Raw genomic sequence first — 137,015 nt, 5'->3', positions numbered from 1 at the left:
ACAGGGAAGCTTTATTTCTGATCAAATGCAAAAACATAAAGATGAGCTCCAGGAAATCCTTCATAATAAAACCATTTCTTTTTTGGCCAAAATAATATAACAGAAAAATATTTATAATTAAAATGAGAAAAGAATGCTAACTACAAAACAGGAAACTAGCATATTTTTCACAAAGGGGATTTCAAAGATAAATTATCATATTGTTCTATACCTGGTTAAGTTTAACTCTAAACTAAATGATGGCTTTATTTTCATTTTGAGACATCAGATGAAAATAGTAGAGTACAGTGGTATGCTTTCAAATTGTATAAAAATTAGTTCCTAGGACTTGTGAACCCTAATGTTATATTACAATAATCAAGTCATATTCCTGTTTCACTTATGGCTATAAATAGTCAGCTTTAATAAAAGTACTTTCAAGTGTTTCAATTTCAAATTTACAATGTATCAGATATAAGACTCTGTCTTTTGTAATTTTATCCAGAGAAATAGAAACTATTTATTGAATATTTATTTTGTTTCCAGCACTGATAGAGGCCAATATGGGATATCAAATAATGGCAAATCACACTGATCTTTTCTTGTAAGTTTTAATTTATGCTTGAAAATTAAGACTAACACTCACTTATTCGATTTATTGAGTATCAAACTACAGAATCAGATGTTTGGGGTAGTTTGAGAGTCCATGTTTGGGAGTCAAATATGAGAGGCTTACGTTCTAAATGGGTCAATATGATCAAAGGAACTAAGGTGCCACAAGTAATACATACAATTGAGACTCAATCAATTATTGAGTTTCTAGCATTAATCAATCATTGTGCTAGGAGCAGAGAAATTAATATAAGTGATTCCTACTTGCAAAAATCCTTTAATCCGAAAACAAAAAAGTCAATATAATTTGATAATCTTAGAAATAGACATTCACAGGATACAGTCTTTACATAAAGACTAGAGGTATCTTTCCAGGCATGATAGTACATGCTTGTAATCCCAGCAATTTGGGAGGCTGAGGTAGGAGGATCACAGTTTGAGGCCAGCCTCAGGAACTTTGCAACTTAGTGAGACCCTAAAACAAAATACTTACTAATAAAAGGGTTGGGATGTGGCTCTCTTGGATTAGGCATAGAAAAGTGTGAGAGAATTTTCTGTGTTAATTTTTCACATAAAGTTTTAATGGGCATAATATTTTTTAGGTGACTAAAACAAGCATAAGTAAATAAATTGAAGATTGAAACAGCACAACTTTGGAGCAGCATGACTTCTAGGTACAAATTTGCCTTTGTTCATGGCAAAATGCCCATTAATTTCTATAGTTTGCCCTGCATACCGGGCACTCAATTGGTATGCGATTAATGAATACCTGCATAAAGTCTGAATAAATGAGTGAAGTGACAGTATATACAAGAACTCTGAAGCCATGTTGTTATAATATCATTTGTGACTAAAATTTTGTAACGACCAAGATTGGAGAGAAAACTAGGAAACATAGTCCTGCTGTCATCATGTGTCTAGTAAGGAGTAATTTTAGGTTCATATCAGCTAGGGACAGGGTCCAAAGCAGAGAAGGCATGACTAAATAGTTGATTCTCAGACAACTAAATTTCCATTCCATACATAAAATAGGAAAACTTACATACTACATGAATGAAGATGTAGTTTCTTTTTTTTTTTTTTTCCTTTTTTGCAGTACAAGGGACTGAACCCAGGGAAACTCTACCACTGAACTACAGCCACAATTCTTCTATATTTTATTTTGAGACAGTCTTGTTAGGCTGCCCAGGCTGGCCTAAAACTTGTGATCCTCTTGCCTCAGCCTCCTGAATAGATGAAATTACAGGTATGTGCACCCCTGCACATTTTCCACACCTGGCAATGATGTGGATTCATTTGTTAGAAATATCATGTAGTTTCCACAGGAAAGAGGAAAGGGGATGTTCTGTGTATCAATGAACCAGGGCTGAATAAATTAGGGACAGTAGTGAGACAGCCTGAGATGCTGAATAACAATAAATATAGGTGGGGTTAGCAAGAAAAGGTGAGACTAGGAATGAACTCAGATATCCTGAATGGTTCAATTATTTAATGATCAAGAACTAAAAATACTTAAATTCCAGATGATCAGTGCCAAAAGGAGGGACTTTGACTCAAATGCATTTCAATAGGAAACACATATTAAGATTCTAAAGGGTGCGTTAAAAGAAGAGACTACTCAAACACTTATGATAACAACAGCTAAATTTATTTGGTATTTACCACATGACATGCATCCCTTTAATTATCTTGTGCATATTAATTGCTCTCATTCTTGCCGAAACTCTAGAGAGCAAGTACTATTATTTCTTCCATTTTACTGATTAGGAAATTATTTAGTACAGATCTGATGAACAATTATCCAAGGTCATACAGGTGGCAAGTTTTGGAGCTAAAGTTTGAACACAAGGAGTCTGGTTGAAAACACTTTATTTTTGATTACTGCTGTCCACTTCATGTGGAAGAATCTCTAAACAACCTTTGTATTTGTTAATAAAAATTAAAATGTATAAAAATAAAAAAAAGAGTTTCATTTCCCTCAATTAAAGCAATATTTTCTTCCTAAAATTGCAACCTGAAATATGCATTTCATTTCACTGTGTGGGTCCTACACCTTGGAAATTTTTAATCCTAATTAAGTTTCAGACATGTAGATACACACTCTGAATCATATTTTCACACACAAACACACACACACACACAAAAAAACCCTTTAATTTATTGGTAAAATGACCAATGCAATTTTATAAACATGGGAAACTGGGGCTACTAATAGTGGATTTCAGAATAACAATAGGTTTACCAGACCACCCCTTCACATAAAATATAGGTACATTGTGCTTTTGGAATTTACTCTCCTCTATCACACATAGCAGTTGCTTGGGGTTATGTCAGTATATTATTACCAGCATTGCTGCAATCACTGTAAGCATAAAGTGCACCTTGCTTTGCAATAAATTTTCCACACTCTGCAAGGAAGTCAGCAGTATACTTGAACTCAGACTGATGGCAAAAAGACTGGCTTTGTCAACTGTGACAATGACAGGCAATAAAACTAGAGCAAAGCTGCATCTTATGTTACATGACATTTTCTAAAACAAAGAAAAGCAAAAAAATGATAGAGTATTCAAAGACAACACTGAAAATGACATCTGGCACACCCTGCAACTCCAGAGATTAGCTGCTCCAGTCTTTTATGGCTTCTTCCTCTTATCTTTCAATTTCTATTCTCATTCATACTGTGGTGCTTAAAACATCAGTTCATGTTTGAGCACCTTCCCAAGAAACACAAATTACCCAGCTATACATACCTAAAATTTTAAATCTACGATGTTAATAGATGTTAATATTCACTTTACATTCCAATTTACTCATAATATTAACATGTAGCCAGGCTATTCATTTTCTTCATGATTAGTAACTAAGAATAGCTAACTTTTCTAAACTGAAAAGAAAAAAAAAATCTATATTTAACATCATTGACCTTCACTGGATTAAATGATACTTAATTAGATAAAGTAATTAATAGGACAGTTACTACCACATTATTAATAAGGTAGTTTTTGCAGTTCAGTTTTCATTTGAGAAAAAAGGTGTTATTTTTTCTAAGGGTAGTAAAATATATGTTTATAAAACAAATGTATTATAAGTAAGTCTGAATGTTCCCAGTTTTCTTTTTTAAAAAAAAACAACACTTTTATTTTTAAAAATGTTATAATCTTATTGCATTTTATAGAATGTAAATATCATATGTATATGTATATGTAATTATCACATGTATTGTATATACATACATATTTGATATTTAAGGACATACACTAATATTCCACGTTTTCCTTTATTGGGCAAAAATGTGTATTACACTCTCCATCCTTGAAGTGGAAGAGTTGTGTATTTCACTTGGAATAATGAAACCTGCTCATGAGTTTCATCTTTCCCTGCTCTTCTCTTACAGTGGTCATGGTAGCACTTCCTCATGGGAGTCACCACAAGTCTGAGTACTCTATTGTCCTGGAGTCAGTCCAGTGTGAACAGGCATAGTATAAGCAAGAAATGAACTTTGGTTTCAGTGTCACTGAGCTTCTAGTGTTGTTTATTACCAAAATATACTGTGGTCTATTCTGAAAAACAAACAAACAACAACAACAACAAAAGAACTCCAAAATCAATTGAATTTTGCATAAAAATATTAGTATATCATTTCGTTTGCTCTGCATCAGAGTTAAACCTCATAAGTCATATGTGACTGTCATTAATAATTGGATTGATTAAAAATAATGGACACTTGCACAATCGTAAAACATTTAAAGCTACACTCAACAATTAACTTGATGGGTGTATATCCTGATTAGGAAAAAAAGAAAGTGTAATACCACATTGTACTTATTTGTTATTCAAGGAAATTTAAAAAAATATATAAACACACACGACACAAAGATACACACACTAGTCACTTATAATATCTAAGGAAAGGTTGACATCAACTTCAGTAAATGTTTTTTTTTTTTTTTTGAAGACAGAGGGAGAAACAGAAAATGAAGTAGGGTGCAATTGTAAAGGTAGAATTTCTAAGCTGATTCTAAGCTGCAAAAGTCTGAGTTAAAGTGTAAAAGACCGGGCATTGTAAAGTTTCTAAATGGCAAGGCCTGGGCTAAAAAGTAAAAGACAAGGCATTGTTACAATTCCTCTGCTACCCCCGGAACCTGTAATCTCTGTAGTTGTTAGGACAATGCGGGAACTTCCCAGTAAATATCTCCATTGATTCCCTGGTTGTTTAATAGCTAAGGGCTCCAAGTAGCTTGGCACGTAAGCATCTAGGCTCCAAAACCAATCAGTTTAAATGTGTACCCCACTTAGGAATGACCAATCACCCCTGCCCAAACTGTTCCCGCCAATGAATGTACTAATCCTGTCTCAGAGTTGTTGTTCAATTTTCCCGTGCCTCATGATGATTTGTTCTGATGTATGCAAAGCCCCCCGCCCTCTCCAAAAAGTGTACTTAAGCTCTGCTTGACCTCTGCTCTGGGCTCTGGGCTGCTCTCCCTTCCTGAGTGAGCCTTGAGCCCCAGCATGCTGGTTCAATAAACTCCCTCCTGCCAATTGCATGAAGCTAGTCTCTTGTGTGGTCTCTTTCTCCGACGCTCCGCCGGACCCTTACACAATAAATAGTGAAAAGTTTCCTTTATATGGTTTGGATATGAAGTGACCCCAAAGACTCGTGTGCTGAAGACATGGTACCCAATGCAGTGGGGGCCAATAGGAAATGGATGGATCATGAGGGTTTTAATCTCGTCAGTGGATTCATATGGTCTGTTGGGAAGTATTGGAAACTGCAGGAGACAGCACTTAATAGGGAAAGATAAGTCACTGGGGGCATGACATGGAGGAGTATGTATTGTGCTTGGCTCACCTTCCCATCTGCTTCCTGGTTGACAGGAGCTGAGCAGCTTTCTCTCTAGACCCCTCCACCACGATATGCTGCCTCACCTCAGGTCCAAAGCCATGGAGCCAGCTGACCATAGTCTGAAACCTTTGAAAGTAGGAGTCAAAACAAACATTTCCTACATTAAGCAGTTATTGTCAGGCAATTATCACAGTAACAAAAAGATAATATAGTTTTTAATCATATTTCCACAAATAGAAATTTTTATACAGAACAAAATTCTCATTAATAACCTCAGATTGGGGGAACAGCCATTTTCATGGACATCCTCATTTCTTCCTATTTATTACTAGGTCCTAAACCAGTACTTGGAAAACCTGGTAAAACATGAAAAGTGAATAACTGGGACAGTTCCCCCCTTTCAGTCAAAGCTTGAGTGTTACACTTTGGGTGAATGTAATAATTCAGAGCCCTAAAATTCATGTAGAAACAGTGTTTCTATTTAGAAACAGTATATATATATATATTTAGTCCTAACTAAATAAAGAACCATTAGCTGAAATATATTTACAAATCCTCAAAATCAAAAGGAAATCATGGATTTTCATAAAGTATTACACTGTAATACACTACCTCAGCTTAGTACTCCCCTCTCCCTAAGGTCCTTCAAAGTTTCAGAAAGAGTGAACAGGTCACAACATTCACAACTACAAAAGAGAAAGAGATTAGAAATATAAGCAAGGTTCTATTGCAAAAATAGTCCCCACTTGATAATAGAGTATATAAAAAAGTAAACTGAACTGTGTAGGCACAAGGGTTATTGTACTCCCCCGTGAGTTTGAAGTGAGTATGACAACATTTCTCTCTGGACAATGAAGTCTGCACATGAGCTGCAGACTACCTTGGGTAAAGGATGGAATTCACCCTGTATGTGTGGATGGTTGGGGTCATACATGATAACAAAGGATTCCAAGTAAGAAGATAAGCAAAAGGTTGAATGAAAGAAACACAAAACCTACTTGGTCCTTTGGCAGTTATCACAGAATCAGAACAATGTGTTCATTTGTTGTGTATCAAAGCAAATAGAAAACCAGGAAGGAGATTCCCAAGCTTTAGCAGATGGAATATGAAAACAAATTTGTGATAACTACTAAAATAAAACGTAAGGAGAGAAAAAAATAATAAATGTTAAGCAACAGGACAAAATAGTATAAATAAAGGGAAAGCATCCAGTCTGAAAGAAAATATAATCTCACAGGGAAAAAAAGAAAATTTTTACAGATTTTATGTTCAATAATAACATAGTAAGAAAATTCATTCAGTAGGATGAAAATTTAAGTAATTGGATGGAAAAAAAAGATTTCACCATAAATAAAAAATGTATCAAAATAATATAAGAAAATAAATATAAATGTTTAAATGAATGTATAGACCATATGAAAGAAAGGAAAGGAAGGGAAGATAAGAAAAAAATAAAACAATCTGAAAATAGCTTCAAACAACTCAAAACTTTTGGAGGTAAGAAAAGGCAGCTCATTGGAAGAACAATCAGCATCTCTGAAGTAGACACTTAGCAGGAAGTCATTCAGAAATAGTATCTAAGAACAGTTCTAAAAATAAACAGTTTCAATAGAGGGGGACCAGGAAAAATTCAAAGCAAAGTTCTAAACACCAAAACATATGATGTTCAAGTTTTTAACCAGGAATAAAGGACATATTTGACAGAGGTCAGATGGGAAGAAAGAGGATAATAAATAAATAAACTAAAAATTTTAAAAAGAGGTTAATAAATAAATACACTAAAAATTTTAAAAAGAAAAAAGGAAAGAAATGAGGCATATATTCAGTGTCTTCAGGTTTCTTTGGAGGAACCCAATTATAATCACTCAACAGGAGAGCCAAAAAAATTGTGAGGACAAAAAAATAACCAAGAAAATCATGTTTTAGCATTATCTTTCAAATGAAAACATAGGTATTGTCAAATTTAAAAGAACTCCAGGGCCCCTGCCAGCTCTTCCTTAATTAACAACAAAAGGCTCCATAGTTTGTTAAGAATTAAAACAGATCATGAGTTCTCTGAGTAAAAATGCAAAATGAAAAATTTTTTAATTTTTCTTAATATATTTGGATTAAATTGCTTAGTAAAAGTAAGTAATAAAACCAGGGGCCAGTGTGTAATCCTGTAGCCCCAGCTAGTTGGGAGGCTTGAAGAGGAAAGATTGCTTAAGCCCAGAAGTTAGAAACATCCTGGACAAGAAAGCCAAAAAAGAGAAAGAAATAGAATTGAGAAAACCATGAGATTATTAGGGTAAACTTAGTGCTTAGGTTGAGTAAGGATAGAAAATGCAAATGACTCAAAATACAATGAAGCAAACAATGAGCATCTTGACTTGGAAATAAAAGCAGAAGTGATATATTGTGCTAGTGAAATAGGGCACTATATTAGCTTAGTTTTATATGTGGTTCATTTACATGGTGGCCAATCCAAATGGAAATGTTCATATTATTTGAAAGTTTGAACAGAAGCTAATTTGGAATTAAAACTCAGCAACATAAAATTGAAATTTGAAACCTAGATAATCAATGTTATTTGAAGGAGAAAATAGAAAAAATAAATAACAAATAAATTATATTTGTTTGTACTCAGAGGGTATTTAGAGGAAAAGAGTAGATATTTAATAAGAATAAAAAGTTTCAGCAGAGGTTAAAAAGAAAAAAAAGAAGAGAAAAGAAACCAGTATAGTTTAGTGCTTAACATTATAAAAGTAGAGGTTATCTCATTAATGTATTTAATGACAGTTAATGCTACAAACTCTGAATGTTAGTAAGTGAAGCAGAACATCTATGAGTAAGGTTGTAAGGGAAGCAAAAGAATAGAAATTAGATTATGTATAATTGTAGTAAATCTGGAAAAGAAATTAGAGTGTTAAAAGAATCACCAGGCACACATTCTGAAAATCAAACCTAACCTGACACAAAAGTAAGGCCACAAATCTTTAAGATAAATCTACAAGACAGACAATGGGTCTAGAGTTAAAATATTTGATTGGAGCCAACATGAGGTCTCCCTGTCAAAAAATTACAGTTTCTATGAAGAATACATAGCTATTTTGTTGCTTAATTAATATTTAAATATTATTCTGGATCCAGAGAAGTGAAAATATATTTTTTAAAAGAACAAAGGTAAGGATTTACACATCCCAATTAAGACCTCTTACAAAGCTGTAACAATTGAGGTGATAGGATAATGGCATGAATTGATAGGTAGATAAATGAAATAGAATAAAGAGTCTAGAATTTTACTCTCCCAATGATGGTTAGTTCATTTTTAATAGGGATGTAAAGATGTCTCCAAGGGGGAAAATAGAGTCTCCTCAGTGAACATTTCTAGATCAACTGAATATCTAGAGAATGAAATTCGCTAGTTTGTTTATGCTGTCTATAAAAATAAACTTAGAATGGATTGGATATTTAAATGCTTGTGCAAAAGTGTAAAACTTATTGAAGGAAATATAGAAGTCCTAGAATTAGATAATGGTTTCTCAGATATGACATCAAAGGGACTAACAACAACAAAAGAAAAAAGATACAACTTGGACTTCACAAAAGTCAAAAACTTTTGTACATCAAAGAACACTATTAAGAACATGAAAAAGAACCCATAGAATGGGAGAAATTATTTGTAAATGATATATCCAGTGAAGGACTATTTGATCAATTATGAAGATCTCTTAACAACTCACCAAAACAGAATAACCAATTTGAAAATAAGAAACTCATGCAAGTAGTTTTTTTGCAAAGAAAATATTTTATATACAAATGGTTGATAAGTACCTAAATAAATGTTAACATCATTAGTTAATAGGCAAATGCAAATCAAAACTGCAAGGAGATGACACTTCACAATCATAATCATAGCCATAAACAAAAAGACAGATAAGAACAAGTATTGGAAACCTTATAAACTTTTGGATAAATTTAATAAGGTGTTTTCATCTTGAAAATAATTTAACACATTTTCAAAATGCTAAACATGGACTTAACACATGACCCAGAAATTCATTTCCTAAAACCCAATAGCAATAAAAATGCATCAACACAAAAATTTGTATATGAATGATTAAAAGAGCATTATTCATAATAGCCAAAAGAAGAGACACCTAAATATCTATCAGTAACTGAATTAATAATATTTATTCATATCATGGTTTATTATTAGATAATAAAATAATATGAAATACCAGTGCATGCTCCCTCTTGGATGAACACTAAATACATTATGCTAATTGAAAAGAGTCAATCACAAAAGATCATATGTTATTGCATTTGTGTGCAATATCCAGAATAAGTGAGTGCATAGAAACAAAAAGTATTTTGCTATTTTGTCTAGAGCTGGGTTAATAGAGACAAGTTGGTGTGGAGAATGGGAATAAAGAATAACTGCTATCTATAGAGAACTTCTTTTCCAAGTGTTTAGACACTCCAGTATTGATTGTGGTGATGGATATACAACACTGTGAATATATGATAAAACCCTGACCTGTCTGTACACTTGGGTACATTTTATTATATGCTTTCTATATTTCAATAAAACTATAAAAAATCATTTTGTTATTCAAAATAATTTTTAAATAGTCTATATTGTCTTATGGCTTTTTATCTATCTGTTTCTTCACTCTGTACCTATACATGTATGCATGGATACATTTAACTAACTTAGTTAACTGCTCATTACTATTAATTCCTATTTTTAACCAACAGTTTTTACACGCTTTAATGATATGGCCCATTAGCCTTCTTAGGTGAAATTTATTAAATATATTAACCTATATTTTTTTATTTTATTATTTCTATGCCATTGAGTTCTTCAACTAGAATTCATATGGAAATTGAGGAACAAACAAGGAAAGAAAAAAACATTCAATATCCATGAAGTAATTATAACTGATCTTCAATTATGTATAAATAAAACCCTGGAGGTATTTAAGAGTTCCTCTAGAGGATCCAGGTCTGCAGGTAGCTGATTTCAAATGTACACAGTAGTAATTCTCAAGCAAAGTTCATCTTGGAATATGGTGAAGCCTTTGGCAGTCACCACAGAAAGTATTAAAAGATGTTATTCACAACAAAACTTCATATATAATATTTTACTTGAAAGATATAATACTTGACAAAAATAGAGTTATTCAGAGAAACTCTGCTTAACAAGCAATGATTTATGAAGATATCAATGTTCATTTAAAAACACTATAAGATTCAATGAAAAACTTAGGAGAAAACACCACAACAGTATATCCATCTGCATGTATAATTATTTTTAAAGTCAAATTAGTTGTCCTATTAGTAATTACTAAGTTTCTAATAGTAGTGAATCATAAATTCACTACAAGCAAAATGGAATAGTTAACCTAATTTTCTTTAAGTGGCTTTCTTTTTTTTTTTAACTATTTTCTTGCCTCTAGTTTCCCTCTATTTTCTCAGTTAATCAGTCCTTTGTGTTTTATTTTATTCAGTAAGAATGAATAGCATGTGCAGCTTAAACATAATTTATAACCTTTATGAAGTAGCCATCTTACAATCATGTGGTGGCAATTAATCTGCAGATTATTAATGACCTGAATGCATATAATCTTAATTAAAAATGTTCTTTGGCATAGAGAAATGAGAGTAATAAGAAACAGTAGAATTACAATAAAGTTTTAAAAATGAGTATTTTGGACCCTTTGCCATGGTTTTGTCATTAAAGGGAAAGAAAGAAACTAAAGCCAACTAAAGCATAATAATTTACAATGTGTCGTATCTGTATATTTATACACATGCATCCATACTTTACATCCATTTGTAAAGCAAAAGTTATGTTGCAATTTCCTAATGTTATAGAGAAAAATGTACATATGCCTGGAGAGAAACAGACTTTCTCCTCATTAGTTAAAATATATTGGGCTTAGCAACTGAGAACTTAAGAAAAATAAAACACCCACCATAGTATTTCTATCTCATATATGAGTATTTCTTAAAACAACTGTTTTGACTCATTGTTTTATATTTAATACATTCCTCAAGGATATAAGTCATTTAGAATAGTTAGCATAGCATTCTGAATAACATTCCTATTGCAACTATTTATTTTCTCCTTTGCAATTCCCCTTCAGTTTTTCAGTTAAAACCTACTTCATCCTACCCTCAAAACCACAGGACTAAGAGTTTTTTTTTTTTAAGAATTTAAAATTTTATCTTTTTGACAAGAAACATTTACTTATTTATACATGGTGCTGAGAATCAAACCCTGTGCGTCACACATGCCAGGCAAGTGTCTACCACTGAGTTAAGACCCCAAGCCCAAGGGTTCATTTTTAAAATTTAATTAAACTTATTTGTGATTATTCCCTACATTCTTACAAAAAGTATCCACCATTTTGAAAAAAGAATCTAGAGTTTCTTAAGAAGTCAGATTAACCATGTTGTTTAAATCCTTGGTATGGATTCAGTCCTGGGGGCTGTACTAAGTCTTGGAGGAAATGGAAGCAACCTTTTTCTTGGAATAGAACTCATAGCCTATGGAAAGATGGTTAAACACACATGTGATAAGGAGCCAGTAGGAAAGATTCCAAATGGATTTAGTTTTGTAAGAGGTCAGTTTTGTCCACAGGGCACAAGTTTTGAAATACTAAAGTAGTTTGTTTTTTTCATCTCTGACTAAACCACTGTAGTGATGATAATAAAAGGTAAACAGTTTTAAAAACCCAACAGAAGAATTGTCTACATTGGAGATGTCGTTTTCTACAGAAAAAATATATTAAATTTTTATTAACACAATTTTGAGCATAATAATATTTAAATATTTAATATCATAATTTACTCAGAGCCAAAATTTTCTTTCTTGAACTAGTTCCCTAGATAAATGTTTAGTCAACAGAGAAAATTTAAGTCAAGTTCTTCTTTAGAAAATTTCTCATTTATAGATGCAGAATAACATTTAGACATTTTAAAAATAAATGAGTACCTACTATAGCTTTAGAGATTGAATCTAAATGTTATTAAACAGTAATATGCAGAAGTTTTTATTTACCACAGGTTCTACTGACTCATATAGTGATAGTTGCAAATAGAATTAATTTTGATATTGTGAGCTGTAAATTCTTAGTTTTTCAAGACCAATGTGTCAACAGAATCCTCAAATTAAATCTTATTATGTTTAAATAACTTTTTCAAAGATAGTGAGTCTGAGAGAATAACTGGGATAAATGATGACACTACTGTAATTTTCAATTCACTTACCCATACATAAATGTTTAGGAAGTCTGATTTATAATCATAAGAAGTAATAAAATCAAGGAATTTCTAAACTTTGGTATAGCCAAGGTCCCTTCCCTTGCTTAGAAGAAAAGCTAAGGCAAATATTTAATTTACTTTCCTAATATGTAGATTTTTATTATCTGTCACTAATGTAGCAATAACAGAAACATCTTAATGCTCAACATTATTTTCATCTGGTATATTTGTCAGAGTTTTTAGAGAAAGAGAATCAACAGGAAGTACAAATATAAATATAAAAAGGGGATTTATTAGGTTGGCTTATGTGACTAGAAGATGGATAGTCCACAATGGCCATCTGTAGGCTGAAGAGGTAGAAGAACCAGTAGCTACACAGTCCAAAAGGCTGAAGCTCTAGAACAAGAGAGACCAGAATTGCTACCCTAGTCTGAGACCTTAGCCTGCTGGAAACTCCCTGGATATGGGCAGAGACTGCTTTGGAAGAGTGAAGAAGCAAGAGTAGAGAGGATCACAGCAGTAGTCAAGAAGATTCAAGCTTGCATCTACTGGACTTTCTTATTCTTCCAACTTTTATTCCATCCAAGTCATCATCCTATTGGACAGGGCTGCCCATGCTTTGAGGGGGTCTCCACTTCCATTGACTATTGTACACACAAATCATTCCTAGACACACCCTCATGACACACCCAGAAGCTTCTTAATCATTGAAATCTCTTAATCCAATCAAGTTGACAATTCAAATTAACCATTACATCTGGTTTATCTGTTTTTGCATCAGATTACCCTCCTATACTTGTCCCTTTTCCACTATTCACATAATTGTCACTGACTTTCTCTGTGTTGGTAATCAGATGTGTTGCCGTGGCTTATATCTTAAGTAGAAAGCTTCATATCAATCCAGTTCATTTACCTTTCTATTTTCTCTTTCCTTTTTCACTTTTTATTAAATGCTAACTCAGATATCCAAAGAAACCAGGCTATATTGAAAACACTGGATTCTTTAACATACATAGCAAGTCAGTTTGGAAAAAAGAACCCAGTAAAAGATACTATCTTCCTATGCAGGTTGTTAATTAGCATTGGAGATGCAGTAATCTGGACTTCAAATGATATTATTCTACAGAACATCCTCTTCATATTTTTTTTAGAGAGAGAGAGAGAGAGAGAGAAATAGAGAGAGAGAGAGAGAATTTTTTTAATATTTATTTTTCAGTTTTCAGTGGACACACCATATTTATTTTATTTTATGTGGTGCTGATGATCGAACCCAGGGTCCCGCGCATGCCAAGAGAGCGCATCACCGCTTCAGCCACATCCCCAGCCCCTCTTCATATGTTTTTTTTTTTAATTTACTTTAAAAGTTTGTTTTAAAAGCTAATATTTACAATCTTTCTCTGTCAGAAACATTTGAATTACATCAGAACATGACCTGTGATGATTTTTTTCCTCCCTCTGAGAGATTTGCGGGTGAAATCTTTCACAGGTGTCTCATGAAATTTGGCTCAGTAAGCCTGAGGTCTCTCAAGAGCCCACACTATAAACAACAAATGGAATACTTATGGAGGAAAGAGGGAGGGAAGGAAAAAAAAGAACAGGTCTGTACATGCCTGTGAACCTTCAGACTTAAGGTAACAGTTTAACAATATGTGACCAGATGACAAAACTTAAGAGTATTTTTTACATTAAATTTACTTATATTATGCAACACTGTTCATTTAAAAACAGGAATGTATTATCCCCTTCATCATTAATGTAAAATAGAGAACCAACCCTCACACATCTTGCATGATTTTTAAGCTAAGTGGTCCACTGGTCCAGGAGTATTTCCACCCTTGAGAAAGATGCATTTTTTGGAATGAACTTTATCCTGACTGTCTCAGAAAAACAAAATTAACATTATGGTGCATCCATTCACATTTTGAAGATTCAGAAAGTAAAGAGCAATTAATTCAAGTGGCATATAGGTAACAGAAATGTGACTAGAAATCAGGTTGTCTTATCATGATTTACAATTGGGGAATGTAAAGAAAGAGAGTATAGTATAAATGTGTATAATTTACTCTAGATATACAAAATATGCTAATGGATCACAGAAGAACTGCAAATTTTATGTAGAACCATAAAGCAAACTTATAAAGTGATATGATGTAAAGCCATATATTTATCATTTCTCTTCAGAGTAAACATTAGAGCTGGATTATGGGGTAGTGCCTAGCAATCCTCTTCTGTACTCTTTCTTGCATATGAAAAAATATAATTATCATGGGACAAGTTACCTTTCTTCTAATTTCCCTTTGGTAGATCCCCATTGCCTAGACCAGTGGTTTATTGATAGTTGGTATTCAGTGTATCTTGGTAAATACATGATCAGGGGCATAAACTGCTTAACCAAACCATTCTATCCTGTTCTTGTAAATTCATGAGCAGAAGAGTATCAAGAATGCTTAATAGAGCTTACTTTTCCTCAGAGTGTCTCTGTACACCTCCCCTGCAGGATTTCCCTTTACACTCCACCTCTCAGGTGGCCCAGGATGAAACTTACATATTTGCTTTGGTTGCTAGACACAAGCTAAGAAAGTCATCAGACATAATTACCTAAATTTTTTACAGGACCTTTACCTATATTACTTACACTCAAGCTATCATCAAAGGAAGAAAACAGGCAACAAGCAGACTCTTTTTTTTAAATTTTATTTAATAAATTCTTCATATGGTTGATTCATACATTAAGAGAGGGGAAAAAGTTATTAGTGATAATAATTGGTGCTTATAACATTATGCAGTATAGTAAATTCAGATAATTAAATTTTTATATAAACAGTAATAAACACATTTCTTTGTGGGAGATTCTTTTGTCCCATGATAACAGTAATAATAACAGCAAAAGAACACAGCAAAAATCTTTTAGAAGAAAATAAAATTTTGCTAAGCAACTTTATTTAGGACTCAGTATTCAAAAATATGTCATAAAATTACTGTCTTTTAGAATGGCATTTCTGCTTTTTAGTTTGTAATTTCTTATAATATTATAATCTTGCTTTCAATAAGATATGTGACATTTCATTAAAAATAATAAGAATCATATACCTAGAAGCAAAACTTCCAATGATCCACTTATTAAAATATCATATACATTACCTTTCGATACTATTAAACGTTAAATGGAATAAACATTTTAAGAACTTTCCTATTTGCCCTATATAAAAGAATTAGGTACTGGTTCAATTAAGCAAGGCAATTGTTAGCTGACTAAATAGATGAAACACATCCTAAATGAAATGAACTTCCTATAACAGGTGTCCCAGTTTAATCAGCTTAAAGAACTCATCCAAAACCTTTTGCCAATCTCATCATTATCTAGCTTTGCAATCTGCATTATTTGGATACTGTAATAATAGCTGTCTCTTGGGGGGTGAAGTTCATTAAAACTTTACAAGTTTTTATTGAGGGGTTTAAAAATGTTTCTAGATACTAGATCTCTGTTAATTTACAAAAGAAAAAGGCACAAACTGAGTATTTCCTTTATAAAGGAAAAAAAAATTCTGTAAAGATTGACAATCTTAGAATGTTTTGAATTGATCAAGGGTAGATGGAGAACTAGAAAGATGCATATAGGAAATTAAGAGAAAAACTATGAAATACCAGTAAGCAGAGTGGTAATCATGTTTGTGAAAATGAAATGCAAAGGTAAGCTACTAATGAAAAAAGAAGGGCTGTATTTCCTGTCTCTGTGCCTCCTCTGACCTGCTGTCTTCTCTAACAAAGCTCCTTTGCAGAACTTAAGCTCTAACAAGTTCTTAAGCTATTATACTTAACCTGAGTAGTGACAGTTTAATGACATTATTTACATCACACATAAGATCTATCAACAACCTGCTACTATGACCTCACAAGCTCTGCAATGAGTTATGAATATCTCTTGGTCATTGATGGAGAGTTTCTCCTTTTACAATTCAACTTTGACAACTCTCCAGATTTTGTTAATAGGGCATAGTAGTTCTTAGTAAATGTGAGGTACTTTTAATTCATCATTCAATTCATTTAATTAATAAATAATAATTAACAATATTATTAATTAATGATTAATAAAGATTAAATTAATTTAATTTACTGAAAGTTAAAATAATGAATTTTAGTGAACAACTATAATGTGTCAATCTCTATGCTACACTATGAGGGAGAAATTATGAGCAAGACATAAACCAGCAATTAGGTAGGTTAGGAGGGCAGAGGCATGAAACCACCATTTATACTTCAGTTTGAAAATAATCAGAGTTAGGCCTAGCAAAAAAGCTCTGGAAGCAAAAGAAATGGACATCTACCCCAATCACATAGTCAGATGACTCTTTTTGAAATACATAAATTGAGACCTATAATAGGAGGAACTTTGCGATAAAAAAAAATAGAAGAAGAAATAAGATTAAGGACTTTACAGGTACAGTTCAAGAATATGCAAAAATATATGAGACTTGAGAGTAAGAATTTTCCAGGTACTCAGTATGCCTATTATTTTGATCAGCTTACCATTGCTATGAGAAAATGTATGAGCTAATCAACTTAAAAAGAGGAAAGGTTTATTTGACTCATAGTTTCAGAGGTTTCAATCCCTGGTCACTTGTCCCCATTGTCTGTGTATGGGTCTATGGCATAACATTACATCCTGACAGGAGTGCTCCACAGAGGAGGTTTCACTTTATGACAGCCAGGAAGTGAATCAGAGAGAATGGGCAGAGGACCTTTGTGAGGGCATTTCCCAGTGGATAACTTACTTTCAGGAGGCCCCCCAACAGGAAGAGTCCCCAACTTACCAATAGCTCCATAGATGGATGATCGTGTTTTTAATGCATGGATTTAGGGGAAATGTTCAAGATCCAAACTGGTAGTATTATGGAATATAACAAGAAGGTAATAACTAATAGCTCTGAAATATAACAAGAAGGCAAAGGATATGAGAAAATAGTGGGAGGAAAGAAAGATATGGCAGACATATGACTGGACTCTCAAAAACAAATTCAGATGTAGGTAAGATGAGACTGTATTCTTCCACAGGGAAAGATAAGCACAGATAATAGGAACTTTGATGAGAATTGAACAAGGGGGTAGGGGTCAGCAGATAGCATGATTACAGTGGTTCAACAGGGAACATGTCTACCTCAGGCCAGCCATTTCCAGGAATTAATGGGTCACATTTGATTTGCATCTGAGTGCTTCTTAAATTTGTTGGTGAGTCAACATTCAGAGGTCTAAAGGAGAGAACCCTGAATAAATTTTAGTCAAGCCAACAAATGGGTAGCAATGGACAGGTGAACATTGATGGGATTCTAACTCCCTGCCTAGTAAATATTTTCCAGACCTTTCTCCTTGAAAACTGAGTCATATTCTTTTTGTCATATGTACCTCTCCAACTCTGAAAGCTCCATCTCTCATTCCCACAGTGATACTGAAGGAGGGAGACAAAAATACACTCACATTACATAATGAATGAGTGGGTCAGAGAAAAATGGGGGCTGATTCAGGAGGAAATAAAATGTTAATACCTTCAGAACACTTCCCCTTTCTTTACCTGTTGCCAAGGTAACCTGCTTCCAGGGAATTGTTCCTCCTTGCAGAGAGTTGTAGGAGTTAATTAATGCCTCCTGGTTTGCTCCCTTCCTGCCTGGATCATTTCACCTTTGGCCCACCTTGTGGTCACTAGCCACGAAGGCAGGATGGGGGGAGGAGAGCAGGAGTACAAAAGAAATCTAAAATGTTAAGAGGGGCAGGGTACCCCCCCCCTTCTTCGGACAGGTCTGGGGCCCCCGTCTCTGCAGAATAGTCAAACTCTGTTCTATCCTTTAAATAAAACTTGTTTTCTACACTTGCCTGGGTGTTTGTTTCTTAGGTGTTCAATCTTCACATCTGGAGAAACAGGACTTGGCCCTGATTGATTCTCATCACTGGTATCACTACTACACAAAGGAGTTTGACCTCTTGCTTCCAGGTTCTCCAATCTCATCAGTTCCACAAGTTTGCCTTAGAAATTGTGTCCTTAAAATTTGGGACATCCTCAAAAGCAACTTCCCTTCCATTCACCAACTGGCTTAATTTATTCTGCTCTGAGTCAGGCTTACTTGTTAGATTGCCAGCCTGACTTGAGTCCTGCCAGGAACATGCTTCTCCGTGGGTGTGTCTTATTCTATCATATTCTGAGTAGTTTGGCGTGACTGCAGGGACCCCACTTATGGCTGGTAAAACTATTGCAGGATTAGCATGATAATAACAGAACAAATGATTGTATGCATTGAAATGTGATCATACTTTATGTTTCTGATTTATATATTATATGGATTACAACTAAAAAGAAGATTCAGGAAAAGGCATGTTAGTCCAGAATTAAATTAGTTTATTTTATCTGTTAATGTAATCATATCTTTAAATCTTATTTGCCACACAAATATGTATTTTGAGGTCACATTTTGTCTAATCCTCAGTTTATACCCAGGTCCACGTATTCAAATTTTGCTTAAGAACTGAATAAAATTTACAACTTGCAATTTTCTTCTGAATTATTTCTTTAAAGAATTACATTTTAAAAGAAAGAGTACCTTGCAAAAACAAGCGATTTTTAAAAGTCTTATTTATTTTTTGTAATTCTAGCAAAGCTCATTGTGAGCAGAAAAATAATAATAGAATTATAGGCCATATTCTTTTAAAATCAGTTTTATAATGCATGCTATGACTAAACTAGGTTAACCAAATATTGCCTAGCAGAGGAAACTGCTTTAATGATCAAGTAAGGAAGGATTGTAATTATCTCTGAAAAACTTTTACATTATTCATTTGCTTAGCAAACCACTATCTCCCTAGGAAAAAAAAATATAATTTTATTTCAGTTTTTCACACTCCCTATCCCTAAAATTAAAAATTCCAGATAGTCTGCCAGTTCAGTTAAACCTGATAGACATACAGATTAAACAAATAAAGATACACAAGCTAAATATCCATTTGTTGTAACTATGATTGAAAATGGCTGATTTTTTTTTCCCTAGCCTTTTTATTTGAACTACTTTAGGGTAAAAAAGTGAATCAAGCTTTTCACATTTCTATATCTGAAGGTGGTGAAAGTATTTGTTGGAGAACATCAGGAATGAAGAATCATTCTGAGGACAGAAGCCAGGGCAGAGCTATCACTTCTAAGGGCAGAAATAAAGATGAGGTCAGTTCTTGAGGGAGAGGGCAGAGCAGGCAACTGACCCACTGTGGAGGAGCAGAGAAGGCAAGACTTGCTGCTGCCTGCATCTCTACTGTAGCTGCTGGCTTTTCAAACCTCACTGTCAATACCAACTGGAAAGGAAGGATGAAGAAACGTGACAGAGGTGTTTTTAATATCATTTCACATTGCAGTGTTAATTGGGCTCATTTCTGACAGGATACTTATAGAGCCATTACTACAAGGTTTGTTACAAAAGATGTATAGCACAGCCTGGAGATTGTAGTTAACAATACCGTATTATATATTTGAAAATTGTCCAAAGGGTAGATCTTCAGAGTTCTTAGTATAAATAAATATATAAACAAATGGTAACTGTGTGAGATGATGATGTGTTAGCTAGCCTAATTGTGGTAATACTCTCATAATGTATTTTCTTAATAAAAACATCAAGCTGCACACCATATATATATATATATATATATATATATATATATATACACATACAATTCTTATGTAACATTTATACCTCAACAAAGCTGAACATAAACAAAAACAAAAAGAAATTTAATAGAGGTCATATAGCTCACATTTGTTCTCTGGTAGCTATATTTTTTTAAAGAGAAACAGAATAATTTAACTTAATAAGATATTTTATGAAATCTCAAATATTACAAAATATTATCTTTTTACCATATAATAAAAAATTAAGAAGTTATCTCATTACAAAAAAAATTATGGAAATATTTCCCCCCAGTTATGTATGTTGTTGTGATCCATTTGTAGGAGACTATAAAGACAACAGCTTAACAAAAAAATATAAAGGTAAGACATATTTACTATGCTACTAGTTAGTAAATTAATCACCTGACCCCAAATTTTCTGGAAGTCCAGTGTTTAATGACTCCTGTTTTCTTTCTTTTCTTTTTTTTTTTTTTTTTTTTGGTTTTTATTGTTGATGCTGCTTTTTCGTTTTGGTTTAATTTGCTCCTCGTATTTGCAAAGAAACACTTTTCAAACCCTGACAATTTGCTTCCTATAGTTTTTTCTCCTTAGGTTCTCTTAATCTCTTATCAAATTTAATTTTCTACTAAGATATTTCCAAAATATCAGAATTTTATCTTTGCAATTTCCAGTTATTTTGCATGAGTAACAGAACAAACATGTTAATTCATTGATGAAATGAAGGATTTTTTTCAATTAAGGAAGGATTGTAATTATCTCTGAAAAACTGTGATTATTGAGATTTCTCAAACTATATGCATAATCTCAAAAATTATGGTTTCTCTAGTTTAGTTTTACTGTAAAGCTCTTATTATGTCAAAGCATACTGTGGTTAAGGTATCACAGAATCTATCTCTTCTTAATAAATTATATTTTTACTTTTAAAGTACATATTCAAAAACATGAAATTGATAAGTAATTTCTCAAGCAATGTGAAATTAATTGGTACAGTTCATTTATTGCTTCCTCTTTGGGGTTGTTTTCACCATTAGCTTATCTAATGCAGTTATAATTTAAAGTAGACAGTCTTCCAAAAGATATTGATAATATTTATTCTAATCTCATTGGAGACACAATGCAGCTGCTAAAGATTGTATCAATACAAAACAGAGATCTAGAGTAGTTTTATGGTGTATTTTTTTTTTAAATATTGTCCTCAATTCCCTTGGAAAGTTTAGTGGGCTGTGCAGAGGGGAGAGAAGAGAGAAGAGAGAGGGAGAGACTGATTGAGTCCTGAGTATGAGAGTAGAATTACTGAATTAGAATCTCTTGAGACTGGGCTCTGCAATTCTGCAATTTGCATGTTAAATAAGATGCTCAATTGATTCTTATGTGCTTTAATGTTTGAGAACCTCTAGTTAAAGAGAATATTCAGGGGCATCATTCAGCCATTTTTTTTCTACAGGTCCAGAGAGGGGGTTTAATTTAAGTAGGCAGCTGTAATTTGCAAAATGCATTTGAGTTAACAAAGACTGATAATTGATTCTGTGCTTACAGTACTTTAAGCACTTGCATAATCAAAGACTAAAGAATTGAAAGAAGATACCATGTGGGGTCTTCCCAGGAGAATTCCCAAAGCCTGTTACTTCCATTGGTTGCAGTAATATTTTTTTAAAGTTTTATTTTTACATTCTCCATCCCTTATCACCTAAATATAGTTAGTAACAACAACTATCTTAATATAGAATGGGAATTGTGTTTGCTCTATCAATAGCTTCCAGCTTGAGAGAGCATTGAGGCCTTGAGGCCTCTCTTCTGGGAGGGTAGGATGGGAGGCCTGGGAATTAAAACACATTCATATAAACTCATTTCATGGTACCTATTGCCTGTAAATTTAAAACATTTTTTCTTTTTTTTTTTATATATATACTGACACAGGTTTCACACAGTAAGGCCTAAAGGTCTTCTTACGTTTTCTTCTCATGATTGCTTTCATAAACCCTGTGTCTGCCTAGCCACAATAAGTTTTACCAGTCCTTACAGTATCTTTGTTACTTATTTTCTTAAAATATCTTTTAAAAAGCAAAAAATGAGGTACATTTAAACAATAATATCAATGCACAAATTGGAAAGAATGAAACAATTCTACATAATTTTAATGAGAAATAGTCCCCCAGGATGCTTTTCGCTTCCTAATGACAGGAAGCATCTACTTTGGATAATTTTTGCTTTGTTCTTTTTTGTTATACTTTTATTTCAGAGTAATATGATCATTCTATCTCCAACTTTTATACTTGAATAGATAACAATTTAGCATTTCTTACAACTCCTTTTCCACCATCACACCTCCAATTCACCCATTTCTACAAAAATACTTTTGATTTTGTATATATTATTATATACATAGCTATTGTTTAAACAAAATCCTAGATAACAGGAGATCTCTAAATAAAAAGATCTATTTAGTTCTTACAGAGGCTAGAATGAAAAAGAAAACACTAGGTTTTCGGCAATTTCCTATAATTACCTAAAGCAGGGCTAGGTAGCAGTTGAATGATGAAATGGACACTGCCCTAACTCACTTGCAGCTAGGGTTCTTGATGCCATCCAGTACTGGCCAATAAGGTGCCATTGGAGATGAGATTTTACACAGAATGAAGGAGTGTGGACCATTCTTGCACAGTGGTTACAGCTTATGGAAAGTTTTCTTTTTCTTTCTTTTTTTTTAAGTTATAGATACATCTTTATTTTAAAATCTCATCTGCCAATTTAGCATTTTCCACCAACTCAGGGAGCAGAAACCTTCACAGGTTTCACAATCTTTTGCTTAGGCGCTGCCTTTGTGGGAGCCTTAGCAGCAGCCATTGCCGTCTTTTTAGATGTCTTCTTAGCCTTTTTTGCTTCCTTGACATCCCTAATAGCTTGCTCTCGTTTGAGCCTTTCTAACTTCTGGTTTCTGATTCCTCTGGGCCATGATATCCGCAAAGGATGCACTAGTGATGGCCTTCTGAAATTTGACTGCCCGTTGAGTTATCTTCTTTTGAATTTCTTCCAACTGGTCCTTTTTGTGCTTTCTTCTGTAAAGGACAGTCCAGTTTATCTGCCCAGGATTCCTCTTGGATAGGAAAGCCAATTCGCATTTTGCATTAAGAAATTGGAAAACCTTTCCATGGGTCCTGGCATAGTGCCTCCCCTGTCCGGGGTATATCTTGTATCCACTAAAACTTCACAGCTCTACTCTATAACAAAAAGTGAAAATCCATTAAGGGGGCTGTTTACAGCAAGTTATTAGCCAGGCCCAGGACGTCGCAGAGGGGTTCTGTGCCAGGATGGAAGCAGATTGGACTTCAAGCTTTATTATGGGAAGTTTTCTACATCACACGTGTTTACAGAGCTGCTCATTATTTTACTGTCTAGTCATTAGTTTTAGAATAGAGTAGTTGTGTGGGGGAAAAAAATTAAGTAATGGCAAATGAATTCTCCTGATTTTTAGTTTGAAACCATTGAATTAAGGAAACAGATAATCATGACTGCTCCCAGAAGAGATATAAAATTAGGAGACCAAATAGTAAAGTGGAAAGTAATGTAGAATGTTAAAGCAGAAAGAAAGCCGAAATAAAAGTGGTAAGCAAAGGAAAGAAGGAAAGCAAAGACTGATGAACACTAGATCTGGCTGTGGTGCATGTGCTAGTAACCAGAAAATCCCTTAAATCCTCAAGCCTTAAAAAATTCACACTCTATGAAAGGGGCTCCTATTAATTGCCTTCAACCTAATTCTGCTTAAATTTGCCAAATAAGTAATTTCTCCAAGTGGAGGGAACTGGTAATATTAATGTGGACCCACAACTACCTTACAAAATATGAAAAGAATTTGCCATCCCATATTTTTACATCAGAAATAATACAAATCTAGGATTCTACTGTATGGTTTTATGATGATTCTGAGTGTACTGTGACACACAGTTGGCTATGGTTTGAGTATATCTCTCAAATCCATGTATTGGTAGCTCTATCTTCAATGCTGCAGTTCTGGGTAGTGGATTAAAGTGAGAGGTGATTGTTCATGTCCTTATTTATGGATTAATGTTTTCATGTTGGTCATAGGTTTGCCATCATGTATCCAGTTGTCATAAAAGAGAGTCCATACTCATTCTTTCTCTTTTATAAACCCTCACAGGTCCCATGGTTGAAGACAGCAACCAGGGAACATGCCACTTTAAAGAAGACCCTCCAGAGAGGAGTTAAAGCATAGCATACTGCAACATTAGAATGAGAGCCCAGAGCCATGCATCATGTGCTCCTGCACCCACTAAAGATCCCAAGAAGGCACAACAAAGCACTCTCTGAGCATGCAACATCAGGTCCCTGGACTGATAAACAAGAACCAACTGGTGAGAAATCCATATCCACCCAAGAAATAGCTCCTATCACTGAGTACTTTAGGAGAATACAAAGCTGAATAGTGATGGGCATCTGCTCAAGGTCCCAAATGCTGATGAAATGCAAACCCAGAAATTTCAATTAGAATTTTTCTGCACCTCAGCATGGACCACTATAAATAGCTCCAATATCAATTTTGAAAATACATGTTATTGTTCACTTTGATTCAATAGTTATTCACCTAGCTTTCAATATTACATCCTAAAACAAACTGATTGTATTTATTTTATAGTTTTAAAGCATTAATTGAAATCCTTTTTTCCCTCTTTGTTTTCCAAACTTAGGTTTACCCTTGCTCCCCATGGCTCCTCTTTTACCTCTTTCATTACCTGCTATTGCATCAAACCATACCCATCAACCCATTTTCATCTTTTACTTCTTTTCTCCATGGTTTATATTTCTCTCTTATATATTTTATTTTCATTCTCTTTCTCTTTTGCTCAAATTTTTCTCTCCTTCCATTTTTTGCCCTACAAAATATGCTACAGTAATTTTAGTATTTAGTTTCTCAGCCGACTCCAGAACATTGCTATATTTGTTTCCTGGATTAGAGAAACATTATAAACAGTTGGAGTTGTTTGTTTGTTTGTTTGTTTTTTACTTTTCCTAGGACTACATGGATTTACTCTGAAGTGATTGTGATAAATAGGGTTTAATATTTTCTCTCAAAGTGGTGCTGATACTGGGAATAGCCAAAGAGACACAATGAGTAATATGAATACTTGTATATTTGCCCAGCCCCCCAGAACTCTTGACGAAAAGCAAGCTCACTAAATAGTTTCTTGCATAAAAGTAGGTGTAATAATCATCACAGTAGATTGGTAGACATTCAAGCAGTTTGAAAAATCTGTGGGAAAAATCATACCAAATTGCCCACAGCACTTTGACAACTATTCTCCTAGCCACCACAGTGGAGAAAATGTTAGAGGAAAAAATATAGAAATAATAATATAATTTCAATATTCATTGAGCTAAACGAAGGTGTAAGGAATGAACTTAGAAAGTATAGGAAGTGAAAAATTATTTCAAAAAATATAGAGATTCTAAAAAAAAGAATTTAAAGAAATATTAGAAATGAATGATTCAATAAATTATGTTACAATTAAATGGAATACATCATTATATTAATTCTCTTTGAAGAAAGATTCTCAGACATTGAATGAAAAGTATATAATCTTGAAAATAAGTCAATAATAAATAAAGAAAAGATATTAACAGACCATGACAAGAATATTCAAGAAATATGGAGTGACTTTAAGAAACCAAATATTAGAATTGTTGGTATAGATGAAGGCTTTAAAAAAGAAATGAAAGGAATGCACAATATTTTCAATAAAATAGTATCAGAAAATTTTCCAAGATTTAAGAATGAAATGGAAATCCAAACACAAGAGAAATATAGAACCCCCAAATATGCAAATATATATATATATATATATATATATATATATATATATATATATATATATATATATATAACACAATCAATAAATGGACTAAGGTACTGAACAGATACTTCACAGAGGAAATACAATGGATCAATAAATATGAAACAAAGTTTAATATCTCTAGCAATCAGATAAAGGCAAATCAAAACTACTCTAAGATTTCACCTCAATTCAGTAATAATGGTAATTATCAAGAATACTAGCAACAATAAATGTTGGTGAGAATGTGGCGAAAAGGATGCACTCAAACATTGCTGGTGGGACTGCAAATTGTTGCAACCATTATGGAAAGTGCTTTGGAGACTCCTCATAAATCTTGGAATGGAACCACCATTTGTCCCAGCTATTTATTTCCTTGGTTTATATCCAAAGGACTTAAAATCAGCATAGTACAGTAACACAGCCACATCAATGTATATAAAAGCTCAACTCACAATAGATAAACTATGGATTCAATCTAGGTGTCCTTCAAAAGATGAATAGATAAGGAAAATGTGGTGTATATACACAAAGGAATATTATTTCAGCCTTAAAGAAGAATGAAATGATGTCATTTGCAGATAAATGGATGGAGCTGGAGAATATCATGCTAAGCAAAATAAGTCAATCCCCCTAATCCAAATCTTGAACATTTTCTCTGATATTCAGATGCTAATTCACTAAGGGGGTGGGAGGTTCCGAAGAATAAAGTTACTTTGGATTCAGCAGAGGGAAGTGAAGGAAGGGGAAAGTGTATACAGATAGAAAGGACAGTAGAATGAACCTGACATTATTACCCTGTGTGCATGTATGAGCACATTGTCAGTGTGATTCTACATCATGTACAACCAGAAGAATAAGAGTTTATACTCCTTTTAGGTCTGATGTATCAAAGTGCATTCTATTGCCATGTATAACTAATTAGAACAGCTTTTTAAAAAATAAACATAATGAAAATCTATGATATACAGAATAAGAATAGAATTATAAATGCTGCAAGAGAAAAATAGCAAGTCACATTTACAAGTATATCTTTTTGGATTTCAATATATTTTCAACCCAGACCCTAAAAGCCAGAAGTAGCTTTGAATAATATATACCAAGTTCTGAAAGAAAATGTGGTCCAAACAAGATTCTTATTATCCTTCAGTATTGAAGATGAAATTAAAAACTTTTATGGAAAACAGAAATGGAAATAATTCATAACCATTGAGCCTACAATACAAAACATAATCAATGAAATATTCCATGCAGAATAATAAAAAATAAAAATGGAAACCAGCATGGTGATGAATCACAATAGAAGAGTAGTAAATTAAAGGAGAATCAAGTCTGAATTAAGCAATAGAAATAAATTAAAATGGCAGGAAATAAAAATTCTTAAATAAAAATGATCTAAATTCTCAAAATCAAAATTATAGTTTAACAGATTAGATTAAAAACAAGACTTAACAGTGTATTATTCACAATAAGACTCATTTTATAGACTTAAGGTGAAAGTATGGAAAATGGAAACTGAAAACAAGCAGGGGTAGCTTCTCTTATAACAAAAGAAAAGTAGACTTCAAGTCAAAATAATCAGAAAAGACAAAGTCACTTTACACTGGTTATGGGAATAATCCAACAAGATGTGATTGTACATATTTATGCTACAAAGGTCTGTCTGTATCAATCCCTTCTCAATATAAAAAACTGAATTGATCAAAACACAATAATACTCAGTGATTTCAACACACCTCTTTCACCATTTGACAGGACAAGTATGCATAAATTATGGAAAAATTCTTCAGAACTAAAAAGCACTATTAATCTACAGGACCTAACAGACAGCTGTAGAACATTTCATCCACAGACAACTGAATGCATTTTCTTTTCAGTGCCACAGTGGACTTTCTCCTGAATAAGTCATATTTTATGGCACAAAGTTAATCTCAGCAAATACAAAAGTATAGAGATGATTCCTAACAGCAGTCTATCAGGTCATAATGAAATAAAATCAGAAATAAACAACAATATCAAAAAAAAAAAAGAAATGAATTTAACACCTGAAGATTAAATATCACACTTCTAAAGAAGGAAGGGATCATAGAAGAAATCAGAGGAGAAAAAAAATTCTTAGAAATAAATGAGCATAGAGATCACACATCAAAATCACTGGCACAGTATGAAAGGAGTTCTAAGATGAAAATTCGCAGCATTAAATTCCTACATTAAAATAATAGAAAGATAACAAATAAATAATATAACATTGCATTTCAAGGCTATGGGAGGTACTATTCCAAAATAGGTAGAAAATAGAAAATAACTATAATCAGAAACAAAATAATGAAATTGAGAATAAAAAAATACAAGGGATCAGTGAAAAAAAGCATTGGTTCTTTGAAAAGACAAACAGAAGCAACAAAGCCTTAGCAATAGTAACCAAAAAAGTGAGAAGACCCAAGTCAACACAATTAGAATTGCAAAAGATATATCCCAACAAACACTTTTGAAATCCAGCGATCACTGAAAACACATTCCTTAGTAAACTAGAAATTTTTGAAGATACTGACAAATTTCTAGACACATATGACCAATCCCAATTGTACTATGAGGAAATAGAAAATGTAAACAGCCCAACATGAAGAAATGAAATTGAGTAACAACTAAAAAGATTCCAACAAGGAAAACATAGGCCCAGATCAATTCTCAGCTGAGCTCAACCAGACCTTTAAAGGAAGATGTAATGCAAATTCTCAAGTTACTCTATGACATAGAAAAGTAGGAAACACTGCCAAGTTCATTCTATAAAGCCAGTAACATTCTGATACCAAAACCAAAGACAAATCAAAAAAGAAAACTTCAGACCAACATCCCTGATGAACATTGATGCAAAATATCCTTAATAAAATATTGGCAGACTGCTTACATTAAAATATAGTACACCATGATCTAGGGTGTGTTTTAACACAGGGATGCAAGGTTGGTTAACATATGCAAATTAATAAATGTAATTCACATGAGTTAGAGCAGGAATAACAGGACTATTCTATTAAATGAAGAAAATACATTTGAAAAAGTTCAATGCCAGTTCATGTTGAAAACACTATAGAAAATAGGGATAGAGAGGACTTGCCTCAACATTTTAAAGGCTATATCCTATATATGACAAACACAAGGCCAACATCATATTCAACAGAGTAAAGCTGTGCCGGAGTTTCCATCAGCCCAATAGAGTAGATTTCTTCTTGGAGGTGTGAACCAACTGGGAAAATAAAAAAAGTCTGAATATAATCAGTAAGAAACAAAAGACAATGGGCAGAATATAGTTTTAAAAGCAGGGCTCCTGGTGGGTCTTTCAGCCCTGATAGCAACTGGAACTTAACAAGGAAAAAGGGCCCAAATCCTTGGGAGAAATACATCAAAAGATTTCAGTTTGGCAGGCTTCTTGAGGGTAAAGATGGGTAAACAAGTTGTTTGGGGCTTTGCAAGTGAGTGCTAGACACTGAGGGCACCAAGTGGAATGCAGAAGTCTGTTGAAGTCCTAGGGGGCAGGCAGTAAGGAAGAACCGTACAAGGCAAGAGAGCTTTTCAAGGAAGCAGGGAGGTCGCTGTATAATGTTGCCAGTTGGAGACAACAGGTCTTGGGAGGCAAGGGCCTTTGACTGAATGTGAGGCAATGTCAGCTGAAGGCTGAGTGAAGCCAAAGAGAGATGAGAGAAATTTACTTTTCTTTTAAATAGCTTAATCAAACTTGGAAGACCTTATACTAAAAGAAATTAGTATAATATGAAAGTAAGACTGTGTGATTCTCCTTACACGAGATATGTAAAGTAGTCACAAAGTCATAGAAGAGCTTAGAATAGTCATTACCTTGAGCTGGGGGGAAGCAGAAGTGGATAATCATTTACTTGGTATGAAGTTCCAATTATACAATATAATTTAGTCCTTGATATCTGCTGTGTCACAGTGCCTAAGGTCACCAATTCTCCATTATGCATCTAAAAATTGATTAAGAAAGTACATCTCATATAAAGTATTCATACTCTAAAAGCAAAGCTAAAACAGGTGACACAAGGAAACTTTTAAAAGTCATTGGATACATTAAATATATGCAATTGTTCATATCTATTATACCTCAGGAAAGCTATTGAAATTAGACAAAGACAGAAATTCAGGGGGATTCCATATTATGTTGCAATGGGGCAGTACCTGGGGCCTGGATTAAGGTATAAAACAATATTTCTAAAAATTATCTGGGTCTTTACTGAGTGCAAGTAATGCCAATCCAAATAGAAGAATTAAAAAAAAAAAAGAAAAGAAAAGCACCATTTTAATTCTATACTTTTTTCCTCTTTGGATTTTATCCAACTATAGTAGTGAAGGTAGCATTGGGGATTTCCCTTCAGCCAAGCTTAGGACATGTGCATGGGAGATGCTCTGGATTTGCAGCCCTGAAGCCAGCATGCAGAGTGATTGGTACCTACTCTGCTCTCTTGTTGTACTTGCAGTTTTTATTGCCTTTCTGGTACTCTGATTATCCTATAGCAGCCATTGTTGCCCTACCTGATAGCCTTATTAAATTTGTCTTAAATACACATTTATCCTTTAAAAAAGTCACAAACTATTCATAGAATTCTCACTAATTGTAGCCCCATGTTATAAACACCTAAAGCCTAACAGCAGGAAAGATGAATGAACTTTGGCATGTTCATGTCATGGAATGTTGCTTATCAATAAGAAAAAATTTGGAGTTGTAGCTCAGTGGTAAAGCATTTGCCTAACATGTGTAAGGCACTAGATCCAATTCTCTACACCACACACACACAACAACAACAAAAAAAAAAGATAGGAAAAAGAAAAAGAAATTAAAGAAATGAACAATTGATACATACTGGGTAATAAATCTCAGAAACATTCTCTTGAGTAGAAATGAGACACAAAACAATTTATTATGTGGCTGCATTTATGTTATTTTTGGCAAAAGAAGCACAATGCATTCTGTTGTCATATATAAATTTAAAAAAAATTTAAAAAAGTGACCATGGAAGTAGTGATGGTAGTAAATCACTAGGATCTCTAGGACATAAAACACTTTGGAGTGATGAAAGATTCTACAGCTTTTAAAAGTATGAGCATGTTTGTATATAATTGTCAAAATTCATCAAACTAGATATTTATGTTCCCTAAATTGATTTTAGAAAGTATGTTGAAGCCTACATCAAAAAAAAAAATAATGGTGAAAGCAAACATTTTCATTTGAAAATTCCAGGGTTTAAGGATAGAAGTTTCAATAAAATAATAATAATAATAATAATAATAATAATAATAATAAACCTCTGAAGTGATATGGCATAGACTTTAGAATACTCAAAGTATTTGATCAATCTTACAAAAACAAGTCCTGGGCAATCAAGTGAGTGAGGAGTTAAATAGGACATGACTTGAAGGATGATTGACAGGGAGGGAAGCCCATGTTGACACAAGAGACTGCCTAGAGTACACCAAGAGGGCATAGAGCATAAGGGGAGATTCATAATACTGTATATACTTGAGCAAGTAGCTACAAATCCTCTCTATTCCTTTCAAGTCAATATTAATAACTTGACTCTCAGATATGGTGATAGTACAGATTTTGCAATTCAGCAACCGCAGTAAATTTTGCATTTGATTTTTGAAATATCAACCCTGTAACATTAATAACTAAGATTTTATTTTAGGACTGTCTTGAAAGCTTTCTGGTTCTTAGACTATGACTTGAGCTAGACATTTTTTTCCTGTGAGTGCTCCCAGGCACTCAGGAAATTCTGACCACAGAATAGACTTCATAGTCTTTGCTATCATTGTACATTAAAGAGTAGCATCCATTGGACTCCCAAAGGAAGAGATTCAGATCTAGGCTGCATCTTGATTAACTGTTACTAAATTACATGATACAGATTATTTAACACCCTGTTTCTTGCTGGCAAATTTCACACCAATATGCTCAAATCCAAGCATATGAATAAAATAATCTCCAAATTTTTTTTCTGCAGTTGAGTTTCTAAGGACCATGCAAGTTCCTCATAACACTAGCGTATCAGTCGAGTTCCAATCAAGAGAAAAAAAAACACATATAAATTTGATCAAGGAAAGTTTAGTATAATCAATTATAAAATCTTAGCAAGGAGTAGCTATTATGGTAAAAAGAGGACTATAAAGAATTTAGGAAAGTATAGGAATAAAAAGCCACAACCTTTGGCACTGACACAGATCAGCTAAAGACGAAACAGATATGGATGATCATGTTCCCTGCCAAAGAATGAGAGGCAAACCTCCTTGTGTAAGTGAACTGGCTCACCAGTTCCCTTATAAAGTTCCCTTAGGTTCTGCAAAAAGGAAATAGTTTTCAGGTGCTGGAAGCAACTGCTCACACAGAAGCACTGCATTATGGACAAACCTACACTGCTGGCCACCATCTATTGTTGGCTGCTATGCCAAAAGATGCATGCTGGAGCAAAGAACAGGAGCACACTGGAGCCAAGAACAGACCTCTTCATGCAGTATCCCTGCAGAGCCCTCTGTTAACAGAGTTTGGTGACATCATAACATTCTACAAAAGAAAGCGTTTACTAAGTTCAGCTTCATTATTACAGGTATGGAAGTGAAGGATAGAACTTGCAGGCATTAAGCTGGCAATCACTAGTGACGTTGGAATAGCCCTAGCCCAGATGTGCATCAGGATTGTCAGTGTATTTGGAAAGAATAACCACCTTTGCAATGAATTGCTTAATTTATAATTACTTCTTTGTGTCATTAGTTACAGAAAAACACAAATGAAATATAAGTTCATTTATCATCTCAATTTCTTCTGTAAAAATATATTTTGCTAACACAATCTCCCAAATTCAAATGTGAGAATTTTGAGAATTTTGATTTGACAACACATTAAACAGCAAAATTATAGAGGAAGAAATAAGGCAGGTGTCTTAAGTGAAGGTGCCATCATATTCTTTTCTATTAATGAGAGAAGATTGTTGCTTTTAGACAACATAGTATAATTAGAGGATTCCTAACATTTTGGAGAAATTTCTGGGAAAATCATATTTCTCATACTAAATAAGAAACAATTTACTGAAGAATTATAAAACATGATAAAACCTAGGCCCCTTTATCAAAAAGACATGAATCTATGGGAGACTAAAGGTAAATTTGGATTATTATATTCTAAATGACTGTATTAAAATAGATCAGTACCAGGTGACTTCATTTCAATATGGCATTAAGCTCTCTATAACATACATATAGATAGATAGATAGACAGACAAACAGAGTATTCAAAGAGTTGATATTATGGAAGACCTATGCATGACTGATATGGAAAAAGGATAACTGCTTTCTTAAGCCCTACAGAGCTCTTTTCATTTTTAAGAATGTCCAACATTATTTGAGAGATCCATATAGTCCATCAGAGGATAATAATAATTAACATTTTTGATTGAATATTGTGTGCCAACTACTATTATTATAGTTTTATACATATTAATGCATTTAAAACTTATAATAATTCAGTGAGTTTTTAAAAATGCAACACACACACACACACACATACACATACACTCATTTACAGATAGGAATCTTGCAAATATCTGACATTCAAAAGTCAAACAGTTATGCAATGGCACAGAAGTATCTTAAAACTAATTCTAAAATTTACTTATTTACTTTTGGTAACAGACTCTGAAACCAAGGGCTCCTTACCACTTAGCCATATAACTAGCCTTTTTTAATTTTTCTTTTTTTAAATTTTAAGACAGGGTCTTGCTAAGTTGCTTAGAGCCTCTCTAAGTTGCTGACACTAGCTTTGAACTTCTGATTCTCCTGCCTTAGCTTCCCAAGCCACTGGAAATATAGGTATTCACCACTGTGTCCAGCCAAAATATAATATTTGTATCATACTTTTTCTATAATAAAAAAGAATTGAACACAATGAAAACTTTAAGTTTATACTTTTGTTTGGATTATAAATTTCTTTTTTAAAATCCTGGAAGACCAGATCAACATCCCTTAGCACTAAATGGTTAGGAAAGTAAAGTTTTAACATCTGTGACAATATATTTTAGGCATATGGAAATAATCCACTTTTCTCTATTCGTACCTATTTTTGAGAATTAAAATTTTGTGTGTAATAACTGGGGAGAAACCTGTGATTAGCATTTGCAGCATCGATAAACTGTCTAATTGCAAAGTCCTAATTTAGCCATTGCTGATTCTGTTAAAACTTTCTTTCACTTCCTGCAAATAGAAATACATGTTCCACCAGAAAGAATTATTTAAAGTGGGATTCCAGAAAATAGTGTTAAAATTTTAGGGAATCAAAAAACATCCTTTAATTTCCCTTTGCAATTTGAAACAGATGGAAAATACGGATTCCCCATCATCAGGGAAATATATATATATAATATAAAAGGGTCTTTGGACTCTGAATGAGAGTATCCAGAGATGTGGAAATGAGTATGCACTGCATATGCTCCCAAACTCACTGTGGAAATCAGTCACTTCTCTTCTTGGGAAGAGTAATTGAGGGATTAGAGTAAATATTTTCCCCCAGGGAGTGTAAATTTTGTTCTCTCAATAGAAACCTCGTATCAGACAATAAACCATTGCTGATCACCCTTAATCTTATTGTCTAACTTCAGATTCAGACTATGGAAAATAGGAGCAACTTACTCTAGAGTTACTAACAAATAATAAAACTTGTGTGCTCCCTTAGCAAAGAGGCATGAATAGACTCTGGGAAAAGAAAAAGAAAATATTGACTAATCTAACTTCCAATAGTTTTGGAATTTATTGCAAATCAATCTTCAGCCATGTTTTGTTCCCATCCTGTGAGGCTAATGCAATAATTTGGAGCTGTTTCATTAAAACAGATATACATGCTTTTATACAAAATGAGGGACAACATATTCCTCATAGAGGTGTGATACAAAGTTTGTTGTTGCTGCCTAGGGGGAAAATCCTGCATATTCAATATTGATCTTCTTTATTAGAGTGAAGGAGTCAAGGAATTCCCAGTAGGCTGATCCAGAGGGACCTGTATGCATTAGAGAAGATCCAAGACCTTTTATCATTAAGGGAGTTGGATTCTGCCATCTGTAGAAATTTTTGTCACAATGTAAGATGCAAAATTGAGGACCACCAATGAGGAAAACAAAAAGATAGTTGATGTTTTCGAGAATACTAGTGAGAAAAGAATAAATTGAAATGCATATTAAGCCTCATTTTGCCCCAAATCACAGAAATATTGCATTGCATCCTCAGATTAAACCTAGTTTTTTTACTCACAGCTTTTTTTTTCTTTTTGAGAATATTCCAAATGACAAATGAGGCAGCATACTGAGAACTTCTGCCTTTGAAACTTGAGAGAAGTTTAGAATATTAGTAACTCATCCAAGATCAGAATAAAGAACACAGTTGCATGAGAATTTCAGGAATGAATAGGGATTTTTGTTAGAAAATATGCAAATCGAATATGAACTTCTAAATCTCACCAACTTGGGATACATCCCACCTAATTATATTATTGATATAAAAAAACTGTCCCTGAGCTTTCACAAGGAAACGTGGGTGAAAATGTTTGCAATGTTGTGTCCACAGTGTAGAAAAGACAAATATGAAAGTAGTGAAGAGTTCGTAATTCTGACCTGAAATGTTTTGGAGACAGATAGAGCACATTTTGCTCATTATTTCTTGATGTTCAGGCTTTCTGTTCTGTGAGTGACAGAGTGAAACATCAAGGAAAGCAGCCATTCTCATTACTTAACACTCTTACTTTTTCCTCATTGAAGCCTATTCAGTTAGATGATACAATTTCTTTATTGAATCACACAATACTATTCCCCTCCTTCACAATTACGTTCCGTTAACCCTGAAGCTATACATTACACTGCCTGAGAGAAATGTTAATATGGGAATTGAAATTTTGAGAAGAATTTATGAACTAGTAGAAGAATGTTGACAGTTTTCACCTTTGGAGCTTCCATTTTCTTGATCTTCCAACGTGGAAGGTTACAAATTACTTAATCCCATTTCAACAAGATCTTTCCCGTTAAATTTTATTTTGTTTTCATAAGTATGAATTTCTGAATTCACAATAGAAAACTATGACTATTACAGATAGGGAGTAGCTATTTGTCTAAATCATTCAGAGTAAAGCAAGTATGATTTACTGTCTGGACTGCTGGCAATTGATGTCCAAGTTGAGAGTAAACATAGTTGGGAGATAGGATAATTACAGTATTTCCAAGTCATATTTAATTTTAAATACTTCCACTGTGAGATACAGACACAACAGAAATAGTAAAACATTTTTTTCTTTTGAAAAATATTCTAAATTTTTTCTCTTGAAAAACTTTCCTTTTCTAAAGCATATACATGTAAACCTTGTAGATACAATCAAGATCAGGAAATGCAATCTAAGCCCAGAGATAAAAAATATATATATTTCATTAATACTTCTCAGACATATGAATGTGTTTAAGATGTCCATGTGGGCTGGGGATGTGGCTCAAGAGGTAACGCGCTCGCTTGGCATGCGCGGGGTGCTGGGTTCAATCCTCAGCACCACATAAAAATAAAATAAAAGATATTGTGTCCATTGAGAACTAAAAAAATAAATATTAAAAAGTTCTCTCTCTCTCTCTCTCTCTCTCTCTCTCTCTCTCTTTCTCTCTCTCTCTTAAAAAAAGATGTCCATGTACCTGCCAATGCAAGTATAAAAACCTAGAGTATTTGAAGGGACATCTCTCTGCAGCGTCGTAATTGAAATATTATGTTCTGCATTAGGCGTTGAAATTTCTGAGAACTGAAATACTGATATGAAAGAATAACAAGAATTGGGTCTATAATTTCACAACATACATAGGTGTGTGGTTTAATAATGAAGAAATATTTTATAATAGCTAAGATTCTCCAGAATCAAACTGCCTTAACTATTTGATTTCCTAGCTGCAAGATATTGGGAAAATTAATTTATCTTCTATACTTTAGTCCCTTCTTGTCCAGAATGAGAATCATGGAACCTACTTAATAAATATGTTTTAGTGTTAAATGAGATATTTCTTTTTTATTTGTTTGTTTGATTATTTATTTTATTTTTTATTGATTTTATTTTTTTTACATACACGACAGCAGTGGAATGCATTATAATTCTTTTTTTTTTTAAAGAGAGAGCGAGAGAGGGAGAGAGAGAATTTTTTAATCTTTATTTATTTTTTAGTTCTCGGCGGACACAACATCGTTGTTGGTATGTGGTGCTGAGGATCGAAACAACAGAGACTGAAAAACAACAGAGACTGAAAAAAGCCAATGCATAATAAAGTTCATTTTCATATAGAACTTAGGAATTATGTGAAATCAAATAGTTTAGTACTAAAAAGGCAGTTTGCTTCATAAAGTATTTGTAATTCTGGGCTTTTTTTCTGAAGAACAAATCATAGTGTTAACGTGATTGTTCTTTCTCTTGTCATTCTGTGTACATATCATGTTTCAGACAGAAGAAAGAAAGAAAGGGCACAGATCTACTGTACTTCACTAAGGTCTCCAAATAGATCCATGAGACATTTGCCCAACCATATACATCCTGTCAGCCAAAGTTAAGTTTATGGAACAATTTTCTTCAAGAAAACTAGCTTTGCCCAGCTAATAGTCAGGAGCTGAAACAAAGGAGAGCTATGAAGAAAATAGAGATGTTGAGAAAACTATTCTGTGCCATAATATTTCCTAACCCAAAATAAACTCTTAGTAAGTGTTGGACACTTAAATGCATACCTTAGGGGCTGGGGATGTGGCTCAAGCGGTAGCGGGCTCGCATGGCATGCGCGGGGTTCTGGGTTTGATCCTCAGCACCATATAAAAATAAAATAAAGATGTTGTGTCCACCAAAAACTAAAAAATAAATATTAAAATTTCTCTCTCTCTCTCTCTCTCTCTCAAAAAAAATGCATACCTTAGCAACTGACATCGTTCTGTACTAATAGGTAGTGATTTCAACTATTTGAATCAGTCCATATAGCTAGGTACAATAATCAAACATGGTACATAATAGACAAAAAGCTCTCTCCGTCTCTTTCTGCCTCAGAGACATTAACAAAAAACAATTACTTTCTACCTGTAGTGATGATCACATACTTATTTTTAGCATTGAAGATGGTTTTAAGGTAGAATCTATTAGGTAGTAAATGGATGTACATGTGGGAACTGAACTGCTCTCTAAAAGTCAAACTCCATAGAGGAAATTTTTTTTAGGAGAGAGAAATGAAAGTATTTTCAATCAGATGTTTCAAGGAGACCATCATGAGCAGAACTATAACTTAGTATAAGGATCCAAGTAGTCATTATTGCAGAAAATTGAGTTTAGAAGAATAGTCCATTAAAATGGATACTGATTTCCCCAGGTGTAAGTACCCTGATGTCTCCTTTTGTCAGTGACAATAGTCTGTAGCCTAAAATAATATAATACACTTCTATCCAAGTACCGTTCTTTTCACAAGAATTTGATAATCATATTTTATTACCCAGAATACTCTGGCCTTTATATTTCACATTGCAGATTCAAATGACTGGTCCTCACCTGATGATTCCTTATTATCCTCAACCACTGCAGAGGAAGACAGAAAGAAGGATGTGATTAATGCTTTAGTCAATGAACTGTCACATAGCAGAAGAAAAGCACAGTGATTGTAAAGCAAACTGTTATTCCTGTCTCAGGCTTTCTATTCATTATTTATGTAAGATATTGGAACTCTGATAGGTTATTACTACTCAGAATTATTAAATGCTGTGAGTAGTGAGAAACAACGAGCCCAAGTTATGATACAGTTGTGTATATTGCTTAATATATAACTCATCATACATGCATCCCATAATGTAGAAGGCTATGAAGAATAAAAACAGCGAGAATGCAGTAAAATTTTAAAAATAAAAAGAGATTGTTAGCTGAGGCTAATTTTCCAAAATTCATATTTGAAAGTCAAGGGTTTTTATTTAAAATATTTAGCATGCAAGTCATCTGCTGCTAGAAAATGGAAGAATGGGAACATTTCTAAAAAGTCATCACACAAAATTAGAGGCTTTTTGTATGAAAAGAAAAAAAAGAAGTGGCAGATTTCTGCATCTCTACATAGTACCACTTCAACTTTCAAGAACACATTTTAGGAAGAAATCAGTTTCCTTAATTAAGGACAGTGAGAACCTGAGAACAAGGGTAACACTTTCAAACCATAGACAAATAAAGTTAAGCAGCTGTATGTAACCTAGCTTCAAAAAAACAAAGAGAAGAGCACCTGCAAGGACATCAGCTCTAATGCAGACTCCAGTCATGAAAACTTTTTCAGCACCAGAGATGACTTAAGTATGAGCACTGTTCAAAAGGAAGTTGCTCATGAATGCTCAAATTAATTATATAGATTTGTTTTTGTGAGATCAAATGGTTGCCCGAATGAAAGTGAAAAGGGAACCAAGTACATAATTACTTCTAACATATATACACTCAAGAAATATCTCAATACTATGAATACCAAAGGTATTATTTTAAAATGTGTTTTGATATTCTGCTTACCTCTTGCCAATGTATTGAGCTAAACAATGGCATTATAGTTGCTGTAAATAATACTAAAAAATGATTATTCACCCCCAAGAAAGACAAAATGAGGCCTATTCTCTAGGAAGATGGGTATGTAGACACAGATTTTTTTTTCCTTTTTTATTATTGATTTTATTTTTCAAAATACATGTCAGCGGAATGCATTAGAATTCTTATTACACATATACAGCACAAATTTTCATCTCTCTGTTTATATACAATGTATGTCCACACCAATTCATGTCTTTATACATGTAGTTTGGATAGTGATGCCCATCACATTCCACCATCATTGCTAACCCCCTCCCCCCTCTCTTCCCTTCCCACCCCTCTGCTTTATCTGAATTCATCTATTCCTCCCGTGCTCCCCCTCGCTATCCCACTATGAGTCAGTCACCTAGATAGTCATTCTCATCAAAGTTTGACAACCATTCTTCACACTGTGGTGTATTCTATTGTCAAACTGATATTGTGTAATTTTAATTAAATCAATAGAAATCACTGTCATGCATAGCTTTTGTTTGTATAAGAGAACTACTGCTACAATAATACCACATAACATACTAATATACCACCTAAATAGCTGCAGATTTCTGCAGAAAACCTTTGTTTTTGTTTGCTTTTAGATATATCTGTGATTGGGGCATATTTGCCTTGATGTATGTATTGGCTTGATTTGGTTCATGATTCATGTCAGTATCATGTTGTGGTATCTACACTGAATGTGCAGCAGATTCCTATTATATGTCCTCAGAGAACACAGATACACAAAAATAAGTGTGCAAGCACACATACATTAAGTATCTCTTCTGGCTTCATAAGTTGGATTTCTGGCATACTCCAATTTAATATTTTCTAATTTTCATGGTGATTATTTTTTGATATATAAATTGTATAGACGACTATTTTTATTTTTAAATTTTGAGAAATTTCTAATTATTTGGTATATTTTATGATTAATTTCTACTATGTGTAAATTGTAAGCTTTATGTACTTTTAATCTTTAAAATTCGTTTTATGGTCTAGATTATAGTGTATTTAGGAAAATATTCCTTTAGCATTTGAAATACATATATTTTGCCCATATTGGATGTAGTGTTCCTTGATGTCCATAAGGTCCAGTAAGGTCATTTATGCTCTTTATATACTTAATGGTTTTTGTCTCCTCATTCAAGAAATTATTGGAAAATTGGTGTTAAAATTTGATTAGTTTTCTTTTAGTGCATTTGTATTTTCCCATGTACTTTAAATTTATGCTATGAGATGCATTCTTGAACTTCAATTTCTCTGTTTATAATTATTTTTCTTCTTTTGTAAAAAGCATTTGGTTTAATAATTTTATATACAGTTTAACAGTCTGTATTTTTTTAGGTAATGTTTTGTGCATTTGAATTTAATGTAGTTAGTGACATGAATTGTATTATCTAAAATTTTTCAAATTATTTTTCTATGTTCCTTCCACAATTTAATTTCTTTCTTACTTCATGTAACAATATACATTTTTTATTTATTATGGCCTATCTAAATGAATTTAATATTGTGTCACTGTCAAATAAAAGAATCTCCTAAGACTTATAACAATAAAAAAAGCAGAACATTCAGGCATAGTTGCTTTACAGAATTTTGATATGTAAGAATTTCAATTATTATCATTTACATAATAATAAGCAACAATTAAACACTTAAAAATTTAACTACTACAATATTAACTATAAGTAAGCTAGAACCTTATTTATTTATTCAGACCACAAATCATTATTTTAAAAACATATGCTTTTCCTTCTTTGTAACTGATCTTCTCCCTTATTTCAAAGTCTGTTGTTGATGGGTCACTGTGCATTGTTTTTAGTTCATGCCCAGGGAGCAAATCTCATGGTTAGGTTGCTCCTCTTGTTTTCAATTTATAAACCCATGTGTCACTTGCCAAAACCGGGTTATCAAGAGAAGGATTTCACTACTATAGTTGAAATTCAGCCAGCAAATAAACAAAAGGTTAAAAATTGTAAACTAAAATTTGAATGAAACAAAAATGAAGTTATAGAAGAAATCAGTGACCAAGAGAATGTTGACATTGGTACTATTTGATGATCTCAATTTGCAAACAGAGAAATTTGAATTTGAAAGTGTTTATGATAAGAAGGACAGAAATTACCCAGAGAAAGTGATAGTGACAAAAAATCTTACATTAAATAAACATTTGTATATACTTTATGACAATAAACATACAAAAGATAAAATGTTGAAAGGTGATGCAAACTTAGAAAGTAGTATTAACAATTCTTGAAGGCAAACAAAAGATCCCCAATCCATATAATAAGATATTCATTTTGCTTTTCATGGTTTCAGTTACTTATTGCCAATCATAATCTGAAAACATTCAATAGAAAATTCAAGAAATAAGCTATTCATGTTTTAAACTGTACATTAGCCTGTGTAAAGTGATGAACTCTTTCACCATCTCTCACCATCCAAATGTGAATGGATACATCAAGTGTACTCATTCTGTATATGCTACCTGCACATGAGTTTCTGAGCACATACAAGACTCAGTACTATCGGCAGTTTCATATATTCACTGGGAGATTTGGTATATACTGTATGACCACAATAAGGCAAGCAATTTAAAATTATTCTAGATCAATTATTGCAAAGAAATATAATATTTTCTATGAGAAAATAGACCCTCATTAGACACCAAGTCTATCAGCCCCTTGATCTTGAACTTCCCAATCTCAAAAACTGTGTGAAATAGTTTTCTGTTGTTTATAAGTCACCCAGGCTATAGCATTTGGTTATTGCAGCCCAAATAGATTAAAACAAGAAGTTTGCTTGGATACCAGAAACTCTGTCACTATCAGAAATGTTTATTATGCTTGAAAAAAGTTTTTTTATTTCCTCCTCTTTAGAATATAAAGACCTACAAGAGAAAAAAATCTTAATTGCTTTCTCTCTCTCTCTTTCTCTCTTTTTTTCTTTTTTTCTTTTTGTGGTTCTGCGGATTGAACCCAGGGCCTTATGCATATGAGGCAAGCACCCTATATCCCCAGCTCCTTTATTTCTCTTTTGAAATTATCAATTTAAGTGAATGATATTGTTAATTGATTTAAAAAAATTGTAAGCTATTGACAACACTGTTTCATGATTCTATCATCAGATGTTCCAGTCTCATACTTAAATATACTGAAAAGTATATCAACATTTCTAAAGTCCAGTGCTGAAACTAAGTCACTACCAAATGTTAGAGCTGCTATATTTAGAATTAGAATGCAATGATATTTATATTTTATACTTCATTCTAGAGATAATTAAATAGTTTTTAAAAAATATTTATTTTTTAGTTATATTTAGACACAATACCTTCACTTTATTTATTTATATGTGGTTCTGAGGATCGAATCCAGAGCCTTGCATGTGCTAGGCAAATGCTATATCACTGAGCCACAACTCCAGCCCAAGAGATATTTATATATTTTGAATATAAATTTTGATATAGCTAAATATTAAATATTATGCTGTAGTTTTTAAACCACATAATAAGAAAAAACCTTATGAGACTGGTACAGATTACTACAAAGCCATTTGAAAATCATTAAGAAGTGGGGCATCTATAAATGTGCATCAAATATACAAAAAAAAATTCAACACCTCTAGCAATTAGAGAAATGCAAATCAAAATGACTCTAGGATTTTATCTCACTGTAGCCAGAATGGCAATTATCAAGAATGTGAATAACAATAAATGTTGGCAAGTAGGTGAAGAAAATGTGCACTCATACATTGCTAGTGGGACTGCTAACTAGTATAACCACTCAGGAAAGCAGTATGGACTCAGTACTATCTGCAGCACTATTCTAAGAAAACTTGGAACAGAAGCACCAGTTGACACAGTTATCCCACTCCTCAGCATCAACTCAGAGAAATTAAAATCAGCACACTATATTGATGCAGTCAAATCAATGTTTGTAACAGCTCAATTCACAATAACCAAGCTATGAAACCAACCTACTGGACCCTTGACAGATGTTTGCATAAAGAAATATTACACACACACACACACACATACACACACACACACACACACACACACACACAAAGGACTATTACTCGGCAATAAAGAAGAATAAAGTTTTGCCATTTGCTGATAAATAAATGGAACCGGAGAATATCATGCTAACTGAAATATGCCAATCTCCTAAAACCAAAGGCCTAATGTCTGATACTCAGACATTATCACACAATATGGGGGTGGGGTAGAGGAGGGAGAATAGAATTTTACTGTATTAGACAAAGGGGAATGAAGAGATTGGGGAGATCGGAATAGAAAAGACAATAGAATTTATCAGACACAACTTTTCTATGTTAATATATGAATATACAACCAGTGTAACTTCACATCATATGCAATCACAAAAATGGGAAGTTATACTGCATGTATGTATAATATGGCAAAATACATTCTGCTGTTATATATAGCTAAAAAGAACAAATAGAATTTTTTTAAAAAATATGCATCAACTAACAGTTAAATTTGTAGGGATACATATAAAAAGGGTTGACTACTGAAGGAAAATAGACTTGAAAATTCATGATTATCTGTAGTATAAGTATTCATTTGTTAAATTTGGATATATTAAACTATAATCATACCATGAAACAACAAAAAGGAAATTTCAAGGAATTTAAAATGTTAAATACAAGAACAGCTCATTAAAATAGTACAGTTTTATATTCTATTTTTGCTAAAATTCCATATAGATGAAGATATAATTTTTGAAAACTAAATAGATCCAAAAATGCAATGTTATTTTTAATCTTCAATTATCAATGATGGGAAACAATTATAAAGTTAAAGAGAAAATAGAATTAGACTATGGAGATATTTTCCAGTCAAATATGATTTTATTTAATTAATTAATTAGGTATCTGGAATTGAAACTACGGGTGTTTAACCACTGAGCCACATATACAACACCCTCTTCCTTTTTTTTTTTTTTTTTGGTATTTTATTTAGAGATGAAGCTTCGCTGAGTTGCTTAGGGCCTCACTAAGTTGCTGAGGCTGGCTTTGAACTCATGATCCTCTTGCCTCAGCCTTCCTAACCTCTGATAATATAGGCATGTGCCATCCTGTCAAATATACTTTCAATCTCCATTCATCAATATTTTCAGTTGTAGGTTTTGGCTTTAATTTTGTAACAAATTAGTACTACAATCTAAGAACTTTATTTCAAAATATCTTCACTTTATATTCTAATTAATACTTTTCTAAGTTAAAATATAAGATACTTAGCAATCTTTATGGAACATATTTTTTTACATGACCTATTTCAGTGTCTAGAAACTTTATTTCAAACCTCTCTTCTATTATAAAATTGTATGATGAATTTATGGAGGTCTTAATAATGAAGCATGGTTGCATTTTAAAAATGTTCTCCATTTATTCATGGAAGAAAATAATTTTGATATAGAATTAGATTTCATTTGCAAATAGTTGATTCATGAATAGTAAATATATGTACTCATATTTTTACCTGGCCCATAAGATCCCCTTTCACTGTTATTTTGAGCAAGTTTTTATATCATAGTTGCCCAACTTGGTAAATACAAATTCTATCTGTATTTTCTGTTCTAAATTGCCTAAAATGTCTAGAAAAAGATATTCATGAAGGTTAAAATGCACTCATCTGTCTTATAATGGATTCTTTTTATCCTTTAAAGTGTGTCTTTACTTGTTTGAAGATACCATCTAAATTTTTATTCAGAAAGGTCAACTCAGCTATGACCTACTTACTTACATATAATAGGTGCTCAGTAATAAATTAATGTGATTAAATTAGTGATACAATCAATAATTTTATCAGTAAAATTTATTAACTAATTATTCATATATTTAATATAGAGTCAGAAACACATTGTTATAATTTTAAATATCCAATACACATAAGTTAATATTTTTATAAAATGTATTCTGTAATTCAGATTTTTTATCATTTTAAAACTAGTTCCTTCTCTTCTACTCACAGCTCTCGGGGAAGCATTGCCAAATCTTTACAGTAAATAAATGTGGTAATATCTATTTTGGACTTTCTGAATGTAATCACCACAGCTGTATTTTATTTCTGGGAAGGTTTCATTTTGCAGCTTATGAAATTGTAGGGAAGGTGATGAGATAAGTAGAAAGTAAGTAAAAGCTCCAACTCAAGGATGGGAAACATTTTGCTCCTACTCTCTAATGATAATGATAAAGAAAATTTGTTTTACCCCTGATGGAATGAAATTTTAAGATAGCAACAGTAACAAAGGTATTTCACCATAACCTTCTTCTTACATATCACTGGCTTGGAATAATTGAAAGTATTCAGTAACTATCTCTTAGCCATGATGTTCAGGGATATGTGGATCCCTATTGCCTACACATCTTTTAAGCAACTTTATGTATTTTGGGGGAAAACAAGCCATGACTTCTATGTCATTCTGAAATAATAAGTTAAAATGGCATGAAATTCATTCACTGAATAATTAAACACAAGTAGATTATGCATTCTATTGTGCAGAAGCAAAATAAGTTACATGCTAGAAAATATATTTTTACAAAGGCATTCACATATCCCTTGTGACTTTCATATCTAAGTTTATCTTTATTATGGGATCTCCAGTCTTTAACTATATTTTATGATATTAATTTTTTAACATTAACTGTTTATGTTTGATTTATAATATACCAAAATAGTCACAAAAAATCTTTATATTTTTATGTGATCCTCTTAGTCTGGTGCCGCAGTCTGGCTGGGAACAAAATCACGAGCCACCACACACCTTGTAGATTCAAACAGCAACTCTTTATTCCCGAACTCACACCAGCACTCTACACACAGGTTCTGGGCAAAATCCAGGTACTCTACCAGACTCTGAATCCCAAACACTTTCTGAATCTCGCAAGAACTCAACGGGAACTCAAGGAGCAGGCGGGCACTTGAGGCAGCAGGGTACGCCCTATTCCCAGCAGGGTACACCTTAAACCTGGATCCGCCCTGGTCCTTGAGCAAGGTCACCTTACTCAAGCATACATGCAATGTCACTGCAAATGACCTGGGTCCAAAGGCAAGCCCATTTCCACAATGGAGAGTCCTTCCTCTAAGCAACATGGAGTAGGCTGACAAATAAATTGCCATGCGTCATTCCTACTTGGCAATGGCTCTCAGCAGTCTGGTGTTTGTGATTGCACCAATAACAGGGTGGTAGAAATGAAGTTGTATAGCTTACAAGGTAGATCATTAGTAGATAAACTTCCCAACTAGAGTTCTCTCCTTCAGGATACTTGTTCCTGGAATATAGCCACCTCATTCTAAAATTACCTGGATGAGTAGTCCATACTAAATGGATTACAATCTAAGCCCCAGATATTCAAAGCTAGCTGAGATCCCTGCTTACAGTCCTCACAACCTACCAGCCCCATGATCAAATGATCTTCCATGTGGATCTATCACCACACAGTGGAGTTGCTTCAGCTGAGTTGGTGAAATAGGTAGATCTACCCCCATGCTGAGTTCAAACTACACATTTGTGAAAAATAAAAAAAAAAAAAAACAACATTTATTTTCTAAGCATTGAAGTGATTTGTTTGCATCTATTGATAACCACAATAGCAGTCAAGAGTAGTAGTGGTAAAATATATTTTTGCAAACCATCTGCAAGATACAGAAATAAAGCCAAAGTAATAAACTGAAAAGGTGTTTATAATTTCAACACAAGTTAGGGAATCTATTCACCTTCTATCATATTCATGGATAATGATCCACCACGTATCCAGGTGTTATAATAAAATGTGAGATATGTGAAGAAGTTTGTATAGAGTTTTAAGATTAAAATTCTGCAAGGTAGCAGAAACAACATTTTTGATGACTTAAACTTTGTAAACATGTAATGAAAAGTGTTGAAGTTTACCTGAGCCCTGTGTTCCTGTAAAACAACTATAGTAATTAAATAATAAAATAGATAATGCATCCTGCTGCTCCAACAAACTCTTTTATTTTTCCAATTTGGAAAGCAGTATGGAGATTCCTGGGAAAGCTGGGAATGGAACCACCATTTGACCCAGCTATTGCCCTTCTCGGGCTATTCCCTGAAGACCTTAAAAGAGTGTACTACAGGGATACTGCCACATCGATGTTCATAGCAGCACAATTCACAATAGCTAGACTGTGGAACCAACCCAGATGCCCTTCAATAGATGAATGGAAAAAAAAATGTGGCATTTATACACCATAGAGTATTACACAGCACTAAAAAATGACAAAATCTTGGAATTTGCAGGGAAATGGATGGCACTAGAGCAGATTATGCTTAGTGAAGCTAGTCTATCCCTAAAAAACAAATACCAAATATCTTCTTTGATATAATGAGAGCAACTAAGAACAGAGCAGGGAGGAAGAGCAAGAAGAAAAGATTAACATTAAACAGAGACATGAGGTGGGAGGGAAAGGGAGAGAAAAGGGAAATTGCATGGAAATGGAGGGAGACCCTCATTGTTAATTATATGATTCATGTTCAACCAGAAAGCACACTTGTAAGGAACTCTGAAACTCTAATGAGTCTTAATAGAATAGAAGCTATGACACACTTGACTTAATCTCAGTAGAAATACCCAATCTGATCTTATTTTAAGGTGCGTCCCATAGACACCAAAGATACCTAGATTATTCAACAGCCACAAAACTTGTTCTTTCTGCCACTATCAAAATTTTGAATAATATTGAGAAGTTTATTTCTATCATATCTATGCTCAATTCTCTAATTTGATCAATACCAATAATGAAAGGTGATGCAGTTCATATAACAAAGTTTTTATAGCAACTTACATTTCTTCCTAATATATTCCCTTTTTGTAGCCAATGAATTCCATTTATGAAAACTAGAAAGCAGCTAGTAAATTATCAGTATATTATTATATAAATTCCTATATAAATTATATGAAAAATTATTTTTTCTCTGCATTTAGCTATACTGAAAATATGCTAATTTTGTTTTCCTCTGGCAGGATAGCTTTTACTTTGCTTCCTGAGATGTATGTGAATTCTTATGCATACTTTTGTCCATTAGGAAACATAGACATTTCCCTATTTTAGATATTATCAGTTTGGTCCCCTGAATCTTTGACACAGTACTTAACATTGGGTGTGTAAAGGATGAAGTGACAAGCAAATTACTCATGATAGTGAATCATATACATGCCAGTGAATTGGAAACTAATCTAAAATAGTCCAGAAAATATCAGTTAAATGTCTGAGTAAAGGTTGTAGCTTGTTTGATTTTTTCTTGAAAGATTTCTACTGCTAATATAATTAAGAAAAATTTGAATGATGTAGTCATACAGCTAAGTTTTGAAATCTTAAGTAATTTTGGAAGACAATTGTACTGATGTTACTTAAACTTAAGATACATACATGCTTTGGCCCTGTAATTATAGATTGCAATATATTATTTGAAGGGACATTTATGCATGTTAACAATGAAGTTCATACCAGTATGGCATATAAAATATCAGTTGTATTAAAAATAATAATTAAAAATTAAAAATATAAAGAGAATCCTAAATGTTATCAGTAAAGATATAGATTCTTTAAAAATTCTATATTAACCTTATTATGTACATTACACTGCATTAAGAAAAATAAATGTGCTTTCAATGAACTTAACAGCGGAAAATTCAGAAGATTGAATAGAAAAATCAAGTGATATACAAAATGTACATGCTTTCCACAAAATATAACATGTAATGCTACTATTTGTATATATGTATGTATATATATATATATATATATATATATATATATATATATATATATATATTTAATGTTTGTATCTATATTTCTTAATCTTTATTTCTACCAACATATATTTATCTGGATATGTATAAACCAAATTAGTGCTTTTGGCTCATCCTGGGATAGAAGCGGTATTGAGAATATATGTCAAAAGGGGTATTTAGCCTAAAAATAATATTTTAATCTTTCTTTTTAGAAGGATAACATATTTTGTATAATTTATATCATCAAAATTAATTTTTAAACAAGAGAAAATTTAAGTGTCTTGCCCAAGGTAAAAAAGCTAATTAGAGCCTGAACCAAGATTAAAACCTATAAATTCCAACAAGTATGATATTCAGTAATTTTCTTATGCTACATTCTAGCAGATTACCAATATTTATTAACCATTTAAACTAAGAAAGTAACTAAGTATTTGTTGGATCCATGTTAAAATGAGTTAAAAACCCTGTCTTCAATCTATGCCATATTTTGTATTAATTAAATTATTTTGCTAGTATTAAAAATGATTAATGAGAGAAATGAGGCATTCCACAAATTTCTAATGAGCACAGGACAGGTAGCTTTCATCTTCCGTTAGACTAATCAGTAGTTTTCAAGTAGTAATATACATGAAACCATTGAAAGCATCTGTTGAAATAAGAGAATACCAAATCCAATCCCAATAAACTCAGAAGAATCTGGCTTAGGAAGCTCCAAGGAAGGCACAGATTATAAACCACATCCTAAAATTGCTGCCATCTGAATGGAAGGGTAATACAGCATCCCAGCAAAAACCAAAGTATTGAAAGAAGGACCAGATAAAGAATAAGCAGAGAGGGAATTTTGCAAATGGAAGAATCCTACTGAATCACAATGATCTTTCAGGATTTACTACTTATAGTAGCAAGCTATCCCCTTTTTATGGGAGCAATGTTACACTGGGAAGTTGTCACATTACCAGGTTTAAAAAAAAAAAGGAGAGAGCAAAACAAATCCTTTGGAGGCACTGAAGTATCTTCTTTTTTTTTTCTTTTTCATTTGAATATATATACTTTTTTCTTTTTGGTGACACTTTCTAAAATACCTTACACATAAAATAATAAAACAGAGAAAACTACATATTAGGGATATAACCTCACCTGCCCCATTTCCCTTTAAAAAATAAATATGTGAACTATGGATTCTTGTAAAGTGGTCTTTTATTGGCTATTCATTTAGAATGTTCAATAATCATTGAACATTCTTCCAAAGGCAGTCTTTGAAGAACTTTTTCTTTCTACTTCTATATTTTTTTATAATAAAAAATATTTTGTTACAGATCCCTTTTTCTCTCTAGAGTGTGGACTAATCCCAACTCTTTATCCTTTGAATGTATACTTAGAGAAACACAAAGAAATATCATTTTTTTTAGTTTATTTGACAAGTAAAAATAGAAGAAAGTGCTTCTTTCATATTTTGCATAGAAGTATAACTTTTTTCAAGAGTCGTCTTAAGTCTATGTACAAATTATGTTCAGGTTTTTTGCAATAGGGTTATAACCATTTTCTTGTAAACCCATTTATAATCAGTCATCTGGATGACATGTTTTATTATAATGTATATTACCATATACCTCCCAAAGACTTACCCATTTCTCTCTTAAAAAATCATCTCAATTTCCCAAAGCACTTGCTATAATAATGCCAATGTTGACTTAATTACATGCAGTACAGCTCTGTTGGCTGCAACCCTACTGCCTGTTTTTGTAAGCTCTGCATGTGTCTGTCTGGAAGGCAAATCCAAAAGAGCCATTTTTATCATTGTCTGATTAGGTTGCCATTATACATAGTTAAATTTACTACAGTAATTCAGACCAAAATAAAATAAAATCTTAACAATAGATTTATATAGGATATGAAATATTTGAAGCACTTGAGGAATAGTTGAAACTGCTACATCTATGTATTTAGTATTATAAATACTAGATAATTCAAATTTATTCTCTATATACACACACAAATACACACACACATACACACAGAGACACACATACATGCCAATACATATGTATGTATACATAAAAATGTTACTAAATTATAAGAATCACAAACTTTCATTTTGACTCTTTTTGATAAGATTATTTAAAAACTATTAGTTCTTATGGTACTGCTTTAATTGAAATTTATCACTGGTAAATAGCCCAAACTACCTAAAGAGAAACTTCTCAATAGAAGACTTACAAGTGACTAACAGATATATAAAAAATACTCCATATCTTCATCAGGAAGAAGCATGTTGAAGCCTCAAGATATCACCTTATGCCTGTTATAATGGCTATTATTTTAAAAAGTCAAAATAAGTTGGTAAAATTGAGGAAAAATGGGAAAGGTTGTATACTCCTGGTGGGAATGTAGATTGTATAGCCATTTTGGAATACACTGTGGAGTTTCCTCAAAATTAAAAAACAACAACAACAGCAAACTACCTGATGATCTAACTCTCATGCTTCTGAGTATATATTAGAGAAAGAGTGAGAGTGAGCAGTATGTTGTAGAGATAGCTGCACTCCTAAGCTCATTCAAGCATTTTTACAACAAATATGATATATCAAGAACTATGTAATGTTTTGAACAACCAACAATAAAAAAAAAGAAAATTGCCCAAAAAAAGTTAATACAATTATAAATTTAAAAAAAAAAAGATAGGAGCAACTTAAATGCCATCAGGGGATGAATGGATGTAGAAAAGTGATACATTTGTCAAAGGATACAAAGTTTCAGCTATGTAGAATAAATAAGTCTAATGATCTAATGCCCAGCTTTGAGACTGCAATTAATAACACTATATTCTATACTGGATATTTATGAAAAGCGTAGATTTAAGTAGCTCTTACCACACACACTACTGTGTTGAGGGCCACAGACAAGTCAAGATGGCGCCTGGCACTTTGCCAGGAGGAGTGGTTTGAGAAGTAATGCCAGCAAGCCATTAAGATGATGAGGATTCCTTAATGACTGACTGCTGTATCTAGATGATGTTAATTGAAACAAGCGGTGTATAATGAGTTAGGTATAAATACCTCTGCAGTCCTACAATAAAGTGGCTCCCGCTGTTTCAACCTTCACAAGTTGCTTGTCACCCCCGGTTATTTTGCCCAGCCAGACTGTGGCACTGCTACATGATATGAAATGATAATATGTAAATCAACTATAAAAATTAGCTGATTCTCATTGATTATAGTAATTACTTAGTCATTAATGAAATACGATATGTGTATCAAAATGTAATTTTACACACTAAATATATGGAAAAATATAACAGTATCATAATAAAGTTATGAAGCAAAACAGAAACACCACTTCATACACTTTAGCATGGGTATCATATTCAATTCAATTCAACTGAAATACTGTCAATAATGTTTTTAGGAAGCAATCTTAGAATAAGAAAAAATAATTCATTTATATATGTTTTATGTAATACATACAATATTCTCTTATATATTTTCCAGGAAAATCCAAATATTATATAATTTATATAATAAAATATTACCCAGTTTTAAAAAAATACAGTGTTTATTATTTTTGACAACATGAACGAACCTAAAGAACGTTATATTAAGTCATCCAGGCACAGAAAGAAAACATTGTGTGATCTCACCTTTGAACTCTAGAAAAGTTGAACTCATAGTCTGATGGCAATTGTGCCCATAATCCCAGATACTCAAGAGGCTTAGGCAGGAGGATCACCCATCTGAGTCCAGAGATGGAAACAAAAATATAAAAAAAAGTTTTGGGAATGTAACTCATGAGAGGGCATTCCTGGGTTTAATCCATACCAAATTTCATTGATATGGTGTAAATAAGTTCTGGAGAACTAATCTGCAGCATAGTAAGTATATTTAGTAATATTGTATTGAATATCTGAGATTTACCAAAAGAGTATATCTTAAATGTCACCATGAAGCAAAACAAATAACTACATAATCTGATAACCATGTTAATTATCTTGATTTATATAATCATTAAACTGTATATGTATATGAAAGCATTACATTGTATATCTTAAATATACATATTTTATTTGTGAATTATTCCTCATTAAAGCTGAAAAAAACCAAAATTACACATTATTTGCAATTTTATATGAACTTCCTCTTTTATTGCTCCTCATTTTATAAAGTGTACTAACACACATTGAATATACAGAATATTTTATACACACACACACACACACACACACACACATTCCAAATACATGTTGAGTATACTTGTCTGCATATAACTGTATAGGAACATATGAGACACATACATGAATACATACCTACCTAAATAAATGTATAGAGTGTGGGGCACCAGGACCAATTAATCTCATGCTTGTAATTTTAAATTGACAATGGTAGAAATATTTAAAAACATATGTATATGTGGTTATACATTTTCCTTTGCTTAGCAGTTAAATACTACCAGGATGACATTATACATATGATATTGTGTATATCTGAGATTATTTGAATTAAAAAAATATATATATATATATATATATATCTGATTATGCAAGTTAATGTTTGCTATAATGATTAAGAAATTTACTTCTTTTCTGACTTCAAATGCTAGCAAGTAGTGGCTCTAAGACCTGGACTCAAATGTTGTGTTCAATAAGTAGTGGGTAGTACAAGTTCTTCCACTGCCTGGGCTTCCTCCCAGGCAGAGTAACATCATATTTTTCCTGCCCAATTTTCAGTGGGATATTGAAATTGTATAAGAGGTTATTTAGGAAAACTTCTTTATATTTTCAGTATATTTCAAGTATCACACAATTTATTTAAGCACTAATTCTCATTTTCTGGTGAGCATATTTAGCTGTTTATTATTCTTAAAATATGGGTTATACCTTGTTTTCATATTGGATTTTTGTTTATTTTGTTTTTATTTTGAGGACAAATTATTTCACTGAATGAACAAAACAGTTGTAATCATGGACAGGATTGTTCCAGATCAGTGGTGCAGACATATGCTTAACTGCCATATTTATTTTTTCTACTTATTTTTCTTTCCTCACATTCATAAGAATACTTCAATTTGAAATAATTGATCACATATTCTCAAGAGGTAAAACATCAACTCTTTTGTCTGAAAAGTTCAGAGTTTGTTGCAGAGGTAAATACCAGACAAAGTCAAATGGGATGTAGTGTCAGAATTGATAACTTCTTTGCTGTTCCTTGAAAAGAACATAGTCTTTCAGTTATCTTCATCCATTCTATAACCTGAATACTAGTTCAACCTTAAGTAGAGACTTAACTTGGAAAAACTATTGCAATAGGGAAAAAAAGGATTTTTGCAAAGTGGGAAAGAGAGTTATTACAATAAGTGTAGGTTATTTAGACAACCAATTTAACTCCACATCATTATACAACCACAATAATAGGAATCTAATTGGAACACATTATACTTATTCTATGTATGTATAATATGTCAAAATACACTCTACTGTCATGGATTTATAGAAATAACAAATAAAAGAGCTATAGTATTATCCAAGGTGAGGGGAGAAACGTTTTATATTATAAGAAGCAAGTGAGGCTAGAAATAACCAGTGTAGAGCAAGAAGATGATGGAGCAGATTGACTAGACATCAGATCAGATAATATTTTCCCCTGGTGTCAGCAGAACTACAGGAAGGACGTTTGAATTGACAGTGTTCAAATTCCATTATGAGAACATTGTTTAGATTAGTTAGTGGAGACAAACAATTCAATTAAAAATTTATGAGACACAGAGAGAGTAGTTGGAATTCTGAATGTGACCTTATAATCTGTAAATAATAGTGTTATCTAGGAATCATATGAGGAGGACAAGTATTTGAAACACACACACACACACACACAAACACACACACACACACACATATATATATATATAATTTTTTGGTAAGGGAAAAATAAAAGTGTTTGTTGGAGCAGCAGGATGCATTATCTATTTTATTATTTAATTACTATAGTTGTTTTACAGGAACACAGGGCTCAGGTAATGTACAAGAGTAACCTTTTCCCCACATCCTCGCCAGCACTGTGAAGTTGTTTGACTTCACAGTGGCTGCCAATCTTACTAGAGTGAGATGGTATCTTAGGGTGGTTTTGACTTGCATTTCTCTGACTGCTAGAGATGGTGAGCATTTTTTCATGTACTTGTTGATTGATTGCGTGTCCTCCTCTGAGAAGTGTCTGTTCAGGTCCTTGGCCCATTTGTTGATTGGGTTATTTGTTATCTTATTGTCTAATTTTTTGAGTTCTTTGTATACTCTGGATATTAGGGCTCTATCTGAAGTGTGAGGAGTAAAAATTTGTTCCCAGGATGTAGGATCCCTATTTACCTCTCTTATTGTTTCTTTTGCTGAGAAAAAACTTTTTAGTTTCAGTAAGTCCCATTTGTTGATTCTCGTTATTAACTCTTGTGCTATGGGTGTCCTATTAAGGAATTTGGAGCCCGACCCCACAATATGTAGATCAGAGCCAACTTTTTCTTCTATCAGACGCAGAGTCTCTGATTTGATATCAAGCTCCTTGATCCATTTTGAGTTAACTTTTGTGCATGGCGAGAGGAGGGGATTCAGTTTCATTTTGTTGCATATGGATTTTCAGTTTTCCCAACACCATTTTTTGAGGATGCTATCCTTCCTCTATTGTATGCTTTTAGCCCCTTTATCAAATATAAGATAGTTGTAACTTTGTGGATTAGTCTCTGTGTCCTCTATTCTGTATCATTGGTCCACCCGCCTGTTTTGGTAACAGTACCATGCTGTTTTTGTTACTATTGCTCTGTAATATAGTTTAGAATCTGGTATCACTATACCGCCTGATTCACACTTCCTGCATAGAATTGCTTTTGCTATTCTGGGTCTTTTATTTTTCCATATGAATTTCATGATTGCTTTATCTATTTCTAAAAGAAATGCTGTTGGGATTTTGATTGGCATTGCATTAAACCTATAGAGAACTTTTGGTAATGTCACCATTTTGATGATGTTAGTTCTGCCTATCCATGAACAGGGTATATTTTTCCATCTTCTAAGATCTTCTTTTACTTCTCTCTTTAGGGTTCTGTAGTTTTCATTCTATAAATCTTTCACCTCTTTTGTTAGGTTGATTCCCAAGTATTTTATTTTTTTTTTTAGGATATTGTGAATGGAGTGTTTTTACTCATTTCTGTTTCAGAAGTTTTGTCGCTGATATATAGAAATGCCTTTGATTTATGCGTGTTGATTTTATATCCTGCCACTTTTCTGAATTCATTTATTAGTTCTAGTAGTTTCTTTGTAGACCCTTTTGGGTCTTCTAGGTATAGAATCATGTCTTCCACAAATAGTGATAATTTAAGTTCTTCTTTTCCTATTTTTATGCCTTTAATTACTTTCGTCTGTCTAATTGCTCTGGCCAGTGTTTCGAGAACTATATTGAATAGAAGTGGTGATAGAGGGTATCCCTGTCTTGTTCCAGATTTTAGAGGGAATGCCTTCAATTTTTCTCCATTCAGAATGATGCTAGCCTGAGGCTTAGCATAGATACCTTTTACAATGTCAATGTAAGTTCCTGTTATCCCTAGTTTTTCTAGTATTTTGAACATAAAGGGATGCTGTACTTTGTTGAATGCTTTTTCTGCATCTATCGAGATGATCATGTGGTTCTTATCTTTAAGTCTACTGATATGGTGAATAACATTTATTGATTTCTGTATATTGAACCATCCTTGCATCCCAGGGATGAATCCTACTTGATCATAGTGCACAATTTTTTTGATGTGCCTTTGTATCCGATTCGCCAGAATTTTATTGAGGATTTTTGCATCTAGGTTCATCAGAGTTTTCTTTCTTTGAGGTGTCTTTGTCTGGTTTCGGAATCAGGGTGATGTTGGCCTCATAGAATGAATTTGGAAGAGCTAACTCTTTTTCTATTTCCTGAAATAACTTGAAAAATATTGGTATTAATTGTTCTTTACAGGTTGTGTAAAACTCCACTGTATACCCATCCGGTCCTGGGCTTTTCTTGGTTGGTAGTCTTTTGATTGCTTCTTCTATTTCTTGGTTGGTAGTCTTTTGATTGTTTCTTCTATTTCATCCATTGATATTGGTCTGTTCAGATTGTGTGTATCCTCCTGACTCAGTCTGGGCAAATCATATGACTTAAGAAATTTATCAATGTCTTCACTATCTTCTATTTTATTGGAATATAGGTTTTCAAAATAATTTCTAATTGTCTTCTGTATTTCTGTAGCATCTGTTGTGATATTGCCTTTTTCATCCCGCATGTTAGTAATTTGAGTTCTCTCTCTTCTTCTCTTCGTTAGCATGGCTAAAGGTCTGTCGATCTTATTTATTTTTTCGAAGAACCAACTTTTAGTTTTGTTAATTTTTTCAATAGTTTCTTTTGTTTCAATTTCATTGATTTCCACTCTGATTTTAATTATTTCTTGCCTTCTGCTACATTTGCTGTTGTTTTGCTCTTCCTTTTCTAGGCCTTTGAGATGTAGTGTGAGCTCATTTATTTGTTGTTTTTTTTTTTTTTTCTTTTTTTGAGGAATGACCTTCAGGCGATGAATTTCCCTCTTAAAACTGCTTTCATTGTGTCCCATAGATTCCGATATGTTGTGTCTGTATTTTCATTTATCTCTAAGAATTTTTTGATTTCCTCCTTTATGTCTTCTGTAACCCATTGATCATTCAGTAACATATTGTTCATTTTCCAAGTGATGTAGGATTTTTCCTTCCTTCTTTTATCATTGATTTTCAGTTTCATTCCATTATGATCAGATAAAATGCATGATATTATCTCCACCCCTTTATATTTACTGAGGGTTGCCCTATGGCATAATATATGGTCTATGTATGAGAAGGATCCATGTGCTGCTGAGAAAAAAAGTATATCCACTTGATGATGGTTGATAAATTCTATATATGTCAGTTAAGTCTAGGTTATTGATTGTGATATTGAGTTCTATAGTTTCTTTATTCAACTTTTGTTTGGAGAACCTGTCCAATGGTGAGAGAGGTGTATTGAAGTCACCCATAATTATTGTGTTGTGGTCTATTTGATTCTTGTACTTGAGGAGAATTTGTTTTATGAACGTTGCAGCACCATTATTTGGTGCATAAATATTGATAATTGTTATGTCTTGTTGGTGAATGGTTCCTTTTAGCAGTATATAATGTCCTTCCTTATCCCTTTTGATTAACTTAGTCTTGAAGTCAATTTTATTCGATATGAGAATGGCCACCCCTGCTTGCTTACAAGGACCATGTGTGTGGTATATTTTTTCCCAACCTTTCACCTTCAGCCTGTGTATGTCTTTTCCAATCAGATGTGTCTCCTGGAGGCAGCATATTGTTGAATTTGTTTTTTTTTTTAATCCATGTTACCAGCCTATGTTGCTTTATTGGAGAGTTTAAGCCATAGGGCATTATGTAAAAATGTGGATGTGTAACCGATGTGATTCTGCAATCTGTATTTGGGGTAAAAATGGGAGTTCATAACCCACTTGAATCTAATGTATGAAATATGATATGTCAAGAGCTTTATAATGTTTTGAACAACCAATAATAAAAAAAGAATCATATAATTAGCAATTTCTGTCTCATCTTCTACCATCACTGAGGGTATGCAACAGCAGGTATCTTTCTAAAAGGAAAAACAAATGCTCATTAAAAGGAGGAATCGAGGTTGGTCACCAATGAAGTAAATAGTGTCTATTACCAATGGCATTTTTTCATGGCATTTTTTTTTTTGCTCAAACGTATATGAAATCTTGATTTTATTTCTATCTTTGTAATTTAAAGCCTGTGTTATATTATCAAGCCCATTTGTGTTTCAAAGACTGATAAGGAGAGAAGAGGATACCAGTTTACTTGTTCTCTGATCCATTTTATTGAGAAGAAGTGGAGAGGGTGCCAATCATTTTGAGAATGGAAAACCTTTTTTAGAAACCCTTTCACATTGAATTTTTACTTTTAGTTACTGAATAATACTTAACCTATCTTTCTATAAAGGCAGTAAATATGAGCCATCTCATATTTAAAAAGTGATAAAATTTGTTAAGTAAAGCCAGAAGATTTTTAATTTTTTTTTTCAAAGCACCCACTCAAAGCAACAATGTTGCCTTTTTATGTACATAGTAGATATATTTCATACGTTTTCTTTAGAGTTCTATTCTTCTATTCATTTTGCACACTGAATTTTTATGACAAATTAAATGTCTGTATGTTTTTGTTTCTTAATTTTTAAATTTGTTTTAATTAGTCATACATGACAGTAGAATGCATTTATGCACTTTGATATATCATACATAGATGGGATATAATTACTCAGTTTTCTGAGTGTACATGTTGCAGAATCATATTGGTCATGTAGTCACATATATGCATAGAGTAATAATGTCTGTTTCATTCAACTATCTTTCCTATCCTCACATTCCCTTCACTGCCCTCCCATCACTTCCCTTCCCCTAATCTAAAATAATGCTATTCTTCCCTAGTGCCCTCTATTTATTGTTGGTACCCCTGCCTTATTGTTGTATGTTTCTGATGAATAAAATTTGTTGTCAATATTTAATTTTATGCTTCCCTTTTTGTGTCCAAACACTGGAAAAGATATCATTAGAATTTTATTATTTTTTTAAAATCAAAATGATATGTGAGTTATAATTGTTTCATAAAATTAAACATATTGGGCCTCCTGAAAGCACATAGTTTTATAATGATAATATTTCCCTAAGTAATTCAATAATAGTATGGTTTGAGAATAAATTTTCCTCTCATTTCTAAATAAATAGGATTTAGCTATAAAAAGGTAAACTTTTTATTACATAAACAATCATTATGAAAAAATTATGACATTTGAAATAAACAAAATAAAAATGAAGACAATCTACAATCACGAATAATATTCCAGGTGTTTATCACCCTTTACAGGAAGTTTTTCAATCATAATGTATTCCTTCTATAAATAACATTGTACAAATGTGATCTGGCTAGGATCACACCCCAAAATCACGCTGCTTCAAACCTACTTGATTTGAAATTTAGGAGATCAAGGAACCTTACATTATTCCGAGTCTTACACTTAGTAATATGTTAAAAGCCCTCAAATATGTTTCTTTTTATACTGAAGTGTTCTAAATTATGTAAAATGATAAGTAACTTGTAAAATATTAACTTCTCTGATATTTTCATATCAATGACATGCAAATAAATACATACTTGTTAGCATTTCTATTATAATATTTAATTTTATGGAATTATTTAGCCAATTCTTTGCTCTTAAATTTTTAAATTTTCTACAATTTTACTTTTATGAACATTGGTTTATATATATCTTTGTATAGATGCTTTCACATTTTTAAATTTTTATCCATATTTTCACAGGAAGTTTTTACCATAGTAGATTTGCCTTGTCAAAGCAACTTCACTTCTCCATTTGGATCGAGTTATATCTGTAGCTGCATCTGTATCTATTTCAATATTTCTTGTATTACATTTCCAAATGCCATCTAGAAATATTTTTGTGGTGGTGGTGGTGGTGGTGGTGGTGGAGGAGGAGGAGGGGAGGTGAGGAGGAGGAGGAGGAGGGGAGGTGAGGAGGAGGAGGAGCAGGGGAGGTGAGGAGGAGGAGGAGGAGGAGACCACAATGAAGTCATTTCTCCAATTCTGTACTTGGGTAGTGGTGTTACTGGTGCCCTGTGTGGAATCTCATCAACAGACTGTAAGATGCATTAATTGTCCAGCTGTTAAGAATGTTCACTGGGTTGCGGTTGTGGCTCAGTGGCAAAGCATCTACCTGAAACATGTGAGGCACTGGGTTCGATCTTCAGCACCACATAAATATAAACAAACAAACAAAAATATAATATATATATATATATATATATATATATATATATATATATATATAAAGAATGTTCACTGTTAAATGATCATAGCATCTACATTTTCTGGAGAACTGATGCAGCCAAACTGAAGCTGCCTCATGAAGGAATTTACAATTTTATCTTTCTGGATTCATTAGGTCAAAGACATACTAAACTGAGGTGATCAGAAATAAAGTCAGCTCTCTCACTTTAGCTGGAGCTAACTTTGTAGAACATTTTGTGAAGTCCAGCTCCTCAGGATTCCAGATTAAAGCCAGTCTTATTTTTTTTTCTTTCACTCTTGTGCTTCTCTTAGTCATCTTATTACAAGAAAATTTCTTCAACAAATCGTATCATCACCAAACTTCTGTCTCATACTCTAAGGACAAAAAAGAAGACACCATCTGCTGGTCAGTAGAGAGTCAATAATCTTTGAAAGGCATACTAGAGGAACCTCTAGGATATGTGCCTTTGGTAAACTGAGATGGGAAGTAGGGGATTGTGATACACAATATGCTACATAGTTGGAGTACTTAAAAGTTAAATGGAAACAGTAACTAAAAGGAGTTATCTTACTGGATGGCTATTACTAAGTAATGCTTATGCATGAGACAATGTATTCATTGTCCAAATGAAAATAAAGAAACAAACAAACAACAACAACAACAAAAACAGATGCTCTTGGACAAGATTTAAAGATGCATTCATCTTTTTCAACCAGAGGGCAGACAGAATTGAAGACTCAAGTTTAAGTATGGTAAGTATGCCTTTACACAGGCTAAATTCTTTGAGGAAGAGAGTGTCCTAAAACAAAATCCAGCATTTTGAGAAGGAAAAGGAGGGATGCTTGAGCAGTTACCTTTGAAGACATCAACTAGGAGTGACCCTGGTCTACATCCCTCCTAGTGTACCGCTGGGGAATTTCAGTCTCTTTTCCCTACAACTTTAGGCTCTGTAGTTATAGAGATTCAGGGTACAGAAAGTAGAAACTCCTCCAGAGGACACAAAATCCCACCAAATTTTGAAATATGACTGCCACGTGATCATTTTGTCCATCTTTTGCCAGCAGCTCAATAGTCATGAGTAGTTACCCTACTGTTAGAATCATTACAATTTTAGCATTTGTAGCACTGCTGCTACATGTTGGAGACAGAGTGAAATATGATGGCATTCAGGTAACACATTGGCATATTTCATGGTAGCATTATATAAAATATTTAGTGTAAATGAAATATTGTAAAAACATAGGCCTGCTCATAGATAAATGTCCCTGTGACCTCCAAGGAAGAAGACGATGCACTTATGATTCCAGAATTGACGTGAGAAAACACAGATTGATGCTCTGGTCAATAGTTCTAGCAGAAATCTAAGCCAAGATCCAGCATCAGCTGAGAGATGTTTGTATAAACTATTTTGGATGCCCGGGATCACTGTGCTTTCATATGACTTGAAGACCTAGCCAACACTTTGCTATTACTGTATGAAAACCTTCAGGTGAAAAAAATCCATCCAGAACTTTTATAGTTCCCAGCCCCACTATATTGTGGACAAAGTGAAATGGTTGATTTAATCTGCTCTGTTGTGGGATAATCTGTTATATAGAATTAATAACTGGAAAACAAGGCACATATGGAACAGATATCATGGGAATTCAGAAGAAGGAAAAACATTCTCTACTAAGACTGTTACTCCAAATTTACAAATGAGAAATCCAAGTGAATTAACTCACACCCGAGCACATTTATACAAATGAGAAAGTAGCATTCAGTATCCCTCAAGGCTGGTGGTTTTCAAACATTAATATACATCAGAAACATTTGTTAAAATTCTAAATTTCAAAATTCAATCCCAAAAATGTCTCAAGTAGTTTAACCGGGCTGGTCCTACCACTAGGTGATTCTGAATAATGACATGGACAAAACCTGCTCTAGTCAGTGGTTGGTGTTAAGCCTCATCTCTTCTTCCATATGAGGTGTGGGCTAAATATTCATGTTCCCCCAAATTAAAATGTTGAAACCTAATCACTATCATTATGATTGAGGAGGTTCAGGAGTTTGGGATCTGATGAGGTCAGCAGGGCAGAGCCTAATGGATAGAATTAGGGCCCATATAAATCTCTCAAACACAAGCCCAAATTAATCTTTCTTGTTCCAAGTTGTTATGTTAGGTGTTTGGTCACAGTGAGGCAAAACTGTATAATGTATTGTGTGACCTGAGTGAGAAGATTTTCAAGGAATCTATGAAAAGATCCATTATAATAAGGCCCAAATTACTTGATCTTGTACTTGAGAAAGTTAAGAAAATGGAGGCTTTGTATTTCCCTTAAAAATATAATTAAAGACTTAATTAACACTTCCACTCTAAGAAAGCCACAGATTGTTGTACAATGTTTCTTCATGATTACAATTAAATTTCTCTAATGACACACTATTTGCATTATATGGCTAGCAAAGCATTCATTAGTTTTTATTCTTTGCTGTCTCCCATAACTTCTTATCTTTGGACCATTTTAGAAGTTATCTTGAGCATGAAGACAATACATAAAGTAGAATCTCAAATTAACTAGCATCGCTGTATTTTTTAAAATAAGTAAATTTAAAAATCTTCTATACCTGGTGATTAATTAAACTATGTCTTCCCTCTTCTTATTAAAGAGTTGTATAGCATCAAAATTAGAGTAATCATATTAATTTTTAAAATGCAACAAAACTTCACCAGAGACAATTAAAACGTGCCAGAGAAGGATGCAATTTAATTTATATTTTATTGATAAAATAGAAAAAGAGAGGTCAAAGAAATCATTCAGATCACATTATAAATAAGGTAGTGAACCATGTTAAACCTCACATCCGTAGACTCCAACCACAGCATTCATGAAGTTTATTGGGATAATACAATATCACTAACCAGATTGAAATGAATTTTGCTAATCCTTTAATAAGGCATGCAAATAAATATTAATTTGTAATATACTAGTTTTTTTTCCCAAATACTGTATTCACCAGCCTCCCAAAAACTGAAAGGGAGATTTTTTGACTTAAATGTCCTTCATGATAAGAGTCATGGATATGGAAGAATGGAGCAAACTTAATAATAAACAGTAGCTTATGTGCAAGAAACATTTTAATACACAAAGAAACTGCAATTGCTTACCAAAGAAAGTGAAAATTTAAATTCTGATTGAGTAGTTTTAGATAAGCTAAAGTCTTCAAACTATTTAAGGTGATGTGCATTTTTTTTATTAATTCTGAAACATCTCACATTGATTTATTCTTAGTGTTGACGTCAATTGCCATATTTCCATTAGTTCTCTGTTTTTTTTTAAGAGAGAGAGAGAAAGAGAGAGAGAAAGAGAGAGATATTTTAATATTTATTAAAATAAATATATTTTAATATTTATTTTTTTAGTTTTCGGTGGATACAACATCTTTATTTTATTTTTATGTAGTGCTGAGGATCAAACACAGTGCCCCACGGATGCCAGGCAAGCATGCTACCACTTGAGCCACATCCCCAGCCCAAGTTCTCTGTTTTTTTATTGAAGTAAAAACATCTAATTAATTAATTTTCAGCAATTAAGATACAGGATTAACTTTTTTCATTGGTAACAATTATCAACTATTATTTGAGTCCTTACTTATAAATTTTAACTTAGATAAATAATTTTAAACTTCATCTTTATTCTTAATTTTATAATACTCATATAACACTCTACTATTAACAAATTGAGAACTTGAGGATAAGGAAAAAAATAACCACTGTTCATATAAAAAGGCCAAGTTCAGTTTCTATCTTCAGATTTACTTAATGTTCAAAGAGCAAATATTTTATTACCATTCTACATTAACCAAAGGTCATGATCATATAAATCTATACCATTTCTAAACATGGTAGAAATTAATGTTCTTAACTATGTAGGTATCATTAAGCTACACAGTAGGGATTAAAAATTCTAAAATAAATCATGGCTTTTTATTATGAGTTATGGGAGTAGATAAAGGTCATCATAAATATCTTGTAAATAGAATTATCTGCTTGAGTTAATATTTAACATCAATAAATGATACATTAGAGAGGAGATTATATATATATATATATATATATATATATATATATATATATATATATATAATGTTATATATAGCATTACCTAAAAAGATAACAACAGAGGGTATATTCTGAGGTACTTTCCCTATTATATAAAGTATTTTCTACATAGTGAATTATATGGGCTCCTTCAACTTCAACCCCCATTCTAAAATTATATGTGTCTCTTGAAATAAATTATGACAGGCCTTTGGGTGCTACTGAGCATCAGTTAGCAGTTGGACTGGTCACAGTACATAACAAAAAATATACCAGCATGGAGTAAGCGGTTACTCTGTCAAGGAAAAGCTGGGCATTCTGAAAATTTTGGGCCACCTAGCAAAAGTTAGACATGGAACATCTGTAAGAATGCTAGAGTTCCCTTAACCCCTGCTTATGAAAAAGAGATGAAGGGGTAAATTGAGTCTTAGTTGCTTCTGTTCATGAGGTTGTACTAATGAATAGGATGTAGAAAAGCACCTTTCTAGTGAATCCTTTAGGCAAGCAACAGAAGACTGGTCCTAAAGGCTGCCCTTCAAGTGTAAGTGGCAGTTCTTTCTCCTAGCATTTAAAGAATTGTGTCCTTTTAACTTCAAAAATAAATCTGATTCTCTATGATATGGAAAAACTTTATAAGGCCCTTGTTATAAAGGCTTGTAGTAGTGCCAAGTACAGAAAGAGAATGAGAGAACAATGGCACAGCAAAGCAGAGTAGGTGTGTACGTGTAGAAAATGTGTGTGTGTGTGTGTGTGTGTGTGTGTGTTCATTTATGCACACATGTGACAGAAGATACACTGGAAATATTTTAGTAGTATTACATTCAGCACAACTTTTCCCATATAAAATAATGTATTCTTGCTACAAAATTTGCTATCATCAAAAATTCAATTTGCCATCAGAAGTTACAATTTGTTCATTTGTATATGTGTTTATATATACAAAAATAGACAAAGAGTGAAATTGTACAATGGGTACAGGCTGCTTAAAAAGTAATAAAAGAATAGAAAGTTCCCACCCAATGATATAAACAAGAAATTTATAGTTAAATAGCCAAAAGTATGAAAATTTGCCTACATACATTCATACCATGTTTTTGCAAGAAGCATGACGCACACATATGCAATCACATATGTCAATATGTACTATAGTTCACATATGTGCATATCTTGTAGATGGCTATATAAGCATGAAGAGATTTAGAGAAATACACACTTAGGTATTAGCATAATTATGAGCTTACATGTTCCTAATTTCTATCTTTCTTTGTTAGGTAACTGGGGCTTCTTTGTTTGTCTTCTTACTAAATCTGAGTGTTTTAATTTAACTTTAATTTATTCTATATCTCCACTCATTCCATAAGTGACATAGTCTTAAATAATATAACTGTAATGCAATGACTACAAAACATATATATGCATATGTGTGTGTATATATGTATATATATGCATATATGCATGTTATATATGCATGTATGTATACATATACATGCTTTTATAGTATATTTATAATTATAAAATATATATGTTTTCTTTAGACTATTCAAAAATTGATATATTGAGTTTGAATTAACTAGAAGCTTGTTTCAATGAATATTAGAATAATGGAATTAAAAAAAAGAATAATATTACATTTATTAAGGATTGCTTAATTTATTTAAGGATTGCTTAAAAGAAATCTCTTCGTGCTAACAGATTTACAAAAATGCACAATTAGCTTACTATTATAACACTAGGACTTTTCTCAATAACAAATAAATATATAGTTTTAAAGAAGTAGTATACTCAAAAAATATAATTTGTCCATTTTGAGTCCTCTCTTAACTACTCATTTAGTATAATTTTGAAGAAATTCCTTATTTCTTTTGTGCTTCCAATTTCTAACCTTATTAATGCAGTTGTAAATGAACCCTGGAGTTTTGGTTTAAGCAAATGTCATTCACCCATTAATGAGAAGTAAAAAAGCATGTTCAGGATGAGGAAAAATCAATGTATGTTGTTTTATAAAGTAAATGTGAGAAGACTATTAAGTAATAGACTCATTAATAAGAAGTAGAAAATGTTATATGTGCTGCTTCAACTTAATCTGTGTAAGTTCTTTTCCATACAATTGTATGCCTAAAGATGTTTATTCTGAAATAAATAAAAAATACAATAATTTTTTGCAAAATTGAAAAGGAAACAATTGAAAATTTAAAGTGTTATATATTTTTCTTTTTTTATAATAGAAATTTATACTGTGATGAAATTATTTTACACAAAAAGTTATGTGTATATAATACTAGATATCTGAAATTACCTTATTGTATATTTACATTTAGATGTTCTTAAAACTTTTTCTTAGCATATGTATAGAATAAATTCTCAACACCTTCAACACTGTAGGAACAATTGGTGCTGCTACCAGAAATACACTGAAAATCACTGTTATTATTTATGAGGTTCCATAATTTCTGTGTGCCAGTAGGACCTCCCCTCAAACAGAATAAAATGGAGAAATATTGGTAGTATCTATTTCATATGCTCATAATGAGGATGAAGTCCATTAACATAGGCAAATTATTTAGAACAGTGTCTGATGACTTTGGTGTATACCATGAATAGAATACATTGTTTCACAGCGTTCATCTCATTTGTTACTTGCCAATATTTCTAAAAGCCTTTTCAAAGATAGCTTCACCTCCATTCCATCTCTGTCCACTCTTTGGTTTTTATTTCAAGTTAACATTCACTTATATTCTAAGCTTTTAACCCTTGACTGGACCATTATCATGGAATTCTACCTGGTCTCCCAGTTTCTTTTCTTGTCGTAACACAAATGCTAAGAATTCAAAAATGAGAAGAGAGAAGTCACCATTATATTTAGCATCTTAGAAATGTTTTATGTTGAATGAAAAGCTGCATCCCTCCTGACATTTCAATAACTATCTTACACCAACCAAACGTATTGCCCAGTGGTCGTTATATGGTTTAATATAACCTGGAGGTATGTTATACATACACACACACACACACACACACACACACGCACACATACACACACATCATACAAATACACATACATACATACATGTGTGTATACATAATGATATTTAGTAATATATTAATATATGTAATCTATCTTATATATAATAAAAATATGTGTAAAATATAAGAGTATGTAAAGCTTTTTTGATGAAGCAAAAGCAAAACAAGCAAACAAAAAAAGCAAAAGCAAAAAAGCAAAAGCCTAGGAAACAAAGCAAAATAAATCAATAAAATTACATCAAAATAAAAAAACAGAAGGAACAAAACAGAGTGTCAGGAAAATACAGAGAATGGAAGAAAATATTTGTGAACTATACATCTGATAACTTGAGAAGAGCTTAAATTCCAGACTACATCAGGAACTCTGAAACCTTAATAGCAAAATAAATTTTAAAAACTCTAATTTAAAAATGGGCAATACATACAAGTAGAGAGTTTTTTAAAAAGACTTTTAACTGGCCAATGTTTTTATGAAAAATTTCCCCAAACCACCAATTGTGAGAGAAATGATTATGAAAATGAAAGTGATATAACAGCTCACTCCATTAAGATTGACCATTACCAAAGGATTAAAATAACAAGCTAGAATTTGTAAAAAAGGGAGTCTTTGCACACTTTTAGTAAATTAGTGAAATCATTTGGTAAGCACTATAAAGTCTCCTCAAAACATTAAAAATAGAACTAGCACTTGACCAGCAGTCCCACTACTGTGTGTGCATCCCAAGGAAATGGAATCTGTACGTCAAAGAAATATCTGCACTCCCCGGTTCATTGCAGCCTTATTCACAAAAACCAAGAAATGGAAGAGTCCATCCACTGGTGAGTGAATAAGGAAACTGTAGTATATGTACAAAATGGAATTCTCTTTGACAATAAAAGAATGAAATTCTATTATTGGGGACAACTTGGATGAGACTGGAGATGGTTATGTTAAGTGAAATAAGTCAGGCACAGAAAGAAAAATACTTCATAATCTCACATGTGGACTCTTAAATGGCTTATCTCACGGAAATTGAAAGTAGAATGTTAATGACCAGAGGCTGGCAACAGAAAGGAAGAGGATGGAATGGAGAAATATCAGTTACTAGATATGAAATTATAATCAGAAAGGGCAAGAAAGTCTGGTATGTACTGTGTACTAGGGTGACTATAGTTAACAACAGTGTATGGAACAAAGTTAGACGAGTTTGAAAGTTTTGCCACATAAGAAATAAAAAAAAAAATGTTTGAGAAGATAGATATATTTAACATGACTTAACATTGAACAATATAGGCACATACTAAAGCATCACATAGAACCCCCTTAATATGTACTGTCTTTATAATTTTATGTGTTTATATTAAAAATAAATTTAAATTGTATGTATGAATGCAACAAAATGAAAACCATAATTCTGCATAATTAATATACATTAAAAAAAGCAAAAAGTAAAAATAAACTTAAAAAAGGATCACCTACAGAGATGGGGCACGAGTGCAGAGCAGGTAGAATAAGTACCACTGCAACATTCTTCTGTGTGAGAAGTGTATAAGACATAAAAAGCTTGTCTTTCCAAACCAAAAAAAAAAAAAAAAGAAGTTTTAAGTAAGCTCAAAAAAAATAAAATAAAATAAAATTCTCTGAAGCGACTGCATCTGTCCCTTATTCCTTCTTGCAGTATTCCTTCAGCATTCAAAGTTGCTGAAGCACACAATAAAACCAAAGAAATTTTTTGTTCAGGTTTGCTTTGTACCTCAAGTATTTAGACTTCATTACCAAGCCAGACCCATAATTTTCCTGCAGTCCCTTAGAATTCTATTCCTAGTTACTGCAAAGGAGATTTGGTGAAATTTTTTTTTGCACCTGAGGTTTCAAGTAACATCTGTATTCAGTCCTCTTCTTACCTGCACCTCTGAACTGAATCCACCAGCTAGACTCAAGTTCCAGCCCAATCACCTTCAGAATAAACTTATTTCAGGCCAAGGTTAGTTATAATATAGTTACTGGCTCTAACCTATGATTATGTGATTTGAACTACAGCTTGTAGCATACTATGTACTATAACACAGCAGCTAAGCTATAATGTTGTTGCCTTTAAGTCTTACAAATGAAGTAGACTCTCTTTTTGTTAAGGAAAAAGTTCATTTTAAATTGCATACACTGAAACTTTATTTTTTCTGTGTATAGGTACAATTTTAGCTTCAATTGAATAATATTTTACATTCATAATGATTTTGACCCAGGTAGTATATTTCTCTTAAATGCAGACAGTGACAAGTTCCAAAATTTGTTTTTCTCCAAAGTCAGAAATTATACTCAGCAAAACAATTTTCACATTTCAAAGTGAGAATCAGAAGAATATTTGTACTAGGAAACCTCTGGTGCCAGGAATAGTTTTTTTTTCCTTATTCACACAGAATATAAAAACTTATCTCAAAAGACTGATCTCAACAACCACTTCTGCACTGAGTATATGAACACAGACACCATCCCAAAGGTCATTAGCTAGTCACAGCTTGACATTTTCTCAACATCAGGGTGCATTTCTTAGTGAATGAATCTTGTGCTTCCATTTTCCAGGATTAATATATAGTACTGTTCTTGCTAATACTCCAAAGGGATATAGCAAATAGAAAGAGTTTCAGGGGGAAAAGATTGAAAACGCAAAGGAAAAAAAGGAATTAAACAGGGAGCTAAAATAAATGGAAGATACCCGAAGAGTGAAATAAGACAAGCAAGGTAAAACATAAAAGGCTGAGAACTTCATGATTCCTAAGGGAAACACACACACACACACACACACACACACACACACACACACACACACATTACTCCTTTGTGTAACATTTTATAGAGGGGGATGACTTTAAGATGCAGGCAAGTTTGATATTAGGAAATATTGTGAGATAAGAGAAATGTGTTTGAGACAATGTCTGGGGTGCCTTCCTGAGCTTTCACCCCCTGAATATTTTCATTTCTTCCTGACCATAGCCCTCACAGCCATCCTTCTGCCTTGGTCTCAATGCACAAGTCACTTAATACTCTCAAGCAAGTGCACATGGAGAGTCCATAAGATGTGAAAACACATGTCACAGATGTCAAAGGTACTTCTCTGGTCGGCTGTGAAGTCTGTACTTTCCTGAGGACTCCAGTGCTCCATTTTAAGATCCACCACTCCCTTCCTACTGATTTGTGCTTCCTCAGGCTTCTCTGAGTCAATGACTGAACACAACATAGATAGTAAGCACATTCATTATAGTAAGATACAGGAGTTTCACCACAGAAGCCTGGCTAAAGGATTTCTTTTCAATTTGGCCAAAGCTTGGTTTGGGCCATGTTGCATGCCCAAATCTTTCTCCTTAACCCTCCTTCCATGGGCAGAAGTTAAGCACTGCTCTATACAGACACTGTTGTCCTTTCTTTGGTCCTCTGTACATTTCATGTCTTGAACATCTAATTCTGTCTTAGAGTCTGCTGCTTGTGGTCTTACACTAATGCTTATGGTACTAAGATATCTTAAAAAGCAGATGGAAAAATTAATATTCGGTACTTGGTCATTATTGCCTGGCAGAAAAGAATATCTATACTGATTGGTAGGAGAAACAGCAACAGAATATGACACCAATAAAACATAACATCCTGACTGCTAAAGATCTTCCTTATATCTTCCTGGGAAAATGCTGAAAGGTCTCACCCTTTCAGGAGCTAAATAGCTAGAGAGATGACAAGTCCAACAAGTTACCAATATAGGCTTGAAATTGTTAATTTGAATTAATTCATTGAAAAAGGATAATGAGAGATGTATCGATATTTAATACATAGGTAAATCTTGAGGATCAAAGAATATCTTTAGTCAAGGGCAGAAATGACTTGAACATTGAACTGGAATCTGATAGCCTCAGATCTCCAGAAATATATTAATGCCCAGCCAAAGATCTGAGCCTTGGTTGTAAAAAAATAGAAACCTAACATGTGGGCTCAGGATGTGGGATTTACAGTTTCACTTGAATTTGGGCTTGCAGGTACACTCTCTCATTCTGTAGTAGACTTTTGACAGTGCACAGTGCTGAAGAGTACTCTCTGCCACCAGGAAATAGTTGTTCCCCTCAGAAATTGTGTTTATCCAAACTAGGGTTGATTTCAATATAAATTAGATAGGGGATTGCCTAGCTTGATAAAGGAATAAAGAGATTACTAAAAGAAAAAAAAAGAAAGGGAGAAATTATCTAACGTGTTAGTTCTGGCCAAGAAAGTCATCCTAGGATTGGATTTTAGAGAGTTTTATCTGAGGATTAGAATATAAAACCAGAAAAGCAAAAATTAAATCAAAGAAGAAATTTCAGATTTTATGACAAACCAAATATCAGGTGCTTCTTAGAACCTTAGTGAGGTGAAATTGTCTGAGGTGTTGAAGAAAATAAGAGGAGTAAGATTGAAGAGACATAAAGGAGTCATGATAGATTGACATATAATGCAAGCAAGGCCAGATAAGTTATCAAATAATTATATTTTACAGTATCTGCCCCAAGGACACAGCCCTCTCTAGGACCATCTGGAATGCAATTATAAGAAGGGTAGCAACATCATTTTTCTCTGCAGGTCATTTTTGAAAATAAGAAGACAGTCACAAAATAGGGCTTATTAACATTTATTGGTAATAATAGGCCTGAATTGATAAGGTCAGGTGCAACCCACAAACTTCAGAAGATGAGAAGACATACTTACTTTTTTATTTGTTGTTTTTAATTTCACATGACAGTTGAATCTATTTTGACATATTTATACAGATATGGAGTATATATTATTCCAATTAGGATCCCACTCTTTTGGTTGTACATGATGTAGATTATTATTATTATTATTATTATTATTATTACGCACACTATGATTAAGTAAAGTCTATTGATTGTCAGAAAGTTAAGTCAGATTCATACCACTGTCTGTCCTATTCCTGTTCCTCCTTCCTTCACTTAAGTTTTCTTTGTCTGATTTACTGAACTCCTATTTTCTCAATCACCCACCCACTGTTTTGTGTTAGTATCCATATATGAGAGAGAACATTAGACCTTTTGTTTTTGGGGGATTGGCTTATTTTTTTAGCATAATAGTCTCAAGATCCACCCATTTACCAGCAAATGTCATAAAGCCATTCTTTTTTCCTCTTTTTTCTGAGTATTATTCTATTATGTATATACATCACATTTTCTTCATCCATTTCTTTATCCTTTATCATCTGTTGAAGGGCACCTAGGTTGGTTCCATAGCTTAGCTGTTGTGAATTGAGCTACTATAAAAAAATTGATGTGGCTGAATCACTGTAGTATTCTAATTTTAAGTCCTTGGAGTATAAGCTGAGGAGTGAGATAACTGTCAAATGGTGGTTCCATTCCAAGTTTTCTGAGGAATCTCCATAATGCGTTCCAGAGTGGTTACATCAGTTGCTCAATCTATCCCTATTTGCATACAACATGATCCTATATTTAGAAGGCCCCAAAATCTCCACCAGAAAACTTCTAGAACTCATAAGTGAATTCAGCAAAGTAGCAGGATATAAAATCAACACACATAAATCAATTACATTCCTATACACTGATGATGAATAAGCTGAAAGAGAAATCAGGAAAACTACCCTTCACAATAGCCTTAAAAACAAATACAAACAAACAAACCTGAGGAATCAATCTAACAAAACCTCTACAATGAAAACTATGGAATAAAGAAAAGAAATTGAAGATTTTAGAAGATGGAAATATCTTCCATGTTCTTGAATAGATGGGATTATTATTAACATGGCCATCATACCTAAAGTTCTATAAAGATTTAATAAAATTCCTATTAATATCCCCATGGCTTTCTTCATAGAAAGAGAAAAAGGAATCATAAAGGTCATTTGAAAAAATAAGAGGCCCAGAATAGCCAAAGCATCCTTAGGGAGAAAAGTGAAACTGGAGGCATACAATACTAGATTTCAAATTGTAATACAGAGCTATAATAACAAAAACAGCATGGTATTTATACCAAAACATAGTAGAAGAGTAGTTATAATTATTGTAATGACCAGATATATCGAAGAGAGTTGTGCAAATAGTCAATAGAGAAAAATATGGCAGGCAATAGGGTGCTACAAAATCAAAACATAAGCAGATAAATAAAGGTTAAGAATGAAGGAGCAGGATGCTGAGGGACACTGTCCTTATTATAATCTCCAATCCTCTTTTGAGTACAAAGGATCAAGTCACTTTTAGATCTGGAACCAAATGACTCAAATAGTTTAGATCCCGAGATGGAAGAACCCTGCAAGACCACAACTAGTGCTCAATGTTTAAAACAACCTGCTTTAGAGACTGAATGCTGGACATGTCAAGAGAGTTCAAAAACTCTGCATAAAGGGACAAAGTTGACAAATGCTCCAAGTTTCACAGCATCACCATGATCCCATTTAGAATGAGAGATAAGGGGGCTGGGGATGTGGCTCAAGCTGTAGCGCGCTCGCCTGGCATGCGTGCGGCCCGGGTTCCATCCTCAGCACCACATACCAACAAAGATGTTGTGTCCGCTGAGAACTAAAAAATAAATATTAAAAAAAATTCTCTCTCTCTCTCTCTCTCTCTCTCTGTCTCTCTCTCTCTCTCTCTCTCCTCTCTCACTCTCTAAAAAAAAAAAAAAGAAAAAGAATGAGAGATAAGGTGGGGCAATTAATAAATGGGTTTTTAGCTAGTCTGGATCAATGTGTGACTGTTGAACTTTCAGACTCACCCAGGAGTCTCAATGTATATATTTGAATTAGTGCATTTGGAATTTGGAAAGGGTTATCACAGTTTGAAAGTTCATATAGGAATCTCTAAAATGTACTATCTTCCTCCAACAAAATAATGCAAACAATCACTTTCTATGTGTTACTCATAGTAATGATTAGTGTCCCCATTAAAATCTTAACAAATGTGGGGTGATTCTGTATTTCTTGTTTTTTTCATTTTACCATTCTCACTTCTTAAACATTCAGACATATCCTGGAGAAAAAACAGACTACTGCAAACTCAACCATGTAGTAGACAAAATTGAAGTTACAGGGTCAGAAGTCTTTTTGTTTATTCAACAATATTTAGAAATAATGTTTTCTTTTCCTTTCCATTTGACAAATTTTATCAAAATGGGAATGCCAATCAAAACATTGACAATCTTTTCAATAAAACCTGCTAAAGTTTCAGGTGCTCTTTTAGAATTTAGGTGTATTGTATTACTATAAAAAACAGAACACAGAATTGACTGTGTGTCTTTTGGAACATCAAGAAGAGAAGTAGAACTGACTAAAAATTTCATTCAAATAACATTCTACGGAGAAGAACAATTGGATTTGGAGATTGTTTAAAAAGATAAGCAACTTATTTTATTTAGAATTTTTATAAAGTATTAGATTAATTCTTATGAGTACAAACCAATATGAGATTGACAAGAGGATATCTGCTTCAAGGAAGCCTCCAGAATAGACAAAGTAGGCCAAATGCTTCTTATTGGCATGTTCATAGTGTCAAATATTGCAGCTATGTGTTTTTGTTCCTCATCACACAACTGTTAGTAGATATTTTTTTTACCAGTGTTTATCGTGATAAAATTGAGACTCAGAGAAATTAGGTAATTTTTCTCAAATTCATGCAGTTACATGAAATATTAGAATTATTGATTCTTTCCTTTCTAATTCCAAATCATTTTCTTCTCCAGTCTCTCATGCTATGTTGAAGCATAACATGTACAAATTAGAGCTAATAAAATAATAATAGCAAGTAGAAATATTTCTGAGACTTCTAAAAAGTTATTTAAAATAATCATTGTTGTTGACTTTTTAATAAAACGTTATGCAATAAAATATGAACTCTTACCAGGGAATATGTTCTTTAATTCAATGAGTTCAAAACTACTAAAAAAAATGAAGCAGTTTATTTATTATGCCTAGTGTTTTTAAGCTACTTTTATTGTTTGTTTGGGCATACCAAGGATTGAATTTAGGGGCACTCAACCATTGAATCACATCCCCAGTCATATTTTGTATTTTATTTTGAGACAGTGTCTCACTGAGTTGCTTAGTACTTCACTGTTGCTGAGTCTGGTTTTGTCTCATCCTTCTCAACCACTTGGATTGCAGGTTTGTTAAGCTGCTTAACAATATAACATTCTACTTTTTCTTTAGTGTCATGGTTGAGTTTTAGTAATACACAATTCAATATTCAATGCATTGGTTAGAGTAATATCTAGTATTGTGATAGAAGTTTTAGCTGAAGTAAAAAACTTCTCAAAAGTAGGAAGTTTCAAACCAATTTGTTTCTTGAACAGGATATGGAGTGACAAATATTCTGATTTCCCATGATTTAAAATGAAATGTATCATCAGTTGGCTTTATAATTTTTTCACTAGTTTCAATCACTTTCTTATATGGCTTGAGATAAATTCTCCTTATTTAAAAAATGAATGGCTTCATTCTGTCCCAGTGGTGATTTGTGTAACCTACCATGTCTCTTAATTCAATATAAGTGCAAGCACTTCAGATATATATCCATTGTGATAAAGAAATTGACACTGAGATTGTCACTGAGATTCTCCAAGATTGATGATCCTTCCTAAACATAAGACATCATTATCAGTTCAGGGTCATGGACAAAGAAATCACTGAACTGTCAAGAGGATCAGATTACTTTTCTCCAAACGTTGCTTGTATATTGTTCTGGTTGTTAAGTCTCTTTTTTGTATGTAAAAATATAATAATTTGATATAATATTAAATTTTATAACTAAATTTCACTGATAACTGTTAAAGACATTATATCTGTTTGCTTTTCCTCTTATATTTTAGCTGTAAATGCAAGATATATTTTTATTGTTAAATTTTAGTTGATATTGAGACTATATTACATTTAAACATTTGATCATAAAATATTATCTATTACATGATGTAAAAACATTCTTTAAAAAATGTATCTGAGATATTTTCTTCTATGCATTAAATTTAATAAATTTTATAAAAGTTCAGATCATTAAAACGTATAAAATAAAACATCAGGAGGTAGATCTAAAAATTATATTCATATCAAGTAATATATGCAACATATATACATTTATGTGTGTACATGTTAGGTTGGGGTCAAAAGTAGATGAATTTATTCATTAAATTACAGGTGGGTCTTTTATGCATATTGCTTTTGTATGCAGGTTGCTTTTTAGTGCTACCTGGAAGAGATGCTGATTTTCTCTACTTAATGTCAGCCCAGAAGGATGGAGTTAAATTCGTTCCAAGAATTTGTAGAACTTGCAATCTAATAGTAATGTTTCATCACACTACTTAAAAGCTGAAGTCTTTTGCTGGTCATTTGTAGCCAAACTGTTGGAAAAGTTGAAATACAAAGAGTAAAAACAAAACAAAGATGAAGTTTAATTCTAGCCATCTGCAAGGAGTTCTTTGAGATTTCCATGAAAGTACATTAAATGTAGTAGTTTGGGAATAACATGAATATTATGATAATCCTTATTTGCTGATAAGTGAAGTCATGTGAAATTTAATTTTGGGCTTCAGAATATTGTTTTCACTAGAGGAATATGTCTCTTGCATAAGCAGTAAGTTTAAAATGTCTTGTTTTTATGATGAATGCTGCTGTTAATGTATGCTAAATTGTATTTTTGTTTGTGAGAGTTTTAGTCATAGAAAAATATTCTACACTACTAAGTATCTTGAAGAGCAGGTAGCTACAATCAGATTGTTTATCTAGAGAGATACCTCAAGGAATACTCTCACAATTCGGATCTAAACAAATTTGCTTTTTCTTTTTTAATTTAATCAGTACTATTAGAATCTGTCAACTGAAATTAAGATTTTTTTCTGCTTAAAGTAATCAAATTAGTGGTTCATGTATTTCATTCCTGAATTGCATTATTAAGACTAATTTTTGAGCAACCACTGTACACTAGGATATTATCTTCTAAAAATAGATATTTTGCCCTTTTACATCAAATAGTGTGCCTTGAAACATACACACTACACTCTAAGCAAACAAATGGAATTACTACTTAGTTTTGTTATCCATGATATTTAATGCTTCCAAAGATCCCACATTACCCTAATGAAAAATCAAAATGATTTTTACCCATTTGGTGAACAGAATAATATCGTATGCATCACAATAGTCTGCTATGACTCTTGCCATCATGTATTTATTTGAATCATATTTATGTTAAAGAAATTTAACATCTCAAAAACATATTTTTACTTCAGCTTGTATTCACATTTTATTCTGTTTCAGATGTGCATCATACTTTATTTTATGAAAATAAAAATAATTCTGCAAAAGGTGAAGTTACTCTACTGAGATTCAAATTCTAATGCAAATTGTTGTCAAATAGTGCAATTAAATCTCCTGATCCTGGACCATGTAATATTTTTTGCTTTTTGGTACTGGAGATTGAAACCAGAGGCACTTTACCACTGAGCTACATCCCCAAACTTTTAATGTATTTATTCATATTTATTTTGAGATAAGTTCTCAATAAGTTTCTGAGGCTGGCCTCAACTTGGAATCCTCCTGTCTCAGTCTCTTGACTAAGATCACTAAGATCACAGTTATGCACCAATATGCAATTCTGTACTTTTCATACTACACGGAAATATTATTCTAATAGCTATAAAACTTGAAATCTATCCTTGTTTTATTGACCATACACCACTTAATTACACAGACTATGGATTATTAACTTGTAATTCAGTTACATTTGTATAACTAGAAATATTGTATGTATGAAGTTTCTATTATTGAACTAGTTTTATCTAAATAAATATTTTTTTTGTGATTCAGTTTTTGAATAAAATTTGCTTCACTGTCTTTGTTGAAATTACTGCTCACTTGTGGGTGGACTGGCTGGTCAGTGTTGATAGTTTTTCAGGTCCCAATCTTCTTTGTATTTGAACTAAATAAATGAATTCTGTTTACTCTATAAAAACTATGGCTACTATTTTTTCTTAGCAATATTTGATGTTTCTTAAAAATGTCAATTCAAGTGTCTATTTATGTTATGTAGCACTGAAAGCAGGACAATTATGTCCACTTGGTATTGGCACCAAAATCTGCTTCTCAAAATGTTTGGGTAAGTTTCTCAAAACATTGAAGTTCTGCTCCATCTCCTCATTCTTCCTTTTTTTTTTTTTTTGTTTCTCTCTTCTCCTTTTCTTAAACAAAATCTGTTCCTGAAGAGATTTCAGAGACACAGGTGAGTAAAATCTGTCATTAATTGAATGGAAACTGCTAATGTCTTAAGGTAACTTTTGATTTTTTTGATTGCTTTTTGTCCATTCATCTCTTCTCCCTACAACTCCTCTTCTTTTTCTTTTTTACTTTAAAAAAAAAAAACTATTTTTTTTTCTTCTTTTTGATACTGTATTTTTTTTACTTGGGATGTCTTGTCTGAACTAGGAGTCCTCCAAACAGATTGGAATTAGAAGATGACCTTCACAGATCACTACCAGCCATCAGATACCTTGGCACAATATCAGAATATATGTAAAGTGAGTAATAGTCAAGTAAGAAGTAGAGTATCTTTCCTATTTTTAGGTTATGTTTTAAAAATACATCTATTGTTCTATAAGATCTCCTTGATATGTATTGTTATTAAAGTCATTATTTTCTTATCTCAAAAATAATATATGAAATCATAATTAATGATTAATATATAAAAAGGATGATAGATTACTTAAAGGAAATTGATGCTAATCCCTTAGGTTTGGATTTTGTGAATACTGTCAGAGGTCAAACATCTTCTCTTTAAATAACATTTGTGTTTTAGCAATTTATAAAAATTATTTACATAGTTTGTCCTCATTGTATGTATAATTTATTTGTTATAAAAGAATGTCTTAGATCTATTTTTTAAAAATAACACTGAAGAAGCAATCTATATTTTAACCTATTAATTATAAATTGTAACTGAACTAAAAGAGATAAAGAGAAAGAAAATGAACGAATAAGCATAAAACATAATTTATACAGTGCCTATTATCTGCTGGTCTGTCAGTAGGCGTGTCTCCTAATAAACACGGTATGATAAAAATTAGTCTGCCATTTATTTAGCCAGTTTCAGTACCTTATTTTCACTCTTAATATTGACTTGAGTACTTTTTGAAGATAAAACTTAGCTTTTTCCTAATTATTGGTTCCCAAATACAAGCAAGCCGTGGCTTCATTTAGTGTTCAACTGGAAAAAATACTTAGGAATATGTGTCTGTGTTTATTCAATTAATTGTTACTGCAGTGCCCAATGTGATGGCTTGTTAACGTGTCCAAAAACAATGTTTATGTCATATTGTCCTTACTTTGTCTATATAGAAAGTGCCATGGAGGCAACCCCAATTTTCCATGATAGCTTGGAGTTGCTTTATCTTTGGAATTTGTTAGTTTTGCTTTTGCTCTGTTTAATTTACAAGCTATTTTAGAACAGAAGCCATTTGTTTGTTTGTTTGTTTATTAGTCCTATGGCATATAGCACTATCAGGAACATAGGTTATAACGTAATTAAAGTGTATGAATTAATTTTTAAGTGAGTGGATAGAGCTCTTTATATACTCAAACACTTATGCAAGTTGTTGTGAAGGCACATAATATTCTATTTTTTCAATAGAAACAAGTAAAAAATAATGGCAGAAAATTAAATAATTATTATGTATATTCCAACATCCCATACTTAGAGTTAGTTATTTAGCAGCATTACAATTAAATTATTAATAGGGAATATATGAAATATATATTTCCTGCAATTAAAGTAGTTCATGTGCATATTTATATATTTATTTATATTATACAAATCATAATATTTCCTGACACCATAACTTAGATTGTGAAAACAACTTTATTCTCTGGGTGAAATAAAAAGTCACTTATAAGTGTCTCCCAGCATTTCATTTTAAAATAATCTTTCTATATAGACAGCAATATAGAATACCACTACTGCATCCAGACGAAATACTAGAATACCCATCATCATGTCCAAAACAAGTAAACACAATTTTCTATTGATGCTATTACACAAGTTCGAGTTGAAAGAAATAGAAATAGAGGACAGGAAACCAAGGAGAACCCAAATCTCCTATGCAAAATATGTTTGCAATAAGAGGGAACCACTTGTTCTGGCAGTATCGCTTTAGCTGCATGTCAGCCTTCAACACCCATGCTCCTCTGCAGCCAGAACACTGCCATAGCTATCACCTCAGTCTTTAAATAACAACATTTCTTTGCTGCAAATATAAGAATCAAGGCTGTGCACATACTTCAGTGGTAAAATACCTTCCTAGTATGCAGAAGACCCTGGCTTTACTTCCTAGCACCATTTAAAAAAAGGTCGGGGGAGAATTTATTAGTACTAATCTTGGAATAAATTAATAAATCTTATTTATATATGTATACACTGATGTTCATAATAGGAACTATTGTGATTTGTAAAACACTTGGGAAATCATTACAAAAATATAATGTTATAGATAAAATCATGTCTATAATACTTTCTATTATTTCAAATGCAGAGTTTATCTTTGATTATGTATTCTATGGACTTAGGCTAGAAAGAAATTCTGTTTCAATGATCCAGTGAGTGGTATAAATATACCAGAATCTTGTGTAAAGTGAAATTCATTTCACCCCAAAATATTACATTATTAATTTGCCCACAGTGTGAGACAATATTAAAATAAACCTAACATCTGCACTCACCCTTGTCTCCTTTCTCACTGATAAATTGCTTATTCCCCCCTCCACAACTCACTCCTATAAAAGTTTTTATTTTATCTGCCTTTTCAGAAACCTTACTTTGTAGGAAACCATAACTGCATGCCTGTAATCCATTAGCTCTTTGTCCTATGGATGCTAGAGGAAAAGAATGACCCCAGTTATTTACAATTTCCTTGTAATCACAACTTCTTGTTCAAAAAAATCAATGACACTGGCCATGTATAGTGGCACATGCGTATAATCACAGCAATTTGGGAGACTGAGACAGGAGGATTGCAAGTTCAAAGCCAGCCTCAGTAACTTATTATATCTGTAAGCAACTCAAGGAGATCTTCCCTGTCTCTAAATAAAATAATAAAATATAAAAAGGGCAGGATGTGGCTCAGTGATGAAATGCCCCTGGGTTTAATCCCTGGTAACAAAATAAACAAACAAACATAATAAAAACAACAACAAAAATGACAACTACTAGCAGGAAGTATTTTAAAATTAAGAACTTTGTGTCTCTAGGTTGTACTGTATCAATGGATATATACTTTTTTTAAAAAAATTCTCAACACATGATTCTTACTCTCTTAGGATGAATAAACCTACTTGTGTGTGTGTGTGTGTGTGTGTGTGTGTGTGTGTGTGTGTCTTTGTGTTCTTCTTTTGGAGTTTCTTTTGGAGTTCCTGTAAAGCAATGGTGGATCTTCTTGATTCATTTTCACACTTCTTAACTTTTACCTCATATTTCATTAACCCTATTTTATTATCCTTTAGAATATTGATTCTGCCTCAATATCTTCTATTATTCTTCTGGGAATCAATTTACATATTTGTTAGAAATATTTATATTGTTCCACACTTTGATTGCTCTGTTACGTTCTCTATATTAAAATTTTTACCCATATCATGCTTTTTGTTTGGTATGAATAATTTATATGGATCAACCAGCAAGTTTATTCATTCTTTCTTCTACTTCATCTACTTAGTTAATAAAACTTTGAAGAAAATTATTGTTGTATGTTCTCAGAGGAGTGCTATCAAATGGGATTCAGTTCATCTATTTACTTTGTAACCTTGGTCCCTTTAATCTATACAAAATAGAATTTTTTAGATTTTCTAAATTTTTCTTCTTGATTTGGGTGTCAGAAATACTTTTATAACTTTCTACAGCCTGTGTAAGTGATGTTCCTTATGGTCTTTACCCATCTGAAGTTTTCTCTGATGCCCATGACTCTGCAGCTGCTGTGGATTCTACTGGGGATGCTCTTATTCTTAGTATTTGCAAAGTTAAGTCCTTCTCAGAACAATGACTGACTACTCCTAAGGAACTTTGTTAGCACCCTCCCTCCATTCTTTTCCAGAAGAGTATTCCCTTTTATTTTAATAAAAATTCAGTCATTATTATAAATCATCTTTTTTTTTCACTTGTTCAAAATTTGTTCAACCATGAGAGATAATAAACTTGGTAAGAGCCATTTATTCTACATTTCCCTTACCACTGCACTCTTAGTGACTATAACAGAACTTCCTGTAGTGGATATTCAATATGTATTTACCATAGATGAATAAAATAAAGCAGTATGTTAGGAATATGAATGGAAAAAAAAGATTATTAAAAGAATTTATTCATTTATGAATTTTTGGTGCTAAGAATTGAACCGAATTTCTCAGGCATGCTAGGCAAGCACTGTACTACTGAGTCCTACCCCAGCTCCTATTGAAAGTATTAATGCCAACAACAGTTAAAGAAAACTTGCAAGAAAAGCAGATTACAAACCAATATATCTTATGAAAATATTCATAAAAATCCTCATTATAAAAATTATTATCATATAAAATATAACAAAAATTAGTACAGCACAATTTAAAAGGTTAATCTATCAAGATTAATTATTATCATGAGAACACTAGTATAGTCCAGAATTTACAATATTCAATTAGTTTAATTCATAATATAAACAGAAAAAAAGAGAGACAGAAAAAAAAAACTGGAAATACTGATAGAAAAGAGTACCTGAAAAAATTCAGGCTTTGTTTGCAATAAAACTCTCAGGAAACTTATTTGATAAATTGTATCTATAGAACTTCTAAAAACAACTTTCTGCATAACAATGGAAGACTACAGGAATTTTTGTAAAAAATTCCATGTTGATTTTTAATTTTGTACATAAGTCAACAGGTTTTAAAATGGTCAAATTATGAAAAACAGCAAAGCTTAAGTACTTAAACTACATTCAAGATATAATTTTGTTAACCAAAATAGTTGTGGTATTAGAAAAACATAGACACAGAATTTAATGGAGCATATTAGAACATCAGTAAGTAGACGCACATATGCATGGTCATTTTACTTAACCGTGGTACAAATGCAATTCAGTTAAGAGAAGATGGAAAGTGCTAGAAAAAAATGGATATAGAAAATTAATTTTCATATGAAAAGAAACTAATATTATGTAGCTCAAAGAATAAAAACTAAGCTAACTGAAATGGATCTGGATTCAAATGTAAAGTGAAAAACAACAGAATTTCTAGAAGAAAATGTAGGCAAAAATATCTGTCCTTAGGTTAGTCAAAGTTTTTGATTTTGTTAGCTTTTCTGAAAGTGATAAAACTGTTCAATCCATATATCTTTATATCTTTATGGCTTTTTTATGTTTTATGTAGGTAAAAACTGTACTCTCTAGAGTAATTATAAAGATTGAATTACACAATTAATAAGTTATACTTCAACTTAAGAGATACTGCCATCCATCTCTATTCCTAAGAAAAATATCTTAAACATTATAAACTACCCAAATGTTCCTAAACAAAAAAAAAGATAAATAAATCATGGTAGATTCATGAAAAGAACTATTATTCAAAGTGTAAATATACAAACTGCATATATCAGAGTGTACAAAATCCGGCCTTAATGTAGATCGCAAATTTATAAAATTAGATGTGCCCATATAAGGATTTTTCACTTCCTTTGAATGAATGTCTGATGAAAGTCCTTTGTCGAAATATAATTTCAGGGGTTCAACTGGAAGAAATGTTATGAAGTCCCATCAAATCAAGTGTTATGAAATAAGTACTAGAACTAAGTCAGATGTGGTTGGACTTAGCTTTTGTGAAATTATTAACTATATTATCATAACAGTTGTATTTTAAAACTCTACCTTATCTTTAACCCTAGGCATAACCTTAAGTCTTGTTGATAGCAGAGCTATGTAGACTATAAAAATAATTAAAGCAAAAAAGAAGGAGGAGGAGGAGGAGGAGGAGGAGGAGGAGGAGGAGGAGGAGGAGGAGGAGAAAGAAGAAGAAGAAGAAATGAACAACCAAAATAAATACTTCAAAATAAATAATTATAATTAGTCTTTTTCTAAGTCTGTCATTTTTCAGTCATTAACAGGAAAGATGGTTAGATATCAGGGATTTAATTCTAATATCATAAATAAGGCATCTGTAGTAGATGACCTTCTATCATATTTATGATGGTATTACTCCTTGTTGGAAATGGCTATTTAATTGTGTATGGTGGAATAAAAATTGTCATTTCTTTTTTCATATACTGATATATAAAGGACCTTTCACTGATCCATGAATCCATGAAGAGCTAGTCCACAAGTCTCACCAAGGATGGGGTTAAGTTAAATAAAATTAAACAAAAAAAGAAAGCTAAAATGACTAGCATATTAACATTTTTCAATAAATATTAACTACTATTTTTAGTAGCTTAATACTGTTTATCTGGGCCTTTTCAAAATAATGCCTAAGTCACTGGGTTTCTAACTGGGACACAACAGGTAGCTCTGCTACTGATTCTATTTCCCAACATTCTCCATCTTTGCCATATGTTTAGAAGTACATCAGGGCCTTTTAAAGGGCACCCTCTAGCTCTCCTGCCTGTGGGGGGCTCACTGCAGCCCTGCAGTCTGTTGATGACTAAGAGGCTTGTTGTTTTCACTTCGCATGCCCCTGGCACAGCAGATTTGCAATGCAAGAGGCATAGCTGCAAACCTAGAGAACTGGCTGCTTTCCAAGTCTTCAAATTCACTCCTCTGTCTGCATCATTTATGGAAATTGATTCTCTTATTCATGTCTGGGAGGTGCTAGCAACTCTCTGTGGAATGTAGCCATAGGAATAGCATAGGAGAGGTAATGAAAGAGGCAGAATAGTTGCATATGTATGGAAAAGCACAGGGAAAGGTACAATTTTCTATGCAAATGTCAAGCAATCCTTTAATTTAATTCAATAATTCACTACTTCTCAGTACCAGATCAAGGTTTACTGACTCTGAATATAGTCTTTCCCTCAATATATCACAATATTGTTTTCTAAAGGCATTTCTGGCAACCCACACGGTTTCTATTATTTGTGCCAAACCCTTTACAAATATGAACTTTCAAAAACCATGATTTCTTTGAGCCAATCTGACTTGAGATATTCATGAGTGCCTAAAATCATAGGTTCTCATTTCCTGAATACTCACACAGACTTATCCTGGAATTCAGAAAGAGCGGAGACAGGGTGACTTTCAGGAGTACCCAGAAAGTCAAAGATTACCTGAAGTTTCCAAGATGCCTTTTTTTCCCCCTGAACTGTTTAGGAACTGCATTTGACATTGAAAATGCAGAGATAAAAAAGGATGCTTTTTTACTCTCAATAGCTAGTTGACTGAAAAGAAAAATAAATGAATAATAGCAATTACATATGGTCAGTTCCAGGAATGCCCATAAAAGAATACTAGAGAAGAGGGTCCTAAAAAGTATTCTGAGAAAAATAGCATCTACTCCTTCTCCTTATCTCCACTATTAAATGAATTATAAATTCCCTTTGGACTTGTCTTCACCTTCTTTTTTGCATCCTGCTCCCAAAGTCCTAGTTCAGCTCATCATTATTTTTACCTGAAGTGTGTAATAAGCTCCCAATCGCAATACTTATATTCACTCTTGCATATCTGTAGTCTCTCAGTTCTCTAGGCAACATTTCAAATTATGTAACTGATCACCGTATACATTTGCTTTTAAGCATATAGAAATATTTCTTTTGAGCTGAAAGAATGATGTTATTTTTTATCACAACCTACAAGTTCCTGTATAACTACGTCCCGGTTTATATCTCTTAACTGATTTCCTGCTATTCTTTCTCCCTACTAAATTTCTTCCCCACTACTCTGACTTTATATTTCTCTAATGATTAAAGTTTCAGTGATTGGGCTGGGGATGTGGCTCAAGCAGTAGTGCGCTCACTTGGCATGTGAGGGGCGCTGGGTTCGATCCTCAGCACCACATAAAAAAATAAATAAAATAAAGATGTTGTGTCCACCAAAAACTAAAAAAAAAATAATATTAAAAAATCTTCTCTCTCTCTCTCTCTCTCTCTCTCTCTCTCTCTAAAAAAAAAAGTTTCAGTGATTAAGTCTAGATCTAGATGAACACATCTTTTTCTTCATTCTGTCACCAACATCTAATATTGCTTTTACACAAAACAAATATTCGTTGAATGAATAAATAATCAGATTCCTATAGGATAAACTAACCAGGTAAAGAGAGGAAGAAATAATGTTTCAGAAAGAATAGAAAGCTTATAGCAACACATTTAAAAACTATGCCTGTAAATATCATTAAATAGGTTTTAAGAATTATGCTTATTGCCAAGAATGGCAAAATGTGGCTCTGATGTATTACTAAAGGACATTTTCTTTACATTCTAAGGAACTTGTATTTTTATTCTGAAGCCAATGAGGAATTCACAACCTGGTTTGCTGAGCATCAAACCTAGGGCCTTGCATGGGCTAGGTAAGCATGCCTAGAGTTCTACCATAGAGCCAGCCCTAATGAAACATTTTAAAACTTAGTAAGTTGTGCATTTTAGATACTAAGATTTTAAGTATGTTAGAAAGTAATAAGATTTAAGCCTTTCATTAGTGTTGAATATCAAAAAAGGTGAATGGTTTAAGAAATAAATATGGAATCTAATATCATCCATATCCTTCTGAATTGAAATTTTGATCTAATTTTCTTTTTAGGAAAATAAGCAATACAAATTGACCCCAATAAAAAAAACAGAAATTACAAAGATTAAATAATCAGATATAAGCAAAATTAAAATAAAGAAAAACTATTTTGATCCTAAATGCATATTTTCTACAGTCCTTCTTTCTATCTTCCCATTAGTAGCCAATTTCTTGAAAGATATTTACATATCCTAACCATGCATTCACACCTTAACTCCCTTAAGTATAGTCCTCTACTTAAGCACCAATGACAATCCAGCTGCCAAAGACATTAACATTAACAACACCCTTATAACAAACCCAATTGCCATTTTTCATTTCTTACTCTACTTTATCATTCACTGTTTTTTTTTTTTCAATTCTAAGAAGCTCCACCATTGGAAACACCAATGAAAAAGATTTTGTGAAGACAAATAATAATAATTCACTTGAATGAAACTTCCAAGGAAAGAAAAAAGAAAAAAAAAACTTTCAAGAAATTGAGAAAAGTCATTTTTTTTTTAAAGAGAGAGTGAGCGAATATTTTTTAATATTTATTTTTTTAGGTTTTTTTGGCGGACACAACATCTTTGTTTGTATGTGGTGCTGAGGATCGAACCCGGGCCGCACGCATGCCAGGCAAGTGCGCTACTGCTTGAGCCACATCCCCAGCCTGAGAAAAGTCATTAATATAACTGGCTATATATGCCAAATAATGATTGAAAATATTTGGCCAAAACTATGCCATCCATAAACAATGCAGTTTAGGTTCAAGGGACTGCTAGCATAGTTAAGTGAAAGATGAACAAGTAAATATACTTCATGTGACAAATCACTTGGAAGCCAGATTCTAAATAGAAGGTTGATGTGGGTAATAAATGTATAGTCAGAACTAGAGTTAATGAAAGATAGATTTTACTGTGGCTATTATTATTATTATTGCTATTACTCTTTGCTTGCTCAACATAGAAGAAAGGAAGTGATGGTAAATAAAGGAATTCTCTGGGGAAAGGGAAGTCAATAAGTTGAAAGTAGATAGAGGCCTTCAGTAAGAGGAGGAACTCTGCTTTTACTGAGCTGTTAGCAATAGTTATCAGCAGCATAGATTACATTTAGAGCTATAGCTGGAAGTGATGTGTATTTTCCTAACATGCTAATTTCCAAGACAAACAGAACAGATATATGTTCTGAGTGCTCTGTTATGTTGAATGATAAGGATGGGATGTAATAAGAGAAACTGTTGTGAGGAAAGATAATTTATTTAAAAATATAAAAATTTCAAGGGAATATTGAGATCTCATTTCAGTTGCAAGTGTAAATAAGTATGCTTATCCTGGAATTAATGAAAATTTTGTGTACAAAAAAAAATGTCATTTAGCGGTGTTGAACTCAGCTCAGTAGCTTAGATTATCTTTAAATCTTCCCATGTACTATTTTGCCATTCAATAAACAATTTTTTTTTAAATTATATTTTATGTTTTACTGTCCTTTTTCATAGTCAAAATTATCCAAATTTGGCGGGACTGGGTAGCACACACCTGTGTTACTAGGGACTCGGGAGGCTAAGGCAGAAGGATCCCAAATTCAAAGCTTGCCTCAGAAACTTAATGAGACCCTAAACAACTTAGCAATACCCTTTCTCTAAATAAAATATGCAATGATCATCATTACCTTAAGTACATGTATGAAGACATACAGGATGTGACTCTACTTTATGTACAACCAGAGATATGAAAAATTGTGCTCTATATGTGTAAAATGAATTGTAATGCATTCTGTTGTCATATATAACAAATTAAAATTCAAAAAGAATAAATTTTGTCCAATATTGTTTTTTTTTAATTTTATAAACCATGTGTTATTATTACAGCTGACAAAAGAGTAAAAAGAATACTAGAATATATGTTTTACCAAGATAATCACTCATAAGAAACTAAACTGGAAATAAAACTCAGATTTTTGTTTCAAAGCTCATGTTCTTTTTTTATTACACTGTGATCTCTGTTTAGAAATTTCTTTTATAATTAAAATTTATGTTTTGCTTTAACACTTACTTATTAGGAAGGAAACTAGAAGGGTCTTAAAATCAAATAATCAGAAAATATGTTCTAAAATCTTGCAAAGTTTTATAAATATTTCTTTTGCAAAACATGTTGGTAAAGTTTCTTAGTGTCTAATGAATGTTAAATTTTGTTTTAATTTGACAAATAATCATCACAAATTGGGATACAATTTGATGTCATGAAATATATGTACATTGTGTACATGATTAAATCAGGCTAATTAACATATTCATTGTCTGATATACTTTTCATTTCTGTGTGTATGGACATAAAAAATATCCTTTTCAACACATTTGATGTATACAGTGTAGTATATTTTATGGTCACCATGATGTGAGATAGATCAGAAATATTCATACCTTTCTAACTGGAACAATGCATCCTTTGCCCATTCTCTTCCCATCTTTTGGTAACCAACATTAGATTCTCTATTTAGTTCTACTTTTTTTTTTTTGAGAGAGAGAGAGAGATAGAGAGTTTTAATATTTATTTTTTAGTTTTCGGCAGACACAACATCTTTGTTTGTATGTGGTGCTGAGGATCGAACCCGGGACACACGCATGCCAGGCGAGCACAGCTACTGCTTGAGCCACATCCCCAGCCCCCTATTTTGTTGTTGTTGTTGTTGTTGTTTAGTTTTGTTTTTTTAAGAAATCCACTTCTAAGTAAAATCATGTAGTATTAGTCATTCTGTGTATGGATTTTTTCACTAAATATAATGCAGTCAAGATTCATTCATCTCACTGTAAATTTCAGGATTTTTTCTTTGTTTAAAGCCTAAATAGTACTCATTGGGTGTGTGAATTTCCTTTATTGATTTATCTTTATTTTTTATTTGTCATACACCCAACTCTGGAGCTATGAGAGCTGTCGCATTGGTAGAGTGAGGGCAGATATCTCACACCTAGGGTAGTCTACACATGGGAATGCTGTGATCCTTCTCATGGGGAGACCTAAGTTCCCCAGGGCTTTGTACTGAGTAAGAGAGCACTCAAGCAGATTTACAGGTAATGTACCACAATGTATAACTAACTGGAACAAATTAAAAAAAAATACAGCTAAAGTCTTTTGTGTTTCTGTCTTGGTAAATCCTTCTATTTCCCCCAATAAAATTTTTACTATTAATTTTTTTAAAAAAACTTTATTTAGTTTTACACTTCCTAGAAATACATTTTTGAAATACACAATTTGATAACTACATGAAGACAGCATCACCCCAGAGACTCTATGCAGTATGTTTTCTGCTGATTTTCAAATTTTAACTATTACATAAAAGTGTACATTATTTATGAGGTACCATATGATGTCTTGATACATGCATACATAGTGTATTACTCGAATCAAAATAAACCTGTCTCCTCAAACATTCATCATGTTTCATATTGTAAAAAAAAATTCAAAATGCTTTCTTCTAGCTTTTATTTTTCCTGTAAATATATAGTACATTTTTTAATGCAATATTATTAGGAATTCAATGACAAATGAAAAAAACTGACCAAAATCATTCTGGGTCTGGTAGGAGAAAGGAGAATAAAAGGTGTATAGCATTACTGTGTGGTATTTTTTGCACATTTTTTTTAAGAGAGGGAGAGATAATTTCTTTAATATTTACTTTTTAGTTTTCGGCGGACACAACATCTTTGTTTGTATGTGGTGCTGAGGATCCAACCCTGGCCGCAAGCATGCCAGGCGAGAGCACTAATGCTTGAGCCACATCCCCAGCCCCATTTTTTTGCACATTTTTAAAAAGTAGTTAATCAGAATTCATGAGCTTAGTTATGATCAATGCATTCAAACTGTTTGTTACTTTGGATTTCTCAGAAATATTTATGTCTGTTTACCTTTTTTAAAACATCAAAGTTGCCAATTATGCAAGGAGAATGTACTCACATGTTTGGTATATGCATTTTTGCATTTGTAAATTGATTTAGTAAGTGTAGTAATGCATGGCCATTTATTTTAAAAGTATCTTAATATTCTTTTCAGTATAAAACACAAAACCAAATTAACAGAACTCATTTTCCATAAAAAAGTGTTCATTTTATTAAATTCACAGTGTTGGTATCTTTAATATTTTAGTTAAAGGAATATGTCTTAGGGTTCTATTAGCTAACAGAGTAGTAAACTAATAATATTTTGTTTTTGTCCATTTTCATGTAGTTTTATGTTTAACATAAAGCTGTGTGAAATGCAATCATCAGAGTATTTTAATTATAAAGCACGCAATTTTCAAGAATAAAATATATATCAACAATTCATAATACCTCATTAAAATATAAAGAAAAAGCACTGTATGCTGATATGGTTAGAATCATGAGATAATTTCTATTTGATAACTCAATTTATTATTTCTTTATCCAATTTTATGCAATTATGACAATGGACATGTGACTCTCAAAGTGGTAGAATTATGCTTTTAACACTTAGGGTGATTTTTTTGTCGTTAAGGACATTTGGAAATAAGTACAGTAATGCATATTTTAATGGCTTCCAAGTTTGATGGAGGATACAAATGAAAAGCATCAAAATGCCATTCAAAGAATACATAAAAATATTATATTTTCAATAATTCCTCAGCTGGCAATTAAAATGGAACATTGGCTGAAACACTTTCTCTAGATATATTCTCAGGTGGGAGGTCTTTGCCCAGTATTACACTAATAACATTATCCTCTTCATGCATACTAATGTCAGACTCTCAGAGCTGGATGCAAAATCATGTAATCCTTCAAATAGGTCTTCAGTGTAAATCTGTTATTCAGAAGCAGACCAAAAAAAATGAGTAAATTAATGATTAAAAATAGTAAGTCTCTCATTATTTTTATCCATTTATTTTTATTCCTTACATTTCCTTACTTAAAAAGCTGGCATCTTAAAGAGGCATTTCTAGAGCCTATCAATCAGTGAATTACAAATTCATAAAGAGATCCAAATTCCCCAGCTACAGTTTTCTTTCCCAAGAAGTAATATTTCATGTTTTTTTATAAATAAGTTTCTGTCTTATATAACTGTTTATGACTTGGAAATACTATTTCTTCTTAGGGGGTTTTCCTGAAACAAATAGACCATCAAATATTACAACTCTATATATACATATTTTAAAATTTTGATAATGCTATAATGAATCTGTTGTTGTAGATCATCTATAAAACTGTGCTGTTAACAATCAACAAGATAGATATCAATTATTACATTCCTGAATTTGTAGCTTCCAAAAGCCGAACCATGTTTTTCAAATCACCATTTTGATACAATTACTAAATACAGATATTTTATGCTTTATAGGCTTAAGCTATGTCCAGGAATTCTATGGAATTATTATTATAATTTGACATCTTTTCTTTGTTATCTGTCAGATATGATGTTTTAACCCTTAAGCCCGGTTCTGAATTATAGTGAACTTGTAATTATTTTTCTGATTCCCTGTTCTCCTAGTTCTATAGAATTAATAGGACTGCTTACTAACTGATTTTTTAAAAATGTAGTTATCTTTTACTGAGTCATATCTACTTTTGTTATTGTACTTTTGAGATATTACACCAGAACAATGCACAGTATTCTTCATGTGTCCACACTATTGTGTTATTCTGGAATGCTAGCTTTGGTCTTCATCCTGTTTCACTTTTCTCCATCACCATTTTTTAGGTTGCCTTTTTAAACATGTAAGTTAGATATTTTTTTTTTGTACCAGGGATTGAACTAAGGGGCACTTGACCACTGAACCATATTCCCAAGCCCTGTTTTGTATTTTATTTAGAGACGAGGTCTCATTGAGTTGCTTAGCACCTCATTTCTTGCTGAGGCTGGTTTTGAACTCATGATCCTCCTGTCTTAGCTTCCAGAGCTGCTGGGATTACAGGCTTGTGCCACCGTGCCCAGTGTAAATTATAATTTTGTCTTATTACATAACCTGGAAAATACCTATACTAGAATATTTTGCTTGCAAATGATAAATCATAAATTTTAATTACATAGGCTGTTCTTTGGTGATTGATTGGCAATCATCAATTTTGATCTCCTTTTAACCAAAACTATTGTGTCAACTGAATTTAACACATTATATATATATATATATATATATATATAATATATAAAAGATTTTATATATATACATATATAATGATGTGTTAAATTCAGTTGACACAATAGTTTTAGTTAAAAGGAGATCAAAATTGATGACTACCAATCAATATTAAAATCTTTAAAAATGTGATTTGTTTTATGCTTTGGGTTAAATAAAACTATATTATAATATTTATGTTCCAGAAATGTGACTTGCAACACTTAGAAATGCTAATAAAGTATAATAAAATCTCTTAAAGGGAATGTGACTATGCTTTCATGTAAAAAAGTTCTCATGTTCCCCAAGTTCAAGGGAAACCATGATACAGAGAGATAAGTACAACAAGATACTGAATTTGTTGTAGAATGAATTATGGGCTTTAAAACCCATGCACTAAAATGAAGAAAGTCATTAGCGGAAAAGGCAACTTTATTGGACTATTAGAATAGGCTCCATGAATACTAGGCCATTCGACCAGACGGGATAGAAAAGAATTGCCAAGCAGATATCTTGAAAATAACTATTATAGCAGAGGGAGAGGGAAAAAAAAAGAGGCAAGGGTTTACATTAGAGGGAAATGACATAGTAAAGGTCTGGTTACTGAAGAGATTATACACATGAAAATAGAAGCAATTATACATTTAGACAGTTGAGTCACTTCCCCAGTGAGAGGTAGACAAGTCTCTTCTTTGGGTGGGGAAAATACTTTTTTTAGAAATTAAAATGCTAGTGCATGATTTTATGATCATTTATAGCATGTTTCACTCATATTGGTTAGTGTATCTAAGAAATTAATTTTTAATGCTGTCACAAGCAGAGAGGGACTTTTAAAAGAGTGAAATGTGTAATTTTTCTCCCAAAAAGGAATTCTAATATTTATATCTATTTTAATTAGAATATTTTATAGTGGCCTTGAGATAAGCAAAAAATCTCACTAACATTTTAATTAAATCAATGTTTTTTTTAATTCATCCTACTTGCTATAGGTGAATTTGTCCTATTTCTTCTAGATGATGAGGATGCAATAGTGAATATCACTGATAAAGATTTTTTTTTCCTATGTGGCTTACACTCTCATTAGCAATATGAACATATCCACAAAAAGATAATATAAACAATGTCCACAGTGCATTGAAAATTACCAATGATAAAAGATACTAAATAACAGGAAGTGAAACAAAGATTGAAAGAAATAGATAAAAAGAAAAAAAAGATATAAAATAGACAAATAAATAGATACAGAAACATATATAGAAACAGCTAATATGAAACATATATATATATATATACATATATATATGTATATATATATATATATACACACACATATATGGAACATAATCCTCTGTGGTATGTGTGTTTGTGTGTGTGTACACACATAGAACCACAGAGGTTGTATTCCATAATATATAAAATATATTGATAAATCAATAAAAATAATACAGCAAGCCAAGATAAAAATAAAATATTTGAAAAGACAAATTTTTAATGAAATACTTAAAATGACAATTTTGTGATTAATAATTAAATAAAACATTTTCAAGTTAATCATACATTTGTGTATATGTTTATGTGTCTGTGTACCAGGGATTGAACTCGGGGGGCGCTTAATCATTAAGCCACATCCCCAGGGCCCCCAACACTTTTTTTCTTTTAATTTAGGGGCTCACTAAATTGCTTAGGGCCTTGCCAAGTTGCTGAGTCTGGCTTTGAACTCCTGCCTCATCCTCTGGAGTCTCTGAGATTATATCATTCATTTTTTAAAATGTATTTAAAACAATATAGAAAAATAATTTCAAGTATGGGGAATGATAAAATTTAAAAAGTCAACTAATATGAAAGGCTTTTAAAATTCAGTAAATAAAAAGTGCATCAAAAGGAACAATATGGTTTTTTTTTTTTTTTTTTTTACTTTTTATTTTTTGGTGCCAGGGACTGAACTCAGGGGCACTTGACAACTGAGCCATATTCCCAGTCCTATTTTTGTACTTTACTTAGAGACAGAGTCTCACTGGGTTGCTTAGCACATTGCCCTTGCTGAGGCTGGCTCTGGACTCGAGATTCTCCTGTCTCAGCCTCCCCACCCAGCCACTGGGATTTGAGGTGTGCCCTACCACGCCCAGCTGTTTTGTGATTTTTAAAAATATAATTTGAAGAGAAATTGGCAATACTGACCATATTTAAATATGACTGTAACTTATGCTCGTAATTCACCTTAAATATTTCTTGTATACCTGTAGAAGGAAGCATGGTCACTATTAAACCCTTGATAATGAATTAAAGAGGTAGAATGACACAGATTAATAATTCTCAAAAACATTACATTCAGGGCTGGGATATAGCTCAGCTGGTAGAGTGCTTGTCACACATGCAAAAAGAAAAATGTGCACTAATTATAAGACAGTTTTCTGAAAGACTTTAAAACATAAAGATACATCAACAAAAAGAACTATAGGTTCAATCCCTAGTACCACCAAAAAAAAAAAAAAAACAAAAAACATTCAGTTTAAAAAGATATAGGGGAAAATATTCTTATTTGTCATTTGTAAATATGTAATACGGATCCAACACATTATTTATGTATCCTTATATATTATATATAAATACAAAATTCCATATGCAAAATATCTGAATAATCACACTGATTTGAGGTTACACAGGAGTAAACTGAGAGAACTTGGCCATTAGTCAGCATTCTCAATTTAAATAATAAAAACTTTATAAAGCTAACAAGTAAAATTGTTACTATCTTCCAAATATGCATGGTAGAAATATTAACTGTATTTGGATCATTTTGGGTCATTTAAAAATAATCTTAACATTCCGTTGTCAAATTTTTATTGCCAAAATTAGTAAAACAAAATTGTTAACTGTCAGCCTCTAATGCAAAATTTAAAAGGAGATGATTAAGAATAAGCCAATTCCCCCCAAAACAAAGTCTGAATGTTTTTTAATGTTTTCCTCTGATATGCAGAAGCTAATTTACAATGTGGGTGGAGGGATGCTAGGTAAGATTAGAGTTACTTTGGATTAGGCAGAGGGGAGTGAAGGGAGGGGAGGTAGGAAGGAGAGTAGAACATATTAGACATTATTACCCTATGTGCATATATGACTACATGACAGGTGTAATTCTACTTCATGTACAACCAGAAGAATGAGAAGTTATACTCCATTTATGTATGATGTATCAAAGTATATTCTACTATCATTTATAACTAATTAGAACAAATAAAAAAAGAATTTCACAGTTACTATAAAATAATAATATGAAAAATCACAGCGCCATAAAATCAGTTCAGAGATTTCCCCCTCAAATCCTTACAGTCATCCACCAGTGCCTTTCATTGTTTATTTGAAGAACAGTTACTATTTGACGGAAAGCAGGGATGAATGAAAAATCATCTGTTTCTTTTCTAGAAAATGTTAATCCAAATCTAATTTAAATATTGTACAATGTATATATGTATTGAAACATTCCATGATACTACATTAATAGGTACATTTTGAAATATTTATTTTATCACACAAAAATAAATTTATCAATGGTACCAAAATGACAAAAGAAAAATGTGCACTAATTTAAGACAGTTTTCTGAAAGACCTTAAAACATAAAGATTCATCAACAAAAAGAACTATCATTAAAAAAATAAACTGCTTTTTAAACTTGGCCAATATGAGAAGATACATTAATTTTAAAGACCTATTTACATGTAGTCTGTTACCCTCTAGAAAATAACTAGAAAAATCTCAAAAACCTTTAAAACTTTTTGTAATATATTTGAACCAGGTCTCTGAAAGTCACTTCAACTTCTATAAATTGCAAATAAAATGCCTAATTACTAACTGTATGCATGTATACAAACATGTATAAACACATATGTGTCTAAACTTAAATCTACATATGTTGGCATATATTATTTTTACTGTAAAAAACTCTTAACAAGTTTTTAATTTTCATAAAATTATGCTTTCATTGCTGTGACCAGAAGAATCCTATAAAAACAATCCAGAAAAGGGAGAAATTTATTTTGAGGCTCATGTTTTTGGAGATCTCAGTCTATACACAGCCAGCTCCATTGCTCAGGGATTAATATGAGGCAGACATCATGGCAGAAGACCATGATGGAGGAAAGTGGCCCAGGCCCTTACCTGAGTCAGAGAGAAAGAGTTCTCTCACCAAGAACAAATATATACCCCAAAGGCACACTCCTATTTCCTATCTCCTTTCTCCATTTAAATGACCTATCTCCTCTAGCCACACCTGACCTGCCTACAGATACCACCCAGTTAAACCCTAACAGCAAATTAATGCACTGAATAGGTTAAGACTCTCATAACCCAATCATCCTATCATTTCACCTCTGAAACTTCTTGATTAGTCTCATACAGGAGCTTTTGGGGGAAGTTAATATCTAAACCATAATTCGTTGTTATGTCCCAAACTCTTTTTTTTTCTTAAAATACAGCAATTTAGGTATTATTTATTTTATTTAATATTGTTGAATTATTTTGATCACTAGAAAGAAAAAATCCTAGGTCAAAATACAAAAAATTTTCAAGTGTTGGATAAAATCCATGCTGCAAATTTTAATTAACACTATTGAACATTCACACAGAATATTTTGTATAACACACACATTCACATGTACACACACACACATGCTCACACACACACACACATATATATGAAAAATAGAGTTTTCACATTTCCCCTGTGAAGTAGAGTAAGGTTGTATCCTCAGAATAATTGCTACTTTTATGCACATGAAGGCTTATGCTGCTTTTATATATTATGTAATGATAGAGTCATGGAATAGAAAAATTAGGATAAATTACTAATAAGGACAAACATAACTTGAATCTGGTGTTCTAGTTTAATGTACATTTAAATGGTACAGTATTTAAATTGATTTCTTTGGAAACATATTTCATTTATTTATTGAGAAAATATGGTTTGACATATTTACATAATTATTTTGTTTCATAACTTTAGAAAACTTCAGGGGGCAGCACAGCTGTTGCATGCTATTCTGACCTCTATTTAAGAGATAGCCTGGGGCAAGAAAAATGGTTAGCTGACAATCTCCAGCTTCAGGTGCTGTCAGAATCTGCCCAGCTTTCCTGCTATGGTGCACAGAGGTTGCACCTGTCAAATGACTGAGTATCACAGTGACACAGGGCTCAACATTACTGACTGTGACTCCTTGAAGAATGTCTTAGCATTTTCGTTTATCTGTTGGGTTAGTAAGGATTTTTTCAAGACTCCATCATTGCCTGGGAATCTTACTAGTCCAACTTCTGCCTTTCACCATTCATGCTATCTCTTTGCTGATCCTAGCTCTGTGTGGCAGTTGGATGCCTTCTTCTGAGTATAAATACACTCAGATTCCTTTATCTTTCACAAGTATTGTCCCCAATAAATCAGTTATATATCAACTTATATATTTGTATATGCTTCTTAGAAGACCCTTCTGACAAACATAAGATATATAATTAAAACTTAAATGGATTTTCTATATAATTAGCTGAAAGTTGCTATAATTTCCCAAATATTTTAATAAAATTTTGGCATTTTTCAAGTGTCATAGCTATTATATTCATAATCATAATGCTAGCAAATGTTTTTTCAAAATAACATAGTAATATACCTTATTTATTAATCACTGTTCTTTATCATTAATCATATGATTAGATGACCCCTCAGTTCTTACATCTATCAGCAATTTTTTACATCTATCAGTGCTCCAATCTATCAGCATTTTTTTCACTTATAAGAGAGTCCGTTTAATCTCCTTGCTAACTTTTGCCTGCATTTTTGTGCCCCTCTCCTTTCCACTACCCAGCATCTTACTGGAAACATAATGAGATTTTTCTCTGATCTTCACAGGAAGAATCTGGCAGATCTCCTGAAGGTAAAATTCAACAATATATAAGGACTTCCTTAAGACATGGGCCCTTTGGAGTTCTCAAGAACTCACTAAATCAGAGTGAGCCTCCAGCAATTCGTCAATTATAGTTTAAACTGCTTGTACCACTATTGATTCCAGCTTCAAGCTTCTGCCCTTGGAATACTGCTCCTAATAGTTACAATTTGCTGTATCTGCCTGTTTTCTCTCCATTTTTCAGGGCATTTTGCTCTGATTCTCAGTTTTTTTGATGGATCTATTAATTGTCAATTTATGGTTTGTGCAATGTTTTATTTGTTGAAGGAATAGGAGTAACAACTTACAATCTCCTTATGTGTTAGAAAATAAACCAGAATTTTACATTTGTACAAAATATTCCATCCTGTAACAGCAGATTAAATTATCTTCTCACACTTACATAGAGCTTCCACCTAGTTAGATAGCATTCCTACCCATAAAATACATCTTCACAAATTTAAAGTATTAAAAATAAATACAAAGTTAATTCTCAGATCACAATGGAAATGAATTCAAAATCAACAACAAAATAAAGCTGGAAAGTTCTGCAAATATTTGGAAATTATACAGCAAAATTTTAGAATAATATATGGATTTAAGATGTCTCATGAGACACTAGAAAATATTTTGAATCATGTGAAAAAGAAAATAAAATTTATCAACGTTTGTGAGCTGCAACTACAGAAGTACCTAAGGAGGCCCTTATATTATTGAATGTCTATACTGCAAAAAGATGAAAGGTCCAATGTCATTAATTTATATTTTGGGAAACCAGAAAAATATAAGCTTAAATCAAGCAGACTAAAAGTAACTGAAGATTAAAACACAAATTAATAGAAAAAATAAATGGGTTCTTTGAAATAAATATCAATAAAATTGATAAACCTTCAGTAAAACATAAGAAAAAGAAATGAAGAAACAAATTAACGATATCAGAAATGAAAAGTATGCCAACCACTGGTCACATGGACATTTAAAAGATTATAAAAAATACATGCTCATAAATTTTGTGACCTAACTGAAAAATGAACAGTTGTTTGAATATCACAAACCACTAACTCTCACTTGATGGGAAATAGATAACATATTATATATTGGGGAAAAAATACTTAAAACAAAAAGATGTTTACTGAATTATTGTTCTCTTTGCCTACATGCCCATACTGATGTTCCTCAAATAATATCAGAAAAATTTTCAACTCCAATTGTCCTCCTTGAATGAATTCCCAAAGATATTCAGTTCACTCTGACTTCTGCAGAGATATTACCTTCTTCCTGCTGTTCATCAAACAGCATGATGTTCCTTCCATTTCTCTCTCCATTTACTCATTTCAAGGCATTTACCATACATACATTTATGGTTTTATTTATATATTTACTTTCTGACTAATGAACAAGAATCATCCAACATTAATATATTTGCATGTTTTCCACAAGTGCATTTCAAAAATATTTTTGTAGTTGTAGATGGGCACAATACCTTTATTTTATTTATTTATTTTTATGTCTTGCTGAGGATTGAACCCAGTGCTTCATACATGCAAGACAAGCGCTCTGCCACTGAGCCACAATCTAGCCCCTTCCATAAGTACATTTTTAAGCTAAATTAAATATTCACACATATCAAGATATCAGTTAATCTTTCATCTCCAGAGTAGCTACCATAGTGCTCATCTCATTTCACTCTGCTACCTATTCTATCACCCTCTCTCATGTTTTATGACGTTTACTTTAATGAATATAAATATAAAAATATAGCATATATTTTTATAACTTTAAAAATTATCTTTTCTGTAATCTGAAATTCTAATTTGCTCATTTAGCTGAAATAATTTTCTATTTTTATGAAAAATTTAAAAATTTCTCTACCTACATCTTTACCAGGAAAAATTTGTTTAGCCCATTTTTAATTTGTGAAATAAAGCCATTATTGACATCTTTTCTGTGTACTTAGGTTAGAGCTCATCTGAAAATAAAATTACATGGCTAAATTAACTTGAAATTTTCTGAGTAGTAATAAGAGAATTTGCCTATCTATTCATCTCTTAGCTTATTTTTACTTACATTTCTTCTTTATTGAATTATTAATATTATTTATTCAGATGCTTTTGCCTTTTTAGTCTTGATTTTTAAGTGTTCTTTATATTCTTGAAGAATTAAACCTATGTTAATCATTTCACAGCAAGCGTCTTCTAACTTTCTGTGAATTTTCCTTTTTAGTATGGTTTTAAAGGATATTATTTTCTTTGAGAAAGTTTCTGCCACTGAATGGGTAATAATAATTGAGAGAGAAAAAGAGGACTTGTTCAGCTGAGTCTGTCCCAGTGATACGCCCTGTAAGTTCATATCTTTGATAGTACATTGACATGTAACAGTTTGGTAGACAGAACTTTTAAGTTAGAGACTTCTCAACTGGAACTCAAATGCAATCACCATTTCCAATTTTACAGTTACCAGATTTCAGATAATGTTATCATTGATCATACTTCATTATTCTTAGCACACCAAGACTTTGCTATTCCCTTTTCTCTTTCAGTCCAGGGAGATAGAATGATTATCTTACATTTGTTCAAATAAATGCTTTATGTCTCATTTAGTCTAAGTTTCTGGCAGTCCTTATGAGAGGTTCAGTTTTTCTGATGGCTGCTACTGTGGGTTGTGTCACTGCCTTCTCCTGTAGGCTCCTGAAAGACCCAGACATGAAGATCTATTGCCTCCATAACAGGTGGATTATCATTCACCTGTTCCACGAAGACATTTTGCAAGTATAGTTTTTTTTTTTCAGGTATTCCTTCTTCTATGATAATCTACAATTAATCACATTACCACTAATATCATAAGTTTTGCCTATGTTCTTGCCTTCAATATTTCCTGTGTCACTTAATTTAGACACATTACTTAATGTCTAAATCTTTTTGTTTCATCTCAAGAAACTTTTGAAATATTTCTTCTAAAACAATGTCTTTTAATGCCTAGAACTTCAAATTGGACCAAAAAGAAGTTATTACAAGGAGCAGCATCTTTGAAATATTTCAGCTTTATAAACTAAAGAAAATCTTTAAAAGAAATAGAGCAGTTATGATCCAAGTGATTGTGTTTAGCTTCCAAGACACAAGAACGCTATTTGATGATGTGCTATTTTACAAAGAAATAGAACACCTTATTCATCTGGAAAAATGATTTAATGAGTTATTTGAAGTGGTGGAAGAAATCTGAATGAGCACTTAAATTTGAAAAAAAATGTTAAATTGCTCAGCGTAATAAGAGGAGAATAATTTGGAATGCAATGGAAAATAGTAGGTATTTACGGGCTAGTTATGGCTAGTATGAGTGGTAATGGGGAAAATTGCTAATATAAGTGTTAAAAAAGAGGCAAAATGGAAGAGAAAATGACATTTTTTATTTGAAACATTGTTCTCTGTGTAATATGAATTCTCCATATAATAAGCAAAAAAACCATGAGGTATAATCATATAGATTGTGGAAGAGGGGTGACATGTATGGGTTAAAGGCATATCCTGACTATGAAAGTTAGGAATTTAAAAGTTCCTCAGAGGTCCATGTGTCAAAATTTTAGTCTCCAGCCCCTGGCCCTAGTAGCCGTTCAAATAAGAACAAAAGAAGTCATTTCAAGGAGTGACAGCTTTGGAAAATTAATTCAGCTTTATAAATTAAAGAAAATCTTCATAATCTTTAAAAGAAATAGGGGGAACCTATTGCCCAACTATATTATGTCATTAGGGGATGCCAAAAGGGGACTATTGGCAGACAATTGGCTCTCTTCTTTTTCTCCACCTGCCCTGAAATGAGCAGCTCTCTTCCACACACTCTCACACAAAAAAATGTACTCCCTCTCCACAAGCTGAAAAGCAGTATAACCAGATAATCTAGGACCAAAATCTCTGCAATTGTCAGTTAAAAAAGTCTTTCTTCTTTATACATTCTTTATTTCAGGTATTTCGTTACAGCAACAGAAAACTAACACAATGTTATTCCCCAAATTATATCTAATCCTGACAATACTTTGTGATTAATCTTCCTCAAGTCATTTGAAAGCCTGATAATTATACCTATCTACCCACCTACTGATCTATTTATTTATAATTCTGATAATGTATCTATATGCATGTGTGTGTAAAATTATACATACATATATATTTTTCAGAGTATGATTTGATGAACAAAAACATATGGAATTTTTATTCCTGTTTTCATAAATACATCAAAGTGGATTCTACTGTCATCTAGAACTAAAAGGACAAATAAAATATATAAGCAATTTTTAAAATTGGAAAACATGCTACGTTCAAGCCATAACAAGCAGAGAGAGGTGCTTGGATGTTTGTTGATAAAATTCTGGAAGGCTAACAAAATAAAGGTTGTTAGAAATGTCTATTTTTACAAGTGTCTCTTTCTAAAAAATATTTCTGCTGGATTTAATATTTGTGGTCTGGCTGAGCAGTAGGATTCTCAAACACTGGCAGTCAACTGAACAGACAACAGACAGGACACAACTTTAATCAGGTTATGCAGAAGAAATGTTTTAAAGATGCATTGAAGCACAAATTCAAATGACACAGCACAACTCTGTGCTATAGGAGAGCAACAGCTGCAGTCAGGCCTCCTGGCAGTTACTTATGGCTCCTGTCAAGCAGTGCTATCAGACATATTTGATTTGAGGCTGTTAAATGATGGTGTCAAAAAAAAAAAAAAAACAGAGGTGGCTAGATGGCTTTCAAGCTAAAAAGGGCTAAAGGGAAAAGTTCATTCAGAAGTACAGCTGATTTTTACCTCTATGTGTAAAATTATACATACATACATATTTTTCAGAGTATGATTTGATGAACAAAAACATGCAATTTATTCATGTTTTTATAAATACATCACTTTATCTAACCTTCTTTACATTTTGGCCTTTGTCATACCTTTTCCCTATTCTGTTCATCTTTTGACAGGTGGAAAGAAAAGTGAAGCAAGAATAGTCCAGGTCCCAATGTTCACTTCGTTGGCCTCCCCAAGGACAAATTATACTTCCACCAGGCCCCACCTCCTTCCATAAAGATATATTAATAATTTTATTAGTAGGCAATAAACATTGCCAAATCACTTTTTCAATTGATCTAATTGAACTTTGTTTTGAATTGGCTCATCTACTGTTTGTTCTTCCACAGTCTGATTAGTCCAAAGGACACTTCACAAGGCATTTTTACAAGAGTGCAAATTGGAGTGTACTCTCTTTTGTGAAATTGACCACTCCATATTTTCTCTTTTGCATGGTCTGCAATGACTGTTGATGATTTTCAAAGTAACTATTAGGAAGCACAGCATTCTAGGGATTATACAAGTGACTTATTATTATTGTGTATGAATTATCCAGAATAATAGGTTTCATTGTGGCATATTCAAACATGCCTATGAAATAATTTGATCAATTTAATTCCTCAGCACCTTTCTTGCCCTCACATCTTTCTGTGCACTGATACCCTCCTCTACCCTATAGCTCTACCTTCTATTAGATACCTTCCCTCCACACCTTTTTCCTTTCTAGCTTCTATATATAAGTCTGGCTTACTTTGCTCAACATAGTGTTCTTTAGTTCCATTCATTTTTTTCTGCAAAGGACATAATTTCATTTTTCTGGTTTATAAATAAAACACCATTGTCCAAGCACTCTACCAACTGAGCCATATCCCCAACTCCAAAATATGGAAAGATCTACTTTGTTCTTGAATAGGCAGAATTAATATTGCCAAAATGACGATACTACCAAAAGCACTGTACAGACTTAATGCAATTCCAAACAAAATCCCAATGACATTCCTCATAGAAATAGAAAAGGCAGTCATGAAATTCATCTGGAAAAATAATATACCCAGAACAGCTAAAAAACCAATCCTTAGCAAAAAGAGTGAAGCAGGTGGCATCACTACACCAGACCTTAAACTATATTACAAGAGCAATAGTAACAAAAACAGCACGGTATTGGCACCAAAATGGACTTGTAGACCAATGGTGCAGAGGACACAGAGGCTAACTCACAATATTACAGTTATCTTATATTAGACAAAGGTGCTAAAAACATACATAGGAGAAAAGATAGCCTCTTCATCAAATGGTGCTGGGAAATTTGGAAATCCATATGTAACAAAATTAAACCCCAATCTCTCACCATGCACAAAACTCAACTCAAAGTAGATCAAGGAACTAGGAATTAAATCAGAGACACTGTGTCTATTAGAAGAAAAAGTAGGCCCAAATCTCTATCATGTGTGATTAGGCCCCACTTTCCTCAATAAGACTCCTGTAACATAAGAATTAATATCAAGAATCAATAAATGGGGTGGATTCAAACTAAAAAGCTTCTTCTCAGCAAAACAAACAATCAGTGAGGTGAATAGTGAGGTGAACCTACTAAATGGGAAAAAATTCTTACTACATGCATTTCAGATAGAGCACTAATCTCTGGAATATATAAAGAACTCAAAAATCTTAACACCAAAAAAACAAATAACCCACTCAATAAATGGGCCAAGGAACTGAATGGACAATTCTCAGAAGAGGTTATACAATGAATCAACAAATATATGAAAAAATGTTCAACATCTCTAGCAATTAGAGAAATGCAAATCAAAACTACTCTTCATCTCACTCCAATAAGAATGGTAGCTATTAAGAATACAAACAACAATAAATATTGCTGAGAATATGAGGAAAAAGGCACACTTATACATTTCTGTTGGTGACTGCAAATTAGTGTAGCCAATATGGAAAGCAGTATGGAGATTCCTTGTAAAACTGGGAATAGAACCAACATTTGACCCAGCTATCCCTCTCCTTGGTCTATACTCAAAGGACATAAAAAGAGTATTCTACAGGGACAGAGCCACATCAATGTTTATAGCAGCACAATTCACAATAGCTAAACTGTGGAACTAACCTAGATGCCCTTCAGTAGATGAATGGACACAGAAAATGTCAGCATTAAAAAAGAATAAAATCATGGCATTTGAGATTAATGGATGAAGCTGGAGGATTTAATGCTAAGTGAAATTAGCCAATCCCCAAAAGCCAAATGCTTAATGATTTCCCTGATATAAGGATGCTGATCCATAATATAGTGTTGGGGGGAGGTGTGATAGGAGGATTAAATGAACTCTATATAGGGCAAAGGGGAAAAGGGAAGTAAAAGGGTATAGGGGTAGAAAAGATGGTATAATGTGATAGTCATCATTACCCTAAGTACATGTGCACAAAGGATGTGACTCTACTTTGTGTACAACCAGAAATATGAAAAACTGTACTCTATATGTTATATGAATTGTAATGCCTTCTGTTGTATATAAAAAGTAGAATTTTTTAAAAAATTGTGTGTATATCTATATCTATCTATCTATCTATCCATCTATCTATATCATATTTTCTTTCCCATTCATCTGTTTACAGATACCTAGCCTGGGTCCATAACTTAGCAATTGTGAATTGTGTTACTATAAACATTAGGATCCATGTTTCTCTCAACTATGTTGTCTTTAATTTGTTTTGGATAAATACTGAGGAGTGGAATAGCTGGATCATATGGTGTTTTTGTTTTAGTTTCAAGTTTTTGAGGAAATCCCAAACTGATTTTCACAATGGCTGTACTATACTAATACATATCCACTTCAAAGTTTTGTAAGAATTCCCTTTTCCTCAATATCCTATCTAGCATTTATTGTTATTTATATTTTTGATAATAGCCATTCTGACTGGAGTGAGTTGAAATCACAGTACAATTTTATTTACATTTTCCTTATAAATAAGGATTTTGAACACTTTTTTTCACATAATTGTTGAGCATTTTTACTTCTTCTTTTGAAAGAAGCATTTTCAAAAGAATTGTTGAGTATTTTTACTTCTTCTTTTGTTCATTTGCCCTTTACTGAATGGATTTTTAAAGTTTATATATATATATATATTTTTTTTTCTGCATATTAATCCTTTGTTGAAAGAGTAACTGGCAAAGATTTCCTCCCATTTTTAGAGTGTCTCTTCACACTGTTGATTGTTTCCTTTGCTGTCCAAGAACTTTTCTTTCATTCTTGATAGAAAGACCAAAAACTTATGCTGGAAAACTGAACATCCATATGTATAAGATTGAAATTAGATCCTTATCTCTTACCCTGCACATGGGTCAACTCAATTGGATCAAAGACCTAGGAATCAGACTAAAAACTACACTACTCAAAGAGAACAGTGGAAACACGCCAACAAATAGGCACAGACAGCAACTTCTTCAATAGGACTACTACAGCTCAGGAAAAAAATACAAGACTAAGTAAAAGTGATGATAACAAATTACAAAAGGCATTCCAAAATATGAAGAATGGACAATATTTTTGCATTTATATTACATATTCTTCACATACCATAGCTATTGCAATGTAGCAGGTGTATTTTTAAGCAATAGCCCACTAGTTCCCATTTCTAAAGTAACCTAGGATTTGTATCTAATTATTTGTGTCAGTTCTTTGAGAGACTTTAAAGATAGACCTATGTTTGCTTTATGGTCACTTCATCTTCACAAGGGCCTTCATCAATTCTCAACAAAGTATCTGGAGTGATACTGTCAAAACTTTAGAAGATTTTATTCCTCTGCTAAAAACCTACTGATGACTTTGCATCTAAGTTACTTATAAGGCTTCACCAGTCTTTCCCCTACCAGTTGACTGAATTTAACTATCAACTATCCCTTCACTCTTTTACATATACTGGCTTTCTCAATTCAGTATGCTAGTTCATTCCTGCCTTGAACTCCTCTTCTTCTAACTGATTTGTTTTTCATGTAGATATTTTCCATGACTTGCTTCCAAATATTCAAATTTATTCTCAAACAATACCTTTTAGTTTGGTCTTTCCTGACCATACTTTCAAAAAAATTTAACTGCTATCTCTATCCCCCACATATTTCTTCATTTTTTATCTTATTTTCCTTCATTAACTTTAACAATTTTAGAATATTATTAATAAATGTATTCACTATTTTAAATTTTGTGTCCTCAGGAGGATAAAATATCATGAATTTTCACTATGGCTACATGAATGTCTATGACAGGTAGTGACTTTATTTGCATACATAGTCAGCCATTTACTATCACCTGGTTAAAGAGACTTGCATGCTTTTGAACTCTAAAATATTGGGAAAAAAAGAAAAGTGGTAAAGATGCTCATTGAAACTTCTTATCTGACATCTTACAAAACCCAGGTCTTAAATGACTTGTCCCAGGAAACTGCTGATTGATTCAGTAAAGACAGTACCAAATGATGGACCTCCTGATTCCAGGTTGAGGGTCAGTCATGCACCTTAATATAGTAGGTAAGAACCTTGCCTTGGGAGAGGATACGTTTCTGTGCTCTCCCCATTACCTGCTCTCACTGTCTTTTAAGGTACTTACCCTTTCTGAGTCTTAATCATTCACTCTACAAACCTAGGCAACACTAATATTCACTTCATAAATTTAGAGTGAAGATTAAATCAAATGAATTTATATAAATGGCTTAAGGAATGCCACATTATAAAAAATCTGATAATGCTAGTTTCTTTTATTCTCTTCCTCCCCCTACCCAAACTGAAGGTTGAATTCAAGAGTGGTCTACTATAACCATTGGGCAACATCCCCATCCCTTTTTTTTTTTTTTGAGAGAGAGAGAGAGAGAGAGAGAGAGAGAGAGAGAGAGAGAAAGAGAAAGAGATAACTTTTTAATATTTATTTTTCAGGTTTCAGTGGACACAACATCTTTATTTTATTTTATGTGGTGCTGAGGATCGAACCCAGTGCCCCACACATGCCAGGGAAGCGTGTTACCACTTGAGCCACATCCCCAGCCCCCCAGCCCTTTTTATTTTGCATTTAGAGATAGGGTTTCACTAGGTTGCTTAGGGCCTTGCGAAGTTGCTGATACTGGCTTTGAACTAGCAATCTTCCTGCCTCATCCTCCTGAGTTGCTGTGATTACAGGCATACACAATCAAGCCCAAACATCCCCAACATTTTAAAATTAATTAATTAGTTTTTTTTTGTTTTGGTTTTTCTTTTTAATTTTAATCTCACTAAGTTTCTCTAGCTGGGCTTGTACTTGCAATACTCCTGCCTCACCCTTTGTAGTCACTGTGATTACAAGTACATGCCACTGTTCTCAGCCTCCATTATTGTTTATAAAATCACTTCATCCATCATAATAATAGAGTATTGTATTGTTATGATGTAAATATAGGTATATATAGTATACATTGGTATGATAATGCATGTTAATAAATCAGTAGTGCCCATATTCCAATAATGCACTAATATTCTTACAGTGGTCAGTCCAGTTCTTACAGTGGTCAGTCTGACTATATAAGAAAGTGTAAAATTAACTTCCAAAGAAACATAATTGATTTAATTTGCTCATAATGGTTTGTCTCTTAGGAAACATCATGAGAAACAAACTCAGAATTAAAACAAGAATAATATTTATATATGTAATGTTCAAAAGCTAATACTAGCATAGACATACATTTTTATCTTCTCACTAAATAAGAAAAGTAAAGCTTTGAAAAGCCCAAATTTGATCCAAGCCAAGTGATACATGTAATGATACATGTAATACTTTTCTAAGTTACATGGTTAAACATGATAAATTAAATAAAAATGTAATTGTTACTAATGATAAAACTTTCTAATAAAGCTTTTAAAGTGACTAGGTTTTTGGTAAGTTGTTATTTATTCTTTCTAATATAATGAACTAATCAAATTGTTATGTGATTGAAAATACAATTTCAATAATTAAATGATTCTGGGTGTCAGTTCATGAGTATTTTAGAAGTCATTGTTTATTCTATTAGTTGACTAATGTAGGTGATCCCTATAGCTGGACTTAGAACTGAAATATCACCTGTTTTATGATGTTATACATAGTTTTCCACAGACTTATAGCACATCGTCACCACATCTTTGATGAAGGTGCAAAGAATTACTGTAATCCCATTTCTATATAAGTGGGCCTTAAAAGGGAACCCTCATCAGCATTAGCTTTTGATTATCTTTGACTTATGCAAGTACTGCACAAAACTGCAGTTCTATGAACATAGACTCCCATCACGATTGCCTATATATCAGTGTTCTCAAGCCATAATCCATGCTGTCAGCAAGAAACATATTAAATGGAACTTCAATTGCTCAAACTATTACTCTATTAAGCCTAACTAGTTGTTGTTGAATACATCAGGGAAATGTCTTGACTAAAAAACAGGTAAAATTCTGGGGAAAAAAAAGCTTAATTTAAAGTCTTAGAAATATTCTAAAGAGCTTCTATTAGAAACAGTTGAAGCACAACTGATATACTTTCAGTTATATGTAGTAGTTCAAATAATAGACATTCCATTTCTTTCAACAACCATAAAAGATCCAATGACACATAAAAACCTATATTGCAGTGCCAGTGATTCCTGCTATTAACAAAGCAGAGCTTAGATGCCCAGCAATAATTCAGATTTACAATATTTTAGGTGCAATACTAGAAGACACTCTTAAGCTAAAATATATGTGACTTTATGTGCATTTATTTAATATATAACACAGAATACCTTTTATAATCCCATGTTCAAAGGCAAATGCCTTGATCCTTTGTACTGTTCTGTATTTCTTATATTCGGGATTTGTGTGAAAGATTGATGCAAACTTCTTTATGGGACATTAAAATGACAGATGTCTGAAGATTGCATGGAATGGGCATACATGCATTTGTCAGGCCCTATAAAATAACGAATTTGATCTATATAGTAAGATACAGGAGGAAATATGGTCAAAGGAAAAGGTCTTGGACTTGGAATCAGCCAACTATAGCATCAAATTCTTCCATGTAGAGTCTCTGCGACAATGGGTAAGTTGTTTGAGTGTATGCCTCATCAATCAATCATTATCTGCACTGCTACAGGGAACGGAGTGTGACTTGGAACAAGGCAGCTCTGTTCACATTTGAGCATTTTCTGAGGGAGGAATTACATTTGGGCATTTTCTGAGAGAGGAATTTACCTCCGAACTTCAGCAGGTAGCCTTCTCAACAGAGGAAAATTGGAAGAATGCATGGGTTCTGAAGGGGGGGTGGAGGTATAAAATCACAAAGCCCAATGTTGTCATATATTTTGCTGACTCTTTTCTAGTTTCAGCATCAATTATTTCAAACTCAGATAAGCCCCTTTTCTCTAAATATTATATGTTACATCTTATAAAAATGATCCTCTTTCTGTAATTAAGATTTTGTGATTATTTTATATTGTTTTCTAATCATTGAGTTCTTGTATAAAAAATATAGGGAAAGAGAAGCAGTAGTTCTGGAGTTCACAGAATGAAATATGGCATTAAACTGGATTCATGTTTTAGCTCCACCCATTATTAGCTTTGACAAATTAGCGGTTTATTACCATCCACTTTGGTTTCCTAATTCATAAATGTTTATAACAATAGTGCTTATTTCATAAGTAGTGAGGATTAAATGAGTTCAGCATTATGTGGGAAGCCCTGATCATCACCTGGCATAAAATAATCCCCATGCAAGCATTAGATTTTATTACACTTTCTGACACTTTAGAATCCGCTTCAACAGGATTCAGTATTTATTACTATATTTGTCATGTTTTCATTGTAACAGGAGAAAATTAATACATAGCCTATTAATATTATTGAAGAGTTATATAAGATTCAAATTCCTTTTACAATTTTTTTAAAGATTTACATGTTTTTTTCTTCTTTTTTAAATTTTCATTTATTTTTATGTGGTACTAAGGATCGAACTCAGTGCCAACTGGCTTAAAATAGCACACCTATTTGATCTAGTGGTTAGTTATTTTGAAAGCACAAGTTAATAAATGTGAAAATACTCTAAACTCCAGCCAAATGAACTCATTTTGAATGAGTTCTTGGGCTCCAGATCTTTTGCATGCACATTGTTATTCCTAGAATTCTCTTTTCCATCCTTTGACCTTACTTGTCAAGCAGCAGGTCTCTCTTCTGCTTTCTAAAAAACTTTAGTTCTTGTTACACACCCATGTCAACACTCACATAACACATTGTAGCTAACAAGAGCATCACACTTAACACACATTTTTACTTTTTTTTTTTTTCAAAAAGTTTTTTAGTTCTGCAACAATGAGGTGTTGGGTAATTCAGGTAAGTAATAGGAGAACCAGCTAATAAAATTTTTTCTCTTTTTAAGTTTTTTATTTGTTCATTTGACCCTGCTGTACAGCTCCTTGATGTTTATACAAAAGAATTAATGTCAGCATACTATAGTGATGCAAGCATACCCATGTTTATAGCAACATAATTCACAGTAGCCAAGTTATGGATCCAAACTAGGTATCTGTCAACACACAAATGGGAAAATTGGGCATACACGAAAAAGGGAGTTTTATTTAGTCATTAAGAAGAATAAAATTATGTTCTTTGCATGAAATTGAATAGAACTGGAAAAAAATGAGCTAAGTGAGATAAGCTAGGCTTACAAAGTCAAGGGTCATATGTTTTCTCTTATATGCAGAAACTAGAGAGAAAAAAAGGCAAGAGAATGTGTACTATCCTATGATTTTTGTAATTATCTGGGTTTTGTACTTACATATTAGTTTTGCTTATAGATGACTCTATAAGAATGTTCTCTTCTAGAAAAGATCTCATTCATTGCTTTGGTGTTCTCAAACCTAGCCTTCTATGTGGACTATGCGGTAAAAAGTGAAGTGAAATGGGTTTTAAGGACTGAACCAAATCTTTCCCAACTAGTTGGACTTCAAGAAATGTATTAAGATAACTAGCAAATAACCATTCTTCCCTTTAGAAGTAAATATTTTTCTCACTTTCAGCCAAAATTATCAAAACTAAAATTTCCAAGACAATTTCTCAACACCACTTCAGAATTACATCTATTACTTTCCTTGAGAGATAAGTGTAGATCTAGGCAAACTACTCTGAAACACTAATAACCCTTTATGAAAATATGTCCACAGATCGGGTGAATTTTGAATATTTCTTACTAAATATGACATAAAATACTTAAAATAGAAAGAATTGCCTTCAAGTTTAGCATAAATTGTGTCACTTTATCTAAAGGTACACATACATACACATATACATACTTAAAATAACTGCAGGTGACAATGTCATTGTTTATTAGAGTTCAAATATTTATGAGTATTAGTAAGAGCTGCTGAAAGTTTCCAGAAGTTGATATATTTGTATTTATGTTTGTAACTGTAGAATTTGGTTAACCTCAATTTTCTGAGGACTGACTACATTACACTGAAAACAGGAAAGAAGGGCAAGGAAACACTGTAGTCGTCAAAACACTTAAGAAATCATAATCATACTGATACCGCTGGTTACCAGTGACTAGTCCTGCTTCCCCAAATGTTGAAGCTTGAACTTTAGAGAAGACACTGAAGCAAGCAGATAAAGCAGGATTTATTTAAAAAGGGGTAACATAGACTTCTCCCTATAGGGACAAGAGGGCTATAGCTGGTATCCTGGTATCCCAAGAAGCAAGGTGTTCTGCCCTTTTTACATATTCTAGGCTTCCTTTGTTCTCCTGCCTTCCCCCGCCCCCCACCATCTTTCTCCTTCCTGCTTAAGTGACTAGACCCCAGACTAGACCCAGGATTGCTAGATGGGAAACAGGTGGGCTGAAGTGGGGAGGGCAGGATAGAGTAGCCAAGGACACTATTAACAATCTTATAGTTGTAGGGAGGGACAATTCCTGGGACAGGTTACCTTGGCAACCGGTTGGAGCTCAGGCAGGTTTGTAAAGGTGGAGGAAGGGCTCTGAAGGAATTAAAATTTCAATACCTCAGGGCATCAGTCTCCAACTTCCCACTCACTCAAAATTGGCCTCCTTGATCCGACCTGACTTGAATTACCTATCTATACTGACTGCCTGTCTAATTCTGGTTTCAATACTTAGGAATGATGATATTATTGAATTATTATTTTTAATAAAAAAATTTTAATAGGCACTCGTTTTATTAGAGTAGCTGCTATGTTTCATTTTATCAGGGCTTTTTCACCCCCCCCCCCATTTAATGGTGATCTTTTGGGGGAATCTGGCAACAAGTATATCTTTTAAGTAGCAATAATTTTGACCTTCTATCCACTGTGAAAAGATGGTTGAAATGTGAGAACAGGAGTTGTCAAAAATAGCAGGGCAAATTATGTTTAGTTATGCATTTATTCCCACTCTCACATTTTTCGTTTTTCATTGAAAGTGCAGAAGAGTGGTGAAGTTTCACTTGCAAAGTTCAATAAATTTCATTCCCATTTAAACCTCCATAAAATACCCAAACTTTAGCTATAGTCTTCTAGAAACTAGAGGTCCATGCTTTAGTGAGAGTAGTGATGCCATTAACTGACATGTACATTTTTGCAGGAATACAGGGATAATGATATCACCCTTTGCTTTAGTACTGATAAGAGAGTCCACTTTCAATTATCTAGGAGTGTTTGCCCATTTTCCTCATTATTTCTAACCTAAAATTTTTCCCTAGGCCTAAATTTTGTTTGGATTCTGAATTGTGCTAGAACAAAATGGAGGGGAAAAATATGAACTACAAATGAATATCATGTTGTCATTATTAGCTTTTTAAAAATGAATCTATATTTAAGTAATTGCACCAGTGTTTCATCACCTGGCTTGTCTTTGTAGATTTTTCCTCACATTACCGCTGGAAAAAAAAGGCTAGGTAATTTAACAGTCTAATGATTCCCAAGGAGGCAATTAAAAATGCCTAGTAGGAGAAACTTAAAATAATTGTAGCATAGTATATATTGGAAACTGAGGATTTCTCGTGATACAGATTGTCATAGGGATATATCATAGACAAAATGTCAGAGTGATATGGAGCTAAATCTCTTATATGTCATGTTTCAGAAATCATAGCCCTCCAGGGCTAGGACTGTAGCTCAGGGGTAGAGCGCTTGCATAGCACGTGAGGTACTAGGTTTGATCCTAATCAGCACCACATAAACAAATAAAATAAAGGAATTCTGTACATATACAAGTACAAAAGAAAAATTAAAAATAAATAAAGAAAGCATATCCTTCCTGCTCACAAATCAGTATAATATGATTACTATAGCACTGAAAAGACAGTCTTCCTGTTCTTTTTCAATTCTCTCTTTTTTTTTTTTTCTCCATTACTGGGAACTAAATACAGGGGTACTTTTATCACTGAGCTACATCTCTAGCCCTTTTCGGTTTTTATTTTTATACAGGGTCTCACTAAATTACCCTGGCTGGCCTTCAATCTTCAATCTTCCTGCATCAGCCTCCCTGGTCCCAGGGATTATATGTGTGTGCCATTGTGTCTGGCTAAAACTCCATACTGCTAAATTCAGATTCTTCACTGTCTGATAAGCACACTATAAGGTTTATAAATTGGTTTTTTGATTATCATTACTAATGTTTCCTTCAGTTTCCTCCAGTTTCCTCTTATCAAAAAGAATGCATATACTGCAAAATCAGGTAAATATGGTTTTATATTACAAAAATAGGAAATTGTAATGATGTGAATAAAAAGTCAATCCTTAAAAAATGATTACAATATTCAGTACTTTTTGTACTTTGTATATTGTCTTGTTTAATTTTTCACAACCACTTTACTAATGAAGTAGACATTATTTTTGTTGTGCAGATTTACTGCCAATGAAATTGAAGGTTCATGGTGAAGAGAATGTCCTAACATATTTAAGATATTTTAAATTAAAACTGGTTAGGTGAAGGGTGTGAGAATCTTAACAGACATTTTGCTACACGGTCTATATTTTAATATCTTAGAGAAATCTATTCTTTTTATGATAATTATTTGCCAGTGACTTTGTGTGGCATACCTTGTGGAACCTTTATTTGTTCCTTTTAAAATTTTAATTGGTATTTTTGTACATATTTCTTGCCCATTATTTTTTCAAAGAGCTTTGGACAATGATATGTAGAAACCAAGATTTTTAGTGGGTGCTTCCATTGTATCAGAGTTCCTTAGCTTCAATATGTTTTTAACAGATAGTACACACAAACACATACATCTGCTTCTGTTTCTGTCACTTTTATTAAAGTAAGAAATTGTACTAATCCCTTCAATACAAATAACACATGAGGAGATTTATTCTAGCTCTCCCTCTTTCCACATTTATAACACCCTTCTCCAATGTTTGTCAGCTCCAGTTTAAATGTCGACTTATTAACAGCTTGTGGAGATTGATGTAAAATTATTTTTTATTCAAATTAACAATGATATTACTGTCCATTTATATGTTCCAATTAACATAACAATATGGCAAAATAATCATTTAAATATCCTTTTGAATATTTTGTGCTGAATCCTGTTGAGTTGCATTGACTTTTGGCTAACATGATCCATGAAAATTTCACCAATATTATGTTTAAACTGAAGTTGAAAGCTGAAGAAAAATATATACAAAACAAAAAATTGACAGTGTATTAGATATTTGAACTAAATTCTGTTTTTTTTTTCTTAGAAGGGGAAGGGAATATTCTGAACTTTAGCCAATTATATGTTATTTTTCAAATTCAAATGCATCTCTAATAATTTTAAAGACAGTATTTCTAGCTCATGTATTTAATCAGATTACATAAATATCAATTTGGCTTACAAAACTCAGAGTTTACACATGAAATTTTAGAATCACAGTAAAGCATATATTTTCAATCCATGTTTGAAATAAAGAAAGCCAATGTCAATTTGACCTATCCGATTTATAAAAACTGTTCACATGTTCATAACTCTCTATTAAATGGGTGAACCAAGTTGTTTTTTGTTTGTTTGTTTTTTTTTTGTTTTGTTTTGTTTTGGGTTTTAGGCTCAGACATAGGACAGTCATAGGATTCTCAAGGGTCGTCAAGGGTGTTAAATGCAGAGCTTATGGAATTTAAGCAATTCTGCAAATGCAGGACAACTTTACCAATGTAATTTATGAAATGCTCCAGAATATAGATCTGGGTATCTGAGGACAACTGATTTATAGCTGGAATGGTAACTTTGTACCCATCTCTGAAAAAGTATGTATTTATTTTTCTTGGACTCTTGCCCAAGATTAAAGTAGTAGAATTTATGTATCCTGCTTAACCTTAGAAAGTTTCTGGGTGACAATGCCTCATCATTTCTTGCTGGTTAGCAACTGGCTCAAACACTTTGAGAAACCTGGATTAACTACTTAAAGAACCACTGCCAAGTTTTTCTAAATTTTTCCCCTGCTGGAAGACTTGGCAGTTCAGATAGAGACTCAGCAAAATTTAGGTCTGTCAAGATTGTCTTCCAGACCTTTCATGTTAGCGTGAATTCTTCTTTTCCTTTCAATCTGTATGTTTTTCCTTTAGATAAAATCCTTACATGGATGTCCTCTGTGGAGTTTACTAAGTTCTTCAAATATCCAAATGGAAAAACAATTCAACACCATATTAACTACCCCACAATAAATTGGAATATTGTTTCAGACATACCTGATAAAAGGTTTGAGAAAGTTTGTAAGCAATTCCAATATGGTCAAAAGAAACCCCAAAAGATGAGACCCAATGTTGAGTAATTAGTTCAGAATAGACAAAACACAAGATTATGAAGTCTTTCCAAGATTAGGGAACTTACTCTGAATTTTATTGTGATTCTCTTCTTATTTTCTTTTTAATGTCAAGTGATAAAACTCCCATGATTTCTAATTCTTCCTCTGTATCCTACAGAAGGAAAACTGATCCTAGCAGGGAATATTTGTTTTTATATCGGTCTTATAAAAGGAAATACCACCTTATACCTGGACTTTCTGGTTCAGTAATCTTTTGAGAAAGGAGAGGTCAAGTTCTAGAGCTCTCAGTAGAATGATGATCTTGTGATATATTACTCTGTAATATAAAATGGGGAAAATAACAGTAGTTTCCTCATGGAATTTTGTAGATTAATGAAACAATGCATAAAAAGCATCATGTAGTGATGGCTTATACAGTCACAATAAATGCTACTTATTTATTATTTCTAACTTCATGAATATAGTCAGTCTACATCCTCTCAAAAAGGCTGGTTTGACAGAATTGCTTCAGCATTGGATAATATATGCTCAGAGCATCTGGTTCATAATTCATATTTAACAGGTTCAATTTAACTTATTTGGCACCATTATATTCCAACTAGACAAAAAAACATATCTGCTTACTTTAAAAATCAATGTTACCAGGGCTACTTCTGTATAGAGTCACAGGAAGTATGCTTATGACCATCCAGTTCACGCTTTTTAGAGACCATTAATATATATTCCTCTTGATGTTTTACAGGATAACATAGCCATCCAAGCCCAAGGTGGATGTCATTGGATATTCTTTACAAGCTGAAAAATGTAGTGTTTTCTTTGTATTCATACTCTTTTCTCTATCTGGGCTAAAATTATTATAATTCAAATTTCAGTGGGGTTCTTTTGCCTAGGAGAATACTTTAATAGTGGCTTAATTATTATATCTTATCACTACTGCATCTCATAGATTGCAAGTTTGAAATCTTACAATGTTTACTAAGTTCCTTTTTGACATTTGAAATCAGGTCTTGACACTTTAAATATATTCACTTGTTATAATGAAATACATAAAACTATAGCAGAGCTAAAAAAAAAAAAAACATACATGCACAGTGAAAAATTTCAGTGTTCCTGACCAGTGTTATTCCTTTTGAAATACTTGCTAGTGTGGGAAAAAAAAGGGATGTCATTCTACATGATTATTAGCTTCTGAACAATTTAAAGTATTTCAAAGGAAGTGCATTATTTGAGACTAGCACATAAAGGAGACTGTCAAGACTTGGTGAAATTTTATTAATGTCTCAGGTGATTCAATAGCACACCATGCCTGCTAAAAATCTCAAGTCTTGTTTAGTAAGAAATGTATTTTTTAATTTAAAATTAGGTATATCTAGTATGACTCTGTATCTTTTGAAGAAAACAATGTGAGGGAAGACCCTCTCTTATTTTCAATGGTAAATTAAATGTTATCAAATTGTTATTAATACCTTCAGTACTAATATTTTCAGTACTAAATATTTTTAGTACTAAAATTCAAGTAATTTGAATTTTAAGATGTGTTTACACTTTCTAAATAAATGCATGATTGAATTTGTGTATAATATATGAAATTTAGGAGAAATATGACCATCACAAAAATATAGTGCTATAGATATATGTTTAAATAACTAATAATTTTTCTTGGATTGAAAACAGATTTTACATATATCTTATATGTTCTATAGTTATGGTTACATTTTGAGACAGGTGAGATATGTAGGATTCAAGCATGTCTCCCAAGATACCCTCACTATGGAGTGAACTTTGTAAAAATCCCCATTTCTTGAGGGTGAGCTAATCTATGTTTAAGATGGAATATCATTCTTGTCATTTGGTTACCTTACATAGTAAGTGAATTTTGTGGTTACAATTAATTTATGCCCCTAATCAGGTGGTTCAAATTTAATGAAAAGGAAGATTATTCTGAGTGGACTGACTTAATTAAGTATGCTCTTAGAGATACAAAAAGTAGCAGTGTGTTCTTCCTGATGACTATTAAGAAAAAATCCACCATGTTTTGTGCTACCACTGTAACCTAAGAATAATGCTAAGGAAGTGAGAGCACTCCTGGACCAGTAAGTGGCTATGCAAATAGATCTCAGTCCTACAACTGCTGGGAAATGGATTCAGCCACAAACCTAAATAATGTGTGATTGGATCCTTCCATAGTTGAACCTCCTTATAAAGATGCACACAGCTGACTGATACCTTGACTTTTATCATTTGGAAATCCTGAGCAGAGAACCCAGCTGAGCCATGATAGATTCTTTACCCATAGGAATCAAAAAACAATGAAGGTTTGTTACTTTAAACCCCAAATATTATGGTAGTTTTTTAAAATGTGGTAATACAAAATAAACACAGCAAGACATATTGATATACATGTTGGCTTGTCAGTATTTACTGTGTACTGTGACACAGCCTACTAATAGATCCTAAACATCTATTATCTCCTTCATTCATGACAAAAATTCATTTCTCCTATAAAAAAAATTTCAAGCTTTCTTTAGAGGATGCTATTATCAAATCCTGGCAAATGAAACATGAGTGGCAGTGAGATGCACAAAGTTGTCATTTATCCATTAAAAAGAAGAGTGGGTTATGCTGTCTTCTCACTGTTCTTCCTCTTGTAGAACATGAACATGATAATGAACCCATTCTTGACCAAGACTGTTAATGCAATGAAGGATTGACAGAAAAGGTATTTCATTTCCTAGCTGTCTTACAAGTTGCCTGACAGAGAAAAGTAAGAACAAATCAAATAACTTGAGCCTATATGTGACAATATTTGAAAGAATGTGCATGTACTGAGTGACGGAATATCGATAGTAAATGATCAGAAAGATATTATTAAGCCCACAATACATTTATACTAAAAAATCCCATGAATTGAAAGCATTTTAGAAATATTTTTATTAAAATGTTTCAAGCCACAATTGTTCAACTAAATTTTACTGGTTTTCCAGACAATTGAATTTATAGAACCTTTTTATGGCTGAGTCTGGTTGTGTAAGAGTCCACTTCCATTCCAGGAACTGAAAATTTCTAATTAGACTAATGCCTCACAACCAGTCAACCCACTTCCATTCAGAACCACTTATCAGGTACAGTATGACACCAGGATGATTAAAGAGTGTTCCCCATCAAAACAAATTCTCTTTCTGTATTGGAGAGACATAAAGAGATGAATTTAATGCAATATTGTAAAAGCCACTAAGAAGGATGACAAAATGGTATCTGCACCAGTCTGAGAGGTCAAGTTCACATCTTAGAGAAGTTGATGTCTGCCAATTGATGAGGTAGAAGAAGAGTGGGCAGGCAAGAAGTCCCAGTAACAACCAATAGGAAACCTGATTGAATCTTTGGCTTCAGGCCTATTAGGTTATAACATAAAGCAGAAGGTGAAAAAAAAAAAAAAAGGGAAGGAGAAAGACCCCAGGTAACGGGCAGCTGTATATGTCATATGGAAGAGGTTGAAGCGGTAGGATTTTATTATGTAGTAAATGGGTATGGTAGGAAGCAAATAAAATGGAAATTGAAAAATAATAATGAGTCTTAATTATTATACAGTCTATACTTTTTATTAGCAAATCTAATGCCAGTTTATAGCTTAAGTTTTATATTAAAATCAGTATTGGCAACCACTAGGCACTGTAAGAAGATTATTCAACAGATACACAATGCTGAAAAAGAAAGAAATTGTGGAAATTTTTGCAGTGCTGTTTAAATATATATTCATGATCACAAAAATGAACTTATTCAACAAATATTAAAAATACATAGAATTGCTAAATTATCTATTAGTTACACCTTGCCAATCCATGCCATTATTTGTATCCTATACTTAGTAATTGTGTAAGAATGAGTAATATATTTAAGCAGGGAAGGAACAGGGTGGTCCAATTCAGTCTAACACAAACTAGCAGTTTGTTTGAGAAGTGTCCACATCACAGTTTCTTGATTCAGAAAGTTTTGGATTAAATTTCTTATTTTTGCAATTTGTAACCTTTGAGAAAATTATGTAAATGCTTCCATTTGTCTCTTTCTTCATAAGGGAAAATATAATATACTACATTTAAACTGCTAAACTTAATACTTTGCAAATACAAATTATAGTCAACACTGGTTTTCACATATCAGCTAAAATATATCAATCAGCTTATTTATATTTTACTAAGGTTAAAATCTTTCACAGGAAAGTACTTTGTAGACTTATATCTTGATATTTAATGTGTGAGCTATTACTTTATTTTTTCTAAGTACAGACTGAAACAGCTCATATAAATAACTTTCTTTCCAAGTATTATTTTCAAGTTAAATATTATGCTGCAAATATGATGTGCTGACTTTCATTTATCTTCACCTTAAAATGTTCATGTAGTGTCTAAAGTATCCATAAGTGCGATTCCTTTTACAGATGCAAATATTCAAGTAGGCATGCCTTGTGATTTGACCTGGATCACACAAAGAGCAAAATGACAAATCCCAGATGAAGGCCAGAGCAGCTTCGCTCTTAATCCATTGCTCTGTATAGTGAAATGTGCGATTTTTGAAAACCTGGCTAATTCTGTGGGAGCTTATGTTATGCTGGCTTATGTAATTGATCCTGCATAAAAGACAAAAATACTGATGGCTCAGCACTCTACAGATCTGTGGGCATTGTATTCTCCTCAATAATTGCATGAGCAAAAGGAAAAAGACCTGATTTCCTCTCCACTGTCTCTATTCCATACTTCAATCATTAAAAAAAAAAATTAAAGAAAAGAAGGAAAAGAAAAAGAAAAAAGAAAGAAAGAAAAGAAAAAAGAAAGAAGGAAAATATACCAGATTTTTGATAAATAAAACTGAAGATATCATTAAAGGACAGATTTTTTTTTAAGAGAAAGAGAGAGAGAGAGAGAGAGAGAGAGAGAGAGAGAGAGAGAGAGAGAGAGAGAGAATTTTAATATTTATGTTTTAGTTTTTCGGTGGACACAACATCTTTGTTTGTAGGTGGTGCTGAGGAGTGAACCTGGGCTGCATGCATGCAAAGCGAGCGCGCTACCACTTGACCCACATCCCCAGCCCAGGACAGATTTTTTAAGGTTTGCTTTTTAAAGTAAGTTCATAAATTTAGATAGATGATCTGATGGCTGCATTTTGAAACTTTTCAAACTATTCACATTAAATAAATATAAATATTTACCTACTAGAAAACACGCATACACACAAACACATATTTATAGTGGGAGGTATTTTATGTCTTTGCTATTCTTTGCATTGAATTTCAGCTGTCTCCTAAATGATACTAAAGTCATAGTGTTTTGAAATAAAATTCTGGTTGCTGCAATTATCTTTAGATTTTGTACCTATAATATTTATACAATACAATCATTTAGGACATTAAGATATTTAAAGTACAGATAAAATACTAAATTTTTGACATGGAACATATGATAGTATTTTAGTCAGATTTTTCACTACTGTGACTAAAGGACTTCACAGGGACAATAGAAGCAAAAAATTTTGTTTTGAGGCTCATGTTGTCAGAGATCACAGTCCATAAACACCCAATGGTATCAAACAACTCTTCAAGCCTTGTCCTTCCTGGCAACAGACAACACTCAGTTAATCCCTATCAGGGAATGAAAACACTGATTATGTTAAGGCTGTTATAACCCAATCATTTCACTTCTAAGTGTTCTTACATTGTTTGCAAACATGAGTCTTTTTTGGATACCTCATATCTAAACCATAATAGATTAATTTAAAACTATGAAACTGTAGTTGAAATGTTTATGACTCAAAAAATAGTTTTTGGTTTTAAAAAGTTAATTGTAAGTGATAAAGACTTAATATAATTAGGAGTCATTAATACACATAATTATACCAAGTATGCTGGAGACTTTGAGAGGCACACACTGTGAAGAAAGAAGACAAAGAATAAGAGTGGGGATTTCATTAGTCTCAATCTAATTTTTACAATGCTGAGTGCCAAATTTTCTCTTTGAACAATTTGGTTTCTAAAGTTATAAGTCGTAATAATTTTTAAATGTCATAAATGCCCTAATAAACATAGTGCTCTTTCATGTGAGCATACAATATTTTCCAATGTTTTTCAATATAGTAGTCCCCCATTATTTATGGCAGATATATGTGCTTAAAATCACAAATAGTACAGAAACATATTTATGCTAGTAATTAATTAAGTTTATGAATTGAGACAGCAAGAGATTAACAATAGCTACTTATAATAGAACATTACAATATATTATATTAAAGTTATGTGAATATGTGAACATGAGCTCTCAAAATATTGTACAAAATTAGAAACCTCAGAATGCCACTTTCTTTCTTTGTTAACAGGAGTTATTTCTAAAATTTTCCACATACTAATTTCTAACAATTGTTGGTTGAGGGTAACAGAAATCACAGAAAGAAAGACAAAAGATATGTATTCAATTTGGTTTTAACTGCCACAATCTAATCATCCTAGCCTCAATACACGTACCTTTTCCAAAGGGTAGACTAATCTAAATGTTGAGTATTTTTTATATCCTGTATTTTAATTTCATAATAATCCTATCCTTAGTAATTATGTAATTTGGTAGGATTTGTCAATATTTTTCCACCTATTACTTATAAGATCCATGAAGGCAATAATTTTGCCCATTTGTTAATCATAGGATGCTCCAGAATAGATCATAATTCGGGTGCACAGGAAGATAGCAAATAAATATTTGCTATATGAAAAGTTAAAAAAATGTGGAAAGTTTTCTTCTTGGAATCAAAGAAAATATATTTTTATCACATTGGTAGCAAATGACAGGATTTCTATGTATACCTGTTGTCTTTTACTGCAAACCCACAATTTGTCCTTATACCATATATCTATATCACATGCAATAATGTTTAGAACAAAACTTCTGCAAAAAGGTGAGGATGGGAGGATGGTGAGAAATAAAAGCATGGAGATTTAAAATGTTTCTGCAAGGAGAAAGTGCAAGCTTTTTACCTTGATACATCGTTTCCTTCCACAGAAACAGAAAGACCAAGGATTAGAAACAGAGATAAGACTGTTTAATAAAATAAGTATCAATGTAGGTTGTTAGGAGAAGGTTGAGCCAGTTTTTTAGGCATACTGTTTTAAATCTCTAACATACAATTGTAAATGTATTGGGATAATTCAAGGAGAGAGTGGCAGAAGGAAAAAGAGAGAACCCCATTTTCCCCCTGCAGGAACTGTATCAAAATCAATAACAATAATAGCATATTTCTATTGTGTTAGAGTTATTTTCCCATGATTACATGATCAGAAAACGGCAGAGTGGCTACTGTTCTTTGGTAAAATCCCTGGGAGGCTGAATGGCTGGGCATTTTCAGAATAACAGAAAATAATTCTCATCTATCAAAATTATATGAAATTGAAAATCCTATTGGGGCTGGCACAACTTCTTGTGATTTGTCACCTGAGCTTAGGTTATAAAACACAAAAAGTCAAAATTTTAAAAATAAAACTGAAGAGTTTAGATATGGATCAAGAAATACTACTGACTAGATGTCTTTTGTAAATATCAAAATTATAAAAATGGAGCAAATTAATAAAATAAAAGCAGTGAGCAGAAAAGCTTTAATAAAACTCTAGTTTGATTTGGCATGTCATAAATGTCAAAAGGGGCATCAGCCAAAGACATTTTATTACTAAGGCCCAAAAGCACAAATAAAAGCTGCTAACAATTGGCCTTTAAAATAGAGTAAAGAGAGAAAAAATAAATACATACAATCCAAGCAATACTGGAGTCTGCTAACTAAGTTAGGTTGATATTTGAATCATTCATAGATAACTAAAATTTCACTCTTTTATTAACCTTAAATTTCCATTATAGTTTCCTATTATTCATTTCAAAAAAGAAAAGATTAGTCTTTTGTCTAATTGTTTACAACCATCTTAAATGAAATCTTTTGAAGTCTCAGAAATAATGGAAATCTATTAAATGATTAGAAGAAATACATATTTTTATTATTGCATTAATTATTTTTAAATTAATTTTTATAGTTTTATGAATGTAAGACATTTTAAAACAAGTTTATCTTTGTAACACACATACAACATCTGTATTCTTTTCTACTTTCTGTATAACTTCTTCCCTTCCACGTACATATGTAAGTGTGCTGATATGTACGAAGATATTTAAATAGATAAACATATAGAGTTTAGATAAATTATAGATAGTCTTTTTAATTTATTGAGTGTTGTGCCTTGTTAATCATTTCTTCCAAATCTTTTACATATACCAAAAATATTCTGAAGTTTATTCCAAGACTTCTAATTGTTCATGGTTGGTGTTAATATGATTTTAATAAGTGTTTCTGTTTAATGTAAGGTGTAAAGTTCTATCTCAATTTATTTTTTTAAAGGCAAAATCAATTCTTCTAGTACAATTTATTAAATAAGCTTTCTTTAGTCACTGAATGAGAAGAAACATATTTGTTCTGGATCTTACATACCAATGTAAATTTGGGGTGTTTCTATTCTTTTCCATAAATGTATTTGTAAATCTGTAACATATAGCTATAGATTGTTCTAAACAGTGACTTTATATTATTTCAATGTCCAATAATTACAAAGTCTTTAACCATTCTACTTTCTAATACTCTTTATAGCTATTCATTTAACTATATTAAAAATATGAAAATTTAATACATTAGAATTTAACTGAAGTTATATTGAATATATATATAGATTTGACAGAGTTGATATTTTGTCTAGTCACTTCTCATTTAAGACATTTAAGAACAATATTTTCCTTTCCATTTGTTTGGATCACTTTAAGTTATACAATATAATTGCATTATTTAGCTATGATAACATTTGAGTTAAATTTGTAATTAATTTTACATTAGCATTTCATTTATATTTAGAGAGGTTTTTAATAAATCTTAGGTTTGAATCATAAAGAGAACTTGCTAATGCCTCATTATTTTTCAATATTAATCCACACTAAAAATAATGAGATCATATTTGTATTTTATTTATTTTTTATGTACAACCCTGGTAATAATTATGGTCATGATAGAGTTTTTAATTATTATTTTGTTTTCATAAGAACCTCCCAAAATATCAAAAGTACTTTCTGTGGATCCCAAAAATTTTCAAAATGTGAGTTTCTCCCTAACAGGCCTCACAGTGAAAAAAATTCCGTGTAGAAAATTTATTTGATCAGGATGTGGTAACATAAAACCCTTGGGAAACAAATCAAAATCAAGTTGCCTTTTTTTTTTTTTTTTGTACTGGGAATTGAACCCAGGGGTGATTCACCACTAAGGCACATCCCCAGGCATTTTTATATATTTATTTACATTTTATTTTGACACAGGGTCTTGCTAAGTTGCTTAGGGCTTTGCTAATTTAATAAAGTACAAATTGCAATTTTTTTTTTAAACAACAAAGAGGAGAGTGAGAAGGAGGAGGAGGAGGAGGAGGAGGAGGAGGAGGAGGAGATAAAAGGCCATCCTGAACATCCTGAACATCTCATCGAATAAGTTTAGAAAAACTTAATTTAAAAAATAAGGAATAAAAATATGTTGATGAGAAATCCTAAGCAACCTATTACAGTTAATAGAATAAGGGAGCAAAACAATCTGATAGATAGTACCAGTGAACCAGACAATATATGTGAAAAACAGAGAAATCATGACTCACTAATTCTCCATAAGCCTACATTTTTTTTGTTGTTGTTATTTTGTTTGGTACTAGGGGTTGAACTCACATTCCTTACCCATATTCTACCTTTTTTTTTTTTGTATTTTATTTACAGACTGGGTCTCACTGAGACGGGTAGGGCCTAGCTAAGTTGCTGAGGTTGGCTTTGAACATGGTCTTCCTGTCTCAGCTTCCCAAGCTGCTGTGATTACAGGCATAAGCCACAGTGCCCAGCTATTAATATATTTAAAAAACAGCTAAAAAGTCTATACATAATACTAAAAATTGTATTAGAAGTACCTAAAGGAAGTGAAATTGATAAATGTTCCAGATCAGGACGTAAAAATTAAAATAAAATGATATAAAGAATAAGTAGGGCATGCTGTTAATAATTCCAAATTGAATTTCTTCCTGATTTGTCATAAATAAAAAAATAAGCTAGTTCTAATTTCAAAAAAAAAAAATTCAGCTTTTTTGCATGCAAGACTACATGACCAATAACTTAGCATATCCGGAATGGAATACTCACCAGTGCTATGTTAATTGTTTCCAAAAGCAAGTACAGTATAGAAACAAGCACTTCTAGTCTCAGCCTCATCTCTTCTACATTAATTCTGGGCTCTAAGTTTGCAGTCAGAAGATAAAATAAAGGCAGGGGGATCACACTTCTTTTCCCCTGTTTGACTTACAATTAAAAACAATATAGATATGCACAGATAAATCTATAATCAACTGTAAAATCTCCTTTACTGAATTTTATAGATTTAGATCAATTGACTAATTGAATCTTTTATAACCGCATTACTAATGCATCCTGTTATAAATTCTAGCATATATAGCTTTGCATGAGATTTTATGAGATGTTTTTTCCTTATAGCATTTCTGGAAAATAGTTATTTCAAGAATAGCTGATATGTTTTTCTATATTAGGTGAACCTATACTTTTTCATCTCAATTTATATGACGGAATGCTCAGAATAAGATAAAACTTGCTTGTTTTGTCCTTCAGGTTTCTTACTTATCAGTCTTTTTATAAAGTTTATGTAGTCTAAATAATTTTCAAAAATAAACAATAAATTAGATATAAATAAATAGCAAAACATGCAAACACAACATAAATCAGCAGGATTGCCTAAAAGTCTTATGTTATTTATTACATCCAATTCTGGTAATGGCATAACCCGTTATGCAAAACAGAAGTATTTGTGATAAGGGGAGAGGCTAAACACTTGGTATGGCAATATCTGTGGTTCTTTTGCAATGTTCTGCTACCATTGGTAACCAAGCAATGAAACTTATGTGAAGATAGGGATATCTAGGGAAAAAAAAGGACCTAACCTTGACCTACAGCTTAAAAAAAAAAAGGTCTCCTAAAGCAAACTGTTAACATCCACTGTCTACAATCTTTATGAATTCTGTTTAGAAAGTAAAATTGCAATGCATGCTTTACCTTCACTCTCCTAGCTAATGTCTAAGAAAATTTCTAGATGTCCCTATCTTCACATAAGCAATACATTGATTACTCTGTCCCTAATGTTTTCTTTGTACATGACCTAATCGATTCTTTCATTAGTTAACTTGACCTGACATTTCCCAATTGTCAACATTTATTAGAATTTATAGAAACTCAGAACGTTTCTGTGAAGAAATTCACCCTTCCAAGCTTAATCTTACTCTGACTTTTACAAAAGTATAAATGCTTATGATTAACTTATTTGCGGAACTTTATAAGGTTTTTAATTTTTTTTTAGTTTTTTTTTTATAATTTCAAAAGAAATAATGATTGAGAAAGTATAATTTTTATGAAAAATTAAATTTCAAAATATGCTACTCTAAATCATCTGATCCCAGAAGAAAGGATAGAAGTCAAAATGTCATAAAGAAATGCAGAATGCATTTATATGAGTTTTTCTACATTTTTAAAATAAATAATACTGAATAACAGTTTTTATTCTGAAATATCTAGCCAAATGAGTTCCACCACATCAATATGCTGGTGGTAATCCCTAAGTTTCCAAAGATCTCTCTGAACATCTGGTAGAGTGAAAGCTTGTATATGTCAGTTTCAAATTATGTGCATCCTGGATTAATATCTAAATCTATAAATTGGTAAATGTCTAATCCTCACATTTAATTGTGTAAACCTTTAATGATTAGGGTTTAGTACAACAATTACCAGCAGTTTCCCTGGAAATATAAACGGAAGACAAAAAATGAAAATTCTAAGAACTGTCTCCTTTTTTTTTCTCTTTTCTTTTCAGAATCCAATTTTACAAAAGGAAAGAATGCAAGCGTATCTACTATACCTTCCTATCTTCTTAGAGAAACTCATTTATAAGACTATGTAGCTAGAAATCTATCCTAAGGACCAAAGGCTCACTTATCAAAGATGTCTGCTGATGTTTTAATAGCATCCAGTTCGTGATTAAAGGTAAAATGGCTTTGGAATGATAGCTCCTCCAAGACTCGAAAAAAATTGTAAAATAAAATGGAAATGAAGACAGCTGAGTACAGTTTATTTCTTTTCATTTTGATATTGTGTTTTCATATCTTGATGTTGGCACCTTGTAAAAAGAATATTTTTATGTGCAAATGTACATGAATATAGGAATTATCCAAAAACACCTCAGAAGTTATGGGAGAATCTACTTTATTTTTTCTCTTACCTTTTTTATTCATATCTTTTGTCAATTAATTAACACATGTCTGAAAGAATCATACACAGGGCTACAGTCCAAGTGTAATGGACAAGGAGCTAATTAACAAATTCAATAATTTATTCTTTCAAAAATTGATGAAAAAACGCACATTTTTTTACTTCCTCTGCATATGAATCAGAATTAAAATGGTAAGTTAAAATGACATTTTTTTAGCTTTTTTTGAGAATCTAATGGAGGATGTAATGAAAAAGAAGCAATCATATATGTACCATTGGTTTCTAAATCAAATCTATGGTCATTGCTACAAAGAGGAAGTAGAGAATGTGTCTATCAATGTGCCAGAATTAAACCAGAGGCAGTGGACAATGGAAAGTTACCTTGAGAAAGGAAGTTTCAGAAGAGTAGAATCCTGGTTGCCAGAGGCCAGGGAGAATGGGTAGAGGAAGGCATGGGTGAAGGTTTAATCAAAGGGTACTATGGTTATATGAGTGTACGCTGTTCTGATGTGCAGAGCAGGGTGACTTTATATCACAGTAATGTGCAATTCATTTCAAAAAGGTAGTAAAAAAGGTTTTGAAAGTTTTTACCATACAGAAATTATAAATATTTGAAGAGGTAAATATAAAAATATTTAAACAGCATTCAATGTATACATATGTTGAAACATTACATGGTACCCCATTAATATGTACACTTCTTTTTAATTTTTATGTATCTGTTAATATAAATTTAAATCTAAAAATAAAATTACATAGGAGAGGAACAGGCAGAAGTTTGTTGCGGTTTTCTTTTCAGAGGCTGGGTGATTCAGATTCAATTATTTGATTGAAATATGGGAAGGCTATGGCACTAGGGCTCTTAATATATGCAGAATTAATTTTGGAGGGAAGGTTACTACAAGTCCATTAAGAATCCTCTATCTATCCTTCCCCCTTTCTTTTATTTTGTGCCTTTTTTTCTTCCTGTAGCCTAATTTTTAAGAATTTAACCTAATCTCACAGCATCAATCATCCCTATATGGCTGATTCTCAAATCTATAATTTTACTTCAAAACAATCTCTGTGATTTTAGCCTCAAATATACAGCTCTTTGGTGGATATTTTCACTTGAAAATCATAATCTTTCCTCAAACATACAATATCTGGCAAAATATTTCATCTTTTCTTCTATATTCATTCCAGATGTATATTTGTAGCCATGATTCTGGAAAGTCTTTAAGATAATATTAATCATTCTTATCTACATTAATTTATTCATATTCCCTCTCTATCTCTTCCCACCACACTTTCTTTAGCTCCCTCTTCTCCCCCCTTTGTCTCTCCCTTTCTCTCTCTCTCTCTCTCTCTCTCTGTCTCTCTCTCTCTGTGTGTGTGTGTTCATGTGTGCTAATATTTAATGTATCCTTTCCTTGGATTTTTATATGATTTTTCTACCCATTAGAGCCATCTCTATCAATAAAATTTTATGTGCTTTGATTGACATGTACAAAAATTGAACCCTAACTGTGTATCAATTTAATACTTACCCAATGTATTGTGTGTAGTTCTAATTTTATGTGTAGTAAGGAATTATATGAATATATGGTAACTATTTTATCCATTCAAAAATTGTAAAACCTTTGAGATATTTCTGAGATATGTCTAATGTAAATGATATTGCAAATGCTGTTCTTACTAATGACTCAGAGTTGGTATGATGAAAATGTTCTATTTCTACAGTCAAATGGTAGCAACAAGCTGTACTTGGCTGTGTAGCATTTGATTTTATTAGTGTAACGTTGGAGTAATTGATGTACTCAGGCAGAATATATTCATCTTTAAGTTATTTATATAATGCTGCATGATTTTCTAAAATGTTTATATAAGTTTTCACAATGAGATATGAAATTTTCTAGTTAGCAGTGTTTGCCAATAATTGGCCTTGTCAGGCTTTTACTCTTCTCTCAACCTAATGGGTGTAAAATGGTGTGCTTCGATTGTATTTTGATGATGAATGAGGAATTGGATATTTTCATATTGTTGTTGACTTTCTTCAATGTGTGAGTTTTCATGCTTATTTGTGCACATTGTCTGCCTGATCAAGTATTTTGCTTAAATTTCTTTTTGATTGTCTAGCTTGTTCTCCAGAAAGTCGTGTGTTCTTTATTTATTTACTTTTTTTTAGTTGTCAATTGACCTTTATTTATTTACTTATATGTGGTTCTGAGAATCGAACCCAGTGCCTCACACATGCTAGGCAAGCACTCAACCACTGAGCCACAACCCCAGCCCAGACCTTTTATTTTCTTTTAGTATGTTATAAACATACATTACAAATATCATTTCCTGTCTCTCTTTGGTATCTCTTCACTCCTTATATGTGCATTGACTAAAAGTCATTTTAAATAAAAGCACATGTGTGAATATTTTTCTTTATAGTACTGATTTTGATGATTTTTTAAAGGAAAATACTTGCTTTCATTTTGGTAGACTTTAGGAAGTTGGTTAGCATTTTGTATTACACATATACTGTACATATTTTTTTTTTCAGGAAGATACTCTTTTCTAACTTACATTGTACTCTTTTTAAATCATGGGTGGATTTGCCTAAACTTACCTGTGGTTTCCTTGCTTCATCCTTGCCATATTTCTTTCCCTCTCTTTTTTTTTCCTTTTTGCTCCCTTTTCCTCCTTTCCTTTCTTTTAACCTATACTTATAGGTACATTTAACAAGGTCATGGCTCAACTTCTAAACATCTCTACTTAACTTTTTAATCAAGTCAATATATTTACATAATTAATTTATTCATATCTCTGAAAGTTATTAATTTATAAGTCTCAGAAATACAGGCAATCCCACCCTCATTTTTCATTCCAACAATCTTCTGCTAATTAGATAAACTCAATTATTCCATTTCTCCCTACCCCTTTATTCACCAGACATTCTCATTCTGTACAAAAAATACCAAATTTAAAGACCAAAGAGCTAGAACTCTGAACCCTATAAACACACAAAAATTATGGGTTACATTTTCTCTTAGTATGTTAAAGAGACATATTTTTCCTCTTCTCAACTTCATTTCCCAATTACTGAAAATTTTACTACATCCAACAACTATGTATTCGGAAGGTGGATTTTTCTTATCAGGAATAAATATAAAATCTGAAAATAACATAGACTTAGGAACCTTGAAATTTCATTACTCATTAACCCATTATTAGTCCTGGAAAGTTTGAATGATTGCTTGGCAAATATGTATCCATGTCTTTATTCCAAAAATAGAATTTATATTCCTGTTTTACTGATATTGTATTTGGATATTTTACTTGCTTTAGCTAATGCTAAATACATGTTTTCAAAATAGAATCTCTACCTTTGTGTTCTGGTTTTATACCATGGAAAGTATATGCTCAAGGTAGCCTTATGCTCTTCTTTCTAGAAGTACAAATGATACCAGTTGCAGTTCAGTTAATCCGCAACCTGAATGGAGTCAATTAGTCAACCCAATCTTAGGCTATCTTAGCCATTGTCCATCAGTAAGCCTGGGAGTGCATGATTGCCTCTTATGACAGTAAACTTTGGAATAATTTGTGAGATAGTATAACACTGTGGCGAAAACTCATTCCTGCTCGTTCATGGAAGAGTTATACCTGATAGCTTTTAATTCCTCATTTTCTATATTTTTTATCAGAATAATTTTATATAGTCTTCCTCTAAATACTCCCTTTTCCTCTCCCTTAGAACGTCTTCAGTTTGTACATTTGATCATAATATAGAAGTCTTAAGATGAAGATGCCTTTTTTTTTTTTTTGGTCTCATTCAAGAGAAAAAAAAACATTAAAAACACAAGCTTTTTTAGCTTACTACACAAAAAGAGCCTAATGGATTTTTCTGTCAAATAATGTACAAAGTCATAGATGTGGTCCAGCACAAGATGCTAAAATATTCACATAATTGTCATGCTTCTCTTAGTCTCTGTAGAATGTTTCTACAATAAGAACACATTATCCTCAGTCCAAATTTTAAATTAGTTCAAGACTCACTTGTTATATAGTTGTATATTGGCCTTCATATATTTTTATTTTTGGTACTGGATGTTTAAGCAAGGGTACTTTATGTACTTTACCACTGAGCTACATCTCCAGCCCCACACCCTCCTCTTTGGAGACAGCGTCTACCTATGAGACTGGTCTTGAACTTGTGATCCTCCTAACTCAGCCTCCAAACAGAACACCAGGCCTGAGTGTTTTTAAATCTCAATCCCCATTTACAATAATTATACCACTTTGTTTCCCTTGTTGTCTTGAATAGTCCAGTTGGAATTTTGGTATTTCTTTCATAGATCCTTTCAAATCTCAAATGTGTAGTACATATGAGTATATTTCTCTACTTTCTTGCTCTGTTATTGATTTCCTATCTTAACTTTAAATAACTGTCTCATGATAACTTTTTAGTTAGGGTTTCTACAGGGATTTTTTTTTTCTTTTACTGAGATCTTCCTTTTCTCCTCTGTTAGAATAGTTGAGCTTTAATAATACTTATATATTTAGTCATGAATAAAAAATAATCTTTTCTAGCACCAAATTTCAAAGCCATTGATTCTAGCTGTGGTTCTGGGTATGTTTCTCTTTTCCATATACTAGTCTGGAACTCCAAAAGCTTCCTTTTTTTCTTCAATTTTCTGATGTTTCTCTGATTGTGTCACTATGACTTCCAAAGCTAAGATTATCAGTTTTGCTAAAATTTGTGTTCATGAGAGTTTGTAAATCCTATTATACAGTAGACCTCTGGTATCAAAATATGTTCACAGAAATAGATGTGTAATATTTTGCAATTTATTAATTTTCTGTACCTCAGTGTCCCACATATTAAATAGAGATAATAATCGTATTTAACTCACAGAATTCTTCTGCAGACTAACTGTGATAGTTTACATATACATTTAGATTAGTCCTATCGCATTTGAAAAACTCATTAAGATGTTTCTATGGACATTATAATTTTTATTCAAATACTGAGTGAAGTAAATGACAGATATTTTAGTTAAAACATTCAGCATACAACGTGGCACATAATAAGTTCTTCATGAACATTAATTTTTATGATTATTGTATCTTAAACTATTTTCTCTGTGAGCCAAGGTCTGTGACCATTTCCAGATACTTTTGGATTTGTAAAGATTAAGCTCCTCAGGTAAAAAAACAAACAAACAAACAAACAAAAACCTTACTTAAGAGACATACACAACACACACTCAATATTACATTCACCCAGTCCAATTTATTCCCTAGTATGTTGCAATTTGGGATGTAAATCACACACTTGTTTCTTCTAGTTAATAAAATATAAAGAATATAAATATATAAAGCAAATAATGCTCAGTAAAACTCAAACTATTGGCTTTATTATTATATAGACAAGTTTGCAATGACTCCTAACCCATCGTGCTTCTTGATTAGCAAGTTGAAGCCTGCAGTATGATGAAGTTTCTCACTCAAAGCCTAAATGTAGACGAAAGCAGTGGTGTGAGTTTGATCTGGAAGAGAGATTCAGTCAATTAGCCACCCTCCAGCTGTTTGGAATAGTGAACTCTTGATTAGCATATTGTTTCTGGCAGAAGAGGTAAAGTAATAGAGCCCATGGCCTTAGAAGTTAATGACTCTGTCCACTGATAAACTCATGTCCAAGTGAGCATCCCAGGTTGTGCTTATTCAGATTAGTAACACTTCTATTATATGGAACAATAAAGAAGTGAAAA

At 32.5% G+C, this 137,015-nt stretch overlaps 1 pseudogene across 1 annotated transcript; it reads right to left on the bottom strand.

The window, feature by feature from the left end:
* Positions 1-23,074: 23,074 nt before the first annotated feature.
* Positions 23,075-133,893, bottom strand: LOC308645528 (large ribosomal subunit protein eL24-like; annotated as a pseudogene). The gene is made up of 2 exons: positions 133,874-133,893; positions 23,075-23,545 (listed from the first exon to the last, which is right to left on the bottom strand). The product of its transcript is annotated as a large ribosomal subunit protein eL24-like (transcript).
* Between the last annotated feature and the right edge of the window lie 3,122 nt (positions 133,894-137,015).

Source organism: Spermophilus citellus, assembly GCF_964194105.1.
Source record: "Spermophilus citellus genome assembly, chromosome: 1".
NCBI lineage: Eukaryota > Metazoa > Chordata > Mammalia > Rodentia > Sciuridae > Spermophilus > Spermophilus citellus.
This window is presented reverse-complemented; position numbering and strand designations above follow the sequence as displayed.